At 40.1% G+C, this 144,179-nt stretch overlaps 1 protein-coding gene across 1 annotated transcript; it reads left to right on the plus strand.

The window, feature by feature from the left end:
• Positions 1–43,797: 43,797 nt before the first annotated feature.
• LOC126440146 (uncharacterized) lies at positions 43,798–45,021 on the plus strand. Its single transcript, XM_050090602.1, has one exon. The coding sequence runs from the start codon at positions 43,798–43,800 to the stop codon at positions 45,019–45,021; it is 1,224 nt and encodes a 407-aa protein (XP_049946559.1).
• Positions 45,022–144,179: the final 99,158 nt, after the last annotated feature.

Genomic DNA, 144,179 nt, shown 5'->3' on the forward strand with positions numbered 1-144,179 from the left:
GTAATTCGTAGTAAAAACCGCAGAAAACATAACGTTTTCAACATTTGTTTTCGAAATGACGTAACTGAAAATCTTCACATTGGACGCATTACTCTCAGAAGCGTTTACATTTATCGTCTGGCAACTAATGCAGCGTGATGACGTTTGCGGTCGCACCACTCTGTACGAAGTAGAAGCTTCTAAGTTGTTGCAGTCACCAAGAAAGAGGCACAGAAATTCAAGTTTTAGTTTTTGAAAATTCAGTTTTTGGCTGCTTTTGCTGCCTTGTAGTTGACCTAGGACCTTAAGATTTTGCATGAACCGAACTCCGGCAGCCACATTACACGAGAAAAAGCGAGAAGTGGGAATTCGTAGTAAAAACCGCAGAAAACATAACGTTTTCAACATTTGTTTTCGTATCGACGTAACTGAAAATCTTCACATTGGACGCATTACTCTCAGAAACGTTTACATTTATCGTCTGGCAACTAATGCAGCGTGATGACGTTTGCGGTCGCACCACTCTGTACGAAGTAGAAGCTTCTAAGTTGTTGCAGTCACCAAGAAAGAGGCACAGAAATTCAAGTTTTAGTTTTTGAAAATTCAGTTTTTGGCTGCTTTTGCTTCCTTGTAGTTGACCTAGGGCCTTAAGATTTTGCATGAACCGAACTCTGGCAGCCACATTACACGAGAAAAAGCGAGAAGTGGTAATTCGTAGTAAAAACCGCAGAAAACATAACGTTTTCAACATTTGTTTTCGAAATGACGTAACGGAAAATCTTCACATTGGACGCATTACTCTCAAAAACGTTTACATTTATCGTCTGGCAACTAATGCAGCGTGATGACGTTTGCGGTCGCACCACTCTGTACGAAGTAGAAGCTTCTAAGTTGTTGCAGTCACCAAGAAAGAGGCACAGAAATTCAAGTTTTAGTTTTTGAAAATTCAGTTTTTGGCTGCTTTTGCTGCCTTGTAGTTGACCTAGGACCTTAAGATTTTGCATGAACCGAACTCTGGCAGCCAATTTACACGAGAAAAAGCGAGAAGTGGTAATTCGTAGTAAAAACCGCGGAAAACATAACGTTTTCAACATTTGTTTTCGTATCGACGTAACTGAAAATCTTCACATTGGACGCATTACTCTCAGAAACGTTTACATTTATCGTCTGGCAACTAATGCAGCGTGATGACGTTTGCGGTCGCACCACTCTGTACGAAGTAGAAGCTTCTACGTTGTTGCAGTCACCAAGAAAGAGGCACAGAAATTCAAGTTTTAGTTTTTGAAAATTCAGTTTTTGGCTGCTTTTGCTGCCTTGTAGTTGACCTAGGACCTTAAGATTTTGCATGAACCGAACTCTGGCAGCCACATTACACGAGAAAAAGCGAGAAGTGGTAATTCGTAGTAAAAACCGCAGAAAACATAACGTTTATAACATTTGTTTTCGAAATGACGTAACTGAAAATCTTCACATTGGACGCATTACTCTCAGAAACGTTTACATTTATCGTCTGGCAACTAATGCAGCGTGATGACGTTTGCGGTCGCACCACTCTGTACGAAGTAGAAGCTTCTAAGTTGTTGGAGTCACCAAGAAAGAGGCACAGAAATTCAAGTTTTAGTTTTTGAAAATTCAGTTTTTGGCTGCTTTTGCTGCCTTGTAGTTGACCTAGGACCTTAAGATTTTGCATGAACCGAACTCTGGCAGCCACATTAAGCGAGAAAAAGCGAGAAGTGGTAATTCGTAGTAAAAAGCGCAGAAAACATAACGTTTTCAACATTTGTTTTCGTATCGACGTAACTGAAAGTCTTCACATTGGACGCATTACTCTCAGAAACGTTTACATTTATCGTCTGGCAACTAATGCAGCGTATTGACGTTTGCGGTCGCACCACTCTGTACGAAGTAGAAGCTTCTAAGTTGTTGCAGTCACCAAGAAAGAGACACAGTAATTCAAGCTTTAGTTTTTGAAAATTCAGTTTTTGGCTGCTTTTGCTGCCTTGTAGTTGACCTAGGACCTTAAGATTTTACATGAAACGAACTCTGGCAGCCACATTACACGAGAAAAAGCGAGAAGTGGTAATTCGTAGTAAAAACCGCAGAAAACATAACGTTTTCAACATTTGTTTTCGAAATCACGTTACTGAAAATCTTCACCTTGGACGCATTACTCTCAGAAACGTTTACATTTATCGTCTGGCAACTAATGCAGCGTGATGACGTTTGCGGTCGCACCACTCTGTACGAAGTAGAAGCTTCTAAGTCGTTGCAGTCACCAAGAAAGAGGCACAGAAATTCAAGTTTTAGTTTTTGAAAATTCAGTTTTTGGCTGCTTTTGCTGCCTTGTAGTTGACCTAGGACCTTAAGATTTTGCATGAACCGAACTCTGGCAGCCACATTACACGAGAAAAAGTGAGAAGTGGTAATTCGTAGTAAAAACCGCGGAAAACATAACGTTTTCAACATTTGTTTTCGTATCGACGTAACTGAAAATCTTCACATTGGACGCATTACTCTCAGAAACGTTTACATTTATCGTCTGGCAACTAATGCCGCGTGATGACGTTTGCGGTCGCACCACTCTGTACGAAGTAGAAGCTTCTAAGTTGTTGCAGTCACCAAGAAAGAGGCACAGAAATTCAAGTTTTAGTTTTTGAAAATTCAGTTTTTGCCTGCTTTTGCTGCCTTGTAGTTGACCTAGGACCTTAAGATTTTGCATGAACCGAACTCTGGCAGCCACATTACACGAGAAAAAGCGAGAAGTGGTAATTCGTAGTAAAAACCGCAGAAAACATAACGTTTTCAACATTTGTTTTCGAAATGACGTAACTGAAAATCTTCACATTGGAGGCATTACTCTCAGAAGCGTTTACATTTATCGTCTGGCAACTAATGCAGCGTGATGACGTTTGCGGTCGCACCACTCTGTACGAAGTAGAAGCTTCTACGTTGTTGCAATCACCAAGAAAGAGCCACAGAAATTCAAGTTTTAGTTTTTGAAAATTCAGTTTTTGGCTGCTTTTGCTGCCTTGTAGTTCACCTAGGACCTTAAGATTTTGCATGAACTGAACTCTGGCAGCCACATTACACGAGAAAAAGCGAGAAGTGGTAATTCGTAGTAAAAACCGCAGAAAACATAACGTTTTCAACATTTGTTTTCGAAATGACGTAACCGAAAATCTTCACATTGGACGCATTACTCTCAGAAACGTTTACTTTTATCGTCTGGCAACTAATGCAGCGTGATGACGTTTGCGGTCGCACCACTCTGTACGAAGTAGAAGCTTCTAAGTTGTTGCAGTCACCAAGAAAGAGGCACAGAAATTCAAGTTTTAGTTTTTGAAAATTCAGTTTTTGGCTGCTTTTGCTGCCTTGTAGTTGACCTAGGACCTTAAGATTTTGCATGAACCGAACTCTGGCAGCCACATTACACGAGAAAAAGCGAGAAGTGGTAATTCGTAGTAAAAACCGCAGAAAACATAACGTTTTCAACATTTGTTTTCGTATCGACGTAACTGAAAATCTTCACATTGGACGCATTACTCTCAGAAACGTTTACATTTATCGTCTGGCAACTAATGCAGCGTGATGACGTTTGCGGTCGCACCACTCTGTACGAAGTAGAAGCTTCTAAGTTGTTGCAGTCACCAAGAAAGAGGCACAGAAATTCAAATTTTAGTTTTTGAAAATTCAGTTTTTGGCTGCTTTTGCTGCCTTGTAGTTGACCTAGGACCTTAAGATTTTGCATGAACCGAACTCTGGCAGCCACATTACACGAGAAAAAGCGAGAAGTGGTAATTCGTAGTAAAAACCGCAGAAAACATAACGTTTTCAACATTTGTTTTCGAAATGACGTAACTGAAAATCTTCACATTGGACGCATTACCCTCAAAAAGGTTTACATTTATCGTCTGGCAACTAATGCCGCGTGATGACGTTTGCGGTCGCACCGCTCTGTACGAAGTAGAAGCTTCTAAGTTGTTGCAGTCACCAAGAAAGAGGCACAGAAATTCAAGTTTTAGTTTTTGAAAATTCAGTTTTTGGCTGCTTTTGCTGCCTTGTAGTTGACCTAGGACCTTAAGATTTTGCATGAACCGAACTCTGGCAGCCACATTACACGAGAAAAAGCGAGAAGTGGTAATTCGTAGTAAAAACCGCAGAAAACATAACGTTTTCTACATTGTTTTCGTATCGACGTAACTGAAAATCTTCACATTGGACGCATTACTCTCAGAAACGTTTACATTTATCGTCTGGCAACTAATGCAGCGTGATGACGTTTGCAGTCGCACCACTCTGTACGAAGTAGAAGCTTCTAAGTTGTTGCAGTCACCAAGAAAGAGGCACAGAAATTCAAGTTTTAGTTTTTGAAAATTCAGTTTTTGGCTGCTTTTGCTGCCTTGTAGTTCACCTAGGACCTTAAGATTTTGCATGAACCGAACTCTGGCAGCCACATTACACGAGAAAAAGCGAGAAGTGGTAATTCGTAGTAAAAACCGCAGAAAACATAACGTTTTCAACATTTGTTTTCGAAATGACGTAACTGAAAATCTTCACATTGGACGCATTACTCTCAGAAACGTTTACATTTATCGTCTGGCAACTAATGCAGCGTGATAACGTTTGCGGTCGCACCACTCTGTACGAAGTAGAAGCTTCTAAGTTGTTGCAGTCACCAAGAAAGTGGCACAGAAATACAAGTTTTAGTTTTTGAAAATTCAGTTTTTGGCTGCTTTTGCTGCCTTCTAGTTGACCTAGGACCTTAAGGTTTTGCATGAACCGAACTCTGGCAGCCACATTACACGAGAAAAAGCGAGAAGTGGTAATTCGTAGTAAAAACCGCAGAAAACATAACGTTTTCTACATTTGTTTTCGTATCGACGTAACTGAAAATCTTCACATTGGACGCATTACTCTCAGAAACGTTTACATTTATCGTCTGGCAACTAATGCAGCGTGATGACGTTTGCGGTCGCACCACTCTGTACGAAGTAGAAGCTTCTAAGTTGTTGCAGTCACCAAGAAAGAGGCACAGAAATTCAAGTTTTAGTTTTTGAAAATTCAGTTTTTGGCTGCTTTTGCTGCTTTGTAGTTCACCTAGGACCTTAAGATTTTGCATGAGCCGAACTCTGGCAGCCACATTACACGAGAAAAAGCGAGAAGTGGTAATTCGTAGTAAAAACCGCAGAAAACATAACGTTTTCAACATTTGTTTTCGAAATCACGTTACTGAAAATCTTCACCTTGGACGCATTACTCTCAGAAACGTTTACATTTATCGTCTGGCAACTAATGCAGCGTGATGACGTTTGCGGTCGCACCACTCTGTACGAAGTAGAAGCTTCTAAGTCGTTGCAGTCACCAAGAAAGAGGCACAGAAATTCAAGTTTTAGTTTTTGAAAATTCAGTTTTTGGCTGCTTTTGCTGCCTTGTAGTTGACCTAGGACCTTAAGATTTTGCATGAACCGAACTCTGGCAGCCACATTACACGAGAAAAAGTGAGAAGTGGTAATTCGTAGTAAAAACCGCGGAAAACATAACGTTTTCAACATTTGTTTTCGTATCGACGTAACTGAAAATCTTCACATTGGACGCATTACTCTCAGAAACGTTTACATTTATCGTCTGGCAACTAATGCCGCGTGATGACGTTTGCGGTCGCACCACTCTGTACGAAGTAGAAGCTTCTAAGTTGTTGCAGTCACCAAGAAAGAGGCACAGAAATTCAAGTTTTAGTTTTTGAAAATTCAGTTTTTGCCTGCTTTTGCTGCCTTGTAGTTGACCTAGGACCTTAAGATTTTGCATGAACCGAACTCTGGCAGCCACATTACACGAGAAAAAGCGAGAAGTGGTAATTCGTAGTAAAAACCGCAGAAAACATAACGTTTTCAACATTTGTTTTCGAAATGACGTAACTGAAAATCTTCACATTGGAGGCATTACTCTCAGAAGCGTTTACATTTATCGTCTGGCAACTAATGCAGCGTGATGACGTTTGCGGTCGCACCACTCTGTACGAAGTAGAAGCTTCTACGTTGTTGCAATCACCAAGAAAGAGCCACAGAAATTCAAGTTTTAGTTTTTGAAAATTCAGTTTTTGGCTGCTTTTGCTGCCTTGTAGTTCACCTAGGACCTTAAGATTTTGCATGAACTGAACTCTGGCAGCCACATTACACGAGAAAAAGCGAGAAGTGGTAATTCGTAGTAAAAACCGCAGAAAACATAACGTTTTCAACATTTGTTTTCGAAATGACGTAACCGAAAATCTTCACATTGGACGCATTACTCTCAGAAACGTTTACTTTTATCGTCTGGCAACTAATGCAGCGTGATGACGTTTGCGGTCGCACCACTCTGTACGAAGTAGAAGCTTCTAAGTTGTTGCAGTCACCAAGAAAGAGGCACAGAAATTCAAGTTTTAGTTTTTGAAAATTCAGTTTTTGGCTGCTTTTGCTGCCTTGTAGTTGACCTAGGACCTTAAGATTTTGCATGAACCGAACTCTGGCAGCCACATTACACGAGAAAAAGCGAGAAGTGGTAATTCGTAGTAAAAACCGCAGAAAACATAACGTTTTCAACATTTGTTTTCGTATCGACGTAACTGAAAATCTTCACATTGGACGCATTACTCTCAGAAACGTTTACATTTATCGTCTGGCAACTAATGCAGCGTGATGACGTTTGCGGTCGCACCACTCTGTACGAAGTAGAAGCTTCTAAGTTGTTGCAGTCACCAAGAAAGAGGCACAGAAATTCAAATTTTAGTTTTTGAAAATTCAGTTTTTGGCTGCTTTTGCTGCCTTGTAGTTGACCTAGGACCTTAAGATTTTGCATGAACCGAACTCTGGCAGCCACATTACACGAGAAAAAGCGAGAAGTGGTAATTCGTAGTAAAAACCGCAGAAAACATAACGTTTTCAACATTTGTTTTCGAAATGACGTAACTGAAAATCTTCACATTGGACGCATTACCCTCAAAAAGGTTTACATTTATCGTCTGGCAACTAATGCCGCGTGATGACGTTTGCGGTCGCACCGCTCTGTACGAAGTAGAAGCTTCTAAGTTGTTGCAGTCACCAAGAAAGAGGCACAGAAATTCAAGTTTTAGTTTTTGAAAATTCAGTTTTTGGCTGCTTTTGCTGCCTTGTAGTTGACCTAGGACCTTAAGATTTTGCATGAACCGAACTCTGGCAGCCACATTACACGAGAAAAAGCGAGAAGTGGTAATTCGTAGTAAAAACCGCAGAAAACATAACGTTTTCTACATTGTTTTCGTATCGACGTAACTGAAAATCTTCACATTGGACGCATTACTCTCAGAAACGTTTACATTTATCGTCTGGCAACTAATGCAGCGTGATGACGTTTGCAGTCGCACCACTCTGTACGAAGTAGAAGCTTCTAAGTTGTTGCAGTCACCAAGAAAGAGGCACAGAAATTCAAGTTTTAGTTTTTGAAAATTCAGTTTTTGGCTGCTTTTGCTGCCTTGTAGTTCACCTAGGACCTTAAGATTTTGCATGAACCGAACTCTGGCAGCCACATTACACGAGAAAAAGCGAGAAGTGGTAATTCGTAGTAAAAACCGCAGAAAACATAACGTTTTCAACATTTGTTTTCGAAATGACGTAACTGAAAATCTTCACATTGGACGCATTACTCTCAGAAACGTTTACATTTATCGTCTGGCAACTAATGCAGCGTGATAACGTTTGCGGTCGCACCACTCTGTACGAAGTAGAAGCTTCTAAGTTGTTGCAGTCACCAAGAAAGAGGCACAGAAATACAAGTTTTAGTTTTTGAAAATTCAGTTTTTGGCTGCTTTTGCTGCCTTCTAGTTGACCTAGGACCTTAAGGTTTTGCATGAACCGAACTCTGGCAGCCACATTACACGAGAAAAAGCGAGAAGTGGTAATTCGTAGTAAAAACCGCAGAAAACATAACGTTTTCTACATTTGTTTTCGTATCGACGTAACTGAAAATCTTCACATTGGACGCATTACTCTCAGAAACGTTTACATTTATCGTCTGGCAACTAATGCAGCGTGATGACGTTTGCGGTCGCACCACTCTGTACGAAGTAGAAGCTTCTAAGTTGTTGCAGTCACCAAGAAAGAGGCACAGAAATTCAAGTTTTAGTTTTTGAAAATTCAGTTTTTGGCTGCTTTTGCTGCTTTGTAGTTCACCTAGGACCTTAAGATTTTGCATGAGCCGAACTCTGGCAGCCACATTACACGAGAAAAAGCGAGAAGTGGTAATTCGTAGTAAAAACCGCAGAAAACATAACGTTTTCAACATTTGTTTTCGAGATGACGTAACTGAAAATCTTCACATTGGACGCATTACCCTCAAAAAGGTTTACATTTATCGTCTGGCAATTAATGCCGCGTGATGACGTTTGCGGTCGCACCACTCTGTACGAAGTAGAAGCTTCTAAGTTGTTGCAGTCACCAAGAAAGAGGCACAGAAATTCAAGTTTTAGTTTTTGAAAATTCAGTTTTTGGCTGCTTTTGCTGCCTTGTAGTTGACCTAGGACCTTAAGATTTTGCATGAACCGAACTCTGGCAGCCACATTACACGAGAAAAAGCGAGAAGTGGTAATTCGTAGTAAAAACCGCAGAAAACATAACGTTTTCACTATTTGTTTTCGTATCGACGTAACATAAATCTTCACATTGGACGCATTACTCTCAGAAACGTTTACATTTATCGTCTGGCAACTAATGCCGCGTGATGACGTTTGCGGTCGCACCACTCTGTACGAAGTAGAAGCTTCTAAGTTGTTGCAGTCACCAAGAAAGGGGCACAGAAATTCAAGTTTTAGTTTTTGAAAATTCAGTTTTTGGCTGCTTTTGCTGCCTTGTAGTTGACCTAGGACCTTAAGATTTTGCATGAACCGAACTCTGGCAGGCACATTACACGCGAAAAAGCGAGAAGTGGTAATTCGTAGTAAAAACCGCGGAAAACGTAACGTTTTCAACATTTGTTTTCGAAATGACGTAACTGAAAATCTTCACATTGGACGCATTACTCTCAGAAACGTTTACATTTATCGTCTGGCAACTAATGCAGCGTGATGACGTTTGCGGTCGCACCACTCTGTACGAAGTAGAAGCTTCTAAGTTGTTGCAGTCACCAAGAAAGAGGCACAGAAATTCAAGTTTTAGTTTTTGAAAATTCAGTTTTTGGCTGCTTTTGCTGCCTTGTAGTTGACCTAGGACCTTAAGATTTTGCATGAACCGAACTCTGGCAGCCACATTACACGAGAAAAAGCGAGAAGTGGTAATTCGTAGTAAAAACCGCAGAAAACATAACGTTTTCAACATTTGTTTTCGTATCGACGTAACTGAAAATCTTCACATTGGACGCATTACTCTCAGAAATGTTTACATTTATCGTCTGGCAACTAATGCAGCGTAATGACGTTTGCGGTCGCACCACTCTGTACGAAGTAGAAGCTTCTAAGTTGTTGCAGTCACCAAGAAAGAGGCACGGAAATTCAAGTTTTAGTTTTTGAAAATTCATTTTTTGGCTGCTTTTGCTGCCTTGTAGTTGACCTAGGACCTTAAGATTTTGCATGAACTGAACTCTGGCAGCCACATTACACGAGAAAAAGCGAGAAGTGGTAATTCGTAGTAAAAACCGCAGAAAACATAACGTTTTCAACATTTGTTTTCGAAATGACGTAACTGAAAATCTTCACATTGGACGCATTACTCTCAGAAGCGTTTACATTTATCGTCTGGCAACTAATGCAGCGTGATGACGTTTGCGGTCGCACCACTCTGTACGAAGTAGAAGCTTCTAAGTTGTTGCAGTCACCAAGAAAGAGGCACAGAAATTCAAGTTTTAGTTTTAGAAAATTCAGTTTTTGGCTGCTTTTGCCGCCTTGTAGTTGACCTAGGACCTTAAGATTTTGCATGAACCGAACTCTGGCAGCCACATTACACGAGAAAAAGCGAGAAGTGGGAATTCGTAGTAAAAACCGCAGAAAACATAACGTTTTCAACATTTGTTTTCGTATCGACGTAACTGAAAATCTTCACATTGGACGCATTACTCTCAGAAACGTTTACATTTATCGTCTGGCAAGTAATGCAGCGTGATGACGTTTGCGGTCGCACCACTCTGTACGAAGTAGAAGCTTCTAAGTGGTTGCAGTCACCAAGAAAGAGGCACAGAAATTCAAGTTTTAGTTTTTGAAAATTCAGTTTTTGGCTGCTTTTGCTTCCTTGTAGTTGACCTAGGGCCTTAAGATTTTGCATGAACCGAACTCTGACAGCCACATTACACGAGAAAAAGCGAGAAGTGGTAATTCGTAGTAAAAACCGCAGAAAACATAACGTTTTCAACATTTGTTTTCGAAATGACGTAACGGAAAATCTTCACATTGGACGCATTACTCTCAAAAACGTTTACATTTATCGTCTGGCAACTAATGCAGCGTGATGACGTTTGCTTTCGCACCACTCTGTACGAAGTAGAAGCTTCTAAGTTGTTGCAGTCACCAAGAAAGAGGCACAGAAATTCAAGTTTTAGTTTTTGAAAATTCAGTTTTTGGCTGCTTTTGCTGCCTTGTAGTTGACCTAGGACCTTAAGATTTTGCATGAACCGAACTCTGGCAGCCACATTACACGAGAAAAAGCGAGAAGTGGTAATTCGTAGTAAAAACCGCGGAAAACATAACGTTTTAAACATTTGTTTTCGCATCGACGTAACTGAAAATCTTCACATTGGACGCATTACTCTCAGAAACGTTTACATTTATCGTCTGGCAACTAATGCAGCGTGATGACGTTTGCGTTCGCACCACTCTGTACGAAGTAGAAGCTTCTAAGTTGTTGCAGTCACCAAGAAAGAGGCACAGAAATTCAAGTTTTAGTTTTTGAAAATTCAGTTTTTGGCTGCTTTTGCTGCCTTGTAGTTGACCTAGGACCTTAAGATTTTGCATGAACCGAACTCTGGCAGCCACATTACACGAGAAAAAGCGAGAAGTGGTAATTCGTAGTAAAAACCGCAGAAAACATAACGTTTATAACATTTGTTTTCGAAATGACGTAACTGAAAATCTTCACATTGGACGCATTACTCTCAGAAACGTTTACATTTATCGTCTGGCAACTAATGCAGCGTGATGACGTTTGCGGTCGCACCACTCTGTACGAAGTAGAAGCTTCTAAGTTGTTGGAGTCACCAAGAAAGAGGCACAGAAATTCAAGTTTTAGTTTTTGAAAATTCAGTTTTTGGCTGCTTTTGCTGCCTTGTAGTTGACCTAGGACCTTAAGATTTTGCATGAACCGAACTCTGGCAGCCACATTACACGAGAAAAAGCGAGAAGTGGTAATTCGTAGTAAAAAGCGCAGAAAACATAACGTTTTCAACATTTGTTTTCGTATCGACGTAACTGAAAGTCTTCACATTGGACGCATTACTCTCAGAAACGTTTACATTTATCGTCTGGCAACTAATGCAGCGTATTGACGTTTGCGGTCGCACCACTCTGTACGAAGTAGAAGCTTCTAAGTTGTTGCAGTCACCAAGAAAGAGACACAGAAATTCAAGCTTTAGTTTTTGAAAATTCAGTTTTTGGCTGCTTTTGCTGCCTTGTAGTTGACCTAGGACCTTAAGATTTTACATGAAACGAACTCTGGCAGCCACATTACACGAGAAAAAGCGAGAAGTGGTAATTCGTAGTAAAAACCGCAGAAAACATAACGTTTTCAACATTTGTTTTCGAAATCACGTTACTGAAAATCTTCACCTTGGACGCTTTACTCTCAGAAACGTTTACATTTATCGTCTGGCAACTAATGCAGCGTGATGACGTTTGCGGTCGCACCACTCTGTACGAAGTAGAAGCTTCTAAGTTGTTGCAGTCACCAAGAAAGAGGCACAGAAATTCAAGTTTTAGTTTTTGAAAATTCAGTTTTTGGCTGCTTTTGCTGCCTTGTAGTTGACCTAGGACCTTAAGATTTTGCATGAACCGAACTCTGGCAGCCACATTACACGAGAAAAAGTGAGAAGTGGTAATTCGTAGTAAAAACCGCGGAAAACATAACGTTTTCAACATTTGTTTTCGTATCGACGTAACTGAAAATCTTCACATTGGACGCATTCCTCTCAGAAACGTTTACATTTATCGTCTGGCAATTAATGCAGCGTGATGACGTTTGCGGTCGCACCACTCTGTACGAAGTAGAAGCTTCTAAGTTGTTGCAGTCACCAAGAAAGAGGCACAGAAATTTAAGTTTTAGTTTTTGAAAATTCAGTTTTTGGCTGCTTTTGCTGCCTTGTAGTTGACCTAGGACCTTAAGATTTTGCATGAACCGAACTCTGGCAGCCACATTACACGAGAAAAAGCGAGAAGTGGTAATTCGTAGTAAAAACCGCAGAAAACATAACGTTTTCAACATTTGTTTTCGAAATGACGTAACTGAAAATCTTCACATTGGACGCATTACTCTCAGAAGCGTTTACATTTATCGTCTGGCAACTAATGCAGCGTGATGACGTTTGCGGTCGCACCACTCTGTACGAAGTAGAAGCTTCTACGTTGTTGCAGTCACCAAGAAAGAGCCACAGAAATTCAAGTTTTAGTTTTTGAAAATTCAGTTTTTGGCTGCTTTTGCTGCCTTGTAGTTCACCTAGGACCTTACGATTTTGCATGAACTGAACTCTGGCAGCCACATTACACGAGAAAAAGCGAGAAGTGGTAATTCGTAGTAAAAACCGCGGAAAACATAACGTTTTTAACATTTGTTTTCGTATCGACGTAACTGAAAATCTTCACATTGGACGCATTCCTCTCAGAAACGTTTACATTTATCGTCTGGCAACTAATGCAGCGTGATGACGTTTGCGGTCGCACCACTCTGTACGAAGTAGAAGCTTCTAAGTTGTTGCAGTCACCAAGAAAGAGGCACAGAAATTCAAGTTTTAGTTTTTGAAAATTCAGTTTTTTGCTGCTTTTGCTGCCTTGTAGTTGACCTAGGACCTTAAGATTTTGCATGAACCGAACTCTGGCAGCCACATTACACGAGAAAAAGCGAGAAGTGGTAATTCGTAGTAAAAACCGCAGAAAACATAACGTTTTCAACATTTGTTTTCGTATCGACGTAACTGAAAATCTTCACATTGGACGCATTACTCTCAGAAACGTTTACATTTATCGTCTGGCAACTAATGCAGCGTGATGACGTTTGCAGTCGCACCACTCTGTACGAAGTAGAAGCTTCTAAGTTGTTGCAGTCACCAAGAAAGAGGCACAGAAATTCAAGTTTTAGTTTTTGAAAATTCAGTTTTTGGCTGCTTTTGCTGCGTTGTAGTTCACCTAGGACCTTAAGATTTTGCATGAACCGAACTCTGGCAGCCACATTACACGAGAAAAAGCGAGAAGTGGTAATTCGTAGTAAAAACCGCAGAAAACATAACGTTTTCAACATTTGTTTTCGAAATGACGTAACTGAAAATCTTCACATTGGACGCATTACTCTCAGAAACGTTTACATTTATCGTCTGGCAACTAATGCAGCGTGATAACGTTTGCGGTCGCACCACTCTGTACGAAGTAGAAGCTTCTAAGTTGTTGCAGTCACCAAGAAAGAGGCACAGAAATACAAGTTTTAGTTTTTTGAAAATTCAGTTTTTGGCTGCTTTTGCTGCCTTCTAGTTGACCTAGGACCTTAAGGTTTTGCATGAACCGAACTCTGGCAGCCACATTACACGAGAAAAAGCGAGAAGTGGTAATTCGTAGTAAAAACCGCAGAAAACATAACGTTTTCAACATTTGTTTTCGTATCGACGTAACTGAAAATCTTCACATTGGACGCATTACTCTCAGAAACGTTTACATTTATCGTCTGGCAACTAATGCAGCGTGATGACGTTTGCGGTCGCACCACTCTGTACGAAGTAGAAGCTTCTAAGTTGTTGCAGTCACCAAGAAAGAGGCAGAGAAATTCAAGTTTTAGTTTTTGAAAATTCAGTTTTTGGCTGCTTTTGCTGCTTTGTAGTTCACCTAGGACCTTAAGATTTTGCATGAACCGAACTCTGGCAGCCACATTACACGAGAAAAAGCGAGAAGTGGTAATTCGTAGTAAAAACCGCAGAAAACATAACGTTTTCAACATTTGTTTTCGTATCGACGTAACTGAAAATCTTCACATTGGACGCATTACCCTCAAAAAGGTTTACATTTATCGTCTGGCAATTAATGCCGCGTGATGACGTTTGCGGTCGCACCACTCTGTACGAAGTAGAAGCTTCTAAGTTGTTGCAGTCACCAAGAAAGAGGCACAGAAATTCAAGTTTTAGTTTTTGAAAATTCAGTTTTTGGCTGCTTTTGCTGCCCTGTAGTTGACCTAGGACCTTAAGATTTTGCATGAACCGAACTCTGGCAGCCACATTACACGAGAGAAAGCGAGAAGTGGTAATTCGTAGTAAAAACCGCAGAAAACATAACGTTTTCAACATTTGTTTTCGTATCGACGTAACATAAATCTTCACATTGGACGCATTACTCTCAGAAACGTTTACATTTATCGTCTGGCAACTAATGCCGCGTGATGACGTTTGCGGTCGCACCACTCTGTACGAAGTAGAAGCTTCTAAGTTGTTGCAGTCACCAAGAAAGGGGCACAGAAATTCAAGTTTTAGTTTTTGAAAATTCAGTTTTTGGCTGCTTTTGCTGCCTTGTAGTTGACCTAGGACCTTAAGATTTTGCATGAACCGAACCCTGGCAGCCACATTACACGCGAAAAAGCGAGAAGTGGTAATTCGTAGTAAAAACCGCGGAAAACGTAACGTTTTCAACATTTGTTTTCGTATCGACGTAACTGAAAATCTTCACATTGGACGCATTACTCTCAGAAACGTTTACATTTATCGTCTGGCAACTAATGCAGCGTGATGACGTTTGCGGTCGCACCACTCTGTACGAAGTAGAAGCTTCTAAGTTGTTGCAGTCACCAAGAAAGAGGCACAGAAATTCAAGTTTTAGTTTTTGAAAATTCAGTTTTTGGCTGCTTTTGCTGCCTTGTAGTTGACCTAGGACCTTAAGATTTTGCATGAACCGAACTCTGGCAGCCACATTACACGAGAAAAAGCGAGAAGTGGTAATTCGTAGTAAAAACCGCAGATAACATAACGTTTTCAACATTTGTTTTCGTATCGACGTAACTGAAAATCTTCACATTGGACGCATTACTCTCAGAAATGTTTACATTTATCGTCTGGCAACTAATGCAGCGTAATGACGTTTGCGGTCGCACCACTCTGTACGAAGTAGAAGCTTCTAAGTTGTTGCAGTCACCAAGAAAGAGGCACAGAAATACAAGTTTTAGTTTTTGAAAATTCAGTTTTTGGCTGCTTTTGCTGCCTTCTAGTTGACCTAGGACCTTAAGGTTTTGCATGAACCGAACTCTGGCAGCCACATTACACGAGAAAAAGCGAGAAGTGGTAATTCGTAGTAAAAACCGCAGAAAACATAACGTTTTCAACATTTGTTTTCGTATCGACGTAACTGAAAATCTTCACATTGGACGCATTACTCTCAGAAACGTTTACATTTATCGTCTGGCAACTAATGCAGCGTGATGACGTTTGCGGTCGCACCACTCTGTACGAAGTAGAAGCTTCTAAGTTGTTGCAGTCACCAAGAAAGAGGCAGAGAAATTCAAGTTTTAGTTTTTGAAAATTCAGTTTTTGGCTGCTTTTGCTGCTTTGTAGTTCACCTAGGACCTTAAGATTTTGCATGAACCGAACTCTGGCAGCCACATTACACGAGAAAAAGCGAGAAGTGGTAATTCGTAGTAAAAACCGCAGAAAACATAACGTTTTCAACATTTGTTTTCGTATCGACGTAACTGAAAATCTTCACATTGGACGCATTACCCTCAAAAAGGTTTACATTTATCGTCTGGCAATTAATGCCGCGTGATGACGTTTGCGGTCGCACCACTCTGTACGAAGTAGAAGCTTCTAAGTTGTTGCAGTCACCAAGAAAGAGGCACAGAAATTCAAGTTTTAGTTTTTGAAAATTCAGTTTTTGGCTGCTTTTGCTGCCCTGTAGTTGACCTAGGACCTTAAGATTTTGCATGAACCGAACTCTGGCAGCCACATTACACGAGAGAAAGCGAGAAGTGGTAATTCGTAGTAAAAACCGCAGAAAACATAACGTTTTCAACATTTGTTTTCGTATCGACGTAACATAAATCTTCACATTGGACGCATTACTCTCAGAAACGTTTACATTTATCGTCTGGCAACTAATGCCGCGTGATGACGTTTGCGGTCGCACCACTCTGTACGAAGTAGAAGCTTCTAAGTTGTTGCAGTCACCAAGAAAGGGGCACAGAAATTCAAGTTTTAGTTTTTGAAAATTCAGTTTTTGGCTGCTTTTGCTGCCTTGTAGTTGACCTAGGACCTTAAGATTTTGCATGAACCGAACCCTGGCAGCCACATTACACGCGAAAAAGCGAGAAGTGGTAATTCGTAGTAAAAACCGCGGAAAACGTAACGTTTTCAACATTTGTTTTCGTATCGACGTAACTGAAAATCTTCACATTGGACGCATTACTCTCAGAAACGTTTACATTTATCGTCTGGCAACTAATGCAGCGTGATGACGTTTGCGGTCGCACCACTCTGTACGAAGTAGAAGCTTCTAAGTTGTTGCAGTCACCAAGAAAGAGGCACAGAAATTCAAGTTTTAGTTTTTGAAAATTCAGTTTTTGGCTGCTTTTGCTGCCTTGTAGTTGACCTAGGACCTTAAGATTTTGCATGAACCGACCTCTGGCAGCCACATTACACGAGAAAAAGCGAGAAGTGGTAATTCGTAGTAAAAACCGCAGATAACATAACGTTTTCAACATTTGTTTTCGTATCGACGTAACTGAAAATCTTCACATTGGACGCATTACTCTCAGAAATGTTTACATTTATCGTCTGGCAACTAATGCAGCGTAATGACGTTTGCGGTCGCACCACTCTGTACGAAGTAGAAGCTTCTAAGTTGTTGCAGTCACCAAGAAAGAGGCACAGAAATTCAAGTTTTAGTTTTTGAAAATTCATTTTTTGGCTGCTTTTGCTGCCTTGTAGTTGACCTAGGACCTTAAGATTTTGCATGAACTGAACTCTGGCAGCCACATTACACGAGAAAAAGCGAGAAGTGGTAATTCGTAGTAAAAACCGCAGAAAACATAACGTTTTCAACATTTGTTTTCGAAATGACGTAACTGAAAATCTTCACATTGGACGCATTACTCTCAGAAACGTTTACATTTATCGTCTGGCAACTAATGCAGCGTGATGACGTTTGCGGTCGCACCACTCTGTACGAAGTAGAAGCTTTTAAGTTGTTGCAGTCACCAAGAAAGAGGCACAGAAATTCAAGTTTTAGTTTTTGAAAATTCAGTTTTTGGCTGCTTTTGCTGCCTTGTAGTTGACCTAGGACCTTAAGATTTTGCGTGAACCGAAATCTGGCAGCCACATTACACGAGAAAAAGCGAGAAGTGGTAATTCGTAGTAAAAACCGCAGAAAACATAACGTTTTCAACATTTGTTTTCGTATCGACGTAACTGAAAATCTTCACATTGGACGCATTACTCTCAGAAACGTTTACATTTATCATCTGGCAACTAATGCAGCGTGATGACGTTTGCGGTCGCACCACTCTGTACGAAGTAGAAGCTTCTAAGTTGTTGCAGTCACCAAGAAAGAGGCACAGAAATTCAAGTTTTAGTTTTTGAAAATTCAGTTTTTGGCTGCTTTTGCTGCCTTGTAGTTGACCTAGGACCTTAAGATTTTGCATGAACCGAACTCTGCCAGCCACATTACACGAGAAAAAGCGAGAAGTGGTAATTCGTAGTAAAAACCGCAGAAAACATAACGTTTTCAACATTTGTTTTCGTATCGACGTAACTGAAAATCTTCACATTGTACGCATTACTCTCACAAACGTTTACTTTTATCATCTGGCAACTAATGCAGCGTGATGACGTTTGCGGTCGCACCACTCTGTACGAAGTAGAAGCTTCTAAGTTGTTGCAGTCACCAAGAAAGAGGCACAGAAATTCAAGTTTTAGTTTTTGAAAATTCAGTTTTTGGCTGCTTTTGCTGCCTTGTAGTTGACCTAGGACCTTAAGATTTTGCATGAACCGAACTCTGGCAGCCACATTACACGAGAAAAAGCGAGAAGTGGTCATTCGTAGTAAAAACCGCAGAAAACATAACGTTTTCAACATTTGTTTTCCAAATGACGTAACGGAAAATCTTCACATTGGACGCATCACTCTCAGAAACGTTTACATTTATCGTCTGGCAACTAATGCAGCGTGATGACGTTTGCGGTCGCACCACTCTGTACGAAGTAGAAGCTTCTAAGTTGTTGCAGTCACCAAGAAAGAGGCACAGATATTCAAGTTTTAGTTTTTGAAAATTCAGTTTTTGGCTGCTTTTGCTGCCTTGTAGTTGACCTAGGACCTTAAGATTTTGCATGAACCGAACTCTGGCAGCCACATTACACGAGAAAAAGCGAGAAGTGGTAATTCGTAGTAAAAACCGCGAAAAACATAACGTTTTCAACATTTGTTTTCATATCGACTTAACTGAAAATCTTCACATTGGACGCATTACTCTCAGAAACGTTTACATTTATCGTCTGGCAACTAATGCAGCGTGATGACGTTTGCGGTCGCACCACTCCGTACGAAGTAGAAGCTTCTAAGTTGTTGCAGTCACCAAGAAAGAGGCAGAGAAATTCAAGTTTTAGTTTTTGAAAATTCAGTTTTTGGCTGCTTTTGCTGCCTTGTAGTTGACCTAGGACCTTAAGATTTTGCATGAACCGAACTCTGGCAGCCACATTACACGAGAAAAAGCGAGAAGTGGTAATTCGTAGTAAAAACCGCGGAAAACATAACGTTTATAACATTTGTTTTCGTAATGACGTAACTGAAAATCTTCACATTGGACGCATTACTCTCAGAAATGTTTACATTTATCGTCTGGCAACTAATGCAGCGTGATGACGTTTGCGGTCGCACCACTCTGTACGAAGTAGAAGCTTCTAAGTTGTTGCAGTCACCAAGAAAGAGGCACAGAAATTCAAGTTTTAGTTTTTGAAAATTCAGTTTTTGGCTGCTTTTGCTGCCTTGTAGTTGACCTAGGACCTTAAGATTTTGCATGAACCGATCTCTGGCAGCCACATTACACGAGAAAAAGCGAGAAGTGGTAATTCGTAGTAAAAACCGCAGAAAACATAACGTTTTCAACATTTGTTTTCGAAATGACGTAACTGAAAATCTTCACATTGGACGCATTACTCTCAGAAGCGTTTACATTTATCGTCTGGCAACTAATGCAGCGTGATGACGTTTGCGGTCGCACCACTCTGTACGAAGTAGAAGCTTCTAAGTTGTTGCAGTCACCAAGAAAGAGGCACAGAAATTCAAGTTTTAGTTTTTGAAAATTCAGTTTTTGGCTGCTTTTGCTGCCTTGTAGTTGACCTAGGACCTTAAGATTTTGCATGAACCGAACTCTGGCAGCCACATTACACGAGAAAAAGCGAGAAGTGGGAATTCGTAGTAAAAACCGAAGAAAACATAAAGTTTTCAACATTTGTTTTCGTATCGACGTAACTGAAAATCTTCACATTGGACGCATTACTCTCAGAAACGTTTACATTTATCGTCTGGCAACTAATGCAGCGTATTGACGTTTGCGGTCGCACCACTCTGTACGAAGTAGAAGCTTCTAAGTTGTTGCAGTCACCAAGAAAGAGGCACAGAAATTCAAGTTTTAGTTTTTGAAAATTCAGTTTTTGGCTGCTTTTGCTGCCCTGTAGTTGACCTATGACCTTAAGATTTTGCATGAACCGAAGTCTGGCAGCCACATTACACGAGAAAAAGCGACACGTGGTAATTCGTAGTAAAAACCGCAGAAAACATAACGTTTTCAACATTTGTTTTCGAATCGACGTAACTGAAAATCTTCACATTGGACGCATTACTCTCAGAAACGTTTACATTTATCGTCTGGCAACTAATGCAGCGTGATGACGTTTGCGATCGCACCACTCTGTACGAAGTAGAAGCTTCGAAGTTGTTGCAGTCACCAAGAAAGAGGCACAGAAATTCAAGCTTTAGTTTTTGAAAATTCAGTTTTTGGCTGCTTTTGCTGCCTTGTAGTTGACCTAGGACCTTAAGATTTTGCATGAACCGAACTCTGGCAGCCACATTACACGAGAAAAAGCGAGAAGTATTAATTCGTAGTAAAAACCGCAGAAAACATAACGTTTTCAACATTTGTTTTCGAAATGACGTAACTGAAAATCTTCACATTGGACGCATTACTCTCAGAAACGTTTACATTTATCGTCTGGCAACTAATGCAGCGTGATGACGTTTGCAGTCGCACCACTCTGTACGAAGTAGAAGCTTCTAAGTTGTTGCAGTCACCAAGAAAGAGGCACAGAAATTCAAGTTTTAGTTTTTGAAAATTCAGTTTTTGGCTGCTTTTGCTGCCTTGTAGTTGACCTAGGACCTTAAGATTTTGCATGAACCGAACTCTGGCAGCCACATTACACGAGAAAAAGCGAGAAGTATTAATTCGTAGTAAAAACCGCAGAAAACATAACGTTTTCAACATTTGTTTTCGAAATGACGTAACTGAAAATCTTCACATTGGACGCATTACTCTCAGAAACGTTTACATTTAACGTCTGGCAACTAATGCCGCGTGATGACGTTTTCGGTCGCACCACTCTGTACGAAGTAGAAGCTTCTAAGTTGTTGCAGTCACCAACAAAGAGGCACAGAAATTCAAGTTTTAGTTTTTGAAAATTCAGTTTTTGGCTGCTTTTGCTGCCTTGTAGTTGACCTAGGACCTTAAGATTTTGCATGAACCGAACTCTGGCAGCCACATTACACGAGAAAAAGCGAGAAGTGGTAATTCGTAGTAAAAACCGCAGAAAACATAACGTTTTCAACATTTGTTTTCGAAATAACGTAACTGAAAATCTTCACATTGGACGCATTACTCTCAGAAACGTTTACATTTATCGTCTGGCAACTAATGCAGCGTGATGACGTTTGCGGTCGCACCACTCTGTACGAAGTAGAAGCTTCTAAGTTGTTGCAGTCACCAAGAAAGAGCCACAGAAATTCAAGTTTTAGTTTTTGAAAATTCAGTTTTTGGCTGCTTTTGCTGCCTTGTAGTTGACCTAGGACCTTAAGATTTTGCATGAACCGAACTCTGGCAGCCACATTACACGAGAAAAAGCGAGAAGTGGTAATTCGTAGTAAAAACCGCAGAAAACATAACGTTTTCAACATTTGTTTTCGAAATGACGTAACTGAAAATCTTCACATTGGACGCATTACTCTCAGAAACGTTTACATTTATCGTCTGGCAACTAATGCAGCGTGATGACGTTTGCGGTCGCACCACTCTGTACGAAGTAGAAGCTTCTAAGTTGTTGCAGTCACCAAGAAAGAGGCACAGAAATTCAAGTTTTAGTTTTTGAAAATTCAGTTTTTGGCTGCTTTTGCTGCCTTGTAGTTGAAATAGGACCTTAGGATTTTGCATGAACCGAACTCTGACAGCCACATTACACGAGAAAAAGCGAGAAGTGGTAATTCGTAGTAAAAACCGCAGAAAACATAACGTTTTCAACATTTGTTTTCGTATCGACGTAACTGAAAATCTTCACATTGGACGCATTACTCTCATAAACGTTTACATTTATCGTCTGGCAACTAATGCAGCGTGATGACGTATGCGGTCGCACCACTCTGTACGAAGTAGAAGCTTCTAAGTTGTTGCAGTCACCAAGAAAGAGGCACAGAAATTCAAGTTTTAGTTTTTGAAAATTCAGTTTTTGGCTGCTTTTGCTGCCTTGTAGTTGACCTAGGACCTTAAGATTTTGCATGAACCGAACTCTGGCAGCCACATTTCACGAGAAAAAGCGAGAAGTGGTCAGTCGTAGTAAAAACCGCAGAAAACATAACGTTCTCAACATTTGTTTTCGTATCGACGTAACTGAAAATCTTCACATTGGACGCATTACTCTCAGAAACGTTTACATTTATCGTCTGGCAACTAATGCAGCGTGATGACGTTTGCGGTCGCACCACTCTGTACGAAGTAGAAGCTTCTAAGTTGTTGCAGTCACCAAGAAAGAGGCACAGAAATTCAAGTTTTAGTTTTTGAAAATTCAGTTTTTGGCTGCTTTTGCTGCCTTGTAGTTGACCTAGGACCTTAAGATTTTGCATGAACCGAACTCTGGCAGCCACATTACACGAGAAAAAGCGAGAAGTGGTAATTCGTAGTAAAAACCGCAGAAAACATAACGTTTTCAAAGTTTGTTTTCGTATCGACGTAACTGAAAATCTTCACATTGGACGCATTACTCTCAGAAACGTTTACATTTATCGTCTGGCAACTAATGCAGCGTGATGACGTTTGCGGTCGCACCACTCTGTACGAAGTAGAAGCTTCTAAGTTGTTGCAGTCACCAAGAAAGAGCCACAGAAATTCAAGTTTTAGTTTTTGAAAATTCAGTTTTTGGCTGCTTTGGCTGCCTTGTAGTTGACCTAGGACCTTAAGATTTTGCATGAACCGAACTCTGGTAGCCACATTACACGAGAAAAAGTGAGAAGTGGTAATTCGTAGTAAAAACCGCAGAAAACATAACGTTTTCAACATTTGTTTTCGAAATGACGTAACTGAAAATCTTCACATTGGACGCATTACTCTCAGAAACGTTTACATTTATCGTCTGGCAACTAATGCAGCGTGATGACGTTTGCGGTCGCACCACTCTGTAAGAAGTAGAAGCTTCTAAGTTGTTGCAGTCACCAAGAAAGAGGCACAGAAATTCAAGTTTTAGTTTTTGAAAATTCAGTTTTTGGCTGCTTTTGCTGCCTTGTAGTTGACCTAGGACCTTAAGATTTTGCATGAACCGAACTCTGGCAGCCTCATTACACGAGAAAAAGCGAGAAGTTTTAATTCGTAGTAAAAACCACAGAAAACATAACGTTTTCAACATTTGTTTTCGAAATGACGTAACTGAAAATCTCCACATTGGACGCATTACTCTCAGAAACGTTTACATTTAACTTCTGGCAACTAATGCCGCGTGATGACGTTTTCTGTCGCACCACTCTGTACGAAGTAGAAGCTTCTAAGTTGTAGCAGTCACCAACAAAGAGGCACAGAAATTCAAGTTTTAGTTTTTGAAAATTCAGTTTTTGGCTGCTTTTGCTGCCTTGTAGTTGACCTAGAACCTTAAGATTTTGCATGAACCGAACTCTGGCAGCCACATTACACGAGAAAAAGCGAGAAGTGGTAATTCGTAGTAAAAACCGCAGAAAACATAACGTTTTCAACATTTGTTTTCGAAATGACGTAACTGAAAATCTTCACATTGGACGCATTACTCTCTGAAACGTTTACATTTATCGTCTGGCAACTAATGCAGCGTGATGACGTTTGCGGTCGCACCACTCTGTACGAAGTAGAAGCTTCTAAGTTGTTGCAGTCACCAAGAAAGAGCCACAGAAATTCAAGTTTTAGTTTTTGAAAATTCAGTTTTTGGCTGCTTTTGCTGCCTTGTAGTTGACCTAGGACCTTAAGATTTTGCATGAACCGAACTCTGGCAGCCACATTACACGAGAAAAATCGAGAAGTGGTAATTCGTAGTAAAAACCGCAGAAAACATAACGTTTTCAACATTTGTTTTCGAAATGACGTAACTGAAAATCTTCACATTGGACGCATTACTCTCAGAAACGTTTACATTTATCGTCTGGCAACTAATGCAGCGTGATGACGTTTGCGGTCGCACCACTCTGTACGAAGTAGAAGCTTCTAAGTTGTTGCAGTCACCAAGAAAGAGGCACAGAAATTCAAGTTTTAGTTTTTGAAAATTCGGTTTTTGGCTGCTTTTGCTGCCTTGTAGTTGACCTAGGACCTTAAGATTTTGCATGAACCGAACTCTGGCAGCCACATTACACGAGAAAAAGCCAGAAGTGGTAATTCGTAGTAAAAACCGCAGAAAACATAACGTTTTCAACATTTGTTTTCGTATCGACGTAACTGAAAATCTTCACATTGGACGCATTACTCTCAGAAACGTTTACATTTATCGTCTGGCAACTAATGCAGCGTGATGACGTTTGCGGTCGCACCACTCTGTACGAAGTAGAAGCTTCTAAGTTGTTGCAGTCACCAAGAATGAGGCACAGAAATTCAAGTTTTAGTTTTTGAAAATTCAGTTTTTGGCTGCTTTTGCTGCCTTGTAGTTGACCTAGGACCTTAAGATTTTGCATGAACCGAACTCTGGCAGCCACATTACACGAGAAAAAGCGAGAAGTGGTAATCCGTAGTAAAAACCGCAGAAAACATAACGTTTTCAAAGTTTGTTTTCGTATCGACGTAACTGAAAATCTTCACATTGGACGCATTACTCCCAGAAACGTTTACATTTATCGTCTGGCAACTAATGCAGCGTGATGACGTTTGCGGTCGCACCACTCTGTACGAAGTAGAAGCTTCTAAGTTGTTGCAGTCACCAAGAAAGAGGCACAGAAATTCAAGTTTTAGTTTTTGAAAATTCTGTTTTTGGCTGCTTTTGCTGCCTTGTAGTTGACCTAGGACCTTAAGATTTTGCATGAACCGAACTCTGGCTGCCACATTACACGAGAAAAAGCGAGAAGTGGTAATTCGTAGTAAAAACCGCAGAAAACATAACGTTTTCAACATTTGTTTTCGTATCGACGTAACTGAAAATCTTCACATTGGACGCATTACTCTCAGAAACGTTTACATTTATCGTCTGGCAACTAATGCAGCGTGATGACGTTTGCGGTCGCACCACTCTGTACGAAGAAGAAGCTTCTAAGTTGTTGCAGTCACCAAGAAAGAGGCACAGAAATTCAAGTTTTAGTTTTTGAAAATTCAGTTTTTGGCTGCTTTTGCTGCCTTGTAGTTGACCTAGGACCTTAAGATTTTGCATGAACCGAACTCTGGCAGCCACATTACACGAGAAAAAGCGAGAAGTGGTAATTCGTAGTAAAAACCGCAGAAAACATAACGTTTTCAACATTTGTTTTCGAAATGACGTAACTGAAAATCTTCACATTGGACGCATTACTCTCAGAAACGTTTACATCTATCGTCTGGCAACTATTGCAGCGTGATGACGTTTGCGGTCGCACCACTCTGTACGAAGTAGAAGCTTCTAAGATGTTGCAGTCACCAAGAAAGAGGCACAGAAATTCAAGTTTTAGTTTTTGAAAATTCAGTTTTTGGCTGCTTTTGCTGCCTTGTAGTTGACCTAGGACCTTAAGATTTTGCATGAACCGAACTCTGGTAGCCACATTACACGAGAAAAAGCGAGAAGTGGTAATTCGTAGTAAAAACCGCAGAAAACATAACGTTTTCAACATTTGTTTTCGAAATGACGTAACTGAAAATCTTCACATTGGACGCATTACTCTCAGAAACGTCTACATTTATCGTCTGGCAACTAATGCAGTGTGATGACGTTTGCGGTCGCACCACTCTGTACGAAGTAGAAGCTTCTAAGTGGTTGTAGTCACCAAGAAAGAGGCACAGAAATTCAAGTTTTAGTTTTTGAAAATTCAGTTTTTGGTTGCTTTTGCTGCCTTGTAGTTGACCTAGGACCTTAAGATTTTGCATGAACCGAACTCTGACAGCCACATTACACGAGAAAAAGCGAGAAGTGGTAATTCGTAGTAAAAACCGCAGAAAACATAACGTTTTCAACATTTGTTTTCGTATCGACGTAACTGAAAATCTTCACATTGGACGCATTACTCTCAGAAACGTTTACATTTATCGTCTGGCAACAAATGCAGCGTGATGACGTTTGCGGTCGCACCACTCTGTACGAAGTAGAAGCTTCTAGGTTGTTGCAGTCACCAAGAAAGAGGCACAGAAATTCAAGTTTTAGTTTTTGAAAATTCAGTTTTTGGCTGCTTTTGCTGCCTTGTAGTTGACCTAGGACCTTAAGATTTTGCATGAACCGAACTCTGGCAGCCACATTACACGAGAATAAGCGAGAAGTGGTAATTCGCATTAAAAACCGCAGAAAACATAACGTTTTCAACATTTGTTTTCGTATCGACGTAACTGAAAATCCTCACATTGGACGCATTACTCTCAGAAACGTTTACATTTATCGTCTGGCAACTAATGCAGCGTGATGACGTTTGCGGTCGCACCACTCTGTACGAAGTAGAAGCTTCTAAGTTGTTGCAGTCACCAAGAAAGAGGCACAGAAATTCAAGTTTTAGTTTTTGAAAATTCAGTTTTTGGCTGCTTTTGCTGCCTTGTAGTTGACCTAGGACCTTAAGATTTTGCATGAACCGAACTCTGGCTGCCACATTACACGAGAAAAAGCGAGAAGAGGTAATTCGTAGTAAAAACCGCAGAAAACATAACGTTTTCAACATTTGTTTTCGAAATGACGTAACTGAAAATCTTCACATTGGACGCATTACTCTCAGAAACGTAAACATTTATCGTCTGGCAACTAATGCCGCGTGATGACGATTGCGGTCGCACCACTCTGTACGAAGTAGAAGCTTCTAAGTTATTGCAGTCACCACGAAAGAGGCACAGAAATTCAAGTTTTAGTTTTTGAAAATTCAGTTTTTGGCTGCTTTTGCTGCCTTGTAGTTGACCTAGGACCTTAAGATTTTGCATGAACCGAACTCTGGCAGCCACATTACACGAGAAACAGCGAGAAGTGGTAATTCGTAGTAAAAACCGCAGAAAACATAACGTTTTCAACATTTGTTTTCGTATCGACGTAACTGAAAATCTTCACATTGGACGCATTACTCTCAGAAACGCTTACATTTATCGTCTGGCAACTAATGCAGCGTGATGACGTTTGCGGTCGCACCACTCTGTACGAAGTAGAAGCTTCTAAGTTGTTGCAGTCACCAAGAAAGAGGCACAGAAATTCAAGTTTTAGTTTTTGAAAATTCAGTTTTTGGCTGCTTTTGCCGCCTTGTGGTTGACCTAGGACCTTAAGATTTTGCATGAACCGACCACTGGCAGCCACATTACAATAGAAAAAGCGAGACGTGGTAATTCGTAGTAAAAACCGCAGAAAACATAACGTTTTCAACATTTGTTTTTGAAATGACGTAACTGAAAATCTTCACATTGGACGCATTACTCTCAGAAACGTTTACATTTATCGTCTGGCAACTAATGCAGCGTGATGACGTTTGCGGTCGCACCACTCTGTACGAAGTAGAAGCTTCTAAGTTATTGCAGTCACCAAGAAAGAGGCACAGAAATTCAAGTTTTAGTTTTTGAAAATTCAGTTTTTGGCTGCTTTTGCTGCCTTGTAGTTGACCTAGGACCTTAAGATTTTGCATGAACCGAACTCTGGCAGCCACATTACACGAGAAAAAGCGAGAAGTGGTAATTCGTAGTAAAAACCGCAGAAAACATAACGTTTTCAACATTTGTTTTCGAAATGACGTAACTGAAAATCTTCACATTGGACGCATTACTCTCAGAAACGTTTACATCTATCGTCTGGCAACTATTGCAGCGTGATGACGTTTGCGGTCGCACCACTCTGTACGAAGTAGAAGCTTCTAAGTTATTGCAGTCACCAAGAAAGAGGCAGAGAAATTCAAGTTTTAGTTTTTGAAAATTCAGTTTTTGGCTGCTTTTGCTGCCTTGTAGTTGACCTAGGACCTTAAGATTTTGCATGAACCGAACTCTGGCAGCCACATTACACGAGAAAAAGCGAGAAGTGGTAATTCGTAGTAAAAACCGCAGAAAACATAACGTTTTCAACATTTGTTTTCGTATCGACGTAACTGAAAATCTTCACATTGGACGCATTACTCTCAGAAACGTTTACATTTATCGTCTGGCAACTAATGCAGCGTGATGACGTTTGCGGTCGCACCACTCTGTACGAAGTAGAAGCTTCTAAGTTGTTGCAGTCACCAAGAAAGAGGCACAGAAATTCAAGTTTTAGTTTTTGAAAATTCAGTTTTTGGCTGCTTTTGCTGCCTTGTAGTTGACCTAGGACCTTAAGATTTTGCATGAACCGAACTCTGACAGCCACATTACACGAGAAAAAGCGAGAAGTGGTAATTCGTAGTAAAAACCGCAGAAAACATAACGTTTTCAACATTTGTTTTCGTATCGACGGAACTGAAAATCCTCACATTGGACGCATTACTCTCAGAAACGTTTACATTTATCGTCTGGCAACTAATGCAGCGTGATGACGTTTGCGGTCGCACCACTCTGTACGAAGTAGAAGCTTCTGTTGCAGTCACCAAGAAAGGGGCACAGAAATTCAAGTTTTAGTTTTTGAAAATTCAGTTTTTGGCTGCTTTTGCTGCCTTGTAGTTGACCCAGGACCTTAAGATTTTGCATGAACCGAACTCTGGCAGCCACATTACGCGAGAAAAAGCGAGAAGTGGTAATTCGTAGTAAAACCCGCAGAAAACATAACGTTTTCAACATTTGTTTTCGTATCGACGTAACTGAAAATCTTCACATTGGACGCATTACTCTCAGAAACGTTTACATTTATCGTCTGGCAACTAATGCAGCGTGATGACGTTTGCGGTCGCACCACTCTGTACGAAGTAGAAGCTTCTAAGTTGTTGCAGTCACCAAGAAAGAGGCACAGAAATTCAAGTTTTAGTTTTTGAAAATTCAGTTTTTGGCTGCTTTTGCTGCCTTGTAGTTGACCTAGGACCTTAAGATTTTGCATGAACCGAACTCTGGCAGCCACATTACACGAGAAAAGGCGAGAAGTGGTAATTCGTAGTAAAAACCGCAGAAAACAAAACGTTTTCAGCATTTGTTTTCGAAATGACGTAACTGAAAATCTTCACATTGGACGCATTACTCTCAGAAACGTTTACATTTATCGTCTGGCAACTAATGCAGCGTGATGACGTGTGCGGTCGCACCACTCTGTACGAAGTAGAAGCTTCTAAGATGTTGCAGTCACCAAGAAAGAGGCACAGAAATTCAAGTTTTAGTTTTTGAAAATTCAGTTTTTGGCTGCTTTTGCTGCCTTGTAGTTGACCTAGGACCTTAAGATTTTGCATGAACCGAACTCTGGTAGCCACATTACACGAGAAAAAGCGAGAAGTGGTAATTCGTAGTAAAAACCGCAGAAAACATAACGTTTTCAACATTTGTTTTCGAAATGACGTAACTGAAAATCTTCACATTAGACGCATTACTCTCAGAAACGTCTACATTTATCGTCTGGCAACTAATGCAGTGTGATGACGTTTGCGGTCGCACCACTCTGTACGAAGTAGAAGCTTCTAAGTGGTTGTAGTCACCAAGAAAGAGGCACAGAAATTCAAGTTTTAGTTTTTGAAAATTCAGTTTTTGGTTGCTTTTGCTGCCTTGTAGTTGACCTAGGACCTTAAGATTTTGCATGAACCGAATTCTGACAGCCACATTACACGAGAAAAAGCGAGAAGTGGTAATTCGTAGTAAAAACCGCAGAAAACATAACGTTTTCAACATTTGTTTTCGTATCGACGTAACTGAAAATCTTCACATTGGACGCATTACTCTCAGAAACGTTTACATTTATCGTCTGGCAACAAATGCAGCGTGATGACGTTTGCGGTCGCACCACTCTGTACGAAGTAGAAGCTTCTAAGTTGTTGCAGTCACCAAGAAAGAGGCACAGAAATTCAAGTTTTAGTTTTTGAAAATTCAGTTTTTGGCTGCTTTTGCTGCCTTGTAGTTGACCTAGGACCTTAAGATTTTGCATGAACCGAACTCTGGCAGCCACATTACACGAGAAAAAGCGAGAAGTGGTAATTCGTATTAAAAACCGCAGAAAACATAACGTTTTCAACATTTGTTTTCGTATCGACGTAACTGAAAATCTTCACATTGGACGCATTACTCTCAGAAACGTTTACATTTATCGTCTGGCAACTAATGCAGCGTGATGACGTTTGCGGTCGCACCACTCTGTACGAAGTAGAAGCTTCTAAGTTGTTGCAGTCACCAAGAAAGAGGCACAGAAATTCAAGTTTTAGTTTTTGAAAATTCAGTTTTTGGCTGCTTTTGCTGCCTTGTAGTTGACCTAGGACCTTAAGATTTTGCATGAACCGAAATCTGGCTGCCACATTACACGAGAAAAAGCGAGAAGAGGTAATTCGTAGTAAAAACCGCAGAAAACATAACGTTTTCAACATTTGTTTTCGAAATGACGTAACTGAAAATCTTCACATTGGACGCATTACTCTCAGAAACGTAAACATTTATCGTCTGGCAACTAATGCCGCGTGATGACGTTTGCGGTCGCACCACTCTGTACGAAGTAGAAGCTTCTAAGTTATTGCAGTCACCAAGAAAGAGGCACAGAAATTCAAGTTTTAGTTTTTGAAAATTCAGTTTTTGGCTGCTTTTGCTGCCTTGTAGTTGACCTAGGACCTTAAGATTTTGCATGAACCGAACTCTGGCAGCCACATTACACGAGAAACAGCGAAAAGTGGTAATTCGTAGTAAAAACCGCAGAAAACATAACGTTTTCAACATTTGTTTTCGTATCGACGTAACTGAAAATCTTCACATTGGACGCATTACTCTCAGAAACGCTTACATTTATCGTCTGTCAACTAATGCAGCGTGATGACGTTTGCGGTCGCACCACTCTGTACGAAGTAGAAGCTTCTAAGTTGTTGCAGTCACCAAGAAAGAGGCACAGAAATTCAAGTTTTAGTTTTTGAAAATTCAGTTTTTGGCTGCTTTTGCCGCCTTGTAGTTGACCTAGGACCTTAAGATTTTGCATGAACCGAACTCTGGCAGCCACATTACAATAGAAAAAGCGAGACGTGGTAACTCGTAGTAAAACCCGCAGAAAACATAACGTTTTCAACATTTGTTTTTGAAATGACGTAACTGAAAATCTTCACATTGGACGCATTACTCTCAGAAACGTTTACATTTATCGTCCGGCAACTAATGCAGCGTGATGACGTTTGCGGTCGCACCACTCTTTACGAAGTAGAAGCTTCTAAGTTATTGCAGTCACCAAGAAAGAGGCACAGAAATTCAAGTTTTAGTTTTTGAAAATTCAGTTTTTGGCTGCTTTTGCTGCCTTGTAGTTGACCTAGGACCTTAAGATTTTGCATGAACCGAACTCTGGCAGTCACATTACACTAGAAAAAGCGAGAAGTGGTAATTCGTAGTAAAAACCGCAGAAAACATAACGTTTTCAACATTTGTTTTCGAAATGACGTAACTGAAAATCTTCACATTGGACGCATTACTCTCAGAAACGTTTACATCTATCGTCTGGCAACTATTGCAGCGTGATGACGTTTGCGGTCGCACCACTCTGTACGAAGTAGAAGCTTCTAAGTTGTTGCAGTCACCAAGAAAGAGGCACAGAAATTCAAGTTTTAGTTTTTGAAAATTCAGTTTTTGGCTGCTTTTGCTGCCTTGTAGTTGACCTAGGACCTTAAGATTTTGCATGAACCGAACTCTGGCAGCCACATTACACGAGAAAAAGCGAGAAGTGGTAATTCGTAGTAAAAACCGCAGAAAACATAACGTTTTCAACATTTGTTTTCGAAATGACGTAACTGAAAATCTTCACATTGGACGCATTACTCTCAGAAACGTTTACATTTATCGTCTGGCAACTAATGCAGCGTGATGACGTTTGCGGTCGCACCACTCTGTACGAAGTAGAAGCTTCTAAGTTGTTGCAGTCACCAAGAAAGAGGCACAGAAATTCAAGTTTTAGTTTTTGAAAATTCAGTTTTTGGCTGCTTTTGCTGCCTTGTAGTTGACCTAGGACCTTAAGATTTTGCATGAACCGAACTCTGACAGCCACATTACACGAGAAAAAGCGAGAAGTGGTAATTCGTAGTAAAAACCGCAGAAAACATAACGTTTTCAACATTTGTTTTCGTATCGACGGAACTGAAAATCCTCACATTGGACGCATTACTCTCAGAAACGTTTACATTTATCGTCTGGCAACTAATGCAGCGTGATGACGTTTGCGGTCGCACCACTCTGTACGAAGTAGAAGCTTCTAAGTTGTTGCAGTCACCAAGAAAGGGGCACAGAAATTCAAGTTTTAGTTTTTGAAAATTCAGTTTTTGGCTGCTTTTGCTGCCTTGTAGTTGACCCAGGACCTTAAGATTTTGCATGAACCGAACTCTGGCAGCCACATTGCGCGAGAAAAAGCGAGAAGTGGTAATTCGTAGTAAAAACCGCAGAAAACATAACGTTTTCAACATTTGTTTTCGTATCGACGTAACTGAAAATCTTCACATTGGACGCATTACTCTCAGAAACGTTTACATTTATCGTCTGGCAACTAATGCAGCGTGATGACGTTTGCGGTCGCACCACTCTGTACGAAGTAGAAGCTTCTAAGTTGTTGCAGTCACCAAGAAAGAGGCACAGAAATTCAAGTTTTAGTTTTTGAAAATTCAGTTTTTGGCTGCTTTTGCTGCCTTGTAGTTGACCTAGGACCTTAAGATTTTGCATGAACCGAACTCTGGCAGCCACATTACACGAGAAAAAGCGAGAAGTGGTAATTCGTATTAAAAACCGCAGAAAACATAACGTTTTCAACATTTGTTTTCGTATCGACGTAACTGAAAATCTTCACATTGGACGCATTACTCTCAGAAACGTTTACATTTATCGTCTGGCAACTAATGCAGCGTGATGACGTTTGCGGTCGCACCAATCTGTACGAAGTAGAAGCTTCTAAGTTGTTGCAGTCACCAAGAAAGAGGCACAGAAATTCAAGTTTTAGTTTTTGAAAATTCAGTTTTTGGCTGCTTTTGCTGCCTTGTAGTTGACCTAGGACCTTAAGATTTTGCATGAACCGAACTCTGGCAGCCACATTACACGAGAAAAAGCGAGAAGTGGTAATTCGTAGTAAAAACCGCAGAAAACATAACGTTTTCAACATTTGTTTTCGTATCGACGTAACTGAAAATCTTCACATTGGACGCATTACTCTCAGAAACGTTTACATATATCGTCTGGCAGCTAATGCAGCGTGATGACGTTTGCGGTCGCACCACTCTGTACGAAGTAGAAGCTTCTAAGTTGTTGCAGTCACCAAGAAAGAGCCACAGAAATTCAAGTTTTAGTTTTTGAAAATTCAGTTTTTGGCTGCTTTTGCTGCCTTGTAGTTGACCTAGGACCTTAAGATTTTGCATGAACCGAACTCTGGCAGCCACATTACACGAGAAAAAGCGAGAAGTGGTAATTCGTAGTAAAAACCGCAGAAAACATAAAGTTTTCAACATTTGTTTTCGTTTCGACGTAACTGAAAATCTTCACATTGGACGCATTACTCTCAGAAACGTTTACATTTATCGTCTGGCAACTAATGCAGCGTGATGACGTTTGCGGTCGCACCACTCTGTACGAAGTAGAAGCTTCTAAGTTATTGCAGTCACCAAGAAAGAGGCACAGAAATTCAAGTTTTAGTTTTTGAAAATTCAGTTTTTGGCTGCTTTTGCTGCCTTGTAGTTGACCTAGGACCATAAAATTTTGCATGAACCGAACTCTGGCAGCCACATTACACGAGAAAAAGCGAGAAGTGGTAATTCGTAGTAAAAACCGCAGAAAACATAACGTTTTCAACATTTGTTTTCGTATCGACGTAACTGAAAATCTTCACATTGGACGCATTACTCTCAGAAACGCTTACATTTATCGTCTGTCAACTAATGCAGCGTGATGACGTTTGCGGTCGCACCACTCTGTACGAAATAGAAGCTTCTAAGTTGTTGCAGTCACCAAGAAAGAGGCACAGAAATTCAAGTTTTAGTTTATGTAAATTCAGTTTTTGGCTGCTTTTGCTGCCTTGTAGTTGACCTAGGACCTTAAGATTTAGCATGAACCGAACTCTGGCAGCCACATTGCACGAGAAAAAGCGAGAAGTGGTAATTCGTAGTAAAAACCGCAGAAAACACAACGTTTTCAACATTTGTTTTCGTATCGACGTAACTGAAAATCTTCACATTGGACGCATTACTCTCAGAAACGTTTACATTTATCGTCTGGCAACTAATGCAGCGTGATGACGTTTGCGGTCGCACCACTCTGTACGAAGTAGAAGCTTCTAAGTTGTAGCAGTCACCAAGAAAGAGGCACAGAAATTCAAGTTTTAGTTTTTGAAAATTCAGTTTTTGGCTGCTTTTGCTGCCTTGTAGTTGACCTAGGACCTTACGATTTTGCATGAACCGAACTCTGACAGCCACATTACACAAGAAAAAGCGAGAAGTGGTAATTCGTAGTCAAAACCGCAGAAAACATAACGTTTTCAACATTTGTTTTCGTATCGACGTAACTGAAAATCTTCACATCGGATGCATTACTCTCAGAAACGTTTACATTTATCGTCTGGCAACTAATGCAGCGTGATGACGTTTGCGGTCGCACCACTCTGGACGAAGTAGAAGCTTCTAAGTTGTTGCAGTCACCAAGAAAGAGGCACAGAAATTCAAGGTTTAGTTTTTGAAAATTCAGTTTTTGGCTGCTTTTGCTGCCTTGTAGTTGACCTAGGACCTTAAGATTTTGCATGAACCGAACTCTGGCAGCCACATTACAATAGAAAAAGCGAGACGTGGTAATTCGTAGTAAAAACCGCAGAAAACATAAAGTTTTCAACATTTGTTTTCGAAATGACGTAACTGAAAATCTTCACATTGGACGCATTACTCTCAGAAACGTTTACATTTATCGTCTGGCAACTAATGCAGCGTGATGACGTTTGCGGTCGCACCACTCTGTACGAAGTAGAAGCTTATAAGTTGTTGCAGTCACCAAGAAAGAGGCACAGAAATTCAAGTTTTAGTTTTTGAAAATTCAGTTTTTGGCTGCTTTTGCTGCCTTGTAGTTGACCTAGGACCTTAAGATTTTGCATGAACCGAACTCTGGCAGCCACATTACACGAGAAAAAGCGAGAAGTGGTAATTCGTAGTAAAAACCGCAGAAAACATAACGTTTTCAACATTTGTTTTCGTATCGACGTAACTGAAAATCTTCACATTGGACGCATTACTCTCAGAAACGCTTACATTTATCGTCTGTCAACTAATGCAGCGTGATGACGTTTGCGGTCGCACCACTCTGTACGAAATAGAAGCTTCTAAGTTGTTGCAGTCACCAAGAAAGAGGCACAGAAATTCAAGTTTTAGTTTATGTAAATTCAGTTTTTGGCTGCTTTTGCTGCCTTGTAGTTGACCTACGACCTTAAGATTTAGCATGAACCGAACTCTGGCAGCCACATTGCACGAGAAAAAGCGAGAAGTGGTAATTCGTAGTAAAAACCGCAGAAAACACAACGTTTTCAACATTTGTTTTCGTATCGACGTAACTGAAAATCTTCACATTGGACGCATTACTCTCAGAAACGTTTACATTTATCGTCTGGCAACTAATGCAGCGTGATGACGTTTGCGGTCGCACCACTCTGTACGAAGTAGAAGCTTCTAAGTTGTAGCAGTCACCAAGAAAGAGGCACAGAAATTCAAGTTTTAGTTTTTGAAAATTCAGTTTTTGGCTGCTTTTGCTGCCTTGTAGTTGACCTAGGACCTTACGATTTTGCATGAACCGAACTCTGACAGCCACATTACACAAGAAAAAGCGAGAAGCGGTATTTCGTAGTCAAAACCGCAGAAAACATAACGTTTTCAACATTTGTTTTCGTATCGACGTAACTGAAAATCTTCACATCGGATGCATTACTCTCAGAAACGTTTACATTTATCGTCTGGCAACTAATGCAGCGTGATGACGTTTGCGGTCGCACCACTCTGTACGAAGTAGAAGCTTCTAAGTTGTTGCAGTCACCAAGAAAGAGGCACAGAAATTCAAGGTTTAGTTTTTGAAAATTCAGTTTTTGGCTGCTTTTGCTGCCTTGTAGTTGACCTAGGACCTTAAGATTTTGCATGAACCGAACTCTGGCAGCCACATTACAATAGAAAAAGCGAGACGTGGTAATTCGTAGTAAAAACCGCAGAAAACATAACGTTTTCAACATTTGTTTTCGAAATGACGTAACTGAAAATCTTCACATTGGACGCATTACTCTCAGAAACGTTTACATTTATCGTCTGGCAACTAATGCAGCGTGATGACGTTTGCGGTCGCACCACTCTGTACGAAGTAGAAGCTTCTAAGTTGTTGCAGTCACCAAGAAAGAGGCACAGAAATTCAAGTTTTAGTTTTTGAAAATTCAGTTTTTGGCTGCTTTTGCTGCCTTGTAGTTGACCTAGGACCTTAAGATTTTGCATGAACCGAACTCTGGCAGCCACATTACACGAGAAAAAGCGAGAAGTGGTAATTCGTAGTAAAAACCGCAGAAAACATAACGTTTTCAACATTTGTTTTCGAAATGACGTAACTGAAAATCTTCACATTGGACGCATTACTCTCAGAAACGTTTACATCTATCGTCTATCAACTATTGCAGCGTGATGACGTTTGCGGTCGCACCACTCTGTACGAAGTAGAAGCTTCTAAGTTGTTGCAATCACCAAGAAAGAGGCACAGAAATTCAAGTTTTAGTTTCTGAAAATTCAGTTTTTGGCTGCTTTTGCTACCTTGTAGTTGACCTAGGACCTTAAGATTTTGCATGAACCGAACTCTGGCAGCCACATTACACGAGAAAAGGCGAGAAGTGGCAATTCGTAGTAAAACCCGCAGAAAACTTAACGTTTTCAACATTTGTTTTCGTATCGACGTAACTGAAAATCTTCACATTGGACGCATTACTCTCAGAAACGTTTACATTTATCGTCTGGCAACTAATGCAGCGTGATAACGTTTGCGGTCGCACCACTCTGTACGAAGTAGAAGCTTCTAAGTTGTTGCAGTCACCAAGAAAGAGGCACAGAAATTCAAGTTTTAGTTTTTGAAAATTCAGTTTTTGGCTGCTTTTGCTGCCTTGTAGTTGACCTAGGACCTTAAGATTTTGCATGAACCGAACTCTGGCAGCCACATTACACGAGAAAAAGCGAGAAGTGGTAATTCGTAGTAAAAACCGCAGAAAACATAACGTTTTCAACATTTGTTTTCGTATCGACGTAACTGAAAATCTTCACATTGGACGCATTACTCTCAGAAACGTTTACATTTATCGTCTGGCAACTAATGCAGCGTGATGACGTTTGCGGTCGCACCACTCTGTACGAAGTAGAAGCTTCTAAGTTGTTGCAGTCACCAAGAAAGAGGCACAGAAATTCAAGTTTTAGTTTTTTAAAATTCAGTTTTTGGCTGCTTTTGCTGCCTTGTAGTTGACCTAGGACCTTAAGATTTTGCATGAACCGAACTCTGACAGCCACATTACACGAGAAAAAGCGAGAAGTGGTAATTCGTAGTAAAAACCGCAGAAAACATAACGTTTTCAACATTTGTTTTCGTATCGACGTAACTGAAAATCCTCACATTGGACGCATTACTCTCAGAAACGTTTATCGTCTGGCAACTAATGCAGCGTGATGACGTTTGCGGTCGCACCACTCTGTACGAAGCAGAAGCTTCTAAGTTGTTGCAGTCACCAAGAAAGAGGCACAGAAATTCAAGTTTTAGTTTTTGAAAATTCAGTTTTTGGCTGCTTTTGCTGCCTTGTAGTTGACCCAGGACCTTAAGATTTTGCATGAACCGAACTCTGGCAGCCACATTACACGAGAAAAAGCGAGAAGTGGTAATTCGTAGTAAAAACCGCAGAAAACATAACGTTTTCAACATTTGTTTTCGTATCGACGTAACTGAAAATCTTCACATTGGACGCATTACTCTCAGAAACGTTTACATTTATCGTCTGGCAACTAATGCAGCGTGATGACGTTTGCGGTCGCACCACTCTGTACGAAGTAGAAGCTTCTAAGTTGTTGCAGTCACCAAGAAAGAGGCACAGAAATTCAAGTTTTAGTTTTTGAAAATTCAGTTTTAGGCTGCTTTTGCTGCCTTGTAGTTGACCTAGGACCTTAAGATTTTGCATGAACCGAAGTCTGGCAGCCACATTACACGAGAAAAAGCGAGAAGTGGTAATTCGTATTAAAAACCGCAGAAAACATAACGTTTTCAACATTTGTTTTCGTATCGACGTAACTGAAAATCTTCACATTGGACGCATTACTCTCAGAAACGCTTACATTTATCGTCTGGCAACTAATGCAGCGTGATGACGTTTGCGGTCGCACCACTCTGTACGAAGTAGAAGCTTCTAAGTTGTTGCAGTCACCAAGAAAGAGGCACAGAAATTCAAGTTTTAGTTTTTGAAAATTCAGTTTTTGGCTGCTTTTGCTGCCTTGTAGTTGACCTAGGACCTTAAGATTTTGTCTATAGGTTTATTAAAGTACGAAGCCGCCAGTTGACCAGCTGCATTTTCTGCTATACGCAACTCTTGTATTTTTCTGCTACTTTTCGTTTTTTTCTTTTTCTCCACATCATCATCATCGTCATCATATTTTTCATTAATGTCACAGCCGTTGATTTTGTCTTGACATCTAGCTGCAGAATTGCTATTGTTTTCTCTCGCCGGAAATCGGTGAATCAGTTCCTTTAGTGGTTGTGAAATGGGCTTAAATGTCTTTTCCAGCACAGATTTTGTTTCAGTTTCTCTTTTATGTAGAGATAGCATCTTTCTACGGATATTCTGTCTAGCTTTAGCGATCAGTTTTTTAATATTAATGTTTCGTTTAATCGAATCGTGCAGCATGTTTATAGCTCAAAACTGCCCACTCGCTATCTGAACTAAATTTACGTAGACATCTCAATTTATAACAGTAATTTCTTCACTTAGAGGTTTCAAAGTATGTGTTTATCACACGCTGCCTATGCACATCGTCGAGGATTGGTGAGATAATTTTACACATTTGTTTTATACGTTGCTTGAATCGAAGACTGTCAATGGCGGCACGTTGCCAGCAAAGTCCTATGCGAGCCTCTCTGTATACCGAAAAATCCCAATCATTTAAAATGTGCACTGAGGTACATGCTTCGTTTGGAAAGTGCACTTCCTTTTTTCTCACCTTCTCCATTTCCTATATAGGTCTTTAATGCCGGCGTGAAAGATGTGCACTCATTGACGTCTGTTAGGAAATTGAGGAACATGATGATAATTGCTAGTGCTTTGTAGTACGCAACTGCTCAGATAAATTACACTTTAATTTACAACCCGATATTCAAATTCAGCATGAAGTGGACGATTTCCAAGTGTTAAATGCGAGGCTTTATGAAACTTGAATCTGTCTCCTTTACGTACGTCAATCTCCGTATTCATCAAAAGTTGGTAACTGTTTTCATTCAATTCAAAGGTAATTGTTTCAATATCAGGCATAATAGAGCGTAAAATAACTTTACCAGTGTAAGGTAATACATACTCATACTGACCATTGTGTAAAAGGTAAGCTGATTCATTGGGATCTCCTGAAGGGATGCTGTCAATTCTAAAAATGATGGAACACATTCGATTTTTTTCAACGTAACCTTTTGTTGCAACATCCGAGTCTAAAATTGGCTCGCGCACATTCGTGATGCGTTTATTTTGCACGTCTAAAACTCGTTCTGTTACACTGATTAAGTCTAAAAAGTTTTCAACTCCTGCATTCATAGATGTACGTAAAGAGTTTTTTAGCTCTCTGAAGTCGTTAAGCTGATTTTGCAGCTTTTGGAACAACAGATCGACATACGATTTACTTACTGCATCAATTGCCCTCGGCTTTGTCTTCTCAGCAGAATCAACTCTGTCTTTCACACGTTTCACAGAATTTTCGATTCTTCTACGGATGTCGTCTACGTATTTTTTCGTTGCTGCATCATCATCAGTTCGCGGATCAGCTAAGTTAGTGATGGTTTTGCGGTGCTTGACCGTAAGTGAGCTCTCACTTACATCGAATGCGTTCAGTTTTTCCACCGCATTATCCACATAAACTTTCGTGCATGCATCATGATCTTCAGCAGGATCATGTAATCCACTTAAACGCTTATTATTAAAATAAATTGCTGCACTTGTAGTGTATATGGAGGAAAAGAAAGCTGTTATCTGCGGCAAAAATTTCGTTATTAAAGTGCTCGAGGAGGCAGCATCAGTATTAGAGTTTGTTGCATCATTTACTCGTTTTCGCGGTGTCGAGTCTCCGGCAGAAGAAGAAGAAGAAGAAGAAGATGAAGAGGTGATACTCACTTGTTTCTCAAATAGCTGATTTACTTTATCGATAAGATTTGTAATAATGTTCGAGTATGACTGGAATTTCGAATCCACATATTTTTTATTAGCAACATCGTTATTGTATTGAGGATCTAGTACGAGCAATAGAGTATTGCTACTGCTGTTATTCGAAGATGTTACCTGTGCAGAAGCCATGATGGTAATAATCTGTAATGGGGCAAGCTGTTGCTTTAAATACAGATGTAATTATCAAAGTTTATACGATAACGACCATTATTTAATTCATCATCTTTGCTAATAACAAGAAAATCGTAGGCATTCCCATTCCATGCTCGTTTACACATTTCGAGAAATTCATTGAATGTCATGTCAGGATTAACATGATCACTGAAGACATGTTTTAAATTACGCTCATCTTGTTTAAAGAGAACAATAACATTAGCATTGTCTCTGATTAACTGTTTAGGAATTTTGCTATATGTCTGACACAAATAGAAACTGTCTACACCGTAATGCCGACCCATCGAAAAGTAAGCTTTCATGTGATCTTGTTTGTCGCAGGCAATGTCGTCGAAAATAAAAACTGAAAGTGGTCGGGCTTGATCTGGTGGTATTACATCTTCTTTACTGGAAAATGTAAAGTAGCCAATATCATGCAGGTTTTTAAAAATTTGTTCCAAATATTTATATTTGTATTGTTGCAGCGATTTGGAAAATACGTAGACATTCTTAAATTTGAGACCATTTTCATGAATTAGAAGATTAACAATCACATTTGTTTTTCCACAATTGGAAGGACCTGCAATAATACACCTAATCGTATCAGGAAATAGATCACCATGCCTACGATCTTGCCTTTGCAGTTCATTTCTGTGTTCAGCAATAGGTCTAATAGGAAGTTGAAGTGCATGTTTCCTGAATTGCATCTTTAAGTACACTAAGGACTCTACGTATCTTACAATTACTATTATAATAGAGCACTCTAGGTGGCAAACTTATCACTCGGGCAATGATCATGATTATAAAAAAAAAAAAAAAAATTGTCAGATATGTGATTCGAACCCACGCTCCCTCCTACAAGATCTTAAATCTAGCGCCTTAACCACTCGGCCAATCTGACAGATTTGTAACAAGCACCACCATTTTGTCTGGAGAAAAAAAACAATTCCTATCTTACAAATACTGTTATAATAGAGCATTCTGGGTGTCAAACAGACCAGTCGTTAGTTAACACTCAAGCTATGAAGAAACATCGCGACAACAACAACAACAAGCAAAATAAGTTGAGGAAGGGGAAGAATAAGAGAGGGACAAAAAAACGTGGTGGTTCCCTGCTTAACCGCATGATTAATAAACTACCTGTTGAACTTCACATACCTGGCTACTCCTACTGTGGTCCTGGCACAAAGTTAGAGGATAGACTCAAAAGAGGCGATGTCGGTATCAATCCACTAGATGAGGCGTGTAAAGAACATGACATAGCTTACGCAACTCATCCAGACAGTTTGCCTGACAGACATCAAGCAGACAGAATTCTGGCTAGATAAGCGTGGAGTAGAGTAAAAGCAAAAGACGCTAATTTGAAGGAAAAGTTAGCTGCGCTGGCAGTAACTGGAGCAATGAAAGCTAAAGTTAAAATGGGTATGGGTTTGAATAAGAAGAAGAAGAAGAAGAAGAAAAGTTCTGGACGAAAGAAAGGTGGTAATATACTGAACAAAGTAATTAAAAAAGTTCGAAGTGGACTTAAGTACTTGAAGCCTGGTGCTAATCTGATGACAGTTGTGAAAGTGGCTCGTAAAATCGCATCACAGGTTGCTCCGACGAAAGCTGTGGGGAAATTATTAGACAGAGAACGTATAATACCTGTGCCCAAAACAGGTGGAATAATACCTCTAATTCCAATATTTGCTGCTTTATCAGCACTTGGAGGATTAGCCGGAGGTGCTGCTGGAATTGCTAAAGCTGTTAATGATGCGAAAAGTGCTCGAAAGGAGTTAGCTGAAATGCAGAGGCATCATCGTGTACTTGAAGCAATTGCTTTGCGTGATGGAAAAGGGCTGTACTTGGGTCCATACAGGAAAAACGGATTCGGTCTGTATCTGGCCGGTATAAATGGAACAAGGAATAATAAAAAAAAAAGTTCTCCATAAACAGTCTTCCTACAAGACCTCTTACCAACATTGACTTAGAACACTATGCTAAAAAGCTGCAGATAGCACACTTTCGAGGTGTCTTTATGAGAGATACTTTACCTTCAAGACCTAACACTTGTGAGTGTGCAATTATTAATCTCAATACTGAAGAGGAACCAGGTTCACACTGGGTAGCTTACAGAAAGGAAGGCAAAATTGTCTACTATTTCGACAGCTTTGGAAATTTACCACCTCCTCCGGAAATAGTAAGGTATCTGAAAAACTGTACGATAAAATATAACTACAATACATTTCAGTCACTTAACAGCCAGAGATGTGGCCATTTATGTTTAAGGTTTCTGAATTCAACATAAAACAGACAGTCTTGCAGGGTATAGTTGTAGTCTAACAATGGACATTGAACACGGCATAACGTTAAGTCTGACGGGTAAAGAATCACTTCTAACTGCTCTCTTCAATCCTGCATTGAATTTATCCTCACATGTTTACGAAATTGCTCTGCTAAACCTTTTTACATATAATTCCATTCACAATATTACATCGTTAAATAATAATCTCTACTTCTACAACTATTTGAATGATGTAGAAATTTTGGATAAAGTTAGTCTGAAACATGGAACATATGAACTGCACGACATTTTTTCAGCATTATTGAAAGAAATTGAAGCGTACAACTTGAAGGTTAGCAGTGATAACTCGATAAATAAGAAAAAGCATGACTTGCAATTAAATATTACCTTCAATAAAACACTGAATCGATGTCAGATTAGGAGTAATCTTACTATAGATTTTAATCTCCCAGACAACATAGGTTCAGTTTTAGGGTTTGCAAAAACTGTAGTGGATAAAAAAGTCTTGAAGACTGCCGAATATTCAGTTAACATTCAAAGTGTTAATGTCTTGTGTGTTGACTGTAACATCTCAGGAGGTTCATTTCACAATGGGGAACCTACACATACATTGCATCAGTTCTGGCCTGCTGTACCACCAGGATATAAGATTGTGGAAACACCGAATTCACCCATTTATATGCCAGTAGTTGCAAGATACGTTTCAGAATTAAGTGTGTCAATTAGAGATCAAGAGGGAAATCTTGTTGATTTTGACGGGGAAGAGATAACTGTGCGATTACATTTGAGGAAAATACGGTAATGGGTATCGTATACAAACAGAATGCCTGCATAAGCAAGGACACAAGATACCTTGACAATGAGAGCAATAATAACAAGGAGGAGGAGGAGGAGAAGAAGAAGAAGAGGAAAAGAAAAGCAAAGAAGAGAAAAGTCAAAAATGTTTTAACTCCACACAACAGAGAAATTCTGTCGTCACTGGCATACAGAGTGCTATAAATACTGATACCTTCATCTGCAAACTCTCATTCGAGTCGTCCGACTTTCAGTGATCAAACAGGAGGAGGAGGAGGAGGAGGAGGAGGAGGAGGAAGCTAAGGAAAAAAAAAAATGTTGAATGTAAGAGAAAAAATTCTCGTCGATGACTCGGTTAGTCGCCTGCAGTATCATAAGTATAAACCTTTTGGTCAACCGGCTTTTGCTCAGAACGATTCCATATCAATTGTTATACAAAATGAAAACACTTACCTGCTTCCTTCCGAGAGTCTGCTGTATATAGAAGGACGACTTGTCAATGCAGAGGGAAAGGGAAAAGCTACTGATATTGAGTTAACAAAAAACTGTGCACTTCATCTGTTTTCGGATATTCAGTACCGTCTCAATAACCAAATTATCGATCATGTACGTAATCCAGGAATTGCAACATTAATGAAAGGATATGCTTCTTTTACACCAGGTGACGCAAATGCATTACAAAATGCCGGATGGGGGGCAAGAGGCGAATTGAAAGAGTTAGTCGACGATGATGATGGTCGTTTTAATTTTTGCATTCCGCTTAAAATGATCTTAGGCTTTGCAGAGGATTACAAAAAGATTATTTTAAATGCTCGCCATGAACTGATACTGATTCGTAGCAGGCAAGATATTAACTGTATTGTCTCAGATAAAGCAGATACTAAATCAAAAATTGTGTTGGAAAAAGTTCACTGGGAAATGCCGCATGTTCAGGTGTCTGAAAAGCAACAAATATCACTGTGGAATATCTTAAAAAATGATATCACTTTGACTCTACCTTTTCGTCACTGGGATTTGGTTGAAAGCATTGCGCCAGAAATTAACTCATGGACATGGCAAATTAAATTTAATACAGCTCTTGAAACAGCAAGGTATGTAATATTGGCTTTTCAGTCAAACAGAAATTTGATTACTGCTGACTCTAGTGTATTCGACAAAATAAACATATCAAACTTGAAGGTGTATTTAAATTCTTCTAAATTCCCAGAGGAGAATTTTGCTGTTGATTTTGACACGAAGAATACTGCACAGGCGTTTGAAATGTATGCCAATTTTCAATCGCTGTATTATGGAGATAGCAGTGTAAGAAGAGGGAACCCGCTCATGAACCGTACTGAATTTCAGAACTGTCCTATATTTTTCATCGATTGTTCTCATCAAGACGAAACACTGAAATCTTCGGTCGTTGACATGAAGATTGAAATAGAAACAAAAGAAGCATTTGCTAAAAATACAATAGCTTACTGCCTGGTCATTCATGATTCAGTGATTGAAATGACTCCATCAACCAATCAAGTCACAAAGCGTACGCGGATATAGAATGGGAGGGGAAAAGACATGGGAAGCTAGAAAGAAAGAAGAAAAAAAAAATAGATGTTGTGTAAGGAGGATTTGTTCCCCGTCCAGCCAATCAGGTCACATAAGGCATACTCAGAGATATATATATAAGAGGAGGAAAAAAAAGTGCAAGCATTTGATCATTGTTGTCCTGTTTGCTCCCCCCTCACACCAGTAGCTTGTGAGAAGGAAATATGAACAAAGTTATAATAATTACCGCTAAGTCCGAGAATCATCCAGTGATAGTGTTAGTGACTAATTTAAGTGATGGTTGTGAATGTGTACTGCAAGTTCATAACATGGAGGCCTCTTTCAGTGCACTGAATTGTTCACTCGATTCATTGCTAAAAGAGAACAGTGACTGTAAAACATTAGTGTATTCAAAAAATCTGCTCTGTCCACTCGTCCTAAATATTCTAGAACAAATTATTATTATTCATAAAGATGTTGAAATGCTACGATTGGAAGATTATGGATTGGACTGTGCTAATAAGAAAGAGAAAGGTGCTGCTGCTGCTGCTGCTGATGCTGCTGCTTCTGTTGCTGATGATGATGCTTACTTCTTGTTCGAGTGGATTAAATCGAAAAATGTTTGTAAACTGCTCTCTCGAATTTATAGGAAACTTACTGTGCAACAGTGTCAAAATCTAAATGCAATTGATTATTACTTATTTCCTAAACAGTTGTTACCCTCTTTATGTGATCTTTCTCATATATTTCACAGTTTACCACAAGTGTTTCAAAATGATGCTCTTATTTCTAAGTATCAACATTGTTACAAGCATTATAATGTGAATGCACGTTGTCAAATTGATGGACCACCTCCTATTAAAAAGAATTGTAAAGAGTGCAGAAAGAAAATTTCGGATGAAATAAAATAACAATTATTGTATGTGGTTTTTTTTTTAATTTCACTCAGTAAATAAAGAAAAAGTTACAATGAATATATAATGTTTTGTTATTTTCTGTATACAAATCAGTTACAAATTCACATGGAAGTTGTCTGAATGACAGTATTGCACACACACACACACACAATAAAATTAGTCAGACGTTTGTCAAGTTTTCTTTGTTTTTCAGTTGGTAGTGACCCCACGCTAAAGTATTTACCTTATCTGACAGTATAAAACGTTTATCATCATGTGCAGACAAACCAAGCTTTTGTTGTTTAACAGTTGATACCACATGAGACTTTGATTGAATAATATACTGTACAGAAGTTTTAACATCTAAATTCAACATACATTCTCGATAATCATCGATGCTCAATGCTTTAATAGACGACTGTTTTATACCTTTCGCTCTCTGCATTACACGTAGTGATTCGGTCTCTAGTGCATACATTTTAGCTCTCAGGCCTATGAACTCAGTAATAAGTTCGCCGTTTAATTCATCTTTCAATAGTCCAACCTCCTTTTTATTCACAAGTGGAATGTTAAATCTGTTATTAATGGGAAAACCTGAAGTATCAAACCATTTTTGCACATCACTTTTGATATCCTCATAAATATTTTGAGTTTTAATATGGTAAATTAAACTATCGGTATCAGTGTAACACAGTTTTACATCTTTTACAGGGAACTTGTTCAGTATATACCCATAATGAAAGTCAACAAGACGCGTCTTTGAAATGTCTAAAATCGCCATACCTACAGATATAGGCTTGTCAAACACTACATTGAGTTTGTCTAATTCAATACCAACTAAATTCTCCTGAAATATAACGCTCCTCTTGAAATTTGGTTTTGCAATCATTGCAGATGCTCCATATTTACCATCCCATGAAGTTACTAGTTTTATGTCCCTCATCTTTCGTACATTTTGCATTGTCTTACCAAAGACGCTGTTATTCATTAGCTTAAAAAAATTCTTTTCAAAATCGTTATTTGCTGCCATACGTTTCTGTGCGTTAATATCGATGTATGGTTTCATCCATGGAAGTTGTCTGAACGACAGTACTCTGTGAATCTTTCTCAATTTCAAATTATGTTGCAAACACTGTTTGAGATTTCTATAATGAATTACATAATTTTTCTTATCATACAAAGTAGAAATTAATTTTTTGGGAGCACTAGCCTTGCCTACCACACAGCTAGATGGTGGTATCATTTTCTCAGGACATAGTGGTAGATCAGAATGCATATCGTGGATGTTTTCAGGATATTCAAGATCTACTTCCGGAATGTAGCCTATATCAGAGTCATCCGGTATGTTGTTTACGTCAAAAGTTTTAACAATTTCAGCGTTGAGCCAAGAAAAATGTGAAACTGGGAGGTACTGCATCATTGCCCAACTGTAAAGACTATTTACATCAAGGTAAATAATGTAGGATTCATCACTATTTTCATCATAATTAGACATGAACCTGTTGTTTGCCACAGCATGTCTACACGAGCAGTGAACAATGCCGCCTCTAATACCTCGTTCGACGAATTGAAGTTGCTCAATGTCTGTGATGAGTTCTAATTCTGCTTTGGTGGTTTTCAATAATGCATCCCAAGCCAATCCAGGTGAAGTAACATAATGCGCGGGATCTAACTCATAGGTTTTAATGCAGAGATTTCGAAAATTTTCAAAAACATCGCTTAACAATAACACATCAATTTTTAAATAAAGATCCGAGTATTCCCCCAGTGTCTTGCACTTGAACAAATGCCAAGCATTACACGCCCTTTGATAATCACACTCTGAGACAGTTCTTCCACCAGTCAGCAAACTTTTAAATTCCTGAATCGGCGGTAAGTGTTCTTCTGATAAAACACTCTCATCACTCACATACTCATATGGAAATATACCCTTCTGATTGACTAAATAAAATTCATGATCATCAGGAAAGTATTTCCTCATTATCCTGAGTTCCTCTGGCTTTAGGTAAGATGCACACTTTTCTAGCGAGCATGATAAAAAATTAAATGAATCTATAAATCGGAAATTTATGTAGCAGTGCCGGTCTTTATGTGTTACTTGAATGCTCTTCGTGAAAGATTTGTATTTCTCCATATTCGATGGTAATATAGAAACGCGGCCTGGATTTAATTTAGTTTTCCTCCTCCCGGTCTCATTCACTAGTTGCTCGCAAATATTTGTAATTACGAAATGACTATCATAATTGGACAGATTGTGGAATACGACAGGCACTGTAAACAGAGGTCTGTAGTTTACATTGCAGCTAGCATGCGCTGCACCGCGGTACTCGCCTGTAAAATGACAATGGTCACGATGCTTCACATCGCCTGCCTCAAAGGCTTCCTTACAAATATGACAGATCTGTGCAGAGTGAAAGGCTGATTCTTCCTCTGGGCTTAATATAATCTCTTTATTTTGTAATAAGAAACCGTTCACATACTCAGCAATTGCATACAGCTGTTTCGTGAACCACTGCATGCAATCACGACCGCGATACAACTGAAATTCCGAATAGTCATCATTATAAGTACAATGTATGTAATATGCAATACTAAATGGTGTATGTAAATGTATTTGATCAGAGTTACTACTTCTACTGCAGCCAGCAACTGGTTGCAGCATGCACTCAGTGTCCGCATATATTATAAAAGGCAGCTTTAGCTTATTTCTGAAATTGGAAAATTTTATATATTTATTGTGCTCATTTGGCATGATAGTGTTGACTGGCTTAAACTGCGCACAGTCAAGCAAGTGTGCTTCTAACTTCTGTTTTGCATGGAAATAAGACAGACAACGGGGGCATATCACGACAGACTTATGATGAGCAGTAATGCTATAATGTGCTAGCTTCGACAAACTTTTTATATAATAAAAATGATTTATATTTGTATTTTCTAGCTGCAACATTAATAAATTTACATGTTTTTCTCTTTGGTACTTTGTAATATGCAGTGGTATAACTCGGATATCTTTCGACCTTTCCCTCGTCCTCCTTCTTGCCCCCTCTCTCTCCTCATCCGCTTCTCCCTCTTCTTCAACAACCATCCACTCATAATCCGAGTACTGTATACCGTACACATTGACAGACACACTTTCATTCTGCTTTTCGAATATATGGACATGCTTTAGCTCTGTAGGAAACGGTATATTAGAAAAGTTTAATTTGTTTGCATGTGCAAAATAGGCAGACACACGGTGCGCATTCTTGCTTACAGGATACAAAGCAGCTAGAATTGCCCATTTAAAACAAGCATTACCTTTCGAGTGAACGTTAATTACTGCATGTTTATTCGCAATCACTTTTGGCAGTTTCGTGTGACGTCCTGCATAAAACCCTTTGTTTTCGTTAACATTAATACATAGTTTTACTATATTACGCAACGCCCAACCTGAATCTCTCAATTGAAATTTCTCCAGTTTATTTAACAGTACATCCCTAATTTTAGTTGAATACCACTCTTCGGTAATGTCAGAGGAGAATATATTTAAATTCTTTGTATTTAAGTACTTGTCTTCTACGTCACCCGATTTGGGCAGCACAAAGTTGCAAATGAGTGAAAAATTAATTTTAAGAGGCTTGTTAATTTTACGCATTATGTTCTCAAAGACAGAGAAACATGCATCCAAGAAATATTTTGGGTCCTTAAACCCTCCTCGGTTAGATATCTCACCTGTACATATTCTATTTTTGAACGCACTTTCAACCGAAACCCATTCCAGAGCATTACTTTCCTGATGATCATGATTCAGCTTAATGCGCTTTGGCGATGGTTCGGTCATTATTCACTTTCAGCGCTTCTCAAAATATCGTATATGGCAGACAACAGGACATTACAATTTGAATATATAAATGAAACATCCCCACTCTCTAGCCACGTTTTGAGGCAAGCAGCTCCATTTACAAAATCAAATTGACAACTGAATGCATTATGAGAACAAATTGTATACAACACAAACAAAATCTCTTTGATGTAAGCATCAACAAGATTATTAAACTTGGTAACATATAACTCTGTGTAATAAGTACACTCGTATTTGTCATAGACTTGAAAAGCAGCAAAATGCTCACCTTGTTTAAAGCACTCTGTTTGAATTAGCTGCACTATTTTTCCATTCAATTCGGAATATGCATTTACATCCTCACCACACCCTATTACTTTTACTGCAAATACTAATGTGTCATGTGTATCAAAATGTGTGCCACAGGTATCGTCTTTTAAGGATTGCAAATCTATTTCCTTAATCTTGCCATTTGCTGACACTTTCCGTATTTGAATAGACATGGTTAGTATCACAATATGCTAACAACTACGTAATATTAGTATAAGGAAACATATGTTAGTATTTATCAAACAGGTTCAAAGTCAATGATATCCATACTATTTTTCCTACCACGATATATCAGAGCAACTGTTCCGGAATTCAGAAATTCCAATTCTTCATCACTGAGAGTGGTGAATCTTGCAGGAAGCAATATTTTGCACTCCTTCAAGTATACTACGACCGCTGCTCCAAATTTCGTCGTCGTCCGTCTCGCATTTAGGATGGGATATTTCTCCCCCTGTTCCAGAGACGACAGCCGCAGCGTAGTTTTGGAGCCTCCTCCTTCTCCCAGATACTTCAGACTCTGCAACACTGAACGAGAGGCATCCCTGTTCTCTCTTGAGTTACAACAACTTCTTAGTAGATGAAAACTATATGCCACTTAGTAGTAGTAGCACTAAGTAATACTTGTCAGACTTACATGTTTTGAGCCAGCTATGTGTTTCACACACTCTCTCCGACAGCAAAGGCAATTCCAATACTGACACTCGCACGGGCACTCGCACAGCTGAAGGAATACGACAGAGTGGAATCGTCTGTCGCTTTATACTGGTCTATAGGCATAAAAAAATTTTTGTTTCTCTGCTACTTTCACAGAGAGAGAGAGAGAGAGAGAGAAACTCTTGCAGTCATACTACACATTGCTTCTCTTGGAGTACATTCACCCCTGGTAAAGAAATGCTACGTCCCCCGCTGCTACTGATGGAGTTGTTATTGACATTGTATTCTCAGAGACTCGTATGGTTCTTCTCTCAGCGTGCTGCATCATATTACCGTGTTATTTGCTAGTCATGTAATCAGATAATGTCCCTCCATATCCTCAGAGAGAGGCTTTTTCTTTTCCCACCCTGCGGTATCATGCATTGACTTTATGCGTTCACATGAGATCAGCTGTTGGACGAGGACAATGACCGCCAGTCCGAAAGCAAGGGCGATGATGATGTAACTGCTTACGCCAGATGGTTGAGAACAAGAAAAAACAGTACGTCCCGCCAGCCACGATCACATGTGCAGATGTTCACTATGACCTTTCAAGCAATGAAATTTTTTTTTTGCCAGCGGACTTCGTCTTCTTCTCTTCCTTTTACACAGCTGGGGTTTAAAGCCCCTCCTGGAACAGCTGCGAACCTCCTGCTGTTGCTAACATTGCTATTATTGTCATACAGCATCCTCTACATCCTTTTTTTTTTTTTTGCTTTTACGTAATAACTTCTGCTTTGAAAAAAAAATAGGAAATAAAATTAGATGCTTTTAGAGAACTGCTATCAGTCTACGTTGCACCGAGGTGGCTGCTCCTTTTATCCTCCTCCTCTTATCATCGCCATTATCGTCTATATATAGAGAGAGAGAGACATTATCTGGTTGTCAGGTAAGAGAAGTCGGTGATGGATTGGGATTTACAATGATACTAGCAAAACATTAAACGAAATTAGACGATACCTTCATCAATTTTTTTTTTTCTTTTTTCCTTCTCACATCATGACAGAATGAAGATAGCTTTCGTAGACCTGCAAGGATTCAAAGACGATGCAAATAATTTTGTGCCTAAACAAGCTGCTGCTATCCTCGTGGACGGCAATCAAGTTATTGCATAGCAATTTGTAACTATCGCACAAGTTTTAGCATTCTGCACCTTATCGGAGAAAACTCAGAGGATAAACTCGTGGGTGACACGCAATCACCTTCATCAGCAGTGGGGAATGGATGGAGTGTCACTACTTACTGCGAGAAATAAGCTCTGGGAGTTGTGCAAATCTTGTGACTACATTATGGTAATGGGTCTGGAAAAAGCAGATTGGACGACGACTTTATTGGGCACAGATCATGGCAGAGTAGTTAACATGCAATCTCTGGACTGTCCATCATTGAAATTGCTCAAAAAATCTTTCAATACTGCTGATGAGGAAAATGATCGATGTTTAGCAAAGACTAATGTACGATTAATTATGCGATGGTATTTTGAAAATAAAACGTCTTCCTAAAATACGTGTTCTCTTTCTTTTTTTTCCCCTTGCTCCTCTTTCTCCTCCTGGTGTCTCCGCCCCCCTTCCAGCTCCATATAAGCAAACATTTCTATCACAACTGTGTCATTTCGAAAAGCATATTGCCTTCAGTAAGTAGCAAGTTAGAAGAAAAAAAAGAAGAAAATGCAAGCTGCTATTGCTGATGAGCTTCATCGTCCTGCTCGCCGAACGTACCCCAGGCGGTCAGTTATCACGAAAGGACTTGATGATCTGCATCAAGCAGACTTAGTCGATATGATTGCATATTCTAAATGGAATTCTGGGTATAAGTATTTGATAACAGTAATTGACGTTTATTCAAAATATGCATGGGTCGCTGCTCTGAAGACTAAAACTGGAATTGCAGTTGCAAACGCACTTAAAAAAATATATATAAAAAGTAAGCGGGCCCCAGTAAATTTACAAACTGATCAAGGAAAAGAATTCTACAATACTAGTTTTAAAAAGTTAATGCAGACACTCAGAATTAATCACTACTCCACTTTTTCAAATATGAAAGCATCCGTAGTTGAACGCTTTAACAGAACTCTCAAGAGTCTTATGTTCCGAAAATTTACTGCTCAGGGCTCCTACAAATGGATTAACACTGTACAAGATCTGGTCCATCAGTATAATCACATGACACACGGAACGATTAAAATGCGACCAGTGGATGTAAAAGATAGTAGTCTTCTATTTACTGTGTATAACAAAATTAAAATGATTGATCCACGGCGGTCAAAACTCAAAGTTGGTGATAACGTCAGAATTAGTAAACAGAAAACAGTCTTAGACAAAGGGTACACCGCCAACTGGTCCTCGGAAATTTTCAAAATACGTAAAGTGCAAGAAACCAATCCGAGAACGTATCTCCTTGAAGACTACAAATCACAGCCCATAGCTGGAGCTTTCTATGTTGAAGAGTTGCAAAAAACTAAATATCCATCATCATATATTGTGGAGAAAATAATACGGAAGATAGGAAGAAAAGCTTTGGTAAAGTGGCTTGGATTCAGCAATGCACACAACAGCTGGATAAATTTGTAAAAAGAAAATAAAAAAATTAAATGCTTAGTACATGCTGATTGTGTGTGTGTGTGTGTGTGTGTGTGTGTGTGTGTGTGTGTGTGTGTGTGTGTGTGAATGTGTGTATGTGTGTGTGTGTGTGTGTGTTTGTGTGTGTGTGTGTGTGTGTGCGCACATGCGTAACATCTGCACTGGAGAGCTGCCAGAGCAAGCAGCGAGCAGTTGTGACGTCACGTATGGGTACGGTGCTAAGGACGGTACGTATACGTCCTCAAAGTGTTCCAGAAGCCCCATATACTATCTACTACCGAACTCTGGCAGCCACATTACACGAGAAAAAGCGAGAAGTGGTAATTCGTAGTAAAAACCGCAGAAAACATAACGTTTTCTACATTGTTTTCGTATAGACGTAACTAAAAATCTTCACATTGGACGCATTACTCTCAGAAACGTTTACATTTATCGTCTGGCGACTAATGCCGCGTGATGACGTTTGCGGTCGCACCACTCTGTACGAAGTAGAAATTTCTAAGTTGTTGCAGTCACCAAGAAAGAGGCACAGAAATTCAAGTTTTAGTTTTTGAAAATTCAGTTTTTGGCTGCTTTTGCTGCCTTGTAGTTGACCTAGGACCTTAAGATTTAGCATGAACCGAACTCTGGCAGCCACATTACACGAGAAAAAGCGAGACGTGGTAATTCGTAGTAAAAACCGCAGAAAACATAACGTTTTCTTCACTGTTTTCGTATCGACGTAACTGAAAATCTTCACATTGGACGCATTACTCTCAGAAACGTTTACATTTATCGTCTGGCAACTAATGCAGCGTGATGACGTTTGCGGTCGCACCACTCTGTACGAAGTAGAGGTTTCTAAGTTGTTGCAGTCAACAAGAAACAGGCACAGAAATACAAGTTTTAGTTTATGAAAATTCAGTTTTTGGCTGCTTTGGCTGCCTTGTAGTTGACCTAGGACCTTAAGATTTTGCATGAACCGAACTCTGGCAGCCACATTACACGAGAAAAAGCGAGAAGTGGTAATTCGTAGTAAAAACCGCAGAAAACATAACGTTTTCAACATTTGTTTTCGAAATGACGTAACTGAAAATCTTCACATTGGACGCATTACTCTCAGAAACGATTACATTTATCGTCTGGCAACTAATGCAGCGTGATGACGTTTGCGGTCGCACCACTCTTTACGAAGTAGAAGCTTCTAAGTTGTTGCTGTCACCAAGAAAGAGGCACAGAAATTCAAGTTTTAGTTTTTGAAAATTCAGTTTTTGGCTGCTTTTGCTGCCTTATAGTTGACCTAGGACCTTAAGATTTTGCATGAACCGAACTCTGGCAGCCACATTACACGAGAAAAAGCGAGAAGTGGTAATTCGTAGTAAAAACCGCAGACAACATAACGTTTTCAACATTTCTTTTCGAAATGACGTAACTGAAAATCTTCACATTGGACGCATTACTCTCAGAAACGTTTACATTTATCGTCTGGCAACTAATGCAGCGTGATGACGTTTGCGGTCGCACCACTCTTTACGAAGTAGAAGCTTCTAAGTTGTTGCAGTCACCAAGAAAGAGGCACAGAAATTCAAGTTTTAGTTTATGAAAATTCAGTTTTTGGCTGCTTTTGCTGCCTTGTAGTTGACCTAGGACCTTAAGATTTTGCATGAACCGAACTCTGGCAGCCACATTACACGAGAAAAAGCGGGAAGTGGTAATTCGTAGTAAAAACCGCAGAAAACATAACGTTTTCTACATTGTTTTCGTATCGACGTAACTGAAAATCTTCACATTGGACGCATTACTCTCAGAAACGTTTACATTTATCGTCTGGCAACTAATGCAGCGTGATGACGTTTGCGGTCGCACCACTCTGTACGAAGTAGAGGTTTCTAAGTTGTTGCAGTCACCAAGAAAGAGGCACAGAAATACAAGTTTTAGTTTATGAAAATTCAGTTTTTGGCTGCTTTTGCTGCCTTGTAGTTGAACTAGGACCTTAAGATTTTGCATGAACCGAACTCTGGCAGCCACATTACACGAGAAAAAGCGAGAAGTGGTAATTCGTAGTAAAAACCGCAGAAAACATAACGTTTTCAACATTTGTTTTCGAAATGACGTAACTGAAAATCTTCACATTGGACGCATTACTCTCAGAAACGTTTACATTTATCGTCTGGCAACTAAAGCCGCGTGATGACGTTTGCGGTCGCATCACTCTGTACGTAGTAGAAGCTTCTAAGTTGTTGCAGTCACCAAGAAAGAGGCACAGAAATTCAAGTTTTAGTTTTTGAAAATTCAGTTTTTGGCTGCTTTTGCTGCCTTATAGTTGACCTAGGACCTTAAGATTTTGCATGAACCGAACTCTGGCAGCCACATTACACGAGAAAAAGCGAGAAGTGGTAATTCGTAGTAAAAACCGCAGAAAACATAACGTTTTCATCATTTTTTTCGAAATGACGTAACTGAAAATCTTCAGATTGGACGCATTACTCTCAGAAATGTTTACATTTATCGTCTGGCAACTAATGCCGCGTGATGACGTTTGCGGTCGCACCACTCTGTACGAAGTAGAAGCTTCTAAGTTGTTGCAGTCACCAAGAAAGAGGCACAGAAATTCAAGTTTTAGTTTTTGAAAATTCAGTTTTTGGCTGCTTTTGCTGCCTTGTAGTTGACCTAGGACCTTAAGATTTTGCAAGAACCGAACTCTGGCAGCCACATTACACGAGAGAAAGCGAGAAGTGGTAATTCGTAGTAATAAACGCAGAAAACATAACGTTTTCTACATTGTTTTCGTATCGACGTAACTGAAAATCTTCACATTGGACGCATTACTCTCATAAACGTTTACATTTATCGTCTGGCAACTAATGCAGCGTGATGACGTTTGCGGTCACACCACTCTGTACGAAATAGAAGCTTCTAAGTTGTTGCAGTCACCAAGAAAGAAACACAGAAATTGAAGTCTTAGTTTTTGAAAATTCAGTTTTTGGCTGCTTTTGCTGCCTTGTAGTTGACCTAGGACCTTAAGATTTTGCATGAACCGAACTCTGGCAGCCACATTACACGAGAAAAAGCGAGAAGTGGTAATTCGTAGTAAAAACCGCAGAAAACATAACGTTTTCAACATTTGTTTTCGAAAGAGGCACAGAAATTCAAGTTTTAGTTTTTGAAAATTCAGTTTTTGGCTGCTTTTGCTGCCTTGTAGTTGACCTAGGACCTTAAGATTTTGCATGAACCGAACTCTGGCAGCCACATTACTCGAGAAAAAGCGAGAAGTGGTAATTCGTAGTAAAAACCGCAGACAACATAACGTTTTCAACATTTCTTTTCGAAATGACGTAACTGAAAATCTTCACTTTGGACGCATTACTCTCAGAAACGTTTACATTTATCGTCTGGCAACTAATGCAGCGTGATGACGTTTGCGGTCGCACCACTCTGTACGAAGTAGAAGCTTCTAAGTTGTTGCAGTCACCAAGAAAGAGGCACAGAAATTCAAGTTTTAGTTTTTGAAAATTCAGTTTTTGGCTGCTTTTGCTGCCTTGTAGTTGACCTAGGACCTTAAGATTTTGCATGAACCGAACTCTGGCAGCCACATTACACGAGAAAAAGCGGGAAGTGGTAATTCGTAGTAAAAACCGCAGAAAACATAACGTTTTCTGCATTGTTTTCGTATCGACGTAACTGAAAATCTTCACATTGGACGCATTACTCTCAGAAACGTTTACATTTATCGTCTGGCAACTAATGCAGCGTGATGACGTTTGCGGTCGCCCCACTCTGTACGAAGTAGAGGTTTCTAAGTTGTTGCAGTCACCAAGAAAGAGGCACAGAAATACAAGTTTTAGTTTATGAAAATTCAGTTTTGGCTGCTTTTGCTGCTTTGTAGTTGACCTAGGACCTTAAGATTTTGCATGAACCGAACTCTGGCAGACACATTACACGAGAAAAAGCGAGAAGTGGTAATTCGTAGTAAAAACCGCAGAAAACATAACGTTTTCAACATTTGTTTTCGAAATGACGTAACTGAAAATCTTCACATTGGACGCATTACTCTCAGAAACGTTTACATTTATCGTCTGGCAACTAAAGCCGCGTGATGACGTTTGCGGTCGCACCACTCTGTACGTAGTAGAAGCTTCTAAGTTGTTGCAGTCACCAAGAAAGACGCACAGAAATTCAAGTTTTAGTTTTTGAAAATTCAGTTTTTGGCTGCTTTTTGCTGCCTTGTAGTTGACCTAGGACCTTAAGATTTTGCATGAACCGAACTCTGGCAGCCACATTACACGAGAAAAAGCGAGAAGTGGTAATTCGTAGTAAAAAACGCAGAAAACATAACGTTTTCTACATTGTTTTCGTATCGACGTAACTGAAAATCTTCACATTGGACGCATTACTCTCAGAAACGTTTACATTTATCGTCTGGCAACTAATGCAGCGTGATGACGTTTGCGGTCGCACCACTCTGTACGAAGTAGAAGCTTCTAAGTTGTTGCAGTCACCAAGAAAGAGGCACAGAAATTCAAGTCTTAGTTTTTGAAAATTCAGTGTTTGGCTGCTTTTGCTGCCTTGTAGTTGACCTAGGACCTTAAGATTTTGCATGAACCGAAACATGGCTGCCACATTACACGAGAAAAAGCGAGAAGTGGTAATTCGTAGTAAAAACCGCAGAAAACATAACGTTTTCAACATTTGTTTTCGAAAGAGGCACAGAAATTCAAGTTTTAGTTTTTGAAAATTCAGATTTTGGCTGCTTTTGCTGCCTTGTAGTTGACCTAGGACCTTAAGATTTTGCATGAACCGAACTCTGGCAGCCACATTACACGAGAAAAAGCGGGAAGTGGTAATTCGTAGTAAAAACCGCAGAAAACATAACGTTTTCACATTGTTTTCGTATCGACGTAACTGAAAATCTTCACATTGGACGCATTACTCTCAGAAACGTTTACATTTAACGTCTGGCAACTAATGCAGCGTGATGACGTTTGCGGTCGCACCACTCTGTACGAAGTAGAGGTTTCTAAGTTGTTGCAGTCAACAAGAAAGAGGCACAGAAATACAAGTTTTAGTTTATGAAAATTCAGTTTTTGCTGCTTTTGCTGCCTTGTAGTTGACCTAGGACCTTAAGATTTTGCATGAACCGAACTCTGGCAGCCACATTGCACGAGAAAAAGCGAGAAGTGGTAATTCGTAGTAAAAACCGCAGAAAACATAACGTTTTCAACATTTGTTTTCGAAATGACATAACTGAAAATCTTCAGATTGGTCGCATTACTCTCAGAAATGTTTACATTTATCGTCTGGCAACTAATGCCGCGTGATGACGTTTGCGGTCGCACCACTCTGTACGAAGTAGAAGCTTCTAAGTTGTTGCAGTCACCAAGAAAGAGGCACAGAAATTCAAGTTTTAGTTTTTTAAAATTCAGTTTTTGGCTGCTTTTGCTGCCTTGTAGTTGACCTAGGACCTTAAGATTTTGCATGAACCGAACTCAGGCAGCCACATTACACGAGAAAAAGCGAGAAGTGGTAATTCGTAGTAAAAAACGCAGAAAACATAACGTTTTCTACATTGTTTTCGTATCGACGTAACTGAAAATCTTCACATTGGACGCATTACTCTCAGAAACGTTTACATTTATCGTCTGGCAACTACTGCAGCGTGATGACGTTTGCGGTCGCACCACTCTGTACGAAGTAGAAGCTTCTAAGTTGTTGCAGTCACCAAGAAAGAGGCACAGAAATTCAAGTCTTAGTTTTTGAAAATTCAGTTTTTGGCTGCTTTTGCTGCCTTGTAGTTGACCTAGGACCTTAAGATTTTGCATGAACCGAACTCTGGCAGCCACATTACACGAGAAAAAGGGAGAAGTGGTAATTCGTAGTAAAAACCGCAGAAAACATAACGTTTTCAACATTTTTGTTTTCGAAATGACGTAACTGAAAATCTTCACATTGGACGCATTACTCTCAGAAACGTTTACATTTATCGTCTGGCAACTAATGCAGCGTGATGACGTTTGCGGTCGCACCACTCTGTACGAAGTAGAAGCTTCTAAGTTGTTGCAGTCAATAAGAAAGAGGCACAGAAATTCAAGTTTTAGTTTTTGAAAATTCAGTTTTTGGCTGCTTTTGCCGCCTTGTAGTTGACCTTGGACCTTAAGATTTAGCATGAACCGAACTCTGGCAGCCACATTACACGCGAAAAAGCGAGAAGTGGTAATTCGTAGTAAAAACCGCAGAAAACATAACGTTTTCTACATTGTTTTCGTTTCGACGTAACTGAAAATCTTCACATTTGACGCATTACTCTCAGAAACGTTTACATTTATCGTCTGGCAACTAATGCCGCGTGATGACGTTTGCGGTCGCACCACTCTGAACGAAGTAGAAGCTTCTAAGTTGTTGCAGTCACCAAGAAAGAGGCACAGAATTTCAAGTTTTAGTTTTTGAAAATTCAGTTTTTGGCTGCTTTTGCTGCCTTGTAGTTGACCTAGGACCATAAGATTTTGCATGAACCGAACTCTGGCAGCCACATTACACGAGAAAAAGCGAGAAGTGGTAATTCGTAGTAAAAACCGCAGAGAACATAACGTTTTCAACATTTGTTTTCGAAATGACGTAACTGAAAATCTTCACATTGGACGCATTACTCTCAGAAACGTTTACATTTATCGTCTGGCAACTAATGCCGCGTGATGACGTTTGCGGCCGCACCACTCTGTACGAAGTAGAAGCTTCTAAGTTGTTGCAGTCACCAAGAAAGAGGCACAGAAATTCAAGTTTTTGTTTTTGAAAATTCAGTTTTTGGCTGCTTTTGCTGCCTTGTAGTTGACCTGGGACCTTAAGATTTTGCATGAACCGAACTCTGGCAGCCACATTACACGAGAAAAAGCGAGAAGTGGGAATTCGTAGTAAAAACCGCAGAAAACATAACGTTTTCTACATTGTTTTCGTATCGACGTAACTGAAAATCTTCACATTGGACGCATTACTCTCAGAAACGTTTACATTTATCGTCTGGCAACTAATGCAGCGTGATGACGTTTGCGGTCGCACCACTCTGTACGAAGTAGAAGCTTCTAAGTTGTTGCAGTCACCAAGAAAGAGGCACAGAAATTCAAGTTTTTGTTTTTGAAAATTCAGTTTTTGGCTGCTTTTGCTGCCTTGTAGTTGACCTAGGACCTTAAGATTTTGCATGAAACGAACTCTGGCAGCCACATTACACGAGAAAAAGCGAGAAGTGGTAATTCGTAGTAAAAACCGCAGAAAACATAACGTTTTCTACATTGTTTTCGTATCGACGTAACTGAAAATCTTCACATTGGACGCATTACTCTCAGAAACGTTTACATTTATCGTCTGGCAACTAATGCCGCGTGATGACGTTTGCGGTCGCACCACTCTGTACGAAGTAGAAGCTTCTAAGTTGTTGCAGTCACCAAGAAAGAGGCACAGAAATTCAAGTTTTAGTTTTTGAAAATTCAGTTTTTGGCTGCTTTTGCTGCCTTGCAGTTGACCTAGGACATTAAGATTTTGCATGAACCGAACTCTGGCAGCCACATTACACGAGAAAAATCGAGAAGTGGTAATTCGTAGTAAAAACCGCAGAAAACATAACGTTTTCAACATTTGTTTTCGAAATGACGTAACTGAAAATCTTCACATTGGACGCATTGCTCTCAGAAACGTTTACATTTATCGTCTGGCAACTAATGCCGCGTGATGACGTTTGCGGTCGCAAAACTCTGTACGAAGTAGAAGCTTCTAAGTTGTTGCAGTCACCAAGAAAGAGGCACAGAAATTCAAGTTTTAGTTTTTGAAAATTCAGTTTTTGGCTGCTTTTGCTGCCTTGTAGTTGACCTAGGACCTTAAGATTTTGCATGAACCGAACTCTGGCAGCCACATTACACGAGAAAAAGCAAGAAGTGGTAATTCGTAGTAAAAACCGCAGAAAACATAACGTTTTCTACATTGTTTTCGAAATGACGTAACTGAAAATCTTCACATTGGACGCATTACTCTCAGAAACGTTTATATTTATCGTCTGGCAACTAATGCCGCGTGATGACGTTTGCGGTCGCACCACTCTGAACGAAGTAGAAGCTTCTAAGTTGTTGCAGTCACCAAGAAAGAGGCACAGAAATTCAAGTTTTAGTTTTTTAAAATTCAGTTTTTGGCTACTTTTGCTGCCTTGTAGTTGACCTAGGACCTTAAGATTTTCCATGAACCGAACTCTGGCAGCCACATTACACGAGAAAAAGCGAGAAGTGGTAATTTGTAGTAAAAACCGCAGAAAACATAACGTTTTCTACATTGTTTTCGTATAGAAGTAACTGAAAATCTTCACATTGGACGCATTACTCTCAGAAACGTTTACATTTATCGTCTGGCAACTAATGCCGCGTGATGACGTTTGCTGTCGCACCACTCTGTACGAAGTAGAAGCTTCTAAGTTGTTGCAGTCACCAAGAAAGAGGCACAGAAATTCAAGTTTTAGTTTTTGAAAATTCAGTTTTTGGCTGCTTTTGCTGCCTTGTAGTTGACCTAGGACCTTAACATTTTGCGTGAACCGAACTCTGGCAGCCACATTACACGAGAAAAAGCGAGAAGTGGTAATTCGTAGTAAAAACCGCAGAAAACATAACGTTTTCTACATTGTTTTCGTATCGACGTAACTCAAAATCTTCACATTGGACGCATTACTCTCAGAAACGTTTACATTTATCGTCTGGCAACTAATGCCGCGTGATGACGTTTGCGGTCGCACCACTCTGTACGAAGTAGAAGCTTCTAAGTTGTTGCAGTCACCAAGAAAGAGGCACAGAAATTCAAGTTTTTGTTTTTGAAAATTCAGTTTTTGGCTGCTTTTGCTGCCTTGTAGTTGACCTAGGATCTTAAGATTTTGCATGAACCGAACTCTGGCAGCCACATTACACGAGAAAATGCGAGAAGTGGTAATTCGTAGTAAAAACCGCAGAAAACATAACGTTTTCAACATTTGTTTTCGAAATGACGTAACTGAAAATCTTCACATTGGACGCATTACTCTCAGAAACGTTTACATTTATCGTCTGGCAACTAATGCCGCGTGATGGCGTTTGCGGTCGCACCACTCTGTACGAAGTAGAAGCTTCTAAGTTGTTGCAGTCACCAAGAAAGAGGCACAGAATTCAAGTTTTAGTTTTTGAAAATTCAGTTTTTGGCTGCTTTTGCTGCCTTGAAGTTGACCTAGGACCTTAAGATTTTGCAATAACCGAACTCTGGCAGCCACATTACACGAGAATAAGCGAGAAGTGGTAATTCGTAGTAAAAACCGCAGAAAACATAACGTCTTCAACATTTGTTTTCGAAATGGCGTAATTGAAAATCTTCACATTGGACGCATTACTCTCAGAAACGTTTACATTTATCGTCTGGCAACTAATGCCGCGTGATGACGTTTGCGGTCGCACCACTCTGTACGAAGTAGAAGCTTCTAAGTTGTTGCAGTAACCAAGAAAGAGGCACAGAAATTCAAGTTTTAGTTTTTGCAAATTCAGTTTTTGGCTGCTTTTTCTGCCTTGTAGTTGACCTAGGACCTTAAGATTTTGCATGAACCGAACTCTGGCAGCCACATTACACGAGAAAAAGCTAGAAGTGGTAATTCGTAGTAAAAACCGCAGAAAACATAACGTTTTCTACATTGTTTTCGTATCGACGTAACTCAAAATCTTCACATTGGACGCATTACTCTCAGAAACGTTTACATTTATCGTCTGGCAACTAATGCAGCGTGATGACGTTTGCGGTCGCACCACTCTGTACGAAGTAGAAGCTTCTAAGTTGTTGCAGTCACCAAGAAAGAGGCACAGAAATTCAAGATTTAGTTTTTGAAAATTCAGTTTTTGGCTGCTTTTGCTGCATTGTAGTTGACCTAGGATCTTAAGATTTTGCATGAACCGAACTCTGGCAGCCACATTACACGAGAAAAAGCGAGAAGTGGTAATTCGTAGTAAAAACCGCAGAAAACATAACGTTTTCTACATTGTTTTCGTATCGACGTAACTGAAAATCATCACATAGGACGCATTAGTCTCAGAAACGTTTACATTTATCGTCTGGCAACTAATGCCGCGTGATGACGTTTGCGGTCGCACCACTCTGTACGAAGTAGAAGCTTCTAAGTTGTTGCAGTCACCAAGAAAGAGGCACAGAAATTCAAGTTTTAGTTTTTGAAAATTCAGTTTTTGGCTGCTTTTGCTGCCTTGTAGTTGACCTAGGAAATTAAGATTTTGCATGAACCGAACTCTGGCAGCCACATTACACGAGAAAAAGCGAGAAGTGGTAATTCGTAGTAAAAACCGCAGAAAACATAACGTTTTCGACATTGTTTTCGTATCGACGTAACTGAAACTCTTCACATTGGACGCATTACTCTCAGAAACGTTTACATTTATCGTCTGGCAACTAATGCCGCGAGATGACGTTTGCGGTCGCACCACTCTGTACGAAGTAGAAGCTTCTAAGTTGTTGCAGTCACCAAGAAAGAGGCACAGAAATTCAAGTTTTGGTTTTTGAAAATTCAGTTTTTGGCTGCTTTTGCTGCCTTGTAGTTGACCTAGAACCTTAAGATTTTGCATGAACCGAACTCTGGCAGCCACATTACACGAGAAAAAGCGAGAAGTGGTAATTCGTAGTAAAAACCGCAGAAAACATAACGTTTTCTACATTGTTTTCGAAATGACGTAACTGAAAATCTTCGTATTGGACGCATTACTCTCAGAAACGTTTACATTTATCGTCTGGCAACTAATGCAGCGTGATGACGTTTGCGGTCGCACCACTCTGTACGAAGTAGAAGCTTCTAAGTTGTTGCAGTCACCAAGAAAGAGGCACAGAAATTCAAGTTTTAGTTTTTGAAAATTCAGTTTTTGGCTGCTTTTGCTGCTTTGTAGTTGACCTAGGACCTTAAGATTTTGCATGAACCGAACTCTGGCAGCCACATTACACAAGAAAAAGCGAGAAGTGGTAATTCCTAGTAAAAACCGCAGAAAACATAACGTTTTCAACATTTGTTTTCGAAATGACGTAACTGAAAATCTTCACATTGGACGCATTACTCTCAGAAACGTTTACATTTATCGTCTGGCAACTAATGCCGCGTGATGACGTTTGCGGTCGCACCACTCTGTACGAAGTAGAAGCTTCTAAGTTGTTGCAGTCACCAAGAAAGAGGCACAGAAATTCAAGTTTTAGTTTTTGAAAATTCAGTTTTTGGCTGCTTTTGCTGCCTTGTAGTTGACCTAGGACCTTAAGATTTTGCATGAACCGAACTCTGGCAGCCACATTACACGAGAAAAAGCGAGAAGTGGTAATTCGTAGTAAAAACCGCAGAAAACATAACGTTTTAAACATTTGTTTTCGAAATGACGTAACTGAAACTCTTCACATTGGACGCATTACTCTCAGAAACGTTTACATTTATCGTCTGGCAACTAATGCAGCGTGATGACGTTTGAGGTCGCACCACTCTGTACGAAGTAGAAGCTTCTAAGTTGTTGCAGTCACCAAGAAACAGGCACAGAAATTCAAATTTTAGTTTTTGAAAATTCAGTTTTTGGCTGCTTTTGCTGCCTTGTAGTTGACCTAGGACCTTAAGATTTTGCATGAACCGAACGCTGGCAGCCACATTACACGAGCAAAAGCGAGAAGTGGTAATTCGTAGTAAAAACCGCAGAAAACATAACGTTTTCTACATTGTTTTCGTATCGACGTAACTGAAAATCTTCACATTGGACGCATTACTCTCAGAAACGTTTACATTTATCGTCTGGCAACTAATGCAGCGTGATGACGTTTGCGGTCGCACCACTCTGTACGAAGTAGAAGCTTCTAAGTTGTTGCAGTCACCAAGAAAGAGGCACAGAAATTCAAGTTTTAGTTTTTGAAAATTCGGTTTTTGGCTGCTTTTGCTGCCTTGTAGTTGACCTAGGACCTTAAGATTTTGCATGAACCGAACTCTGGCAGCCACATTACACGAGAAAAAGCGAGAAGTGGTAATTCGTAGTAAAAACCGCAGAAAACATAGCGTTTTCAACATTTGTTTTCGAAATGACGTAACTGGAAATCTTCACATTGGACGCATTACTCTCAGAAACGTTTACATTTATCGTCTGGCAACTAATGCAGCGTGATGACGTTTGCGGTCGCACCACTCTGTACGACGTAGAAGCTTCTAAGTTGTTGCAGTCACCAAGAAAGAGGCACAGAAATTCAAGTTTTAGTTTTTGAAAATTCAGTCTTTGGCTGTATTTGCTGCCTTGTAGTTGACCTAGGACCTTAAGATTTTGCATGAACTGAACTCTGGCAGCCACATTACACGAGAAAAAGCGAGAAGTGGTAATTCGTAGTAAAAACCGCAGAAAACATAACGTTTTCAACATTTGTTTTCGAAATGACGTAACTGAAAATCTTCGTATTGGACGCATTACTCTCAGAAACGTTTACATTTATCGTCTGTCAACTAATGCAGCGTGATGACGTTTGCGGTCGCACCACTCTGTACGAAGTAGAAGCTTCTAAGTTGTTGCAGTCACCAAGAAAGAGGCACAGAAATTCAAGTTTTAGTTTTTGAAATATCTGTTTTTGGCTGCTTTTGCTGCCTTGTAGTTGACCTAGGACCTTAAGATTTTCCATGAACCGAACTCTGGCAGCCACATTACACGAGAAAAAGCAAGAAGTGGCAATTCGTAGTAAAAACCGCAGAAAACATAACGTTTTCTACATTGTTTTCGTATCGACGTAACTGAAAATCTTCACATTGGACGCATTACTCTCAGAAACGTTTATATTTATCGTCTGGCAACTAATGCAGCGTGATGACGTTTGCGGTCGAACCACTCTGTACTAAGTAGAAGCTTCTAAGTTGTTGCAGTCACCAAGAAAGAGGCACAGAAATTCAAGTTTTAGTTTTTGAAAATTCAGTTTTTGGCTGCTTTTGCTGCCTTGTAGTTGACCTAGGACCTTAAGATTTTGCATGAACCGAACTCTGGCAGCCACATTACACGAGAAAAAGCGAGAAGTGGTAATTCGCAGTAAAAACCGCAGAAAACATAACGTTTTCTACATTGTTTTCGTATCGACGTAACTGAAAATCTTCACATTGGACGCATTACTCTCAGAAACGTTTACATTTATCGTCTGGCAACTAATGCCGCGTGATGACGTTTGCGGTCGCACCACTCTGTACGAAGTAGAAGCTTCTAAGTTGTTGCAGTCACCAAGAAAGAGGCACAGAAATTCAAGTTTTAGTTTTTGAAAATTCAGTTTTTGGCTGCTTTTGCTGCCTTGTAGTTGACCTAGGACCTTAAGATTTTGCATGAACCGAACTCTGGCAGCCACATTACACGAGAAAAAGCGAGAAGTGGTAATTCGTAGTAAAAACCGCAGAAAACATAACGTTTTCAACATTTGTTTTCGAAATGACGTAACCGAAAATCTTCACATTGGACGCATTACTCTCAGAAACGTTTACATTTATCGTCTGGCAACTAATGCAGCGTGATGACGTTTGCGGTCGCACCACTCTGTACGAAGTAGAAGCTTCTAAGTTGTTACAGTCACCAAGAAAGAGCCACAGAAATTCAAGTTTTAGTTTTTGAAAATTCAATTTTTGGCTGCTTTTGCTGCCTTGTAGTTGACCTAGGACCTTCAGATTTTGCATGAACCGAACTCTGGCAGCCACATTACACGAGAAAAAGCGAGAAGTGGTAATTCGTAGTAAAAACCGCAGAAAACATAACATTTTCAACATTTGTTTTCGAAATGACGTATCTGAAAATCTTCACATTGGACGCATAACTCTCAGAAACGTTTACATTTATCGTCTGGCAACTAATGCTGCGTGATGACGTTTGCGGTCGCACCACTCTGTACGAAGTAGAAGCTTCTAAGTTGTTGCAGTCACCAAGAAAGAGGCACAGAAATTCAAGTTTTAGTTTTTGAAAATTCAGTTTTTGGCTGCTTTTGCTGCCTTGTAGTTGACCTAGGATCTTAAGATTTTGCATGAACCGAACTCTGGCAGCCACATTACACGAGAAAAAGCGAGAAGTGGTAATTCGTAGTAAAAACCGCAGAAAACATAACGTTTTCAACATTTGTTTTCGAAATGACGTAACTGAAAATCTTCACATTGGACGCATTACTCTCAGAAGCATTTACATTTACGTCTGGCAACTAATGCCGCGTGATGACGTTTGCGGTCGCACCACTCTGTACGAAGTAGAAGCTTCTAAGTTGTTGCAGTCACCAAGAAAGAGGCACAGAAATTAAAGTTTTAGTTTTTGAAAATTCAGTTTTTGGCTGCTTTTGCTGCCTTGTAGTTGACCTAGGACCTTATGATTTTGCATGAACCGAACTCTGGCAGCCACATTACACGAGAAAAAGGGGGAAATGGTAATTCGTAGTATAAACCGCAGAAAACATAACGTTTTCAACATTTGTTTTCGAAATGACGTAACTGAAAATCTTCACATTGGACGCATTACTCTCAGAAACGTTTACATTTATCGTCTGGCAAATAATGCAGCGTGATGACGTTTGCGGTCGCACCACTCTGTACGAAGTAGAAGCTTCTAAGTTGTTGCAGTCACCAAGAAAGAGGCACAGAAATTCAAGTTTTAGTTTTTGAAAATTCAGTTTTTGGCTGCTTTTGCTGCCTTGTAGTTGACCTAGGACCTTAAGATTTTGCATGAACCGAACTCTGGCAGCCAAATTACACGAGAAAAAGCGAGAAGTGGTAATTCGTAGTAAAAACCGCAGAAAACATAACGTTTTCAACATTTGTTTTCGAAATGACGTAACTGAAAATCTTCACATTGGGCGCATTACTCTCAGAAACGTTTCCATTTATCGTCTGTCAACTAATGCAGCGTGATGACGTTTGCGGTCGCACCACTCTGTACGAAGTAGAAGCTTCGAAGTTGTTGCAGTCAGCCAGAAAAAGGGAAAGAAATTCAAGTTTTAGTTTTTGAAAATTCAGTTTTTGGCTGCTTTTGCTGCCTTGTAGTTGACCTAGGACCTTAAGATTTTGCATGAACCGAACTCTGGCAGCCACATTACACGAGAAAAAGCGAGAAGTGGTAATTCGTAGTAAAAACCGCAGAAAACGTAACGTTTTCAACATTTGTTTTCGAAATGACGTAACTGAAAATCTTCACATTGGACGCATTACTCTCAGAAATGTTTACATTTATCGTCTGGCAACTAATGCCGCGTGATGACGTTTGCGGTCGCACCACTCTGTACGAAGTAGAAGCTTCAAAGTTATTGCAGTCACCAAGAAAGAGGCACAGAAATTCAAGTTTTAGTTTTTGAAAATTCAGTTTTTGGCTGCTTTTGCTGCCTTGTAGTTGACCTAGGACCTTAAGATTTCGCACGAACCGAACTCTGGCAGCCACATTACACGAGAAAAAGCGAGAAGGGGTAATTCGTAGTAAAAACCGCAGAAAACATAACGTTTTCAACATTTGTTTTCGAAATGACGTAACTGAAAATCTTCACATTGGACGCATTACTCTCAGAAACGTTTACATTTATCGTCTGGCAACTAATGCCGCGTGATGACGTTTGCGGTCGCACCACTCTGTACGAAGTAGAAGATTCTAAGTTGTTGCAGTCACCAAGAAGCACAGAAATTCAAGTTTTAGTTTTTTAAAATTCAGTTTTTGGCTGCTTTTGCTGCCTTGTAGTTGACCTAGGACCTTAAGATTTTGCATGAACCGAACTCTGGCAGCCACATTACACGAGAAAAAGCGAGAAGTGGTAATTCGTAGTAAAAACCGCAGAAAACATAACGTTTTCAACATTTGTTTTCGAAATGACGTAACTGAAAATCTTCACATTGGACGCATTACTCTCAGAAACGTTTACATTTATCGTCTGGCAACTAATGCAGCGTGATGACGTTTGCGGTCGCACCACTCTGTACGAAGTAGAAGCTTCTAAGTTGTTGCAGTCACCAAGAAAGAGGCACAGAAATTCAAGTTTTAGTTTTTGAAAATGCAGTTTTTGGCTGCTTTTGCTGCCTTGTAGTTGACCTAGGACCTTAAGATTTTGCATGAACCGAACTCTGGCAGCCACATTACACGAGAAAAAGCGAGAAGTGGTAATTCGTAGTAAAAACCGCAGAAAACATAACGTTTTCAACATTTGTTTTCGAAATGACGTAACTGAAAATCTTCACATTGGACGCATTACTCTCAGAAACGTTTACATTTATCGTCTGACAACTAATGCAGCGTGATGACGTTTGCGGTCGCACCACTCTGTACGAAGTAGAAGCTTCTAAGTTGTTGCAGTCACCAAGAAAGAGGCACAGAAATTCAAGTTTTAGTTTCTGAAAATTCGGTTTTTGGCTGCTTTTGCTGCCTTGTAGTTGACCTAGGACCTTAAGATTTTGCATGAACCGAACTCTGGCAGCCACATTACACGAGAAAAAGCGAGAAGTGGTAATTCGTAGTAAAAACCGCAGAAAACATAACGTTTTCAACATTTGTTTTCGTATCGACGTAACTGAAAATCTTCACATTGGACGCATTACTCTCAGAAACGTTTACATTTATCGTCTGGCAAATAATGCAGCGTGATGACGTTTGCGGTCGCACCACTCTGTACGAAGTAGAAGCTTCTAAGTTGTTGCAGTCGCCAAGAAAGAGGCACAGAAATTCAAGTTTTAATTTTTGAAAATTCAGTTTTTGGCTGCTTTTGCTGCCTTGTAGTTGACCTAGGACCTTAAGATTTTGCATGAACCGAACTCTGGCAGCCAAATTACACGAGAAAAAGCGAGAAGTGGTAATTCGTAGTAAAAACCGCAGAAAACATAACGTTTTCAACATTTGTTTTCGAAATGACGTAACGGAAAATCTTCACATTAGACGCATTACTCTCAGAAACGTTTCCATTTATCGTCTGTCAACTAATGCAGCGTGATGAAGTTTGCGGTCGCACCACTCTGTACGAAGTAGAAGCTTCTAAGTTGTTGCAGTCAGCCAGAAAAAGGGAAAGAAATTCAAGTTTTAGTTTTTGGAAATTCAGTTTTTGGCTGCTTTTGCTGCCTTGTAGTTGACCTAGGACCTTAAGATTTTGCATGAACCGAACTCTGGCAGCCACATTACACGAGAAAAAGCGAGAATTGGTAATTCGTAGTAAAAACCGCAGAAAACGTAACGTTTTCAACATTTGTTTTCGAAATGACGTAACTGAAAATCTTCACATTGGACGCATTACTCTCAGAAATATTTACATTTATCGTCTGGCAACTAATGTCGCGTGATGACGTTTGCGGTCGCACCACTCTGTACGAAGTAGAAGCTTCTAAGTTATTGCAGTCACCAAGAAAGAGGCACAGAAATTCAAGTTTTAGTTTTTGAAAATTCAGTTTTTGGCTGCTTTTGCTGCCTTGTAGTTGACCTAGGACCTTAAGATTTTGCATGAACCGAACTCTGGCAGCCACATTACACGAGAAAAAGCGAGAAGGGGTAATTCGTAGTAAAAACCGCAGAAAACATAAAGTTTTCAACATTTGTTTTCGAAATGACATAACTGAAAATCTTCACATTGGACGCATTACTCTCAGAAACGTTTACATTTATCGTCTGGCAACTAATGCCGCGTGATGACGTTGGCGGTCGCACCACTCTGTACGAAGTAGAAGATTCTAAGTTGTTGCAGTCACCAAGAAGCACAGAAATTCAAGTTTCAGTTTTTGAAAATTCAGTTTTTGGCTGCTTTTGCTGCCTTGTAGTTGACCTAGGACCTTAAGATTTTGCATGAACCGAACTCTGGCAGCCACATTACACGAGAAAAAGCGAGAAGTGGTAATTCGTAGTAAAAACCGCAGAAAACATAACGTTTTCAACATTTGTTTTCGAAATGACGTAACTGAAAATCTTCACATTGGACGCATTACTCTCAGAAACGTTTACATTTATCGTCTGGCAACTAATGCAGCGTGATGACGTTTGCGGTCGCACCACTCTGTACGAAGTAGAAGCTTCTAAGACGTTGCAGTCACCAAGAAAGAGGCACAGAAATTCAAGTTTTAGTTTTTGAAAATGCAGTTTTTGGCTGCTTTTGCTGCCTTGTAGTTGACCTAGGACCTTAAGATTTTGCATGAACCGAACTCTGGCAGCCACATTACACGAGAAAAAGCGAGAAGTGGTAATTCGTAGTAAAAACCGCAGAAAACATAACGATTTCAACATTTGTTTTCGAAATGACTTAACTTAAAATCTTCACATTGGACGCATTACTCTCAGAAACGTTGACATTTATCGTCTGACAACTAATGCAGCGTGATGACGTTTGCGGTCGCACCACTCTGTACGAAGTAGAAGCTTCTAAGTTGTTGCAGTCACCAAGAAAGAGGCACAGAAATTCAAGTTTTAGTTCTTGAAAATTCGGTTTTTGGCTGCTTTTGCTGCCTTGTAGTTGACCTCTGACCTTAAGATTTTGCATGAACCGAACTCTGGCAGCCACATTACACGAGAAAAAGCGAGAAGTGGTAATTCGTAGTAAAAACCGCAGAAAACATAACGTTTTCAACATTTGTTTTCGAAATGACGTAACTGAAAATCTTCACATTGTACGCATTACTCTCAGAAACGTTTACATTTATCGTCTGGCAAATAATGCAGCGTGATGACGTTTGCGGTCGCACCACTCTGTACGAAGTAGAAGCTTCTAAGTTGTTGCAGTCACCAAGAAAGAGGCACAGAAATTCAAGTTTTAGTTTTTGAAAATTCAGTTTTTGGATGCTTTTGCTGCCTTGTAGTTGACCTAGGACCTTAAGATTTTGCATGAACCGAACTCTGGCAGCCACATTACACGAGAAAAAGCGAGAAGTGGTAATTCGTAGTAAAAACCGCAGAAAACATAACGTTTTCAACATTTGTTTTCGAAATGACGTAACTGAAAATCTTCACATTGGACGCATTACTCTCAGAAACGTTTACAATTATCGTCTGGCAACTAATGCCGCGTGATGACTTTTGCGGTCGCACCACTCTATACGAAGTAGAAGCTTCTAAGTAGTTGCAGTCACCAAGAAAGAGGCACAGAAATTCAAGTTTTAGTTTTTGAAAATGCAGTTTTTGGCTGCTTTTGCTGCCTTGTAGTAGACCTTGGCCCTTAAGATTTTGCATGAACCGAACTCTGGCAGCCACATTACACGAGAAAAAGCGAGAAGTGGTAATTCGTAGTAGAAACCGCAGAAAACATAACGTTTTCAACATTTGTTTTCGAAATGACGTAACTGAAAATCTTCACATTGGACGCATTACTCTCAGAAACGTTTACATTTATCGTCTGACAACTAATGCAGCGTGATGACGTTTGCGGTCGCACCACTCCGTACGAAGTAGAAGCTTCTAAGTTGCTGCAGTCACCTAGAAAGAGGCACAGAAATTCAAGTTTTAGTTTTTGAAAATTCAGTCTTTGGATGCTTTTGCTGCCTTGTAGTTGACCTAGGACCTTGAGATTTTGCATGAACCGAACTCTGGCAGCCACATTACACGAGAAAAAGCGAGAAGTGGTAATTCGTAGTAAAAACCGCAGAAAACATATCGTTTTCAACATTTGTTTTCGAAATGACGTAACTGAAATTCTTCACATTGGACGCATTACTCTCAGAAACGTTTACATTTATCGTCTGGCAACTAATGCCGCGTGATGACGTTTGCGGTCGCACCACTCTGTACGAAGTAGAAGCTTCTAAGTTGTTGCAGTCACCAAGAAAGAGGCACAGAAATTCAAGTTTTAGTTTTTGAAAATTCAGTTTTTGGCTGCTTTTGCTGCCTTGTAGTTGACCTAGGACCTTATGATTTTGCATGAACCGAACTCTGGCAGCCACATTACACGAGAAAAAGCGAGAAGTGGTAATTCGTAGTAAAAACCGCAGAAAACATAACGTTTTCAACATTTGTTTTCGAAATGACGTAACTGAAAATCTTCACATTGGACGCATTACTCTCAGAAACGTTTACATTTATCGTCTGGCAAATAATGCAGCGTGATGACGTTTGCGGTCGCACCACTCTGTACGAAGTAGAAGCTTCTACGTTGTTGCAGTCACCAAGAAAGAGGCACAGAAATTCAAGTTTTAGTTTTTGAAAATTCAGTTTTTGGCTGCTTTTGCTGCCTTGTAGTTGACCTAGGACCTTAAGATTTTGCATGAACCGAACTCTGGCAGCCACATTACACGAGAAAAAGCGAGAAGTGGTAATTCGTAGTAAAAACCGCAGAAAACATAACGTTTTCTACATTGTTTTCGTATCGACGTAACTGAAAATCTAAACATTGGACGCATTACTCTCAGAAACGTTTACATTTGTCGTCTGGCAACTAATGTCGCGTGATGACGTTTGCGGTCGCACCACTCTGTACGAAGTAGAAGCTTCTAAGTTGTGGCAGTCACCAAGAAAGAGGCACAGAAATTCAAGTTTTAGTTTTTGAAAATTCAGTTTTTGGCAGCTTTTGCTGCCTTGTAGTTGACCTAGGACCTTAAGATTTTGCATGAACCAAACTCTGGCAGCCACATTACACGAGAAAAAGCGAGAAGTGGTAATTCGTAGTAAAAACCGCAGAAAACATAACGTTTTCAACATTTGTTTTCGAAATGACGTAACTGAAAATCTTCACATTGGACGCATTACTCTCAGAAACGTTTACATTTATCGTCTGGCAACTAATGCAGCGTGATGACGATTGCGGTCGCGCCACTCTGCACGAAGTAGAAGCTTCTAAGTTGTTGCAGTCACCAAGAAAGAGGCACAGAAATTCAAGTTTTAGTTTTTGAAAATTCAGTTTTTGGCTGCTTTTGCTGCCTTGTAGTTGACCTAGGACCTTAAGATTTTGCATGAACCGAACTCTGGAAGCCACATTACACGAGAAAAAGCGAGAAGTGGTAATTCGTAGTAAAAACCGCAGAAAACATAACGTTTTCAACATTTGTTTTCGAAATGACGTAACTGAAATTCTTCACATTGGACGCATTACTCTCAGAAACGTTTACATTTATCGTCTGGCAACTAATGCCGCGTGATGACGTTTGCGGTCGCACCACTCTGTACGAAGTAGAAGCTTCTAAGTTGTTGCAGTCACCAAGAAAGAGGCACAGAAATTCAAGTTTTAGTTTTTGAAAATTCAGTTTTTGGCTGCTTTTGCTGCCTTGTAGTTGACCTAGGACCTTAAGATTTTGCATGAACCGAACTCTGGCAGCCACATTACACGAGAAAAAGCGAGAAGTGGTAATTCGTAGTAAAAACCGCAGAAAACATAACGTCTTCAACATTTGTTTTCGAAATGACGTAACTGCAAATCCTCACATTGGACGCATTACTCTCAGAAACGTTTACATTTATCGTCTGGCAACTAATGCAGCGTGATGACGTTTGCGGTCGCACCACTCTGTACGAAGTAGAAGCTTCTAAGTTGTTGCAGTCACCAAGAAAGAGGCACAGAAATTCAAGTTTTAGTTTTTGAAAATTCAGTCTTTGGCTGCTTTTGCTGCCTTGTAGTTGACCTAGGACCTTAAGATTTTGCATGAACCGAACTCTGGCAGCCACATTACACGAGAAAAAGCGATAAGTGGTAATTCGTAGTAAAAACCGCAGAAAACATAACGTTTTCAACATTTGTTTTCGAAATGACGTAACTGAAAATCTTCACATTGGACGCATTACTCTCAGAAACGTTTCCATTTATCGTCTGTCAACTAATGCAGCGTGTTGACGTTTGCGGTCGCACCACTCTGTACGAAGTAGAAGCTTCTAAGTTGTTGCAGTCACCAAGAAAGAGGCACAGAAATTCAAGTTTTAGTTTTTGAAAATGCAGTTTTTAGCTGCTTTTGCTGCCTTGTAGTTGACCTAGGACCTTAAGATTTTGCATGAACCGAACTCTGGCAGCCACATTACACGAGAAAAAGCGAGAAGTGGTAATTCGTAGTAAAAACCGCAGAAAACATAACGTCTTCAACATTTGTTTTCGAAATGACGTAACTGAAAATCTTCACATTGGACGCATTACTCTCAGAAACGTTTACATTTATCGTCTGGCAACTAATGCCGCGTGATGACGTTTGCGGTCGCACCACTCTGTACGAAGTAGAAGCTTCTAAGTTGTTGCAGTCACCAAGAAAGAGGCACAGAAATTCAAGTTTTAGTTTTTGAAAATTCAGTCTTTGGCTGCTTTTGCTGCCTTGTAGTTGACCTAGGACCTTAAGATTTTGCATGAACCGAACTCTGGCAGCCACTTTACACGAGAAAAAGCGAGAAGTGGTAATTCGTAGTAAAAACCGCAGAATACATAACGTTTTCAACATTTGTTTTCGAAATGACGTAACCGAAATTCTTCACATTGGACGCATTACTCTCAGAAACGTTTACATTTATCGTCTGGCAACTAATGCAGCGTGATGACGTTTGCGGTCGCACCACTCTGTACGAAGTAGAAGCTTCTAAGTTGTTGCAGTCACCAAGAAAGAGGCACAGAAATTCAAGTTTTAGTTTTTGAAAATGCAGTTTTTGGCTGCTTTTGCTGCCTTGTAGTTGACCTAGGACCTTAAGATTTTGCATGAACCGAACTCTGGCAGCCACATTACACGAGAAAAAGCGAGAAGTGGTAATTCGTAGTAAAAACCGCAGAAAACATAACGTTTTCAACATTTGTTTTCGAAATGACGTAACTGAAAATCTTCACATTGGACGCATTACTCTCAGAAACGTTTCCATTTATCGTCTGTCAACTAATGCAGCGTGTTGACGTTTGCGGTCGCACCACTCTGTACGAAGTAGAAGCTTCTAAGTTGTTGCAGTCACCAAGAAAGAGGCACAGAAATTCAAGTTTTAGTTTTTGAAAATGCAGTTTTTGGCTGCTTTTGCTGCCTTGTAGTTGACCTAGGACCTTAAGATTTTGCATGAACCGAACTCTGGCAGCCACATTACACGAGAAAAAGCGAGAAGTGGTAATTCGTAGTAAAAACAGCAGAAAACATAACGTCTTCAACATTTGTTTTCGAAATGACGTAACTGAAAATCTTCACATTGGACGCATTACTCTCAGAAACGTTTACATTTATCGTCTGGCAACTAATGCCGCGTGATGACGTTTGCGGTCGCACCACTCTGTACAAAGTAGAAGCTTCTAAGTTGTTGCAGTCACCAAGAAAGAGGCACAGAAATACAAGTTTTAGTTTTTGAAAATTCAGTCTTTGGCTGCTTTTGCTGCCTTGTAGTTGACCTAGGACCTTAAGATTTTGCATGAACCGAACTCTGGCAGCCACTTTACACGAGAAAAAGCGAGAAGTGGTAATTCGTAGTAAAAACCGCAGAATACATAACGTTTTCAACATTTGTTTTCGAAATGACGTAACCGAAATTCTTCACATTGGACGCATTACTCTCAGAAACGTTTACATTTATCGTCTGGCAACTAATGCAGCGTGATGACGTTTGCGGTCGCACCACTCTGTACGAAGTAGAAGCTTCTAAGTTGTTGCAGTCACCAAGAAAGAGGCACAGAAATTCAAGTTTTAGTTTTTGAAAATTCAGTTTTTGGCTGCTTTTGCTGCCTTGTAGTTGACCTAGGACCTTAAGATTTTGCATGAACCGAACTCTGGCAGCCACATTACACGAGAAAAAGCGAGAAGTGGTAATTCGTAGTAAAAACCGCAGAAAACATAACGTTTTCAACATTTGTTTTCGAAATGACGTAACTGAAAATCTTCACATTGGACGCATTACTCTCAGAAACGTTTCCATTTATCGCCTGTCAACTAATGCAGCGTGTTGACGTTTGCGGTCGCACCACTCTGTACGAAGTAGAAGCTTCTAAGTTGTTGCAGTCACCAAGAAAAAGGGAAAGAAATTCAAGTTTTAGTTTTTTAAAATTCAGTTTTTGGCTGCTTTTGCTGCCTTGTAGTTGACCTAGGACCTTAAGATTTTGCATGAACCGAACTCTGGCAGCCACATTACACGTGCAAAAGCGAGAAGGGTAATTCGTAGTTAAAACCGCAGAAAACATAACGTTTTCAACATTTCTTTTCGAAATGACGTAACTGAAATTCTTCACATTGGACGCATTACTCTCAGAAACGTTTACATTTATCGTCTGGCAACTAATGCCGCGTGATGACGTTTGCGGTCGCACCACTCTGTACGAAGTAGAAGCTTCTAAGTTGTTGCAGTCACCAAGAAAGAGGAACAGAAATTCAAGTTTTAGTTTTTTTAAATTCAGTTTTTGGCTGCTTTTGCTGCCTTGTAGTTGACCTAGGACCTTAAGATTTTGCATGAACCGAGCTCTGGCAGCCACATTACACGAGAAAAAGCGAGAAGTGGTAAATCGTAGTAAAAACCGCAGAAAACATAACGTCTTCAACATTTGTTTTCGAAATGACGTAACTGAAAATCTTCACATTGGACGCATTACTCTCAGAAACGTTTACATTTATCGTCTGGCAACTAATGCAGCGTGATGACGTTTGCGGTCGCACCACTCTGTACGAAGTAGAAGCTTCTAAGTTGTTGCAGTCACCAAGAAAGAGGCACAGAAATGCAAGTTTTAGTTTTTTAAAATTCAGTCTTTGGCTGCTTTTGCTGCCTTATAGTTGACCTAGGACCTTAAGATTTTGCATGAACCGAACTCTGGCAGCCACATTACACGAGAAAAAGCGAGAAGTGGTAATTCGTAGTAAAAACCGCAGAAAACATAACGTTTACGACATTTGTTTTCGAAATGACGTAACTGAAAATCTTCACATTGGAGGCATTACTCTCAGAAACGTTTACATTTATCGTCTGGCAACTAATGCAGCGTGATGACGTTTGCGGTCGCACTACTCTGTACGAAGTAGAAGCTTCTAAGTTGTTGCAGTCACCAAGAAAGAGGCACAGAAATTCAAGTTTTAGTTTTTGAAAATTCAGTTTTAGGCTGCTTTTGCTGCCTTGTAGTTGACCTAGGACCTTAGGATTTTGCATGAGCCGAACTCTGGCAGCCGCATTACACGAGAAAAAGCGAGAAGTGGTAATTCGTAGTAAAAACCGCAGAAAACATAACGTCTTCAACATTTGTTTTCGAAATGACGTAACTGAAAATCTTCACATTGGACGCATTACTCTCAGAAACGTTTACATTTATCGTCTGGCAACTAATGCCGCGTGATGACGTTTGCGGTCGCACCACTCTGTACGAAGTAGGAGCTTCTAAGTTGTTGCAGTCACCAAGAAAGAGGCACAGAAATTCAAGTTTTAGTTTTTGAAAATTCAGTCTTTGGCTGCTTTTGCTGCCTTGTAGTTGACCTAGGACCTTAAGATTTTGCATGAACCGAACTCTGGCAGCCACTTTACACGAGAAAAAGCGAGAAGTGGTAATTCGTAGTAAAAACCGCAGAATACATAACGTTTTCAACATTTGTTTTCGAAATGACGTAACTGAAATTCTTCACATTGGACGCATTACTCTCAGAAACGTTTACATTTATCGTCTGGCTACTAATGCAGCGTGATGACGTTTGCGGTCGCACCACTCTGTACGAAGTAGAAGCTTCTAAGTTGTTGCAGTCACCAAGAAAGAGGCACAGAAATTAAAGTTTTAGTTTTTTTAAAATTCAGTCTTTGGCTGCTTTTGCTGCCTTGTAGTTGACCTAGGACCTTAAGATTTTGCATGAACCGAACTCTGGCAGCCACATTACACGAGAAAAAGCGAGAAGTGGTAATTCGTAGTAAAAACCGCAGAAAACATAACGTTTACGACATTTGTTTTCGAAATGACGTAACTGAAATTCTTCACATTGGACGCATTACTCTCAGAAACGTTTACATTTATCGTCTGGCAACTAATGCAGCGTGATGACGTTTGCGGTCGTACCACTCTGTACGAAGTAGAAGCTTCTAAGTTGTTGCAGTCACCAAGAAAGAGGCACAGAAATTCAAGTTTTAGTTTTTGAAAATTCAGCTTTTCGCTGCTTTTGCTGCCTTGTAGTTGACCTAGGACCCTAAGATTTTGCATGAACCGAACTCTGGCAGCCACATTACACGAGAAAAAGCGAGAAGTGGTAATTCGTAGTAAAAACCGCAGAAAACATAACGTTTTCAACATTTGTTTTCGAAATGACGTAACTGAAAATCTTCACATTGGAGGCATTACTCTCAGAAACGTTTACATTTATCGTCTGGCAACTAATGCAGCGTGATGACGTTTGCGGTCGCACCACTATGTACGAAGTAGAAGCTTCTAAGTTGTTGCAGTCACCAAGAAAGAGGCACAGAAATTCAAGTTTTAGTTTTTGAAAATTCAGTTTTAGGCTGCTTTTGCTGCCTTGTAGTTGACCTAGGACCTTAGGATTTTGCATGAACCGAACTCTGGCAACCACATTACACGAGAAAAAGCGAGAAGTGGTAATTCGTAGTAAAAACCGCAGAAAACATAACGTTTTCAACATTTGTTTTCGAAATGACGTAACTGAAAATCTTCACATTGGACGCATTACTCTCAGAAACTTTTACATTTATCGTCTGGCAACTAATGCCGCGTGATGATGTTTGCGGTCGCACCACTCTCTACGAAGTAGAAGCTTCTAAGTTGTTGCAGTCACCAAGAAAGAGGCACAGAAATTCAAGTTTTAGTTTTTGAAAATTCAGTTTTTGGCTGCTTTTGCTGCCTTCTAGTTGACCTAGGACTTAAGATTTTGCATGAACCGAACTCTGGCAGCCACATTACACGAGAAAAAGCGAGAAGTGGTAATTCGTAGTAAAAACCGCAGAAAACATAACGTCTTCAACATTTGTTTTCGAAATGACGTAACTGAAAATCTTCACATTGGACGCATTACTCTCAGAAACGTTTACATTTATCGTCTGGCAACTAATGCAGCGTGATGACGTTTGCGGTCGCACCACTCTGTACGAAGTAGAAGCTTCTAAGTTGTTGCAGTCACCAAGAAAGAGGCACAGAAATTCAAGTTTTAGTTTTTGAAAATTCAGTTTTTGGCTGCTTTTGCTGCCTTGTAGTTGACCTAGGACCTCAAGATTTTGCATGAACCGAACTCTGGCAGCCACATTACACGAGAAAAAGCGAGAAGTGGTAATTCGTAGTAAAAACCGCAGAAAACATAACGTTTTCAACATTTGTTTTCGAAATGACGTAACTGAAAATCTTCACATTGGACGCATTACTCTCAGAAACGTTTCCATTTATCGTCTGTCAACTAATGCAGCGTGTTGACGTTTGCGGTCGCACCACTCTGTACGAAGTAGAAGCTTCTAAGTTGTTGCAGTCAGCAAGAAAAAGGGAAAGAAATTCAAGTTTTAGTTTTTGAAAATTCAGTTTTTGGCTGCTTTTGCTGCCTTGTAGTTGACCTAGGACCTTAAGATTTTGCATGAACCTAACTCTGGCAGCCACATTACACGAGAAAAAGCGAGAAGTGGTAATTCGTAATAAAAACCGCAGAAAACATAACGTTTTCAACATTTGTTTTCGAAATGACGTAACTGAAAATCTTCACATTGGACGCATTACTCTCAGAAACGTTTACATTTATCGTCTGGCAACTAATGCCGCGTGATGACGTTTGCGGTCGCACCACTCTGTACGAAGTAGAAGCTTCTAAGTTGTTGCAGTCACCAAGAAAGAGGCACAGAAATTCAAGTTTTAGTTTTTGAAAATTCAGTTTTTGGCTGCTTTTCTGCCTTGTAGTTGACCTAGGACCTTAAGATTTTGCATGAACCGAACTCTGGCAGCCACATTACACGTGAAAAAGCGAGAAGGGGTAATTCGTTGTAAAAACCGCAGAAAACATAACGTTTTCAACATTTGTTTTCGAAATGACGTAACTGAAAATCTTCACATTGGACGCATTACTCTCAGAAACGTTTACATTTATCGTCTGGCAACTAGTGCCGCGTGATGACGTTTGCGGTCGCACCACTCTGTACGAAGTAGAAGCTTCTAAGTTGTTGCAGTCACCAAGAAAGAGGCACAGAAATTCAAGTTTTAGTTTTTTTAAATTCAGTTTTTGGCTGCTTTTGCTGCCTTGTAGTTGACCTAGGACCTTAAGATTTTGCATGAACCGAACTCTGGCAGCCACATTACACGAGAAAAAGCGAGAAGTGGTAATTCGTAGTAAAAACCGCAGAAAACATAACGTTTTCAACATTTGTTTTCGAAATGACGTAACTGAAAATCTTCACATTGGACGCATTACTCTCAGAAACGTTTACATTTATCGTCTGGCAACTAATGCAGCGTGATGATGTTTGCGGTCGCACCACTCTGTACGAAGTAGAAGCTTCTAAGTTGTTGCAGTCACCAAGAAAGAGGCACAGAAATTCAAGTTTTAGTTTTTGAAAATGCAGTTTTTGCTGCTTTTGCTGCCTTGTAGTTGACCCAGGACCTTAAGATTTTGCATGAACCGAACTCTGGCAGCCACATTACACGAGAAAAAGCGAGAAGTGGTAATTCGTAGTAAAAACCGCAGAAAACATAACGTTTTCAACATTTGTTTTCGAAATGACGTAACTGAAAATCTTCACATTGGACGCATTACTCTCAGAAACTTTTACATTTATCGTCTGGCAACTAATGCCACGTGATGACGTTTGCGGTCGCACCACTCTCTACGAAGTAGAAGCTTCTAAGTTGTTGCAGTCACGAAGAAAGAGGCACAGAAATTCAAGTTTTAGTTTTTGAAAATTCAGTTTTAGGCTGCTTTTGCTGCCTTGTAGTTGACCTAGGACCTTAGGATTTTGCATGAACCGAACTCTGGCAACCACATTACACGAGAAAAAGCGAGAAGTGGTAATTCGTAGTAAAAACCGCAGAAAACATAACGTTTTCAACATTTGTTTTCGAAATGACGTAACTGAAAATCTTCACATTGGACGCATTACTCTCAGAAACTTTTACATTTATCGTCTGGCAACTAATGCCGCGTGATGATGTTTGCGGTCGCACCACTCTGTACGAAGTAGAAGCTTCTAAGTTGTTGCAGTCACCAAGAAAGAGGCACAGAAATTCAAGTTTTAGTTTTTGAAAATTCAGTTTTTGGCTGCTTTTGCTGCCTTGTAGTTGACCTAGGACCTCAAGATTATGCATGAACCGAACTCTGGCAGCCACATTACACGAGAAAAAGCGAGAAGTGGTAATTCGTAGTAAAAACCGCAGAAAACATAACGTTTTCAACATTTGTTTTCGAAATGACGTAACTGAAAATCTTCACATTGGACGCATTACTCTCAGAAACGTTTCCATTTATCGTCTGTCAACTAATGCAGCGTGTTGACGTTTGCGGTCGCACCACTCTGTACGAAGTAGAAGCTTCTAAGTTGTTGCAGTCAGCAAGAAAAAGGGAAAGAAATTCAAGTTTTAGTTTTTGAAAATTCAGTTTTTGGCTGCACTTGCTGCCTTGTAGTTGACCTAGGACCTTAAGATTTTGCATGAACCTAACTCTGGCAGCCACATTACACGAGAAAAAGCGAGAAGTGGTAATTCGTAGTAAAAACCGCAGAAAACATAACGTTTTCAACATTTGTTTTCGAAATGACGTAACTGAAAATCTTCACATTGGACGCATTACTCTCAGAAACGTTTACATTTATCGTCTGGCAACTAATGCCGCGTGATGACGTTTGCGGTCGCACCACTCTGTACGAAGTAGAAGCTTCTAAGTTGTTGCAGTCACCAAGAAAGAGGCACAGAAATTCAAGTTTTAGTTTTTGAAAATTCAGTTTTTGGCTGCTTTTCTGCCTTGTAGTTGACCTAGGACCTTAAGATTTTGCATGAACCGAACTCTGGCAGCCACATTACACGTGAAAAAGCGAGAAGGGGTAATTCGTTGTAAAAACCGCAGAAAACATAACGTTTTCAACATTTCTTTTCGAAATGACGTAACTGAAAATCTTCACATTGGACGCATTACTCTCAGAAACGTTTACATTTATCGTCTGGCAACTAGTGCCGCGTGATGACGTTTGCGGTCGCACCACTCTGTACGAAGTAGAAGCTTCTAAGTTGTTGCAGTCACCAAGAAAGAGGCACAGAAATTCAAGTTTTAGTTTTTTTAAATTCAGTTTTTGGCTGCTTTTGCTGCCTTGTAGTTGACCTAGGACCTTAAGATTTTGCATGAACCGAACTCTGGCAGCCACATTACACGAGAAAAAGCGAGAAGTGGTAATTCGTAGTAAAAACCGCAGAAAACATAACGTTTTCAACATTTGTTTTCGAAATGACGTAACTGAAAATCTTCACATTGGACGCATTACTCTCAGAAACGTTTACATTTATCGTCTGGCAACTAATGCAGCGTGATGATGTTTGCGGTCGCACCACTCTGTACGAAGTAGAAGCTTCTAAGTTGTTGCAGTCACCAAGAAAGAGGCACAGAAATTCAAGTTTTAGTTTTTGAAAATGCAGTTTTTGCTGCTTTTGCTGCCTTGTAGTTGACCCAGGACCTTAAGATTTTGCATGAACCGAACTCTGGCAGCCACATTACACGAGAAAAAGCGAGAAGTGGTAATTCGTAGTAAAAACCGCAGAAAACATAACGTTTTCAACATTTGTTTTCGAAATGACGTAACTGAAAATCTTCACATTGGACGCATTACTCTCAGAAACTTTTACATTTATCGTCTGGCAACTAATGCCACGTGATGACGTTTGCGGTCGCACCACTCTCTACGAAGTAGAAGCTTCTAAGTTGTTGCAGTCACCAAGAAAGAGGCACAGAAATTCAAGTTTTAGTTTTTGAAAATTCAGTTTTTGGCTGCTTTTGCTGCCTTCTAGTTGACCTAGGACCTTAAGATTTTGCATGAACCGAACTCTGGCAGCCACATTACACGAGAAAAAGCGAGAAGTGCTAATTCGTAGTAAAAACCGCAGAAAACATAACGTCTTCAACATTTGTTTTCGAAATGACGTAACTGAAAATCTTCACATTGGACGCATTACTCTCAGAAACGTTTACATTTATCGTCTGGCAACTAATGCAGCGTGATGACGTTTGCGGTCGCACCACTCTGTACGAAGTAGAAGCTTCTAAGTTGTTGCAGTCACCAAGAAAGAGGCACAGAAATTCAAGTTTTAGTTTTTGAAAATTCAGTCTTTGGCTGCTTTTGCTGCCTTGTTGTTGACCTAGGACCTTAAGATTTTGCATGAACTGAACTCTGGCAGCCACATTACACGAGAAAAAGCGAGAAGTGGTAATTCGTAGTAAAAACCGCAGAAAACATAACGTTTTCAACATTTGTTTTCGAAATGACGTAACTGAAAATCTTCACATTCGACGCATTACTTTCAGAAACGTTTACATTTATCGTCTGGCAACTAATGCAGCGTGATGACGTTTGCGGTCGCACCACTCTGTACGAAGTAGAAGCTTCTAAGTTGTTGCAGTCACCAAGAAAGAGGCACAGAAATTCAAGTTTTAGTTTTCGAAAATTCAGTTTTTGGCTGCTTTTGCTGCCTTGTAGTTGACCTAGGACCTTAAGATTTTGCATGAACCGAACTCTGGCAGCCACATTACACGAGAAAAAGCGAGAAGTGGTAATTCGTAGTAAAAACCGCAGAAAACATAACGTTTTCAACATTTGTTTTCGAAATGACGTAACTGAAAATCTTCACATTGGACGCATTACTCTCAGAAACGTTTACATTTATCGTCTGGCAACTAATGCAGCGTGTTGACGTTTGCGGTCGCACCACTCTGTACGAAGTAGAAGCTTCTAAGTTGTTGCAGTCACCAAGAAAGAGGCACAGAAATTCAAGATTTAGTTTTTGAAAATTCAGTTTTTGGCTGCTTTTTCTGCCTTGTAGTTGACCTAGGACCTTAAGATTTTGCATGAACCGAACTCTGGCAGCCACATTACACGAGAAAAAGCGAGAAGTGGTAATTCGTAGTAAAAACCGCAGAAAACATAACGTTTTCAACATTTGTTTTCGAAATGACGTAACTGAAAATCTTCACATTGGACGCATTACTCTCAGAAACGTTTACATTTATCGTCTGGCAACTAATGCCGCGTGATGACGTTTGCGGTCGCACCACTCTGTACGAAGTAGAAGCTTCTAAGTTGTTGCAGTCACCAAGAAAGAGGAACAGAAATTCAAGTTTTAGTTTTTTTAAATTCAGTTTTTGGCTGCTTTTGCTGCCTTGTAGTTGACCTAGAACCTTAAGATTTTGCATGAACCGAGCTCTGGCAGCCACATTACACGAGAAAAAGCGAGAAGTGGTAATTCGTAGTAAAAACCGCAGAAAACATAACGTTTTCAACATTTGTTTTCGAAATGACGTAACTGAAAATCTTCACATTGGACGCATTACTCTCAGAAACGTTTACGTTTATCGTCTGGCTACTAATGCAGCGTGATGACGTTTGCGGTCGCACCACTCTGTACGAAGTAGAAGCTTCTAAGTTGTTGCAGTCACCAAGAAAGAGGCACAGAAATTCAAGTTTTAGTTTTTGAAAATGCAAATTTTGCTGCTTTTGCTGCCTTGTAGTTGACCTAGGACCTTAAGATTTTGCATGAACCGAACTCTGGCAGCCACATTACACGAGAAAAAGCGAGAAGTGGTAATTCGTAGTAAAAACCGCAGAAAACATAACGTTTTCAACATTTATTTTCGAAATGACGTAACTGAAAATCTTCACATTGGAGGCATTACTCTCAGAAACGTTTACATTTATCGTCTGGCAACTAATGCAGCGTGATGACGTTTGCGGTCGCACCACTCTGTACGAAGTAGAAGCTTCTAAGTTGTTGCAGTCACCAAGAAAGAGGCACAGAAATTCAAGTTTTAGTTTTTGACAATTCAGTTTTAGGCTGCTTTTGCTGCCTTGTAGTTGACCTAGGACCTTAGGATTTTGCATGAACCGAACTCTGGCAGCCACATTACACGAGAAAAAGCGAGAAGTGGTAGTTCGTAGTAAAAACCGCAGAAAACATAACGTTTTCAACATTTGTTTTCGAAATGACGTAACTGAAAATCTTCACATTGGACGCATTACTCTCAGAAACTTTTACATTTATCGTCTGGCAACTAATGCCGCGTGATGACGTTTGCGGTCGCACCACTCTCTACGAAGTAGAAGCTTCTAAGTTGTTGCAGTCACCAAGAAAGAGGCACAGACATTCAAGTTTTAGTTTTTGAAAATTCAGTTTTTGGCTGCTTTTCTGCCTTGTAGTTGACCTAGGACCTTAAGATTTTGCATGAACCGAACTCTGGCAGCCACATTACACGTGAAAAAGCGAGAAGGGGTAATTCGTAGTAAAAACCGCAGAAAACATAACGTTTTCAACATTTCTTTTCGAAATGACGTAACTGAAAATCTTCACATTGGACGCATTACTCTCAGAAACGTTTACATTTATCGTCTGGCAACTAGTGCCGCGTGATGACGTTTGCGGTCGCACCACTCTGTACGAAGTAGAAGCTTCTAAGTTGTTGCAGTCACCAAGAAAGAGGCACAGAAATTCAAGTATTAGTTTTTGAAAATTCAGTCTTTGGCTGCTTTTGCTGCCTTGTAGTTGACCTAGGACCTTAAGATTTTGCATGAACCGAACTCTGGCAGCCACATTACACGAGAAAAAGCGAGAAGTGGTAATTCGTAGTAAAAACCGCAGAAAACATAACGTTTTCAACATTTGTTTTCGAAATGACGTAACTGAAAATCTTCACATTGGACGCATTACTCTCAGAAACTTTTACATTTATCGTCTGGCAACTAATGCCACGTGATGACGTTTGCGGTCGCACCACTCTCTACGAAGTAGAAGCTTCTAAGTTGTTGCAGTCACCAAGAAAGAGGCACAGAAATTCAAGTTTTAGTTTTTGAAAATTCAGTTTTTGGCTGCTTTTGCTGCCTTCTAGTTGACCTAGGACCTTAAGATTTTGCATGAACCGAACTCTGGCAGCCACATTACACGAGAAAAAGCGAGAAGTGGTAATTCGTAGTAAAAACCGCAGAAAACATAACGTCTTCAACATTTGTTTTCGAAATGACGTAACTGAAAATCTTCACATTGGACGCATTACTCTCAGAAACGTTTACATTTATCGTCTGGCAACTAATGCAGCGTGATGACGTTTGCGGTCGCACCACTCTGTACGAAGTAGAAGCTTCTAAGTTGTTGCAGTCACCAAGAAAGAGGCACAGAAATTCAAGTTTTAGTTTTTGAAAATTCAGTCTTTGGCTGCTTTTGCTGCCTTGTAGTTGACCTAGGACCTTAAGATTTTGCATGAACTGAACTCTGGCAGCCACATTACACGAGAAAAAGCGAGAAGTGGTAATTCGTAGTAAAAACCGCAGAAAACATAACGTTTTCAACATTTGTTTTCGAAATGACGTAACTGAAATTCTTCACATTGGACGCATTACTCTCAGAAACGTTTACATTTATCGTCTGGCAACTAATGCAGCGTGATGACGTTTACGGTCGCACCACTCTGTACGAAGTAGAAGCTTCTAAGTTGTTGCAGTCACCAAGAAAGAGGCACAGAAATTCAAGTTTTAGTTTTTGAAAATTCAGTTTTGGCTGCTTTTGCTGCCTTGTAATTGACCTAGGACCTTAAGATTTTGCATGAACCGAACTCTGGCAGCCACATTACACGAGAAAAAGCGAGAAGTGGTAATTCGTAGTAAAAACCGCAGAAAACATAACGTTTTCAACATTTGTTTTCGAAATGACGTAACTGAAAATCTTCACATTGGACGCATTACTCTCAGAAACGTTTCCATTTATCGTCTGTCAACTAATGCTGCGTGTTGACGTTTGCGGTCGCACCACTCTGTACGAAGTAGAAGCTTCTAAGTTGTTGCAGTCACCATGAAAGAGGCATAGAAATTCAAGTTTTAGTTTTTGAAAATTCAGTTTTTGGCTGCTTTTTCTGCCTTGTAGTTGACCTAGGACCTTAAGATTTTGCATGAACCGAACTCTGGCAGCCACATTACACGTGAAAAAGCGAGAAGGGGTAATTCGTAGTAAAAACCGCAGAAAACATAACGTTTTCAACATTTGTTTTCGAAATGACGTAACTGAAAATCTTCACATTGGACGCATTACTCTCAGAAACGTTTACATTTATCGTCTGGCAACTAATGCCGCGTGATGACGTTTGCGGTCGCACCACTCTGTACGAAGTAGAAGCTTCTAAGTTGTTGCAGTCACCAAGAAAGAGGCACAGAAATTCAAGTTTTAGTTTTTGAAAATTCAGTTTTTGGCTGCTTTTTCTGCCTTGTAGTTGACCTAGGACCTTAAGATTTTGCATGAACCGAACTCTGGCAGCCACATTACACGTGAAAAAGCGAGAAGGGGTAATTCGTAGTAAAAACCGCAGAAAACATAACGTTTTCAACATTTGTTTTCGAAATGACGTAACTGAAAATCTTCACATTGGACGCATTACTCTCAGAAACGTTTACATTTTTCGTCTGGCAACTAATGCCGCGTGATGACGTTTGCGGTCGCACCACTCTGTACGAAGTAGAAGCTTCTAAGTTGTTGCAGTCACCAAGAAAGAGGCACAGAAATTCAAGTTTTAGTTTTTTTAAATTCAGTTTTTGGCTGCTTTTGCTGCCTTGTAGTTGACCTAGGACCTTAAGATTTTGCATGAACCGAACTCTGGCAGCCACATTACACGAGAAAAAGCGAGAAGTGGTAATTCGTAGTAAAAACCGCAGAAAACATAACGTTTTCAACATTTGTTTTCGAAATGACGTAACTGAAAATCTTCACATTGGACGCATTACTCTCAGAAACGTTTACATTTATCGTCTGGCAACTAATGCAGCGTGATGACGTTTGCGGTCGCACCACTCTGTACGAAGTAGAAGCTTCTAAGTTGTTGCAGTCACCAAGAAAGAGGCACAGAAATTCAAGTTTTAGTTTTTTAAAATGCAGTTTTTGCTGCTTTTGCTGCCTTGTAGTTGACCTAGGACCTTAAGATTTTGCATGAACCGAACTCTGGCAGCCACATTACACGAGAAAAAGCGAGAAGTGGTAATTCGTAGTAAAAACCGCAGAAAACATAACGTCTTCAACATTTGTTTACGAAATGACGTAACTGAAAATCTTCACATTGGACGCATTACTCTCAGAAACGTTTACATTTATCGTCTGGCAACTAATGCAGCGTGATGACGTTTGCGGTCGCACCACTCTGTACGAAGTAGAAGCTTCTAAGTTGTTGCAGTCACCAAGAAAGAGGCACAGAAATTCAAGTTTTAGTTTTTGAAAATTCAGTTTTTGGGTGCTTTTGCTGCCTTGTAGTTGACCTAGGACCTTAAGATTCTGCATGAACCGAACTCTGGCAGCCACATTACACGAGAAAAAGCGAGAAGTGGTAATTCGTAGTAAAAACCGCAGAAAACATAACGTTTTCAACATTTGTTTTCGAAATGACGTAACTGAAAATCTTCACATTGGACGCATTACTCTCAGAAACTTTTACATTTATCGTCTGGCAACTAATGCAGCGTGATGACGTTTGCGGTCGCACCACTCTGTACGAAGTAGAAGCTTCTAAGTTGTTGCAGTCACCAAGAAAGAGGCACAGAAATTCAAGTTTTAGTTTTTGAAAATGCAGTTTTTGCTGCTTTTGCTGCCTTGTAGTTGACCTAGGACCTTAAGATTTTGCATGAACCGAACTCTGGCAGCCACATTACACAGGAAAAAGCGAGAAGTGGTAATTCGTAGTAAAAACCGCAGAAAACATAACGTCTTCAACATTTGTTTTCGAAATGACGTAACTGAAAATCTTCACATTGGACGCATTACTCTCAGAAACGTTTACATTTATCGTCTGGCAACTAATGCAGCGTGATGACGTTTGCGGTCGCACCAGTCTGTACGAAGTAGAAGCTTCTAAGTTGTTGCAGTCACCAAGAAAGAGACACAGAAATTCAAGTTTTAGTTTTTGAAAATTCAGTTTTTGGCTGCTTTTGCTGCCTTGTAGTTGACCTAGGACCTTAAGATTTTGCATGAACCGAACTCTGGCAGCCACATTACACGAGAAAAAGCGAGAAGTGGTAATTCGTAGTAAAAACCGCAGAAAACATAACGTTTTCAACATTTGTTTTCGAAATGACGTAACTGAAAATCTTCACATTGGACGCATTACTCTCAGAAACGTTTACATTTATCGTCTGGCAACTAATGAAGCGTGATGACGTTTGCGGTCGCACCACTCTGTACGAAGTAGAAGCTTCTAAGTTGTTGCAGTCACCAAGAAAGAGGCACAGAAATTCAAGTTTTAGTTTTTGAAAATTCAGTTTTTGGGGGCTTTTGCTGCCTTGTAGTTGACCTAGGACCTTAAGATTCTGCATGAACCTAACTCTGGCAGCCACATTACACGAGAAAAAGCGAGAAGTGGTAATTCGTAGTAAAAACCGCAGAAAACATAGCGTTTTCAACATTTGTTTTCGAAATGACGTAACTGAAAATCTTCACATTGGACGCATTACTCTCAGAAACTTTTACATTTATCGTCTGGCAACTAATGCAGCGTGATGACGTTTGCGGTCGCACCACTCTGTACGAAGTAGAAGCTTCTAAGTTGTTGCAGTCACCAAGAAAGAGGCAAAGAAATTCAAGTTTTAGTTTTTGAAAATGCAGTTTTTGCTGCTTTTGCTGCCTTGTAGTTGACCTAGAACCTTAAGATTTTGCATGAACCGAACTCTGGCAGCCACATTACACGAGAAAAAGCGAGAAGTGGTAATTCGTAGTAAAAACCGCAGAAAACATAACGTCTTCAACATTTGTTTTCGAAATGACGTAACTGAAAATCTTCACATTGGACGCATTACTCTCAGAAACGTTTACATTTATCGTCTGGCAACTAATGCCGCGTGATGACGTTTGCGGTCGCACCACTCTGTACGAAGTAGAAGCTTCTAAGTTATTGCAGTCACCAAGAAAGAGGCACAGAAATTCAAGTTTTAGTTTTTGAAAATTCAGTTTTTGGCTGCTTTTGCTGCCTTGTAGTTGACCTAGGACCTTAAGATTTTGCATGAACCGAACTCTGGCAGCCACACTACACGAGAAAAAGCGAGAAGTGGTAATTAGTAGTAAAAACCGCAGAAAACATAACGTTTTCAACATTTGTTTTCGAAATGACGTAACTGAAAATCTTCACATTGGAGGCATTACTCTCAGAAACGTTTACATTTATCGTCTGGCAACTAATGCAGCGTGATGACGTTTGCGGTCGCACCACTCTGTACGAAGTAGAAGCTTCTAAGTTGTTGCAGTCACCAAGAAAGAAGCACAGAAATTCAAGTTTTAGTTTTTGAAAATTCAGTTTTTGGCTGCTTTTGCTGCCTTGTAGTTGACCTAGGACCTTAGGATTTTGCATGTACCGAACGCTGGCAGCCACATTACACGAGAAAAAGCGAGAAGTGGTAATTCGTAGTAAGAACCGCAGAAAACATAACGTTTTCAACATTTGTTTTCGAAATGACGTAACTGAAAATCTTCACATTGGACGCATTACTCTCAGAAACTTTTACATTTATCGTCTGGCAACTAATGCCGCGTGATGACGTTTGCGGTCGCACCACTCTCTACGAAGTAGAAGCTTCTAAGTTGTTGCAGTCACCAAGAAAGAGGCACAGAAATTCAAGTTTTAGTTTTTGAAAATTCAGTTTTTGGCTGCTTTTGCTGCCTTGTAGTTGACCTAGGACCTTAAGATTTTGCATGAACCGAACTCTGGCAGCCACATTACACGAGAAAAAGCGAGAAGTGGTAATTCGTAGTAAAAACCGCAGAAAACATAACGTTTTCAACATTTGTTTTCGAAATGACGTAACTGAAAATCTTCACATTGGACGCATTACTCTCAGAAACGTTTAGATTTATCGTCTGGCAACTAATGCCGCGTGATGACGTTTGCGGTCGCACCACTCTGTACGAAGTAGAAGCTTCTAAGTTGTTGCAGTCACCAAGAAAGAGGCACAGAAATTCAAGTTTTAGTTTTTGAAAATTCAGTGTTTGGCTGCTTTTGCTGCCTTGTAGTTGACCTAGGACCTTAAGATTTTGCATGAACCGAACTCTGGCAGCCACATTACACGAGAAAAAGCGAGAAGTGGTAGTTCGTAGTAAAAACCGCAGAAAACATAACGTTTTCAACATTTGTTTTCGAAATGACGTAACTGAAAATCTTCACATTGGACGCATTACTCTCAGAAACGTTTACATTTATCGTCTGGCAACTAATGCCGCGTGATAACGTTTGCGGTCGCACCACTCTGTACGAAGTAGAAGCTTCTAAGTTGTTGCAGTCACCAAGAAAGAGGCACAGAAATTCAAGTTATAGTTTTTGAAAATTCAGTTTTTGGCTGCTTTTGCTGCCTTGTAGTTGACCTAGGACCTTAAGATTTTGCATGAACCGAACTCTGGCAGCCACATTACACGAGAAAAAGCGAGAAGTGGTAATTCGTAGTAAAAACCGCAGAAAACATAACGTTTTCAACATTTGTTTTCGAAATGACGTAACTGAAAATCTTCACATTGGACGCATTACTCTCAGAAACGTTTACATTTATCGTCTGGCAACTAATGCCGCGTGATGACGTTTGCGGTCGCACCACTCTGTACGAAGTAGAAGCTTCTAAGTTGTTGCAGTCACCAAGAAAGAGGCACAGAAATTCAAGTTTTAGTTTTTGAAAATTCAGTTTTTGGCTGCTTTTGCTGCCTTGTAGTTGCCCTAGGACCTTAAGATTTTGCATGAACCGAGCTCTGGCAGCCACATTACACGAGAAAAAGCGAGAAGTAATAATTCGTAGTAAAAACCGCAGAAAACATAACGTTTTCAACATTTGTTTTCGAAATGACGTAACTGAAAATCTTCACATTGGACGCATTACTCTCAGAAACGCTTACATTTATCGTCTGGCAACTAATGTCGCGTGATGACGTTTGCGGTTGCACCACTCTGTACGAAGTAGAAGCTTCTAAGTTGTTGCAGTCACCAAGAAAGAGGCACAGAAATTCAAGTTTTAGTTTTTGAAAATTCAGTTTTTGGCTGCTTTTGCTGCCTTGTAGTTGACCTAGGACCTTAAGATTCTGCATGAACCGAACTCTGGCAGCCACATTACACGAGAAAAAGCGAGAAGTGGTAATTCGTAGTAAAAACCGCAGAAAACATAACGTTTTCAACATTTGTTTTCGAAATGACGTAACTGAAAATCTTCACATTGGACGCATTACTCTCAGAAACGTTTACATTTATCGTCTGGCAACTAATGCAGCGTGATGACGTTTGCGGTCGCACCACTCTGTACAAAGTAGAAGCTTCTAAGTTGTTGCAGTCACCAAGAAAGAGGCACAATAATTCAAGTTTTAGTTTTTGAAAATTCAGTTTTTGGCTGCTTTTGCTGCCTTGTAGTTGACCTAGGACCTTAAGATTTTGCATGAACCGAACTCTGGCAGCCACATTACACGAGAAAAAGCGAGAAGTGGTAATTCGTAGTAAAAACCGCAGAAAACATAACGTTTTCAACATTTGTTTTCGAAATGACGTAACTGAAATTCTTCACATTGGACGCATTACTCTCAGAAACGTTTACATTTATCGTCTGGCAACTAATGCAGCGTGATGACGTTTGCGGTCGCGCCACTCTGTACGAAGTATAAGCTTCTAAGTTGTTGCAGTCACCAAGAAAGAGGCACAGAAATTCAAGTTTTAGTTTTTGAAAATGCAGTTTTTGGCTGCTTTTGCTGCCTTGTAGTTGACCTAGGACCTTAAGATTTTGCATGAACCGAACTCTGGCAGCCACATTACACGAGAAAAAGCGAGAAGTGGTAATTCGTAGTAAAAACCGCAGAAAACATAACGTTTTCAACATTTGTTTTCGAAATGACGTAACTGAAAATCCTCACATTGGACGCATTACTCTCAGAAACGTTTACATTTATCGTCTGGCAACTAATGCTGCGTGATGACGTTTGCGGTCGCACCACTCTGTACGAAGTAGAAGCTTGTAAGTTGTTGCAGTCACCAAGAAAGAGGCACAGAAATTCAAGTTTTAGTTTTTGAAAATTCAGTTTTTGGCTGCTTTTGCTGCCTTGTTTTTGACCTAGGACCTTAAGATTTTGCATGAACCGAACTCTGGCAGCCACATTATACGAGAAAAAGCGAGAAGTGGTAATTCGTAGTTAAAGCCGCAGAAAACATAACGTTTTCAACATTTGTTTTCGAAATGACGTAACTGAAAGTCTTCACATTGGACGCATTACTCTCAGAAACGTTTACATTTATCGTCTGGCAACTAATGCCGTGTGATGACGTTTGCGGTCGCACCACTCTGTACGAAGTAGAAGCTTCTAAGTTGTTGCAGTCACCAAGAAAGAGGCACAGAAATTCAAGTTTTAGTTTTTGAAAATTCAGTTTTTGGCTGCTTTTGCTGCCTTGTAGTTGACCTAGGACCTTAAGATTTTGCATGAACCGAACTCTGGCAGCCACGTTACACGAGAAAAAGCGAGAAGTGGTAATTCGTAGTAAAAACCGCAGAAAACATAACGTTTTCAACATTTGTTTTCGAAATGACGTAACTGAAAATCTTCACATTGGACGCATTACTCTCAGAAACGTTTACATTTATCGTCTGGCAACTAATGCAGCGTGATGACGTTTGCGGTCGCACCACTCTGTACAAAGTAGAAGCTTCTAAGTTGTTGCAGTCACCAAGAAAGAGGCACAGAAATTCAAGTTTATGTTTTTGAAAATTCAGTTTTTGGCTGCTTTTGCTGCCTTGTAGTTGACCTAGGACCTTAAGATTTTGCACGAACCGAACTCTGGCAGCCACATTACACGAGAAAAAGCGAGAAGTGGTAATTCGTAGTAAAAACCGCAGAAAACATAACGTTTTCAACATTTGTTTTCGAAATGACGTAACTGAAATTCTTCACATTGGACGCATTACTCTCAGAAACGTTTACATTTATCGTCTGGCAACTAATGCAGCGTGATGACGTTTGCGGTCGCGCCACTCTGTACGAAGTATAAGCTTCTAAGTTGTTGCAGTCACCAAGAAAGAGGCACAGAAATTCAAGTTTTAGTTTTTGAAAATGCAGTTTTTGGCTGCTTTTGCTGCCTTGTAGTTGACCTAGGACCTTAAGATTTTGCATGAACCGAACTCTGGCAGCCACATTACACGAGAAAAAGCGAGAAGTGGTAATTCGTAGTAAAAACCGCAGAAAACATAAAGTTTTCAACATTTGTTTTCGAAATGACGTAACTGAAAATCCTCACATTGGACGCATTACTCTCAGAAACGTTTACATTTATCGTCTGGCAACTAATGCTGCGTGATGACGTTTGCGGTCGCACCACTCTGTATGAAGTAGAAGCTTGTAAGTTGTTGCAGTCACCAAGAAAGAGGCACAGAAATTCAAGTTTTAGTTTTTGAAAATTCAGTTTTTGGCTGCTTTTGCTGCCTTGTTTTTGACCTAGGACCTTAAGATTTTGCATGAACCGAACTCTGGCAGCCACATTATACGAGAAAAAGCGAGAAGTGGTAATTCGTAGTTAAAGCCGCAGAAAACTTAACGTTTTCAACATTTGTTTTCGAAATGACGTAACTGAAAATCTTCACATTGGACGCATTACTCTCAGAAACGTTTACATTTATCGTCTGGCAACTAATGCCGTGTGATGACGTTTGCGGTCGCACCACTCTGTACGAAGTAGAAGCTTCTAAGTTGTTGCAGTCACCAAGAAAGAGGCACAGAAATTCAAGTTTTAGTTTTTGAAAATTCAGTTTCTGGCTGCTTTTGCTGCCTTGTAGTTGACCTAGGACCTTAAGATTTTGCATGAACCGAACTCTGGCAGCCACGTTACACGAGAAAAAGCGAGAAGTGGTAATTCGTAGTAAAAACCGCAGAAAACATAACGTTTTCAACATTTGTTTTCGAAATGACGTAACTGAAAATCTTCACATTGGACGCATTACTCTCAGAAACGTTTACATTTATCGTCTGGCAACTAATGCAGCGTGATGACGATTGCGGTCGCACCACTCTGTACAAAGTAGAAGCTTCTAAGTTGTTGCAGTCACCAAGAAAGAGGCACAGAAATTCAAGTTTATGTTTTTGAAAATTCAGTTTTTGGCTGCTTTTGCTGCCTTGTAGTTGACCTAGGACCTTAAGATTTTGCATGAACCGAACTCTGGCAGCCACATTACACGAGAAAAAGCGAGAAGTGGTAATTCGTAGTAAAAACCGCAGAAAACATAACGTTTTCAACATTTGTTTTCGAAATGACGTAACTGAAAATCTTCACATTGGACGCATTACTCTCAGAAACGTTTACATTTATCGTCTGGCAACCAATGCAGCGTGATGATGTTTGCGGTCGCACCACTCTGTACAAAGTAGAAGCTTCTAAGTTGTTGCAGTCACCAAGAAAGAGGCACAATAATTCAAGTTTTAGTTTTTGAAAATTCAGTTTTTGGCTGCTTTTGCTGCCTTGTAGTTGACCTAGGACCTTAAGATTTTGCACGAACCGAACTCTGGCAGCCACATTACACGAGAAAAAGCGAGAAGTGGTAATTCGTAGTAAAAACCGCAGAAAACATAACGTTTTCAACATTTGTTTTCGAAATGACGTAACTGAAAATCTTCGTATTGGACGCATTACTCTCAGAACCGTTTACATTTATCGTCTGGCAACTAATGCCGCGTGATGACGTTTGCGGTTGCACCACTCTGTACGAAGTAGAAGCTTCTAAGTTGTTGCAGTCACCAAGAAAGAGGCACAGAAATTCAAGTTTTAGTTTTTGAAAATGCAGTTTTTGGCTGCTTTTGCTGCCTTGTAGTTGACCTAGGACCTTAAGATTTTGCATGAACCGAACTCTGGCAGCCACATTACACGAGAAAAAGCGAGAAGTGGTAATTCGTAGTAAAAACCGCAGAAAACATAACGTTTTCAACATTTGTTTTCGAAATGACGTAACTGAAAATCCTCACATTGGACGCATTACTCTCAGAAACGTTTACATTTATCGTCTGGCAACTAATGCTGCGTGATGACGTTTGCGGTCGCACCACTCTGTATGAAGTAGAAGCTTGTAAGTTGTTGCAGTCACCAAGAAAGAGGCACAGAAATTCAAGTTCTAGTTTTTGAAAATTCAGTTTTTGGCTGCTTTTGCTGCCTTGTTTTTGACCTAGGACCTTAAGATTTTGCATGAACCGAACTCTGGCAGCCACATTATACGAGAAAAAGCGAGAAGTGGTAATTCGTAGTTAAAGCCGCAGAAAACATAACGTTTTCAACATTTGTTTTCGAAATGACGTAACTGAAAGTCTTCACATTGGACGCATTACTCTCAGAAACGTTTACATTTATCGTCTGGCAACTAATGCCGTGTGATGACGTTTGCGGTCGCACCACTCTGTACGAAGTAGAAGCTTCTAAGTTGTTGCAGTCACCAAGAAAGAGGCACAGAAATTCAAGTTTTAGTTTTTGAAAATTCAGTTTTTGGCTGCTTTTGCTGCCTTGTAGTTGACCTAGGACCTTAAGATTTTGCATGAACCGAACTCTGGCAGCCACGTTACACGAGAAAAAGCGAGAAGTGGTAATTCGTAGTAAAAACCGCAGAAAACATAACGTTTTCAACATTTGTTTTCGAAATGACGTAACTGAAAATCTTCACATTGGACGCATTACTCTCAGAAACGTTTACATTTATCGTCTGGCAACTAATGCAACTAAACGTCATCACGACGTTTGCGGTCGCACCACTCTGTACAAAGTAGAAGCTTCTAAGTTGTTGCAGTCACCAAGAAAGAGGCACAGAAATTCAAGTTTATGTTTTTGAAAATTCAGTTTTTGGCTGCTTTTGCTGCCTTGTAGTTGACCTAGGACCTTAAGATTTTGCACGAACCGAACTCTGGCAGCCACATTACACGAGAAAAAGCGAGAAGTGGTAATTCGTAGTAAAAACCGCAGAAAACATAACGTTTTCAACATTTGTTTTCGAAATGACGTAACTGAAATTCTTCACATTGGACGCATTACTCTCAGAAACGTTTACATTTATCGTCTGGCAACTAATGCAGCGTGATGACGTTTGCGGTCGCGCCACTCTGTACGAAGTATAAGCTTCTAAGTTGTTGCAGTCACCAAGAAAGAGGCACAGAAATTCAAGTTTTAGTTTTTGAAAATGCAGTTTTTGGCTGCTTTTGCTGCCTTGTAGTTGACCTAGGACCTTAAGATTTTGCATGAACCGAACTCTGGCAGCCACATTACACGAGAAAAAGCGAGAAGTGGTAATTCGTAGTAAAAACCGCAGAAAACATAACGTTTTCAACATTTGTTTTCGAAATGACGTAATTGAGAATCCTCACATTGGACGCATTACTCTCAGAAACGTTTACATTTATCGTCTGGCAACTAATGCTGCGTGATGACGTTTGCGGTCGCACCACTCTGTATGAAGTAGAAGCTTGTAAGTTGTTGCAGTCACCAAGAAAGAGGCACAGAAATTCAAGTTTTAGTTTTTGAAAATTCAGTTTTTGGCTGCTTTTGCTGCCTTGTTTTTGACCTAGGACCTTAAGATTTTGCATGAACCGAACTCTGGCAGCCACATTATACGAGAAAAAGCGAGAAGTGGTAATTCGTAGTTAAAGCCGCAGAAAACATAACGTTTTCAACATTTGTTTTCGAAATGACGTAACTGAAAGTCTTCACATTGGACGCATTACTCTCAGAAACGTTTACATTTATCGTCTGGCAACTAATGCCGTGTGATGACGTTTGCGGTCGCACCTCTCTGTACGAAGTAGAAGCTTCTAAGTTGTTGCAGTCACCAAGAAAGAGGCATAGAAATTCAAGTTTTAGTTTTTGAAAATTCAGTTTTTGGCTGCTTTTGCTGCCTTGTAGTTGACCTAGGACCTTAAGATTTTGCATGAACCGAACTCTGGCAGCCACGTTACACGAGAAAAAGCGAGAAGTGGTAATTCGTAGTAAAAACCGCAGAAAACATAACGTTTTCAACATTTGTTTTCGAAATGACGTAACTGAAAATCTTCACATTGGACGCATTACTCTCAGAAACGTTTACATTTATCGTCTGGCAACTAATGCAGCGTGATGACGTTTGCGGTCGCACCACTCTGAACAAAGTAGAAGCTTCTAAGTTGTTGCAGTCACCAAGAAAGAGGCACAGAAATTCAAGTTTATGTTTTTGAAAATTCAGTTTTTGGCTGCTTTTGCTGCCTTGTAGTTGACCTAGGACCTTAAGATTTTGCACGAACCGAACTCTGGCAGCCACATTACACGAGAAAAAGCGAGAAGTGGTAATTCGTAGTAAAAACCGCAGAAAACATAACGTTTTCAACATTTGTTTTCGAAATGACGTAACTGAAATTCTTCACATTGGACGCATTACTCTCAGAAACGTTTACATTTATCGTCTGGCAACTAATGCAGCGTGATGACGTTTGCGGTCGCGCCACTCTGTACGAAGTATAAGCTTCTAAGTTGTTGCAGTCACCAAGAAAGAGGCACAGAAATTCAAGTTTTAGTTTTTGAAAATGCAGTTTTTGGCTGCTTTTGCTGCCTTGTAGTTGACCTAGGACCTTAAGATTTTGCATGAACCGAACTCTGGCAGCCACATTACACGAGAAAAAGCGAGAAGTGGTAATTCGTAGTAAAAACCGCAGAAAACATAACGTTTTCAACATTTGTTTTCGAAATGACGTAACTGAAAATCCTCACATTGGACGCATTACTCTCAGAAACGTTTACATTTATCGTCTGGCAACTAATGCTGCGTGATGACGTTTGCGGTCGCACCACTCTGTATGAAGTAGAAGCTTGTAAGTTGTTGCAGTCACCAAGAAAGAGGCACAGAAATTCAAGTTTTAGTTTTTGAAAATTCAGTTTTTGGCTGCTTTTGCTGCCTTGTTTTTGACCTAGGACCTTAAGATTTTGCATGAACCGAACTCTGGCAGCCACATTATACGAGAAAAAGCGAGAAGTGGTAATTCGTAGTTAAAGCCGCAGAAAACATAACGTTTTCAACATTTGTTTTCGAAATGACGTAACTGAAAATCTTCACATTGGACGCATTACTCTCAGAAACGTTTACATTTATCGTCTGGCAACTAATGCCGTGTGATGACGTTTGCGGTCGCACCACTCTGTACGAAGTAGAAGCTTCTAAGTTGTTGCAGTCACCAAGAAAGAGGCACAGAAATTCAAGTTTTAGTTTTTGAAAATTCAGTTTTTGGCTGCTTTTGCTGCCTTGTAGTTGACCTAGGACCTTAAGATTTTGCATGAACCGAACTCTGGCAGCCACGTTACACGAGAAAAAGCGAGAAGTGGTAATTCGTAGTAAAAACCGCAGAAAACATAACGTTTTCAACATTTGTTTTCGAAATGACGTAACTGAAAATCTTCACATTGGACGCATTACTCTCAGAAACGTTTACATTTATCGTCTGGCAACTAATGCAGCGTGATGACGTTTGCGGTCGCACCACTCTGTACAAAGTAGAAGCTTCTAAGTTGTTGCAGTCACCAAGAAAGAGGCACAGAAATTCAAGTTTATGTTTTTGAAAATTCAGTTTTTGGCTGCTTTTGCTGCCTTGTAGTTGACCTAGGACCTTAAGATTTTGCACGAACCGAACTCTGGCAGCCACATTACACGAGAAAAAGCGAGAAGTGGTAATTCGTAGTAAAAACCGCAGAAAACATAACGTTTTCAACATTTGTTTTCGAAATGACGTAACTGAAAATCTTCACATTGGACGCATTACTCTCAGAAACGTTTACATTTATCGTCTGGCAACCAATGCAGCGTGATGATGTTTGCGGTCGCACCACTCTGTACAAAGTAGAAGCTTCTAAGTTGTTGCAGTCACCAAGAAAGAGGCACAATAATTCAAGTTTTAGTTTTTGAAAATTCAGTTTTTGGCTGCTTTTGCTGCCTTGTAGTTGACCTAGGACCTTAAGATTTTGCACGAACCGAACTCTGGCAGCCACATTACACGAGAAAAAGCGAGAAGTGGTAATTCGTAGTAAAAACCGCAGAAAACATAACGTTTTCAACATTTGTTTTCGAAATGACGTAACTGAAAATCTTCGTATTGGACGCATTACTCTCAGAACCGTTTACATTTGTCGTCTGGCAACTAATGCAGCGTGATGACGTTTGCGGTCGCTCCACTCTGTATGAAGTAGAAGCTTCTAAGTTGTTGCAGTCACCAAGAAAGAGGCACAGAAATTCAAGTTTTAGTTTTTGAAAATTCAGTTTTTGGCTGCTTTTGCTGCCTTGTAGTTGACCTAGGACCTTAAGATTTTGCATGAACCGAACTCTGGCAGCCACATTACACGAGAAAAAGCGAGAAGTGGTAATTCGTAGTAAAAACCGCAGAAAACATAACGTTTTCAACATTTGTTTTCGAAATGACGTAACTGAAAATCTTCACATTGGACGCATTACTCTCAGAAACGTTTACATTTATCGTCTGGCAACTAATGCAGCGTGATGACGTTTGCGGTCGCACCACTCTGTACGAAGTAGAAGCTTCTAAGTTGTTGCAGTCACCAAGAAAGAGGCGCAGAAATTCAAGTTTTAGTTTTTGAAAATTCAGTCTTTGGCTGCTTTTGCTGCCTTGTAGTTGACCTAGGAACTTAAGATTTTGCATGAACCGAACTCTGGCAGCCACATTACACGAGAAAAAGCGAGAAGTGGTAATTCGTAGTAAAAACCGCAGAAAACATAACGTTTTCAACATTTGTTTTCGAAATGACGTAACTGAAAATCTTCGTATTGGACGCATTACTCTCAGAAACGTTTACATTTATCGTCTGGCAACTAATGCAGCGTGATGACGTTTGCGGTCGCACCACTCTGTACGAAGTAGAAGCTTCTAAGTTGTTGCAGTCACCAACAAAGAGGCACAGAAATTCAAGTTTTAGTTTTAGAAAATTCAGTTTTTGGCTGCTTTTGCTGCCTTGTAGTTGACCTAGGACCTTAAGATTTTGCATGAACCGAAATCTGGCAGCCACATTACACGAGAAAAAGCGAGAAGCGGTAATTCGTAGTAAAAACCGCAGAAAACATAACGTTTTCAACATTTGTTTTCGAAATGACGTAACTTAAAATCTTCACATTGGACGCATTACTCTCAGAAACGTTTACATTTACCGTCATGCAACTAATGCAGCGTGATGACGTTTGCGGTCGCACCACTCTGTACGAAGTATAAGCTTCTAAGTTGTTGCAGTCACCAAGAAAAAGGCACAGAAATTCAAGTTTTAGTTTTTGAAAATTCAGTTTTTGGCTCTTTTTGCTGCCTTGTAGTAGACCTAGGAACTTACGATTTTGCATGAACCGAACTCTGGCAGCCGCATTACACGAGAAAAAGCGAGAAGTGGTAATTCGTAGTAAAAACCGCACAAAACATAACGTTTTCAACATTTGTTTTCGAAATGACGTAACTGAAAATCTTCACATTGGACGCATTACTCTCAGAAACGTTTACATTTATCGTCTGGCAACTAATGCAGCGTGATGACGATTGCGGTCGCACCACTCTGTACGAAGTAGAAGCATCTAAGTTGTTGCAGTCACCAAGAAAGAGGCACAGAAATTCTAGTTATAGTTTTTGAAAATTCAGTTTTTGGCTCCTTTTGCTGCCTTGTAGTTGACTTAGGACTTTAAGAATTTGCATGAACAGAACTCTGGCAGCCACATTACACGAGAAAAAGCGAGAAGTGGTAATTCGTAGTAAAAACCGCAGAAAACATAACGTTTTCAACATTTGTTTTCGAAATGACGTAACTGAAAATCTTCACATTGGGCGCATTACTCTCAGAAACGTTTACATTTATCGTCTGGCAACTAATGCAGCGTGATGACGTTTGAGGTCGCACCACTCTGTACGAAGTAGAAGCTTCTAAGTTGTTGCAGTCACCAAGAAAGAGGCACAGAAATTCAAGTTTTAGTTTTTGAAAATTCAGTTTTTGGCAGCTTTTGCTGCCTTGTAGTTGACCTAGGACCTTAAGATTTTGCATGAACCGAACTCTGGCAGCCACATTACACGAGAAAAAGCGAGAAGTGGTAATTCGTAGTAAAAACCGCAGAAAACATAACGTTTTCAACATTTGTTTTCGAAATGACGTAACTGAAAATCTTCACATTGGACGCATTACTCTCAGAAACGTTTATATTTATCGTCTGGCAACAAATGCAGCGTGATGACGTTTGAGGTCGCACCACTCTGTACGAAGTAGAAGCTTCTAAGTTGTTGCAGTCACCAAGAAAGAGGCACAGAAATTCAAGTTTTTGTTTTTGAAAATTCAGTTTTTGGCTGCTTTTGCTGCCTTGTAGTTGACCTAGGACCCTAAGATTTTGCATGAACCGAACTCTGGCAGCCACATTACACGAGAAAAAGCGAGAAGTGGTAATTCGTAGTAACAACCGCAGAAAACATAACGTTTTCTTCATTTGTTTTCGAAATGACGTAACTGAAAATCTTCACATTGGACGCATTACTCTCAGAAACGTTTACATTTATCGTCTGGCAACTAATGCAGCGTGATGACGTTTGCGGTCGCACCACTCTGTACGAAGTAGAAGTTTCTAAGTTGTTGCAGTCACCAAGAAAGAGGCACAGAAATTCAAGTTTTAGTTTTTGAAAATTCAGTTTTTGGCTGCTTTTGCTGCCTTGTAGTTAACCTAGGACCTTAAGATTTTGCATGAACCGAACTCTGGCAGCCACATAACACGAGAAAAAGCGAGAAGTGGTAATTCATAGTAAAAACCGCAGAAAACATAACGTTTTCAACATTTGTTTTCGAAATGACGTAACTGAAAATCTTCACATTGGACGCATTACTCTCAGAAACGTTTACATTTATCGTCTGGCAACTAATGCAGCGTGATGACGTTTGCGGTCGCACCACTCTGTACGAAGTAGAAGCTTCTAAGTTGTTGCAGTCACCAAAAAGAGGCACAGAAATTCAAGTTTTAGTTTTTGAAAATTCAGTTTTGGTTGCTTTTGCTGCCTTGTAGTTGACCTAGGACCTTAAGATTTTGCATGAACCGAACTCTGGCAGCCACATTACACGAGAAAAAGCGAGAAGTGGTAATTCGTAGTAAAAACCGCAGAAAACATAACGTTTTCAACATTTGTTTTCGAAATGACGTAACTGAAAATCTTCACATTGGACGCATTACTCTCAGAAACGTTTACATTTATCGTCTGGCAACTAATGCAGCGTGATGACGTTTGAAGTCGCACCACTCTGTACGGAGTAGAAGCTTCTATGTTGATGCAGTCACCAAGAAAGAGGCACAGAAATTCAAGTTTTAGTTTTGAGAATTCAGTTTTTGGCTTCTTTTGCTGCCTTGTAGTTGACCTAGGACCTTAAGATTTTGCATGAACCGAACTCTGGCAGCCACATTACACGAGAAAAAGCGAGAAGTGGTAATTCGTAGTAAAAACCGCAGAAAACATAACGTTTTCAACATTTGTTTTCGAAATGACGTAACTGAAAATCTTCACATTGGACGCATTACTCTCAGAAACGTTTACATTTATCGTCTGGCAACTAATGCAGCGTGATGACGTTTGCGGTCGCACCACTCTGTACGAATTAGAAGCTTCTAAGTTGTTGCAGTCACCAAGAAAGAGGCACAGAAATTCAAGTTTTAGTTTTTGAAAATTCAGTCTTTGGCTTCTTTTGCTGCCTTGTAGTTGACCTAGGACCTTAAGATTTTGCATGAATCGAAGTCTGGCAGCCACATTAAACGAGAAAAAGCGAGAAGTGGTAATTCGTAGTAAAAACCGCAGAAAACATAACGTTTTCAACATTTGTTTTCGAAATGACGTAACTGAAAATCTTCACATTGGACGCATTACTCTCAGAAACGTTTACATTTATCGTCTGGCAACTAATGCAGCGTGATGACGTTTGCGGTCGCACCACTTTGTACGAAGTAGAAGCTTCTAAGTTGTTGCAGTCACCAAGAAAGAGGCACAGAAATTCAAGTTTTAGTTTTTGAAAATTCAGTTTTCGGCTGCTTTTGCTGCCTTGTAATTGACCTAGGACCTTAAGAATTTGCATGAACCGAACTCTGGCAGCCACATTACACGAGAAAAAGCGAGAAGTGGTAATTCGTAGTAAAAACCGCAGAAAACATAACATTTTCTACATTGTTTTCGTATCGACGTAACTGAAAATCTTCACATTGGACGCATTACTCTCAGAAACGTTTACATTTATCGTCTGGCAACTAATGCCGCGTGATGACGTTTGCGGTCGCACCACTCTGTACGAAGTAGAAGCTTCTAAGTTGTTGCTGTCACCAAGAAAGAGGCACAGAAATTCAAGTTTTAGTTTTTGAAAATTCAGTTTTTGGCTGCTTTTGCTGCCTTGTAGTTGACCTAGGACCTTAAGATTTTGCATGAACCGATTTCTGGCAGCCACATTACACGAGAAAAAGCGAGAAGTGGTAATTCGTAGTAAAATCAGCGGAAAACATAACGTTTTCAACATTTGTTTTCGAAATGACGTAACTGAAAATCTTCACATTGGACGCATTACTCTCAGAAACGTTTACATTTATCGTCTGGCAAATAATTCAGCGTGATGACGTTTGCGGTCGCACCTCTCTGTACGAAGTAGAAGCTTCTAAGTTGTTGCAGTCACCAAGAAAGAGGCACAGAAATTCAAGTTTTAGTTTTTGAAAATTCAGTTTTTGGTTGCTTTTGCTGCCTTGTAGTTGACCTAGGACCTTAAGATTTTGCATGAACCGAACTCTGGCAGCCACATTACACGAGAAAAAGCGAGAAATGGTAATTCGTAGTAAAAACCGCAGAAAACATAACGTTTTCAACATTTGTTTTCGAAATGACGTAACTGAAAATCTTCACATTGGACGCATTACTTTCAGAAACGTTTACATTTATCGTCTGGCAACTAATTCAGCGTGATGACGTTTGCGGTCGCACCACTCTGTACGAAGTAGAAGCTTCTAAGTTGTTGCAGTCACCTAGAAAGAGGCACAGAAATTCAAGTTTTATTTTTTGAAAATTCAGTTTTTGGCTGCTTTTGTTGCCTTGTAGTTGACCTAGGACCTTAAGATTTTGCATGAACCGAACTCTGGCAGCCACATTACACGAGAAAAAGCGAGAAGTGGTAATTCGTAGTAAAAACCGCAGAAAACATAACGTTTTCTACATTGTTTTCGTATCGACGTAACTGAAAATCTTCACATTGGACGCATTACTCTCAGAAACGTTAACATTTATCGTCTGGCAACTAATGCCGCGTGATGACGTTTGCGGTCGCACCACTCTGTACGAAGTAGAAGCTTCTAAGTTGTTGCAGTCACCAAGAAAGAGGCACAGAAATTCAAGTTTTAGTTTTTGAAAATTCAGTTTTTGGCTGCTTTTGCTGCCTTGTAGTTGACCTAGGACCTTAAGATTTTGCATGAACCGAACTCTGGCAGCCACATTACACGAGAAAAAGCGAGAAGTGGTAGTTCGTAGTAAAAACCGCAGAAAACATAACGTTTTCAACATTTGTTTTCGAAATGACGTAACTGAAAATCTTCACATTGGACGCATTACTCTCAGAAACGTTTACATTTATCGTCTGGCAACTAATGCCGCGTGATGACGTTTGCGGTCGCACCACTCTGTACGAAGTAGAAGCTTCTAAGTTGTTGCAGTCACCAAGAAAGAGGCACAGAAATTCAAGCCTTAGTTTTTGAAAATTCATTTTTTGGCTGCTTTTGCTGCCTTGTAGTTGACCTAGGACCTTAAGATTTTGCATGAACCGAACTCTGGCAGCCACATTACACGAGAAAAAGCGAGAAGTGCTAATTCGTAGTAAAATTCGCAGAAAACATAACGTTTTCTACATTGTTTTCGTATCGACGTAACTGAAAATCTTCACATTGGACGCATTACTCTCAGAAACGTTTACATTTATCGTCTGGCAACTAATGCCGCACGATGACGTTTGCGGTCGCACCACTCTGTACGAAGTAGAAGCTTCTAAGTTGTTGCAGTCACCAAGAAAGGGGCACAGAAATTCAAGTTTTAGTTTTTGAAAATTCAGTTTTTGGCTGCTTTTGCTGCCTTGTAGTTGACCTAGGACCTTAAGATTTTGCATGAACAGAACTCTGGCAGCCACATTACACGAGAAAAAGCGAGAAGTTGTAATTTGTAGTAGAAACCGCAGAAAACATAACGTTTTCAACATTTGTTTTCGAAATGACGTAACTGAAAATCTTCACATTGGACGCATTACTCTTAGAAACGTTTACATTTATCGTCTGGCAACTAATGCCGCGTGATGACGTTTGCGGTCGCACCACTCTGTACGAAGTAGAAGCTTCTAAGTTGTTGCAGTCACCAAGAAAGAGGCACAGAAATTCAAGTTTTTGTTTTTGAAAATTCAGCTTTTGGCTGCTTTTGCAGCCCTGTAGTTGACCTCTGACCTTAAGATATTGCATGAACCGAACTCTGGCAGCCACATTACACGAGAAAAAGCGAGAAGTGGTAATGCGTATTAAAAACCGCAGAAAACATAACGTTTTCAACATTTGTTTTCGAAATGACGTAACTGAAAATCTTCACATTGGACGCATTACTCTCAGAAACGTTTACATTTATCGTCTGGCAACTAATGCCGCGTGATGACGTTTGCGGTCGCACCACTCTGTACGATGTAGAAGCTTCTAAGTTGTTGCAGTCAACAAGAAAGAGGCACAGCAATTCAAGTTTTTGTTTTTGAAAATTCAGTTTTTGGCTGCTTTTGCTGCCTTGTAGTTGACCTAGGACCTTAAGATTTTGCATGAACCGAACTCTGGCAGCCACATTACACGATTAAAAGCGAGAAGTGGTAATTCGTAGTAAAAACCGCAGAAAACATAACGTTTTCAACATTTGTTTTCGAAATGACGTAACTGAAAATCTTCACATTGGACGCATTACTCTCAGAAACGTTTACATTTATCGTCTGGCAACTAATGCCGCGTGATGACGTTTGCGGTCGCACCACTCTGTACAAAGTAGAAGCTTCTAAGTTGTTGCAGTCACCAAGAAAGAGGCACAGAAATTCAAGTTTTTGTTTTTGAAAATTCAGCTTTGGCTGCTTTTGCAGCCCTGTAGTTGACCTCTGACCTTAAGATTTTGCATGAACCGAACTCTGGCAGCCACATTACACGTGAAAAAGCGAGAAGTGGTAATGCGTATTAAAAACCGCAGAAAACATAACGTTTTCAACATTTGTTTTCGTAATGACGTAACTGAAAATCTTCACATTTTACGCATTACTCTCAGAAACGTTTACATTTATTGTCTGGCAACTAATGCCGCGTGATGACGTTTGCGGTCGCACCACTCTGTACGAAGTAGAAGCTTCTAAGTTGTTGCAGTCACCAAGAAAGAGGCACAGAAATTCAAGTTTTTGTTTTTGAAAATTCATTTTTGGCTGCTTTTGCTGCCTTGTAGTTGACCTAGGACCTTAAGATTTTGCATGAACCGAACTCTGGCAGCCACATTACACGAGAAAAAGCGAGAAGTGGTAATTCGTAGTAAAAACCGCAGAAAACATAACGTTTTCTACGTTGTTTTCGTATCGACGTAACTGAAAATCTTCACATAGGACGCATTACTCTCAGAAACGTTTACATTTATCGTCTGGCAACTAATGCCGCGTGATGACGTTTGCGGTCGCACCTTTCTGTACGAAGTAGAAGCTTCTAAGTTGTTGCAGTCACCAAGAAAGAGGCACAGAAATTCAAGTTTTAGTTTTTGAAAATTCAGTTTTTGGCTGCTTTTGTTGCCCTGTAGCTGACCTAGGACCTTAAGATGTTGCATGAACCGAACTCTGGCAGCCACATTACACGAGAAAAAGCGAGAAGTGGTAATTCGTAGTAAAAACCGCAGAAAACATAACGTTTTCTACATTGTTCTCGTATCGACCTAACTGAATATCTTCACATTGGACGCATTACTCTCAGAAACGTTTACATTTATCGTCTGGCAACTAATGCCGCGTGATGACGTTTGCGGTCGCACCACTCTGTACGAAGTAGAAGCTTCTAAGTTGTTGCAGTCACCAAGAAAGAGGCACAGAAATTCAAGTTTTTGTTTTTGAAAATTCAGTTTTTGGCTGCTTTTGCTGCCTTGTAGTTGAACTAGGACCTTAAGATTTTGCATGAACCGAACTCTGGCAGCCACATTACACGATAAAAAGCGAGAAGTGGTAATTCGTAGTAAAAACCGCAAAAAACATAACGTTTTCAACATTTGTTTTCGAAATGACGTAACTGTAAAACTTCACACTGGACGCATTACTCTCAGAAACGTTTACATTTATTGTCTGGCAACTAATGCCGCGTGATGACGTTTGCGGTCGCACCACTCTGTACGAAGTAGAAGCTTCTAAGTTGTTGCAGTCACCAAGAAAGAGGCACAGCAATTCAAGTTTTTGTTTTTGAAAATTCAGTTTTTGGCTGCTTTTGCTGCCTTGTAGTTGACCTAGGACCTTAAGATTTTGCATGAACCGAACTCTGGCAGCCACATTACACGATTAAAAGCGAGAAGTGGTAATTCGTAGTAAAAACCGCAGAAAACATAACGTTTTCAACATTTGTTTTCGAAATGACGTAACTGAAAATCTTCACATTGGACGCATTACTCTCAGAAACGTTTACATTTATCGTCTGGCAACTAATGCCGCGTGATGACGTTTGCGGTCGCACCACTCTGTACGAAGTAGAAGCTTCTAAGTTGTTGCAGTCACCAAGAAAGAGGCACAGAAATTCAAGTTTTTGTTTTTGAAAATTCAGCTTTGGCTGCTTTTGCAGCCCTGTAGTTGACCTCTGACCTTAAGATTTTGCATGAACCGAACTCTGGCAGCCACATTACACGTGAAAAAGCGAGAAGTGGTAATGCGTATTAAAAACCGCAGAAAACATAACGTTTTCAACATTTGTTTTCGTAATGACGTAACTGAAAATCTTCACATTGGACGCATTACTCTCAGAAACGTTTACATTTATTGTCTGGCAACTAATGCCGCGTGATGACGTTTGCGGTCGCACCACTCTGTACGAAGTAGAAGCTTCTAAGTTGTTGCAGTCACCAAGAAAGAGGCACAGAAATTCAAGTTTTTGTTTTTGAAAATTCATTTTTGGCTGCTTTTGCTGCCTTGTAGTTGACCTAGGACCTTAAGATTTTGCATGAACCGAACTCTGGCAGCCACATTACACGAGAAAAAGCGAGAAGTGGTAATTCGTAGTAAAAACCGCAGAAAACATAACGTTTTCTACGTTGTTTTCGTATCGACGTAACTGAAAATCTTCACATTGGACGCATTACTCTCAGAAACGTTTACATTTATCGTCTGGCAACTAATGCCGCGTGATGACGTTTGCGGTCGCACCACTCTGTACGAAGTAGAAGCTTCTAAGTTGTTGCAGTCACCAAGAAAGAGGCACAGAAATTCAAGTTTTAGTTTTTGAAAATTCAGTTTTTGGCTGCTTTTGCTGCCCTGTAGCTGACCTAGGACCTTAAGATTTTGCATGAACCGAACTCTGGCAGCCACATTACACGAGAAAAAGCGAGAAGTGGTAATTCGTAGTAAAAACCGCAAAAAACATAACGTTTTCAACATTTGTTTTCGAAATGACGTAACTGTAAATCTTCACACTGGACGCATTACTCTCAGAAACGTTTACATTTATTGTCTGGCAACTAATGCCGCGTGATGACGTTTGCGGTCGCACCACTCTCTACGAAGTAGAAGCTTCTAAGTTGTTGCAGTCACCAAGAAAGAGGCACAGAAATTCAAGTTTTTGTTTTTAAAAATTCAGTTTTTGGCTGCTTTTGCTGCCTTGTAGTTGACCTAGGACCTTAAGATTTTGCTTGAACCGAACTCTGGCAGCCACATTACACGAGAAAAAGCGAGAAGTGGTAATTCGTAGTAAAAACCGCAGAAAACATAACGTTTTCTACATTGTTTTCGTATCGACGTAACTGAAAATCTTCACATTGGAAGCGTTACTCTCAGAAACGTTTACATTTATCGTCTGGCAACTAATGCCGCGTGATGACGTTTGCGGTCGCACCACTCTGTACGAAGTAGAAGCTTCTAAGTTGTTGCAGTCACCAAGAAAGAGGCACAGAAATTCAAGTTTTAGTTTTTGAAAATTCAGTTTTTGGCTGCTTTTGCTGCCTTGTAGTTGACCTAGGACCTTAATATTTTGCATGAACCGAACTCTGGCAGCCACATTACACGAGAAAAAGCGAGAAGTGGTAATTCGTAGTAAAAACCGCAGAAAACATAACGTTTTCTACATTGTTTTCGTATCGACGTAACTGAAAATCTTCACATTGGACGCATTACTCTCAGAAACGTTTACATTTATCGTCTGGCAACTAATGCCGCGTGATGACGTTTGCGGTCGCACCACTCTGTACGAAGTAGAAGCTTCTAAGTATTTGCAGTCACCAAGAAAGAGGCACAGAAATTCAAGTTTTTGTTTTTGAAAATTCAGTTTCTGGCTGCTTTTGATGCCTTGTAGTTGACCTAGGACCTTAAGATTTTGCATGAACCGAACTCTGGCAGCCACATTACACGAGAAAAAGCGAGAAGTGGTAATTCGTACTAAAAACCGCAGAAAACATAACGTTTTCTACATTTGTTTTCGAAATGACGTAACTGAAAATCTTCACATTGGACGCATTACTCTCAGAAACGTTTACATTAATCGTCTGGCAACTAATGCCGCGTGATGACGTTTGCGGTCGCACCACTCTGTACGAAGTAGAAGCTTCTAAGTTGTTGCAGTCACCAAGAAAGAGGCACAGAAATTCAAGTTTTTGTTTTTGAAAATTCATTTTTGGCTGCTTTTGCTGCCTTGTAGTTGACCTAGGACCTTAAGATTTTGCATGAACCGAACTCTGGCAGCCACATTACACGAGAAAAAGCGAGAAGTGGTAATTCGTAGTAAAAACCGCAGAAAACATAACGTTTTCTACGTTGTTTTCGTATCGACGTAACTGAAAATCTTCACATTGGACGCATTACTCTCAGAAACGTTTACATTTATCGTCTGGCAACTAATGCCGCGTGATGACGTTTGCGGTCGCACCACTCTGTACGAAGTAGAAGCTTCTAAGTTGTTGCAGTCACCAAGAAAGAGGCACAGAAATTCAAGTTTTAGTTTTTGAAAATTCAGTTTTTGGCTGCTTTTGCTGCCCTGTAGCTGACCTAGGACCTTAAGATTTTGCATGAACCGAACTCTGGCAGCCACATTACACGAGAAAAAGCGAGAAGTGGTAATTCGTAGTAAAAACCGCAGAAAACATAACGTTTTCTACATTGTTTTCGTATCGACGTAACTGAAAATCTTCACATTGGACGCATTACTCTCAGAAACGTTTACATTTATCGTCTGGCAACTAATGCCGCGTGATGACGTTTGCGGTCGCACCACTCTGTACGAAGTAGAAGCTTCTAAGTTGTTGCAGTCACCAAGAAAGAGGAACAGAAATTCAAGTTTTTGTTTTTGAAAATTCAGTTTTTGGCTGCTTTTGATGCCTTGTAGTTGACCTAGGACCTTAAGATTTTGCATGAACCGAACTCTGGCAGCCACATTACACGAGAAAAAGCGAGAAGTGGTAATTCGTACTAAAAACCGCAGAAAACATAACGTTTTCTACATTTGTTTTCGAAATGACGTAACTGAAAATCTTCACATTGGACGCATTACTCTCAGAAACGTTTACATTAATCGTCTGGCAACTAATGCCGCGTGATGACGTTTGCGGTCGCACCACTCTGTACGAAGTAGAAGCTTCTAAGTTGTTGCAGTCACCAAGAAAGAGGCACAGAAATTCAAGTTTTTGTTTTTGAAAATTCATTTTTGGCTGCTTTTGCTGCCTTGTAGTTGACCTAGGACCTTAAGATTTTGCATGAACCGAACTCTGGCAGCCACATTACACGATAAAAAGCGAGAAGTGGTAATTCGTAGTAAAAACCGCAAAAAACATAACGTTTTCAACATTTGTTTTCGAAATGACGTAACTGTAAAACTTCACACTGGACGCATTACTCTCAGAAACGTTTACATTTATTGTCTGGCAACTAATGCCGCGTGATGACGTTTGCGGTCGCACCACTCTGTACGAAGTAGAAGCTTCTAAGTTGTTGCAGTCACCAAGAAAGAGGCACAGCAATTCAAGTTTTTGTTTTTGAAAATTCAGTTTTTGGCTGCTTTTGCTGCCTTGTAGTTGACCTAGGACCTTAAGATTTTGCATGAACCGAACTCTGGCAGCCACATTACACGATTAAAAGCGAGAAGTGGTAATTCGTAGTAAAAACCGCAGAAAACATAACGTTTTCAACATTTGTTTTCGAAATGACGTAACTGAAAATCTTCACATTGGACGCATTACTCTCAGAAACGTTTACATTTATCGTCTGGCAACTAATGCCGCGTGATGACGTTTGCGGTCGCACCACTCTGTACGAAGTAGAAGCTTCTAAGTTGATGCAGTCACCAAGAAAGAGGCACAGAAATTCAAGTTTTTGTTTTTGAAAATTCAGCTTTGGCTGCTTTTGCAGCCCTGTAGTTGACCTCTGACCTTAAGATTTTGCATGAACCGAACTCTGGCAGCCACATTACACGTGAAAAAGCGAGAAGTGGTAATGCGTATTAAAAACCGCAGAAAACATAACGTTTTCAACATTTGTTTTCGTAATGACGTAACTGAAAATCTTCACATTGGACGCATTACTCTCAGAAACGTTTACATTTATTGTCTGGCAACTAATGCCGCGTGATGACGTTTGCGGTCGCACCACTCTGTACGAAGTAGAAGCTTCTAAGTTGTTGCAGTCACCAAGAAAGAGGCACAGAAATTCAAGTTTTTGTTTTTGAAAATTCATTTTTGGCTGCTTTTGCTGCCTTGTAGTTGACCTAGGACCTTAAGATTTTGCATGAACCGAACTCTGGCAGCCACATTACACGAGAAAAAGCGAGAAGTGGTAATTCGTAGTAAAAACCGCAGAAAACATAACGTTTTCTACGTTGTTTTCGTATCGACGTAACTGAAAATCTTCACATTGGACGCATTACTCTCAGAAACGTTTACATTTATCGTCTGGCAACTAATGCCGCGTGATGACGTTTGCGGTCGCACCACTCTGTACGAAGTAGAAGCTTCTAAGTTGTTGCAGTCACCAAGAAAGAGGCACAGAAATTCAAGTTTTAGTTTTTGAAAATTCAGTTTTTGGCTGCTTTTGCTGCCCTGTAGCTGACCTAGGACCTTAAGATTTTGCATGAACCGAACTCTGGCAGCCACATTACACGAGAAAAAGCGAGAAGTGGTAATTCGTAGTAAAAACCGCAAAAAACATAACGTTTTCAACATTTGTTTTCGAAATGACGTAACTGTAAATCTTCACACTGGACGCATTACTCTCAGAAACGTTTACATTTATTGTCTGGCAACTAATGCCGCGTGATGACGTTTGCGGTCGCACCACTCTCTACGAAGTAGAAGCTTCTAAGTTGTTGCAGTCACCAAGAAAGAGGCACAGAAATTCAAGTTTTTGTTTTTAAAAATTCAGTTTTTGGCTGCTTTTGCTGCCTTGTAGTTGACCTAGGACCTTAAGATTTTGCTTGAACCGAACTCTGGCAGCCACATTACACGAGAAAAAGCGAGAAGTGGTAATTCGTAGTAAAAACCGCAGAAAACATAACGTTTTCTACATTGTTTTCGTATCGACGTAACTGAAAATCTTCACATTGGAAGCGTTACTCTCAGAAACGTTTACATTTATCGTCTGGCAACTAATGCCGCGTGATGACGTTTGCGGTCGCACCACTCTGTACGAAGTAGAAGCTTCTAAGTTGTTGCAGTCACCAAGAAAGAGGCACAGAAATTCAAGTTTTAGTTTTTGAAAATTCAGTTTTTGGCTGCTTTTGCTGCCTTGTAGTTGACCTAGGACCTTAATATTTTGCATGAACCGAACTCTGGCAGCCACATTACACGAGAAAAAGCGAGAAGTGGTAATTCGTAGTAAAAACCGCGGAAAACATAACGTTTTCTACATTGTTTTCGTATCGACGTAACTGAAAATCTTCACATTGGACGCATTACTCTCAGAAACGTTTACATTTATCGTCTGGCAACTAATGCCGCGTGATGACGTTTGCGGTCGCACCACTCTGTACGAAGTAGAAGCTTCTAAGTATTTGCAGTCACCAAGAAAGAGGCACAGAAATTCAAGTTTTTGTTTTTGAAAATTCAGTTTCTGGCTGCTTTTGATGCCTTGTAGTTGACCTAGGACCTTAAGATTTTGCATGAACCGAACTCTGGCAGCCACATTACACGAGAAAAAGCGAGAAGTGGTAATTCGTACTAAAAACCGCAGAAAACGTAACGTTTTCTTCATTTGTTTTCGAAATGACGTAACTGAAAATCTTCACATTGGACGCATTACTCTCAGAAACGTTTACATTAATCGTCTGGCAACTAATGCCGCGTGATGACGTTTGCGGTCGCACCACTCTGTACGAAGTAGAAGCTTCTAAGTTGTTGCAGTCACCAAGAAAGAGGCACAGAAATTCAAGTTTTTGTTTTTGAAAATTCATTTTTGGCTGCTTTTGCTGCCTTGTAGTTGACCTAGGACCTTAAGATTTTGCATGAACCGAACTCTGGCAGCCACATTACACGAGAAAAAGCGAGAAGTGGTAATTCGTAGTAAAAACCGCAGAAAACATAACGTTTTCTACGTTGTTTTCGTATCGACGTAACTGAAAATCTTCACATTGGACGCATTACTCTCAGAAACGTTTACATTTATCGTCTGGCAACTAATGCCGCGTGATGACGTTTGCGGTCGCACCACTCTGTACGAAGTAGAAGCTTCTAAGTTGTTGCAGTCACCAAGAAAGAGGCACAGAAATTCAAGTTTTAGTTTTTGAAAATTCAGTTTTTGGCTGCTTTTGCTGCCCTGTAGCTGACCTAGGACCTTAAGATTTTGCATGAACCGAACTCTGGCAGCCACATTACACGAGAAAAAGCGAGAAGTGGTAATTCGTAGTAAAAACCGCAGAAAACATAACGTTTTCTACATTGTTTTCGTATCGACGTAACTGAAAATCTTCACATTGGACGCATTACTCTCAGAAACGTTTACATTTATCGTCTGGCAACTAATGCCGCGTGATGACGTTTGCGGTCGCACCACTCTGTACGAAGTAGAAGCTTCTAAGTTGTTGCAGTCACCAAGAAAGAGGAACAGAAATTCAAGTTTTTGTTTTTGAAAATTCAGTTTTTGGCTGCTTTTGATGCCTTGTAGTTGACCTAGGACCTTAAGATTTTGCATGAACCGAACTCTGGCAGCCACATTACACGAGAAAAAGCGAGAAGTGGTAATTCGTACTAAAAACCGCAGAAAACATAACGTTTTCTACATTTGTTTTCGAAATGACGTAACTGAAAATCTTCACATTGGACGCATTACTCTCAGAAACGTTTACATTAATCGTCTGGCAACTAATGCCGCGTGATGACGTTTGCGGTCGCACCACTCTGTACGAAGTAGAAGCTTCTAAGTTGTTGCAGTCACCAAGAAAGAGGCACAGAAATTCAAGTTTTTGTTTTTGAAAATTCATTTTTGGCTGCTTTTGCTGCCTTGTAGTTGACCTAGGACCTTAAGATTTTGCATGAACCGAACTCTGGCAGGCACATTACACGAGAAAAAGCGAGAAGTGGTAATTCGTAGTAAAAACCGCAGAAAACATAACGTTTTCTACGTTGTTTTCGTATCGACGTAACTGAAAATCTTCACATTGGACGCATTACTCTCAGAAACGTTTACATTTATCGTCTGGCAACTAATGCCGCGTGATGACGTTTGCGGTCGCACCACTCTGTACGAAGTAGAAGCTTCTAAGTTGTTGCAGTCACCAAGAAAGAGGCACAGAAATTCAAGTTTTAGTTTTTGAAAATTCAGTTTTTGGCTGCTTTTGCTGCCCTGTAGCTGACCTAGGACCTTAAGATTTTGCATGAACCGAACTCTGGCAGCCACATTACACGAGAAAAAGCGAGAAGTGGTAATTCGTAGTAAAAACCGCAGAAAACATAACGTTTTCTACATTGTTTTCGTATCGACGTAACTGAAAATCTTCACATTGGACGCATTACTCTCAGAAACGTTTACATTTATCGTCTGGCAACTAATGCCGCGTGATGACGTTTGCGGTCGCACCACTCTGTACGAAGTAGAAGCTTCTAAGTTGTTGCAGTCACCAAGAAAGAGGAACAGAAATTCAAGTTTTTGTTTTTGAAAATTCAGTTTTTGGCTGCTTTTGCTGCCTTGTAGTTGACCTAGGACCTTAAGATTTTGCATGAACCGAACTCTGGCAGCCACATTACACGAGAAAAAGCGAGAAGTGGTAATTCGTAGTAAAAACCGCAGAAAACATAACGTTTTCTACATTGTTTTCGTATCGACGTAACTGAATATCTTCACATTGGACGCATTACTCTCAGAAACGTTTACATTTATCGTCTGGCAACTAATGCCGCGTGATGACGTTTGCGGTCGCACCACTCTGTACGAAGTAGAAGCTTCTAAGTTGTTGCAGTCACCAAGAAAGAGGCACAGAAATTCAAGTTTTAGTCTTTGAAAATTCAGTTTTTGGCTGCTTTTGCTGCCTTGTAGTTGACATAGGACCTTAAGATTTTGCATGAACCGAACTCTGGCAGCCACATTACACGAGAAAAAGCGAGAAGTGGTAATTCGTAGTAAAAACCGCAAAAAATATAACGTTTTCAACATTTGTTTTCGAAATGACGTAACTGTAAATCTTCACACTGGACGCATTACTCTCAGAAACGTTTACATTTATTGTCTGGCAACTAATGCCGCGTGATGACGTTTGCGGTCGCACCACTCTGTACGAAGTAGAAGCTTCTAAGTTGTTGCAGTCACCAAGAAAGAGGCACAGAAATTCAAGTTTTTGTTTTTAAAAATTCAGTTTTTGGCTGCTTTTGCTGCCTTGTAGTTGACCTAGGACCTTAAGATTTTGCATGAACCGAACTCTGGCAGCCACATTACACGAGAAAAAGCGAGAAGTGGTAATTCGTAGTAAAAACCGCAGAAAACATAACGTTTTCTACATTGTTTTCGTATCGACGTAACTGAAAATCTTCACTTTGGAAGCGTTACTCTCAGAAACGTTTACATTTATCGTCTGGCAACTAATGCCGCGTGATGACGTTTGAGGTCGCACCACTCTGTACGAAGTAGAAGCTTCTAAGTTGTTGCAGTCACCAAGAAAGAGGCACAGAAATTCAAGTTTTTGTTTTTGAAAATTCAGTTTTTGGCTGCTTTTGCTGCCTTGTAGTTGACCTAGGACCTTAATATTTTGCATGAACCGAACTCTGGCAGCCACATTACACGAGAAAAAGCGAGAAGTGGTAATTCGTAGTAAAAACCGCAGAAAACATAACGTTTTCTACATTGTTTTCGTATCGACGTAACTGAAAATCTTCACATTGGACGCATTACTCTCAGAAACGTTTACATTTATCGTCTGGCAACTAATGCCGCGTGATGACGTTTGCGGTCGCACCACTCTGTACGAAGTAGAAGCTTCTAAGTATTTGCAGTCACCAAGAAAGAGGCACAGAAATTCAAGTTTTTGTTTTTGAAAATTCAGTTTCTGGCTGCTTTTGCTGCCTTGTAGTTGACCTAGGACCTTAAGATTTTGCATGAACCGAACTCTGGCAGCCACATTACACGAGAAAAAGCGAGAAGTGGTAATTCGTACTAAAAACCGCAGAAAACATAACGTTTTCTACATTTGTTTTCGAAATGACGTAACTGAAAATCTTCACATTGGACGCATTACTCTCAGAAACGTTTACATTAATCGTCTGGCCACTAATGCCGCGTGATGACGTTTGCGGTCGCACCACTCTGTACGAAGTAGAAGCTTCTAAGTTGTTGCAGTCACCAAGAAAGAGGCACAGCAATTCAAGTTTTAGTTTTTGAAAATGCAGCTTTTGGCTGCTTTTGCTGCCTTGTAGTTGACCTAGGACCTTAAGATTTTGCATGAACCGAACTCTGGCAGCCACATTACACGAGAAAAAGCGAGAAGTGGTAATTCCTAGTAAAAACCACAGAAAACATAATGTTTTCTACATTGTTTTCGTATCGACGTAACTGAAAGTCTTCACAATGGATGCATTTCTTTCGGAAACGTTTACATTTATTGTCTGGCAACTAATGCCGCGTGATGACGTTTGCGGTCGCACCACTCTGTACGAAGTAGAAGCTTCTAAGTTGTTGCAGTCACCAGGAAAGAGGCACAGAAATTCAAGTTTTAGTTTTTGAAAATTCAGTTTTTGGCTGCTTTTGCTGCCCTGTAGCTGACCTAGGACCTTAAGATTTTGCATGAACCGAACTCTGGCAGCCACATTACACGAGAAAAAGCGTGAAGTGGTAATTCGTAGTAAAAACCGCAGAAAACATAACGTTTTCTACGTTGTTTTCGTATCGACGTAACTGAAAATCTTCACATTGGACGCATTACTCTCAGAAACGTTTACATTTATCGTCTGGCAACTAATGCCGCGTGATGACGTTTGCGGTCGCACCACTCTGTACGAAGTAGAAGCTTCTAAGTTGTTGCAGTCACCAAGAAAGAGGCACAGAAATTCAAGTTTTAGTTTTTGAAAATTCAGTTTTTGGCTGCTTTTGCTGCCCTGTAGCTGACCTAGGACCTTAAGATTTTGCATGAACCGAACTCTGGCAGCCACATTACACGAGAAAAAGCGAGAAGTGGTAATTCGTAGTAAAAACCGCAGAAAACATAACGTTTTCTACATTGTTTTCGTATCGACGTAACTGAAAATCTTCACATTGGACGCATTACTCTCAGAAACGTTTACATTTATCGTCTGGCAACTAATGCCGCGTGATGACGTTTGCGGTCGCACCACTCTGTACGAAGTAGAAGCTTCTAAGTTGTTGCAGTCACCAAGAAAGAGGAACAGAAATTCAAGTTTTTGTTTTTGAAAATTCAGTTTTTGGCTGCTTTTGCTGCCTTGTAGTTGACCTAGGACCTTAAGATTTTGCATGAACCGAACTCTGGCAGCCACATTACACGAGAAAAAGCGAGAAGTGGTAATTCGTAGTAAAAACCGCAGAAAACATAACGTTTTCTACATTGTTTTCGTATCGACGTAACTGAATATCTTCACATTGGACGCATTACTCTCAGAAACGTTTACATTTATCGTCTGGCAACTAATGCCGCGTGATGACGTTTGCGGTCGCACCACTCTGTACGAAGTAGAAGCTTCTAAGTTGTTGCAGTCACCAAGAAAGAGGCACAGAAATTCAAGTTTTAGTCTTTGAAAATTCAGTTTTTGGCTGCTTTTGCTGCCTTGTAGTTGACATAGGACCTTAAGATTTTGCATGAACCGAACTCTGGCAGCCACATTACACGAGAAAAAGCGAGAAGTGGTAATTCGTAGTAAAAACCGCAAAAAACATAACGTTTTCAACATTTGTTTTCGAAATGACGTAACTGTAAATCTTCACACTGGACGCATTACTCTCAGAAACGTTTACATTTATTGTCTGGCAACTAATGCCGCGTGATGACGTTTGCGGTCGCACCACTCTCTACGAAGTAGAAGCTTCTAAGTTGTTGCAGTCACCAAGAAAGAGGCACAGAAATTCAAGTTTTTGTTTTTAAAAATTCAGTTTTTGGCTGCTTTTGCTGCCTTGTAGTTGACCTAGGACCTTAAGATTTTGCATGAACCGAACTCTGGCAGCCACATTACACGAGAAAAAGCGAGAAGTGGTAATTCGTAGTAAAAACCGCAGAAAACATAACGTTTTCTACATTGTTTTCGTATCGACGTAACTGAAAATCTTCACATTGGAAGCGTTACTCTCAGAAACGTTTACATTTATCGTCTGGCAACTAATGCCGCGTGATGACGTTTGAGGTCGCACCACTCTGTACGAAGTAGAAGCTTCTAAGTTGTTGCAGTCACCAAGAAAGAGGCACAGAAATTCAAGTTTTTGTTTTTGAAAATTCAGTTTTTGGCTGCTTTTGCTGCCTTGTAGTTGACCTAGGACCTTAATATTTTGCATGAACCGAACTCTGGCAGCCACATTACACGAGAAAAAGCGAGAAGTGGTAATTCGTAGTAAAAACCGCAGAAAACATAACGTTTTCTACATTGTTTTCGTATCGACGTAACTGAAAATCTTCACATTGGACGCATTACTCTCAGAAACGTTTACATTTATCGTCTGGCAACTAAGGCCGCGTGATGACGTTTGCGGTCGCACCACTCTGTACGAAGTAGAAGCTTCTAAGTTGTTGCAGTCACCAAGAAAGAGGCACAGCAATTCAAGTTTTAGTTTTTGAAAATTCAGCTTTTGGCTGCTTTTGCTGCCTTGTAGTTGACCTAGGACCTTAAGATTTTGCATGAACCGAACTCTGGCAGCCACATTACACGAGAAAAAGCGAGAAGTGGTAATTCGTAGTAAAAACCGCAGAAAACATAACGTTTTCAACATTTGTTTTCGTATCGACGTAACTGAAAATCTTCACGTTGGACGCATTACTCTCAGAAACGTTTACATTTATCGTCTGGCAACTAATGCCGCGTGATGACGTTTGCGGTCGCACCACTCTGTACGAAGTAGAAGCTTCTAAGTTGTTGCAGTCGCCAAGAAAGAGGCACAGAAATTCAAGTTTTAGTCTTTGAAAATTCAGTTTTTGGTTGCTTTTGCTGCCTTGTAGTTGACCTAGGACCTTAAGATTTTGCATGAACCGAACTCTGGCAGCCACATTACACGAGAAAAAGCGAGAAGTGGTAATTCGTAGTAAAAACCGCAAAAAACATAACGTTTTCAACATTTGTTTTCGAAAAGACGTAACTGTAAATCTTCACACTAGACGCATTACTCTCAGAAACGTTTACATTTATTGTCTGGCAACTAATGCCGCGTGATGACGTTTGCGGTCGCACCACTCTCTACGAAGTAGAAGCTTCTAAGTTGTTGCAGTCACCAAGAAAGAGGCACAGAAATTCAAGTTTTTGTTTTTAAAAATTCAGTTTTTGGCTGCTTTTGCTGCCTTGTAGTTGACCTAGGACCTTAAGATTTTGCATGAACCGAACTCTGGCAGCCACATTACACGAGAAAAAGCGAGAAGTGGTAATTCGTAGTAAAAACCGCAGAAAACATAACGTTTTCTACATTGTTTTCGTATCGACGTAACTGAAAATCTTCACATTGGAAGCGTTACTCTCAGAAACGTTTACATTTATCGTCTGGCAACTAATGCCGCGTGATGACGTTTGCGGTCGCACCACTCTGTACGAAGTAGAAGCTTCTAAGTTGTTGCAGTCACCAAGAAAGAGGCACAGAAATTCAAGTTTTAGTTTTTGAAAATTCAGTTTTTGGCTGCTTTTGCTGCCTTGTAGTTGACCTAGGACCTTAATATTTTGCATGAACCGAACTCTGGCAGCCACATTACACGAGAAAAAGCGAGAAGTGGTAATTCGTAGTAAAAACCGCAGAAAACATAACGTTTTCTACATTGTTTTCGTATCGACGTAACTGAAAATCATCACATTATACGCATTACTCTCAGAAACGTTTACATTTATCGTCTGGCAACTAATGCCGCGTGATGAAGTTTGCGGTCGCACCACTCTGTACGAAGTAGAAGCTTCTAAGTATTTGCAGTCACCAAGAAAGAGGCACAGAAATTCAAGATTTTGTTTTTGAAAATTCAGTTTCTGGCTGCTTTTGCTGCCTTGTAGTTGACCTAGGACCTTAAGATTTTGCATGAACCGAACTCTGGCAGCCACATTACACGAGAAAAAGCGAGAAGTGGTAATTCGTAGTAAAAACCGCAGAAAACATAACGTTTTCATCATTTGTTTTCGTATCGACGTAACTGAAAATCTTCACATTGGACGCATTATTCTCAGAAACGTTTACATTAATCGTCTGGCAACTAATGCCGCGTGATGACGTTTGCGGTCGCACCATTCTGTACGAAGTAGAAGCTTCTAAGTTGTTGCAGTCACCAAGAAAGAGGCACAGAAATTCAAGTTTTAATTTTTGAAAATTCAGTTTTTGGCTGCTTTTGCTGCCTTGTAGTTGACCTAGGACCTTAAGATTTTGCATGAACCGAACTCTGGCAGCCACATTACACGAGAAAAAGCGAGAAGTGGTAATTCCTAGTAAAAACCGCAGAAAACATAATGTTTTCTACATTGTTTTCGTATCGACGTAACTGAAAATCTTCACAATGGATGCATTTCTCTCGGAAACGTTTACATTTATTGTCTGGCAACTAATGCCGCGTGATGACGTTTGCGGTCGCACCACTCTGTACGAAGTAGATGCTTCTAAGTTGTTGCAGTCACCAAGAAAGAGGCACAGAAATTCAAGTTTTAGTTTTTGAAAATTCAGTTTTTGGCTGCTTTTGCTGCCTTGTAGTTGACCTAGGACCTTAAGATTTTGCATGAACCGAACTCTGGCAGCCACATTACACGAGAAAAAGCGAGAAGTGGTAATTCGTAGTAAAAACCGCAGAAAACATAACGTTTTCTACATTGTTTTCGTATCGACGTAACTGAAAATCTTCACAATATACGCATTACTCTCAGAAACGTTTACATTTATCGTCTGGCAACTAATGCCGCGTGATGACGTTTGCGGTCGCACCACTCTGTACGAAGTAGAAGCTTCTAAGTTGTTGCAGTCACCAAGAAAGAGGCACAGCAATTCAAGTTTTAGTTTTTGAAAATTCAGCTTTTGGCTGCTTTTGCTGCCTTGTAGTTGACCTAGGACCTTAAGATTTTGCATGAACCGAACTCTGGCAGCCACATTACACGAGAAAAAGCGAGAAGTGGTAATTCGTACTAAAAACCGCAGAAAACATAACGTTTTCTACATTTGTTTTCGAAATGACGTAACTGACAATCTTCACATTGGACGCATTACTCTCAGAAACGTTTACATTTATCGTCTGGCAACTAATGCCGCGTGATGACGTTTGCGGTCGCACCACTCTGTACGATGTAGAAGCTTCTAAGTTGTTGCAGTCAACAAGAAAGAGGCACAGAAATTCAAGTTTTAGTTTTTGAAAATTCAGTTTTTGGCTGCTTTTGCTGCCTTGTAGTTGACCTAGGACCTTAAGATTTTGCATGAACCGAACTCTGGCAGCCACATTACACGAGAAAAAGCGAGAAGTGGTAATTCGTAGTAAAAACCGCAAAAAACATAACGTTTTCAACATTTGTTTTCGAAATGACGTAACTGTAAATCTTCACCCTGGACGCATTACTCTCAGAAACGTTTACATTTATTGTCTGGCAACTAATGCCGCGTGATGACGTTTGCGGTCGCACCACTCTGTACGAAGTAGAAGCTTCTAAGTTGTTGCAGTCACCAAGAAAGAGGCACAGAAATTCAAGTTTTTGTTTTTAAAAATTCAGTTTTTGGCTGCTTTTGCTGCCTTGTAGTTGACCTAGGACCTTAAGATTTTGCATGAACCGAGCTCTGGCAGCCACATTACACGAGAAAAAGCGAGAAGTGGTAATTCGTAGTAAAAACCGCAAAAAACATAACGTTTTCAACATTTGTTTTCGAAATGACGTAACTGTAAATCTTCACACTGGACGCATTACTCTCAGAAACGTTTACATTTATTGTCTGGCAACTAATGCCGCGTGATGACGTTTGCGGTCGCACCACTCTCTACGAAGTAGAAGCTTCTAAGTTGTTGCAGTCACCAAGAAAGAGGCACAGAAATTCAAGTTTTTGTTTTTAAAAATTCAGTTTTTGGCTGCTTTTGCTGCCTTGTAGTTGACCTAGGACCTTAAGATTTTGCATGAACCGAACTCTGGCAGCCACATTACACGAGAAAAAGCGAGAAGTGGTAATTCGTAGTAAAAACCGCAGAAAACATAACGTTTTCTACATTGTTTTCGTATCGACGTAACTGAAAATCTTCACATTGGAAGCGTTACTCTCAGAAACGTTTACATTTATCGTCTGGCAACTAATGCCGCGTGATGACGTTTGCGGTCGCACCACTCTGTACGAAGTAGAAGCTTCTAAGTTGTTGCAGTCACCAAGAAAGAGGCACAGAAATTCAAGTTTTAGTTTTTGAAAATTCAGTTTTTGGCTGCTTTTGCTGCCTTGTAGTTGACCTAGGACCTTAATATTTTGCATGAACCGAACTCTGGCAGCCACATTACACGAGAAAAAGCGAGAAGTGGTAATTCGTAGTAAAAACCGCAGAAAACATAACGTTTTCTACATTGTTTTCGTATCGACGTAACTGAAAATCTTCACATTGGACGCATTACTCTCAGAAACGTTTACATTTATCGTCTGGCAACTAATGCCGCGTGATGACGTTTGCGGTCGCACCACTCTGTACGAAGTAGAAGCTTCTAAGTATTTGCAGTCACCAAGAAAGAGGCACAGAAATTCAAGTTTTTGTTTTTGAAAATTCAGTTTCTGGCTGCTTTTGCTGCCTTGTAGTTGACCTAGGACCTTAAGATTTTGCATGAACCGAACTCTGGCAGCCACATTACACGAGAAAAAACGAGAAGTGGTAATTCGTAGTAAAAACCGCAGAAAACATAACGTTTTCTACATTGTTTTCGTATCGACGTAACTGAAAATCTTCACAATATACGCATTACTCTCAGAAACGTTTACATTTATCGTCTGGCAACTAATGCCGCGTGATGACGTTTGCGGTCGCACCACTCTGTACGAAGTAGAAGCTTCTAAGTTGTTGCAGTCACCAAGAAAGAGGCACAGCAATTCAAGTTTTAGTTTTTGAAAATTCAGCTTTTGGCTGCTTTTGCTGCCTTGTAGTTGACCTAGGACCTTAAGATTTTGCATGAACCGAACTCTGGCAGCCACATTACACGAGAAAAAGCGAGAAGTGGTAATTCCTAGTAAAAACCGCAGAAAACATAATGTTTTCTACATTGTTTTCGTATCGACGTAACTGAAAGTCTTCACAATGGATGCATTTCTTTCGGAAACGTTTACATTTATTGTCTGGCAACTAATGCCGCGTGATGACGTTTGCGGTCGCACCACTCTGTACGAAGTAGAAGCTTCTAAGTTGTTGCAGTCACCAAGAAAGAGGCACAGAAATTCAAATTCTAGTTTTTGAAAATTCAGTTTTTGGCTGCTTTTGCTGCCTTGTAGTTGACCTAGGACCTTAAGATTTTGCATGAACCGAACTCTGGCAGCCACATTACACGAGAAAAAGCGAGAAGTGGTAATTCGTAGTAAAAACCGCAGAAAACATAACGTTTTCTACATTGTTTTCGTATCGACGTAACTGAAAATCTTCACAATATACGCATTACTCTCAGAAACGTTTACATTTATCGTCTGGCAACTAATGCCGCGTGATGACGTTTGCGGTCGCACCACTCTGTAGGAAGTAGAAGCTTCTAAGTTGTTGCAGTCACCAAGAAAGAGGAACAGAAATTCAAGTTTTTGTTTTTGAAAATTCAGTTTTTGGCTGCTTTTGCTGCCTTGTAGTTGACCTAGGACCTTAAGATTTTGCATGAACCGAACTCTGGCAGCCACATTACACGAGAAAAAGCGAGAAGTGGTAATTCGTAGTAAAAACCGCAGAAAACATAACGTTTTCAACATTTGTTTTCGTATCGACGTAACTGAAAATCTTCACGTTGGACGCATTACTCTCAGAAACGTTTACATTTATCGTCTGGCAACTAATGCCGCGTGATGACGTTTGCGGTCGCACCACTCTGTACGAAGTAGAAGCTTCTAAGTTGTTGCAGTCACCAAGAAAGAGGCACAGAAATTCAAGTTTTAGTCTTTGAAAATTCAGTTTTTGGTTGCTTTTGCTGCCTTGTAGTTGACCTAGGACCTTAAGATTTTGCATGAACCGAACTCTGGCAGCCACATTACACGAGAAAAAGCGAGAAGTGGTAATTCGTAGTAAAAACCGCAAAAAACATAACGTTTTCAACATTTGTTTTCGAAAAGACGTAACTGTAAATCTTCACACTGGACGCATTACTCTCAGAAACGTTTACATTTATTGTCTGGCAACTAATGCCGCGTGATGACGTTTGCGGTCGCACCACTCTCTACGAAGTAGAAGCTTCTAAGTTGTTGCAGTCACCAAGAAAGAGGCACAGAAATTCAAGTTTTTGTTTTTAAAAATTCAGTTTTTGGCTGCTTTTGCTGCCTTGTAGTTGACCTAGGACCTTAAGATTTTGCATGAACCGAACTCTGGCAGCCACATTACACGAGAAAAAGCGAGAAGTGGTAATTCGTAGTAAAAACCGCAGAAAACATAACGTTTTCTACATTGTTTTCGTATCGACGTAACTGAAAATCTTCACATTGGAAGCGTTACTCTCAGAAACGTTTACATTTATCGTCTGGCAACTAATGCCGCGTGATGACGTTTGCGGTCGCACCACTCTGTACGAAGTAGAAGCTTCTAAGTTGTTGCAGTCACCAAGAAAGAGGCACAGAAATTCAAGTTTTAGTTTTTGAAAATTCAGTTTTTGGCTGCTTTTGCTGCCTTGTAGTTGACCTAGGACCTTAATATTTTGCATGAACCGAACTCTGGCAGCCACATTACACGAGAAAAAGCGAGAAGTGGTAATTCGTAGTAAAAACCGCAGAAAACATAACGTTTTCTACATTTGTTTTCGAAATGACGTAACTGAAAATCTTCACATTGGACGCATTACTCTCAGAAACGTTTACATTAATCGTCTGGCAACTAATGTCGCGTGATGACGTTTGCGGTCGCACCACTCTGTACGAAGTAGAAGCTTCTAAGTTGTTGCAGTCACCAAGAAAGAGGCACAGAAATTCAAGTTTTAATTTTTGAAAATTCAGTTTTTGGCTGCTTTTGCTGCCTTGTAGTTGACCTAGGACCTTAAGATTTTGCATGAACCGAACTCTGGCAGCCACATTACACGAGAAAAAGCGAGAAGTGGTAATTCCTAGTAAAAACCGCAGAAAACATAATGTTTTCTACATTGTTTTCGTATCGACGTAACTGAAAATCTTCACAATGGATGCATTTCTCTCGGAAACGTTTACATTTATTGTCTGGCAACTAATGCCGCGTGATGACGTTTGCGGTCGCACCACTCTGTACGAAGTAGAAGCTTCTAAGTTGTTGCAGTCACCAAGAAAGAGGCACAGAAATTCAAGTTTTAGTTTTTGAAAATTCAGTTTTTGGCTGCTTTTGCTGCCTTGTAGTTGACCTAGGACCTTAAGATTTTGCATGAACCGAACTCTGGCAGCCACATTACACGAGAAAAAGCGAGAAGTGGTAATTCGTAGTAAAAACCGCAGAAAACATAACGTTTTCTACATTGTTTTCGTATCGACGTAACTGAAAATCTTCACAATATACGCATTACTCTCAGAAACGTTTACATTTATCGTCTGGCAACTAATGCCGCGTGATGACGTTTGCGGTCGCACCACTCTGTACGAAGTAGAAGCTTCTAAGTTGTTGCAGTCACCAAGAAAGAGGCACAGCAACTCAAGTTTTAGTTTTTGAAAATTCAGCTTTTGGCTGCTTTTGCTGCCTTGTAGTTGACCTAGGACCTTAAGATTTTGCATGAACCGAACTCTGGCAGCCACATTACACGAGAAAAAGCGAGAAGTGGTAATTCGTACTAAAAACCGCAGAAAACATAACGTTTTCTACATTTGTTTTCGAAATGACGTAACTGACAATCTTCACATTGGACGCATTACTCTCAGAAACGTTTACATTTATCGTCTGGCAACTAATGCCGCGTGATGACGTTTGCGGTCGCACCACTCTGTACGATATAGAAGCTTCTAAGTTGTTGCAGTCAACAAGAAAGAGGCACAGAAATTCAAGTTTTAGTTTTTGAAAATTCAGTTTTTGGCTGCTTTTGCTGCCTTGTAGTTGACCTAGGACCTTAAGATTTTGCATGAACCGAACTCTGGCAGCCACTTTACACGAGAAAAAGCGAGAAGTGGTAATTCGTAGTAAAAACCGCAAAAAACATAACGTTTTCAACATTTGTTTTCGAAATGACGTAACTGTAAATCTTCACCCTGGACGCATTACTCTCAGAAACGTTTACATTTATTGTCTGGCAACTAATGCCGCGTGATGACGTTTGCGGTCGCACCACTCTGTACGAAGTAGAAGCTTCTAAGTTGTTGCAGTCACCAAGAAAGAGGCACAGAAATTCAAGTTTTTGTTTTTAAAAATTCAGTTTTTGGCTGCTTTTGCTGCCTTGTAGTTGACCTAGGACCTTAAGATTTTGCATGAACCGAACTCTGGCAGCCACATTACACGAGAAAAAGCGAGAAGTGGTAATTCGTAGTAAAAACCGCAAAAAACATAACGTTTTCAACATTTGTTTTCGAAATGACGTAACTGTAAATCTTCACACTGGACGCATTACTCTCAGAAACGTTTACATTTATTGTCTGGCAACTAATGCCGCGTGATGACGTTTGCGATCGCACCACTCTCTACGAAGTAGAAGCTTCTAAGTTGTTGCAGTCACCAAGAAAGAGGCACAGAAATTCAAGGTTTTGTTTTTAAAAATTCAGTTTTTGGCTGCTTTTGCTGCCTTGTAGTTGACCTAGGACCTTAAGATTTTGCATGAACCGAACTCTGGCAGCCACATTACACGAGAAAAAACGAGAAGTGGTAATTCGTAGTAAAAACCGCAGAAAACATAACGTTTTCTACATTGTTTTCGTATCGACGTAACTGAAAATCTTCACGTTGGAAGCGTTACTCTCAGAAACGTTTACATTTATCGTCTGGCAACTAATGCCGCGTGATGACGTTTGCGGTCGCACCACTCTGTACGAAGTAGAAGCTTCTAAGTTGTTGCAGTCACCAAGAAAGAGGCACAGAAATTCAAGTTTTAGTTTTTGAAAATTCAGTTTTTGGCTGCTTTTGCTGCCTTGTAGTTGACCTAGGACCTTAAGATTTTGCATGAACCGAACTCTGGCAGCCACATTACACGAGAAAAAGCGAGAAGTGGTAATTCGTAGTAAAAACCGCAGAAAACATAACGTTTTCTACATTGTTTTCGTATCGACGTAACTGAAAATCTTCACATTATACGCATTACTCTCAGAAACGTTTACATTTATCGTCTGGCAACTAATGCCGCGTGATGACGTTTGCGGTCGCACCACTCTGTACGAAGTAGAAGCTTCTAAGTATTTGCAGTCACCAAGAAAGAGGCACAGAAATTCAAGTTTTTGTTTTTGAAAATTCAGTTTCTGGCTGCTTTTGCTGCCTTGTAGTTGACCTAGGACCTTAAGATTTTGCATGAACCGAACTCTGGCAGCCACATTACACGAGAAAAAGCGAGATGTGGTAATTCGTACTAAAAACCGCAGAAAACATAACGTTTTCTACATTTGTTTTCGAAATGACGTAACTGAAATTCTTCACATTGGACGCATTACTCTCAGAAACGTTTACATTAATCATCTGGCAACTAATGCCGCGTGATGACGTTTGCGGTCGCACCACTCTGTACGAAGTAGAAGCTTCTAAGTTGTTGCAGTCACCAAGAAAGAGGCACAGAAATTCAAGTTTTAATTTTTGAAAATTCAGTTTTTGGCTGCTTTTGCTGCCTTGTAGTTGACCTAGGACCTTAAGATTTTGCATGAACCGAACTCTGGCAGCCACATTACACGAGAAAAAGCGAGAAGTGGTAATTCCTAGTAAAAACCGCAGAAAACATAATGTTTTCTACATTGTTTTCGTATCGACGTAACTGAAAATCTTCACAATGGATGCATTTCTCTCGGAAACGTTTACATTTATTGTCTGGCAACTAATGCCGCGTGATGACGTTTGCGGTCGCACCACTCTGTACGAAGTAGGAGCTTCTAAGTTGTTGCAGTCACCAAGAAAGAGGCACAGAAATTCAAGTTTTAGTTTTTGAAAATTCAGTTTTTGGCTGCTTTTGCTGCCTTGTAGTTGACCTAGGACCTTAAGATTTTGCATGAACCGAACTCTGGCAGCCACATTACACGAGAAAAAGCGAGAAGTGGTAATTCGTAGTAAAAACCGCAGAAAACATAACGTTTTCTACATTGTTTTCGTATCGACGTAACTGAAAATCTTCACAATATACGCATTACTCTCAGAAACGTTTACATTTATCGTCTGGCAACTAATGCCGCGTGATGACGTTTGCGGTCGCACCACTCTGTACGCAGTAGAAGCTTCTAAGTTGTTGCAGTCACCAAGAAAGAGGCACAGCAATTCAAGTTTTAGTTTTTGAAAATTCAGTTTTTGGCTGCTTTTGCTGCCTTGTAGTTGACCTAGGACCTTAAGATTTTGCATGAACCGAACTCTGGCAGCCACATTACACGAGAAAAAGCGAGAAGTGGTAATTCGTACTAAAAACGGCAGAAAACATAATGTTTTCTACATTTGTTTTCGAAATGACGTAACTGACAATCTTCACATTGGACGCATTACTCTCAGAAACGTTTACATTTATCGTCTGGCAACTAATGCCGCGTGATGACGTTTGCGGTCGCACCACTCGGTACGAAGTAGAAGCTTCTAAGTTGTTGCAGTCACCAAGAAAGAGGCACAGAAATTCAAGTTTTAGTTTTTGAAAATTCAGTTTTTGGCTGCTTTTGCTGCCTTGTAGTTGACCTAGGACCTTAAGATTTTGCATGAACCGAACTCTGGCAGCCACATTACACGAGAAAAAGCGAGAAGTGGTAATTCGTAGTAAAAACCGCAGAAAACATAACGTTTTCTACATTGTTTTCGTATCGACGTAACTGAAAATCTTCACATTATACGCATTACTCTCAGAAACGTTTACATTTATCGTCTGGCAACTAATGTCGCGTGGTGACGTTTGCGGTCGCACCACTCTGTACGAAGTAGAAGCTTCTAAGTTGTTGCAGTCACCAAGAAAGAGGCACAGAAATTCAAGTTTTTGTTTTTGAAAATTCAGTTTTTGGCTGCTTTTGCTGCCTTGTAGTTGACCTAGGACCTTAAGATTTTGCATGAACCGAACTCTGGCAGGCCACATTACACGAGAAAAAGCGAGAAGTGGTAATTCGTAGTAAAAACCGCAGAAAACATAACGTTTTCTACATTGGTTTCGTATCGACGTAACTGAAAATCTTCACATTGGACGCATTACTCTCAGAAACGTTTACATTTATCGTCTGGCAACTAATGCCGCGTGATGACGTTTGCGGTCGCACCACTCTGTACGAAGTAGAAGCTTCTAAGTTGTTGCAGTCACCAAGAAAGAGGCGCAGAAATTCAAGTTTTAGTTTTTGATAATTCAGTTTTTGGCTGCTTTTGCTGCCTTGTAGTTGACCTAGGACCTTAAGATTTTGCATGCACCGAACTCTGGCAGCCACATTACACGAGAATAAGCGAGAAGTGGTAATTCGTAGTAAAAACCGCAGAAAACATAACGTTTTCTACATTGTTTTCGTATCGACGTAACTGAATATCTTCACATTGGACGCATTACTCTCAGAAACGTTTACATTTATCGTCTGGCAACTAATGCCGCGTGATGACGTTTGCGGTCGCACCACTCTGTACGAAGTAGAAGCTTCTAAGTTGTTGCAGTCACCAAGAAAGAGGCACAGAAATTCAATTTTTAGTTTTTGAAATTTCTGTTTTTGGCTGCTTTTGCTGCCTTGTAGTTGACCTAGGACCTTAAGATTTTGCATGAACCGAACTCTGGCAGCCACATTACACGAGAAAAAGCGAGAAGTGGTATTTCGTAGTAAAAACCGCAGAAAACATAACGTTTTCAACATTTGTTTTCGAAATGACGTAACTGAAAATCTTCACATTGGACGCATTACTCTCAGAAACGTTTACATTTATCGTCTGGCAACTAATGCAGCGTGATGACGTTTGCGGTCGCACCACTCTGTACGAAGTAGAAGCTTCTAAGTATTTGCAGTCACCAAGAAAGAGGCACAGAAATTCAAGTTTTAGTTTTTGAAAAAGCAGTTTTTGGCTGCTTTTGCTGCCTTCTAGTTGACCTAGGACCTTAAGATTTTGCATGAACCGAACTCTGGCAGCCACATTACACGAGAAAAAGCGAGAAGTGGTAATTCGTAGTAAAAACCGCAGAAAACATAACGTTTTCTACATTGTTTTCGTATCGACGTAACTGAAAATCTTCACATTGGACGCATTACTCTCAGAAACGTTTACATTTATCGTCTGGCAACTAATGCCGCGTGATGACGTTTGCGGTCGCACCACTCTGTACGAAGTAGAAGCTTCTAAGCTGTTGCACTCACCAAGAAAGAGGCACAGAAATTCAAGTTTTAGTTTTTGAAAATTCAGTTTTTGGCTGCTTTTGCAGCCTTGTAGTTGACCTAGGACCTTAAGATTTTGCATGAACCGAACTCTGGCAGCTACATTACACGAGAAAAAGCGAGAAGTGGTAATTCGTAGTAAAAACCGCAGAAAACATAACGTTTTCTACATTGTTTTCGTATCGACGTAACTGAAAATCTTCACATTGGACGCATTACTCTCAGAAACGTTTACATTTATCGTCTGGCAACTAATGCCGCGTGATGACGTTTGCGGTCGCACCACTCTGTACGAAGTAGAAGCTTCTAAGTTGTTGCAGTCTTCAAGAAAGAGGCACAGAAATTCAAGTTTTAGTTTTTGAAAATTCAGTTTTTGGCTGCTTTTGCTGCCTTGTAGTTGACCTAGGACCTTAAGATTTTGCATGAACCGAACTCTGGCAGCCACATTACACGAGAAAAAGCGAGAAGTGGTAATTTGTAGTAAAAACCGCAGAAAACATAACGTTTTCTACATTGTTTTCGTATCGACGTAACTGAAAATCTTCACATTGGACGCATTACTCTCAGAAACTTTTACATTTATCGTCTGGCAACTAATGTCGCGTGATGACGTTTGCTGTCGCACCACTCTGTACGAAGTAGAAGCTTCTAAGTTGTTGCAGTCACCAAGAAAGAGGCACAGAAATTCAAGTTTTAGTTTTTGAAAATTCAGTTTTTGGCTGCTTTTGCTGCCTTGTAGTTGACCTAGGACCTTAAGATTTTGCATGAACCGAACTCTGGCAGCCACATTACACGAGAAAAAGCGAGAAGTGGTAATTCGTAGTAAAAACCGCAGAAAACATAACGTGTTCTACATTGTTTTCGTATCGACGTATCTGAAAATCTTCACATTGGACGCATTACTCTCAGAAACGTTTACATTTATCGTCTGGCAACTAATGCCGCGTGATGACGTTTGCGGTCGCACCACTCTGTACGAAGTAGAAGCTTCTAAGTTGTTGCAGTCACCAAGAAAGAGGCACAGAAATTCAAGTTTTAGTTTTTGAAAATTCATTTTTTGGCTGCTTTTGCTGCCTTGTAGTTGACCTAGGACCTTAAGATTTTGCATGAACCGAACTCTGGCAGCCACATTACACGAGAAAAAGCGAGAAGTGGTAATTCGTAGTAAAAACCGCAGAAAACATAACGTTTTCTACATTGTTTTCGTATCGACGTAACTGAAAATCTTCACATTATACGCATTACTCTCAGAAACGTTTACATTTATCGTCTGGCAACTAATGCCGCGTGATGGCGTTTGCGGTCGCACCACTCTGTACGAAGTAGAAGCTTCTAAGTTGTTGCAGTCACCAAGAAAAAGGCACAGCAATTCAAGTTTTTGTTTTTGAAAATTCAGTTTTTGGCTGCTTTTGCTGCCTTGTAGTTGACCTAGGACCTTAAGATTTTGCATGAACCGAACTCTGGCAGCCACATTACACGAGAAAAAGCGAGAAGTGGTAATTCGTAGTAAAAACCGCAGAAAACATAACGTCTTCAACATTTGTTTTCGAAATGACGTAACTGAAAATCTTCACATTGGACGCATTACTCTCAGAAACGTTTACATTTATCGTCTGGCAACTAATGCCGCGTGATGACGTTTGCGGTCGCACCACTCAGTACGAAGTAGAAGCTTCTAAGTTGTTGCAGTCACCAAGAAAGAGGCACAGAAATTCAAGTTTTAGTTTTTGAAAATTCAGTTTTTGGCTGCTTTTGCTGCCTTGTAGTTGACCTAGGACCTTAAGATTTTGCATGAACCGAACTCTGGCAGCCACATTACACGAGAAAAAGCGATAAGTGGTAATTCGTAGTAAAAACCGCAGAAAACATAACGTTTTCTACATTGTTTTCGTATCGACGTAACTGAAAATCTTCACATTGGACGCATTACTCTCAGAAACGTTTACATTTATCGTCTGGCAACTAATGCCGCGTGATGACGTTTGCGGTCGCACCACTCTGTACGAAGTAGAAGCTTCTAAGTTGTTGCAGTCACCAAGAAAGAGGCACAGCAATTCAAGTTTTTGTTTTTGAAAATTCAGTTTTTGGCTGCTTTTGCTGCCTTGTAGTTGACCTAGGACCTTAAGATTTTGCATGAACCGAACTCTGGCAGCCACATTACACGAGAAAAAGCGAGAAGTGGTAATTCGTAGTAAAAACCGCAGAAAACATAACGTCTTCAACATTTGTTTTCGAAATGACGTAACTGAAAATCTTCACATTGGACGCATTACTCTCAGAAACGTTTACATTTATCGTCTGGCAACTAATGCCGCGTGATGACGTTTGCGGTCGCACCACTCAGTACGAAGTAGAAGCTTCTAAGTTGTTGCAGTCACCAAGAAAGAGGCACAGAAATTCAAGTTTTAGTTTTTGAAAATTCAGTTTTTGGCTGCTTTTGCTGCCTTGTAGTTGACCTAGGACCTTAAGATTTTGCATGAACCGAACTCTGGCAGCCACATTACACGAGAAAAAGCGATAAGTGGTAATTCGTAGTAAAAACCGCAGAAAACATAACGTTTTCTACATTGTTTTCGTATCGACGTAACTGAAAATCTTCACATTGGACGCATTACTCTCAGAAACGTTTACATTTATCGTCTGGCAACTAATGCCGCGTGATGACGTTTGCGGTCGCACCACTCTGTACGAAGTAGAAGCTTCTAAGTTGTTGCAGTCACCAAGAAAGAGGCACAGAAATTCAAGTTTTAGTTTTTGAAAATTCAGTTTTTGGCTGCTTTTGCTGCCTTTTAGTTGACCTAGGACCTTAAGATTTTGCATGAACCGAACTCTGGCAGCCACATTACACGAGAAAAAGCGAGAAGTGGTAATTCGTAGTAAAAACCGCAGAAAACATAACGTTTTCTACATTGTTTTCGTATCGACGTAACTGAAAATCTTCACATTGGACGCATTACTCTCAGAAACGTTTACATTTATCGTCTGGCAACTAATGTCGCGTGATGACGTTTGCGGTCGCACCACTCCGTACGAAGTAGAAGCTTCTAAGTTGTTGCAGTCACCAAGAAAGAGGCACAGAAATTCAAGTTTTAGTTTTTGAAAATTCAGTTTTTGGCTGCTTTTGCTGCCTTGTAGTTGACCTAGGACCTTAAGATTTTGCATGAACCGAACTCTGGCAGCCACATTACACGAGAAAAAGCGAGAAGTGGTAATTCGTAGTAAAAACTGCAGAAAACATAACGTCTTCAACATTTGTTTTCGAAATGACGTAACTGAAAATCTTCACATTGGACGCATTACTCTCAGAAACGTTTACATTAATCGTCTGGCAACTAATGCCGCGTGATGACGTTTGCGGTCGCACTACTCTGTACGAAGTAGAAGCTTCTAAGTTGTTGCAGTCACCAAGAAAGAGGCACAGAAATTCAAGTTTTAGTTTTTGAAAATTCAGTTTTTGGCTGCTTTTGCTGCCTTGTAGTTGACCTAGGACCTTAAGATTTTGCATGAACCGAACTCTGGCAGCCACATTACACGAGAAAAAGCGAGAAGTGGTAATTCGTAGTAAAAACCGCAGAAAACATAACGTTTTCTTCATTTGTTTTCGAAATGACGTAACTGAAAATCTTCACATTGGACGCATTACTCTCAGAAACGTTTACAATTATCGTCTGGCAACTAATGCCGCGTGATGACGTTTGCGGTCGCACCACTCAGTACGAAGTAGAAGCTTCTAAGTTGTTGCAGTCACCAAGAAAGAGGCACAGAAATTCAAGTTTTAGTTTTTGAAAATTCAGTTTTTGGCTGCTTTTGCTGCCTTGTAGTTGACCTAGGACCTTAAGATTTTGCATGAACCGAACTCTGGCAGCCACATTACACGAGAAAAAGCGAGAAGTGGTAATTCGTAGTAAAAACCGCAGAAAACATAACGTTTTCTACATTGTTTTCGTATCGACGTAACTGAAAATCTTCACATTGGACGCATTACTCTCAGAAACGTTTACATTTATCGTCTGGCAACTAATGTCGCGTGATGACGTTTGCGGTCGCACCACTCTGTACGAAGTAGAAGCTTCTAAGTTGTTGCAGTCACCAAGAAAGAGGCACAGAAATTCAAGTTTTAGTTTTTGAAAATTCAGTTTTTGGCTGCTTTTGCTGCCTTGTAGTTGACCTAGGACCTTAAGATTTTGCATGAACCGAACTCTGGCAGCCACATTACACGAGAAAAAGCGAGAAGTGGTAATTCGTAGTAAAAACCGCAGAAAACATAACGTTTTCTACATTGTTTTCGTATCGACGTAACTGAAAATCTTCACATTGGACGCATTACTCTCAGAAACGTTTACATTTATCGTCTGGCAACTAATGTCGCGTGATGACGTTTGCGGTCGCACCACTCTGTACGAAGTAGAAGCTTCTAAGTTGTTGCAGTCACCAAGAAAGAGGCACAGAAATTCAAGTTTTAGTTTTTGAAAATTCAGTTTTTGGCTGCTTTTGCTGCCTTGTAGTTGACCTAGGACCTTAAGATTTTGCATGAACCGAACTCTGGCAGCCACATTACACGAGAAAAAGCGAGAAGTGGTAATTCGTAGTAAAAACCGCAGAAAACATAACGTCTTCAACATTTGTTTTCGAAATGACGTAACTGAAAATCTTCACATTGGACGCATTACTCTCAGAAACGTTTACATTTATCGTCTGGCAACTAATGCCGCGTGATGACGTTTGCGGTCGCACCACTCTGTACGAAGTAGAAGCTTCTAAGTTGTTGCAGTCACCAAGAAAGAGGCACAGAAATTCAAGTTTTAGTTTTTGAAAATTCAGTTTTTGGCTGCTTTTGCTGCCTTGTAGTTGACCTAGGACCTTAAGATTTTGCATGAACCGAACTCTGGCAGCCACATTACAAGAGAAAAAGCGAGAAGTGGTAATTCGTAGTAAAAACCGCAGAAAACATAACGTTTTCTTCATTTGTTTTCGGAATGACGTAACTGAAAATCTTCACATTGGACGCATTACTCTCAGAAACGTTTACATTTATCGTCTGGCAACTAATGCCGCGTGATGACGTTTGCGGTCGCACCACTCAGTACGAAGTAGAAGCTTCTAAGTTGTTGCAGTCACCAAGAAAGAGGCACAGAAATTCAAGTTTTAGTTTTTGAAAATTCAGTTTTTGGCTGCTTTTGCTGCCTTGTAGTTGACCTAGGACCTTAAGATTTTGCATGAACCGAACTCTGGCAGCCACATTACACGAGAAAAAGCGAGAAGTGGTAATTCGTAGTAAAAACCGCAGAAAACATAACGTTTTCTACATTGTTTTCGTATCGACGTAACTGAAAATCTTCACATTGGACGCATTACTCTCAGAAACGTTTACATTTATCGTCTGGCAACTAATGTCGCGTGATGACGTTTGCGGTCGCACCACTCTGTACGAAGTAGAAGCTTCTAAGTTGTTGCAGTCACCAAGAAAGAGGCACAGAAATTCAAGTTTTAGTTTTTGAAAATTCAGTTTTTGGCTGCTTTTGCTGCCTTGTAGTTGACCTAGGACCTTAAGATTTTGCATGAACCGAACTCTGGCAGCCACATTACACGAGAAAAAGCGAGAAGTGGTAATTCGTAGTAAAAACCGCAGAAAACACAACGTTTTCTACATTGTTTTCGTATCGACGTAACTGAAAATCTTCACATTGGACGCATTACTCTCAGAAACGTTTACATTTATCGTCTGGCAACTAATGTCGCGTGATGACGTTTGCGGTCGCACCACTCTGTACGAAGTAGAAGCTTCTAAGTTGTTGCAGTCACCAAGAAAGAGGCACAGAAATTCAAGTTTTAGTTTTTGAAAATTCAGTTTTTGGCTGCTTTTGCTGCCTTGTAGTTGACCTAGGACCTTAAGATTTTGCATGAACCGAACTCTGGCAGCCACATTACACGTGAAAAAGCGGAAAGCGGTAATTCGTAGTAAAACTGCAGAAAACATAACGTTATCTACATTGTTTTCGTATCGACGTAACTGAAAATCTTCACATTGGACGCATTACTCTCAGAAACGTTTACATTTATCGTCTGGCAACTAATGCCGCGTGATGACGTTTGCGGTCGCACCACTCTGTACGAAGTAGAAGCTTCTAAGTTGTTGCAGTCACCAAGAAAGAGGCACAGAAATTCAAGTTTTTGTTTTTGAAAATTCAGTTTTTGGCTGCTTTTGCTGCCTTGTAGTTGACCTAGGACCTTAAGATTTTGCATGAACCGAACTCTGGCAGCCACATTACACGAGAAAAAGCGAGAAGTCGTAATTCGTAGTAAAAACCGCAGAAAACATAACGTTTTCTACATTGTTTTCGTATCGACGTAACTGAAAATCTTCACATTGGACGCATTACTCTCAGAAACGTTTACATTTATCGTCTGGCAACTAATGTCGCGTGATGACGTTTGCGGTCGCACCACTCTGTACGAAGTAGAAGCTTCTAAGTTGTTGCAGTCACCAAGAAAGAGGCACAGAAATTCAAGTTTTAGTTTTTGAAAATTCTGTTTTTGGCTGCTTTTGCTGCCTTGTAGTTGACCTAGGACCTTAAGATTTTACATGAACCGAACTCTGGCAGCCACATTACACGAGAAAAAGCGAGAAGTGGTAATTCGTAGTAAAAACCGCAGAAAACATAACGTCTTCAACATTTGTTTTCGTATCGACGTAACTGAAAATCTTCACATTGGACGCATTACTCTCAGAAACGTTTACATTTATCGTCTGGCAACTAATGCGGCGTGATGACGTTTGCGGTCGCACCACTCAGTACGAAGTAGAAGCTTCTAAGTTGTTGCATTCACCAAGAAAGAGGCACAGAAATTCAAGTTTTAGTTTTTGAAAATTCAGTTTTTGGCTGCTTTTGCTGCCTTGTAGTTGACCTAGGACCTTAAGATTTTGCATGAACCGAACTCTGGCAGCCACATTACACGAGAAAAGGCGAGAAGTGGTAATTCGTAGTAAAAACCGCAGAAAACATAACGTTTTCTTCATTTGTTTTCGAAATGACGTAACTGAAAATCTTCACATTGGACGCATTACTCTCAGAAACGTTTACATTTATCGTCTGGCAACTAATGCCGCGTGATGACGTTTGCGGTCGCACCACTCTGTACGAAGTAGAAGCTTCTAAGTTGTTGCAGTCACCAAGAAAGAGGCACAGAAATTCAAGTTTTAGTTTTTGAAAATTCAGTTTTTGGCTGCTTTTGCTGCCTTGTAGTTGACCTAGGACCTTAAGATTTTGCATGAACCGAACTCTGGCAGCCACATTACACGAGAAAAAGCGAGAAGTGGTAATTCGTAGTAAAAACCGCAGAAAACATAACATTATCTACATTGTTTTCGTATCGACGTAACTGAAAATCTTCACATTGGACGCATTACTCTCAGAAACGTTTACATTTATCGTCTGGCAACTAATGCGGCGTGATGACGTTTGCGGTCGCACCACTCTGTACGAAGTAGAAGCTACTAAGTTGTTGCAGTCACCAAGAAAGAGGCACAGAAATTCAAGTTTTAGATTTGAAAATTCAGTTTTTGGCTGCTTTTGCTGCCTTGTAGTTGACCTAGGACCTTAAGATTTTCCATGAACCGAACTCTGGCAGCCACATTACACGAGAAAAAGCGAGAAGTGGTAATTCGTAGTAAAACCGCAGAAAACATAACGTTTTCTACATTGTTTTCGTATCGACGTAACTGAAAATCTTCACATTGGACGCATTACTCTCAGAAACGTTAACATTTATCGTCTGGCAACTAATGCCGCGTGATGACGTTTGCGGTCGCACCACTCTGTACGAAGTAGAAGCTTCTAAGTTGTAGCAGTCAAAAAGAAAGAGGCACAGAAATTCAAGTTTTAGTTTTTGAAAATTCAGTTTTTGGCTGCTTTTGCTGCCTTGTAGTTGACCTAGGACCTTAAGATTTTTCATGAACCGAACTCTGGCAGCCACATTACACGAGAAAAAGCGAGAAGTGGTAATTCGTAGTAAAAACCGCAGAAAACATAACGTTTTCTACATTGTTTTCGTATCGACGTAACTGAAAATCTTCACATTGGACGCATTACTCTCAGAAACGTTTACATTTATCGTCTGGCAACTAATGTCGCGTGATGACGTTTGCGGTCGCACCACTCTGTACGAAGTAGAAGCTTCTAAGTTGTTGCAGTCACCAAGAAAGAGGCACAGAAGTTCAAGTTTTAGTTTTTGAAAATTCAGTTTTGGGCTGCTTTTGCTGCCTTGTAGTTGACCTAGGACCTTAAGATTTTGCATGAACCGAACTCTGGCAGCCACATTACACGAGAAAAAGCGAGAAGTGGTAATTCGTAGTAAAAACCGCAGAAAACATAGCGTCTTCAACATTTGTTTTCGAAATGACGTAACTGAAAATCTTCACATTGGACGCATTACTCTCAGAAACGTTTACATTTATCGTCTGGCAACTAATGCCGCGTGATGACGTTTGCGGTCGCACCACTCAGTACGAAGTAGAAACTTCTAAGTTGTTGCAGTCACCAAGAAAGAGGCACAGAAATTCAAGTTTTAGTTTTTGAAAATTCAGTTTTTGGCTGCTTTTGCTGCCTTGTAGTTGACCTAGGACCTTAAGATTTTGCATGAACCGAACTCCGGCAGCCACATTACACGAGAAAAAGCGAGAAGTGGTAATTCGTAGTAAAAACCGCAGAAAACATAACGTTTTCTACATTGTTTTCGTATCGACGTAACTGAAAATCTTCACATTGGACGCATTACTCTCAGAAACGTTTACATTTATCGTCTGGAAACTAATGCCACGTGATGACGTTTGCTGTCGCACCACTCTGTACGAAGTAGAAGCTTGTAAGTTGTTGCAGTCACCAAGAAAGAGGCACAGAAATTGAAGTTTTAGTTTTTGAAAATTCAGTTTTTGGCTGCTTTTGCTGCCTTGTAGTTGACCTAGGACCTTAAGATTTTGCATGAACCGAACTCTGGCAGCCACATTACACGATAAAAAGCGAGAAGTGGTAATTCGTAGTAAAAACCGCAGAAAACATAACGTTTTCTACATTGTTTTCGTATCGACGTAACTGAAAATCTTCACATTGGACGCAATACTCTCAGAAACGTTTACATTTATCGTCTGGCAACTAATGCCGCGTAATGACGTTTGCGGTCGCACCACTCTGTACGAAGTAGAAGCTTCTAAGTTGTTGCAGTCACCAAGAAAGAGGCACAGAAATTCAAGTTTTAGCTTTTGAAAATTCAGTTTTTGGCTGCTTTTGCTGCCTTGTAGTTGACCTAGGACCTTAAGATTTTGCATGAACCGAACTCTGGCAGCCACATTACACGAGAAAAAGCGAGAAGTGGTAATTCGTAGTAAAAACCGCAGAAAACATAACGTTTTCTACATTGTTTTCGTATCGACGTAACTGAAAATCTTCGCATTGGACGCATTACTCTCAGAAACGTTTACATTTATCGTCAGGCAACTAATGCAGCGTGATGACGTTTGCGGTCGCACCACTCTGTACGAAGTAGAAGCTTCTAAGTTGTTGCAGTCACCAAGAAAGAGGCACAGAAATTCAAGTTTTAGGTTTTGAAAATTCAGTTTTTGGTTGCTTTTGCTGCCTTGTAGTTGACCTAGGTCCTTAAGATTTTGCATGAACCGAACTCTGGCAGCCACATTACACGAGAAAAAGCGAGAAGTGGTAATTCGTAGTAAAAACCGCAGAAAACATAACGTTTTCAACATTTGTTTTCGAAATGACGTAACTGAAAATCTTCACATTGGACGCATTACTCTCAGAAACGTTTACATTTATCGTCTGGCAACTAATGCCGCGTGATGACGTTTGCGGTCGCACCACTCTGTACGAAGCTTCTAAGTTGTTGCAGTCACCAAGAAAGAGGCACAGAAATTCAAGTTTTAGTTTTTGAAAATTCAGTTTTTGGCTGCTTTTGCTGCCTTGTAGTTGACCTAGGACCTTAAGATTTTGCATGAACCGAACTCTGGCAGCCACATTACACGAGAAAAAGCGAGAAGTGGTAATTCGTAGTAAAAACCGCAGAAAACATAACGTTTTCTACATTGTTTTCGTATCGACGTAACTGAAAATCTTCACATTGGACGCATTACTCTCAGAAACGTTTACATTTATCGTCTGGCAACTAATGTCGCGTGATGACGTTTGCGGTCGCACCACTCTGTACGAAGTAGAAGCTTCTAAGTTGTTGCAGTCACCAAGAAAGAGGCACAGAAGTTCAAGTTTTAGTTTTTGAAAATTCAGTTTTGGGCTGCTTTTGCTGCCTTGTAGTTGACCTAGGACCTTAAGATTTTTCATGAACCGAACTCTGGCAGCCACATTACACGAGAAAAAGCGAGAAGTGGTAATTCGTAGTAAAAACCGCAGAAAACATAACGTTTTCTACATTGTTTTCGTATC

Source organism: Schistocerca serialis, unplaced genomic scaffold, assembly GCF_023864345.2.
Source record: "Schistocerca serialis cubense isolate TAMUIC-IGC-003099 unplaced genomic scaffold, iqSchSeri2.2 HiC_scaffold_1351, whole genome shotgun sequence".
Lineage (NCBI taxonomy): Eukaryota > Metazoa > Arthropoda > Insecta > Orthoptera > Acrididae > Schistocerca > Schistocerca serialis.

Bases quoted from the DNA above. Each gene is read 5' to 3' on its own strand.
- LOC126440146 (XM_050090602.1), top strand. From the start codon at position 43,798: ATGTTGAATGTAAGAGAAAAAATTCTCGTCGATGACTCGGTTAGTCGC.